At 35.6% G+C, this 144,179-nt stretch overlaps 5 protein-coding genes, 2 long non-coding RNA genes and 1 pseudogene across 11 annotated transcripts; 5 read left to right on the forward strand and 3 right to left on the reverse strand.

Annotated features, from left to right (window-relative positions):
• Nucleotides 1–9,402: 9,402 nt before the first annotated feature.
• On the forward strand, nt 9,403–11,025 carry LOC100781445 (18 kDa seed maturation protein). The gene is made up of 2 exons (XM_003533874.4): nt 9,403–9,569; nt 10,229–11,025. Exons 1-2 carry the CDS (start codon nt 9,462–9,464, stop codon nt 10,787–10,789), a joined length of 669 nt encoding a protein of 222 aa, XP_003533922.1. The 5' UTR covers nt 9,403–9,461; the 3' UTR covers nt 10,790–11,025.
• A 23,395-nt stretch (nt 11,026–34,420) lies between these two features.
• Nucleotides 34,421–42,161, reverse strand: LOC100795081 (zinc finger CCCH domain-containing protein 31-like; annotated as a pseudogene).
• An 8,832-nt stretch (nt 42,162–50,993) lies between these two features.
• Nucleotides 50,994–67,433, reverse strand: LOC100795613 (protein PHOTOPERIOD-INDEPENDENT EARLY FLOWERING 1). 4 transcript variants are annotated; one of them, XR_415941.4, is made up of 22 exons: nt 67,185–67,433; nt 66,980–67,075; nt 65,032–65,112; nt 64,835–64,942; nt 64,593–64,673; nt 64,411–64,499; nt 64,186–64,319; nt 64,045–64,109; nt 63,063–63,198; nt 62,769–62,861; nt 62,626–62,699; nt 62,408–62,542; nt 61,241–61,276; nt 59,964–60,032; nt 59,707–59,769; nt 56,544–59,610; nt 56,053–56,117; nt 55,902–55,969; nt 53,255–54,020; nt 52,492–53,015; nt 51,526–52,285; nt 50,994–51,227 (listed from the first exon to the last, which is right to left on the reverse strand). XR_415941.4 is itself a non-coding variant. In XM_006587149.4 (21 exons), the coding sequence occupies exons 2-21, from the start codon at nt 67,037–67,039 to the stop codon at nt 51,850–51,852; spliced, it is 6,150 nt and encodes a 2,049-aa protein (XP_006587212.1). In that variant the 5' UTR covers nt 67,040–67,075; nt 67,185–67,433; the 3' UTR covers nt 51,293–51,849. The 4 variants fall into 4 exon arrangements, 3 of the variants coding, with proteins under 3 accessions (XP_006587212.1, XP_006587213.1, XP_040861190.1); XM_006587149.4 differs by lacking the exon at nt 50,994–51,227 and having other exon boundaries at nt 51,293–52,285; XM_006587150.4 differs by lacking the exon at nt 50,994–51,227 and having other exon boundaries at nt 51,293–52,285; nt 62,790–62,861; nt 67,185–67,423.
• Nucleotides 67,434–69,383: 1,950 nt separating this feature from the next.
• LOC102667979 (uncharacterized) lies at nt 69,384–74,745 on the forward strand. 2 transcript variants are annotated; one of them, XR_005886367.1, is made up of 2 exons: nt 69,384–70,266; nt 74,363–74,745. It is a non-coding gene; the product is annotated as an uncharacterized lncRNA (long non-coding RNA). The 2 variants fall into 2 exon arrangements; XR_415943.4 differs by lacking the exon at nt 74,363–74,745 and adding an exon at nt 70,403–70,594.
• A 20,295-nt stretch (nt 74,746–95,040) lies between these two features.
• On the forward strand, nt 95,041–96,637 carry LOC100796667 (uncharacterized). The gene has a single exon (XM_003535079.5). It carries the CDS (start codon nt 95,430–95,432, stop codon nt 96,420–96,422), a length of 993 nt encoding a protein of 330 aa, XP_003535127.1. The 5' UTR covers nt 95,041–95,429; the 3' UTR covers nt 96,423–96,637.
• Nucleotides 96,638–98,547: 1,910 nt separating this feature from the next.
• LOC106794575 (uncharacterized) lies at nt 98,548–101,335 on the forward strand. The gene is made up of 2 exons (XR_001382672.3): nt 98,548–98,902; nt 100,843–101,335. It is a non-coding gene; the product is annotated as an uncharacterized lncRNA (long non-coding RNA).
• Nucleotides 100,840–107,917, reverse strand: LOC100781999 (protein EMSY-LIKE 1). Its single transcript, XM_003533875.5, has 10 exons — nt 107,582–107,917; nt 105,599–105,792; nt 105,390–105,499; nt 105,168–105,288; nt 104,744–104,968; nt 104,234–104,302; nt 102,035–102,280; nt 101,876–101,944; nt 101,706–101,769; nt 100,840–101,162 (listed from the first exon to the last, which is right to left on the reverse strand). The coding sequence occupies exons 2-10, from the start codon at nt 105,683–105,685 to the stop codon at nt 101,113–101,115; spliced, it is 1,041 nt and encodes a 346-aa protein (XP_003533923.1). The 5' UTR covers nt 105,686–105,792; nt 107,582–107,917; the 3' UTR covers nt 100,840–101,112.
• A 22,539-nt stretch (nt 107,918–130,456) lies between these two features.
• Nucleotides 130,457–130,789, forward strand: LOC102663201 (uncharacterized). Its single transcript, XM_006588084.1, has one exon. The coding sequence runs from the start codon at nt 130,457–130,459 to the stop codon at nt 130,787–130,789; it is 333 nt and encodes a 110-aa protein (XP_006588147.1).
• The last annotated feature ends 13,390 nt before the right edge of the window (nt 130,790–144,179 follow it).

A 144,179-nucleotide genomic window follows, 5' to 3' on the forward strand; every position in this document is an offset into this window, starting at 1 on the left:
TGTGATTTTGGTTGGTGTTTTGGCAGAGTTTTCTGCCTTTGCTCTGTTTTCTTGGCTGTGATAGTTTGTGCTGTTTGAATGTTGTATTACTTTGATGTTGGGGAAGCTTGGGAGGATTGATGGGGACCCGGTGTTGAGAGAAACGAGGATATGGGCTACATGGGAGTACGTGAGCTCAGTTGGAGGTGGGCTACAGGGGATGGTGGGTTTATGCGCGCATTGTGGATGTGGAAAAACTTGTTGTGCACCATCGCCCGACCGCCACCTAGTACCACATGTGATGGGTACCCCATAATCCTACAAGCTTGAGATGAGGAAGTGTTGAAGGGTAAAACTTCCTGCTTTTATTGTTGACCACAGAGTGGTACCTGGAGATATGTCGCGGGGGTCAGGAGACCTTGGGGACGTCAGGTGGGGTGCTATTGCCCAAAACCAAGCTTGACCAATCCCGACCCAACCCGGGCATAGTCGGTCAGTGAGAACCTGTGATGTACCTAAGCAGGCGAGCTCCTGGCAGTCAACAGATAAAAGGAAAACAAGACCACAAAGCAAGGAGGCTTGTGGTGGCTGGCCAGCTGTGAATTTTGTGTAATATGTGGATTGTGGCCTCTGGTAATCGATTACCAAGGGTGAGTAATCGATTACAAGGCTTAAAATTGAGGACAGGAGGCTAAGATGGTCTCTGGTAATCGATTACCAAGGGGTGTAATCGATTACCAGGCTTGAAAACGAAGTCAGGAAACTTAGGGAGCCTCTGGTAATCGATTACCAGCCTGTGTAATCGATTACACAGAGGAATGGGTCACTGGTAATCGATTACCAGGCATGTGTAATCGATTACACAGTGTATTATTGCATATTTCATGTTCTGAGGCTGTGTAATTCAAGTTTAGCCTCTGGTAATCGATTACCAAGGTTGTGTAATCGATTACCAGAGATGGAAAGCCTCAAGATACTTCTTTTAACGTCATGTAGTGGTTATGAGATGCATTGTGTGCAGCGTAGTTAGATTCTTGTGAAAGAGTCTACCCCTTTCTCTTCTTTCTTGTAGATCGTGATGACGGCGCAGCTAATCCGTGATCGAGTAGAGATGGAGTGCCTAGAGGGAGCTTGGGAGACCCTCGAAGGCAACACGAGGTGCCGATTTCGGGGCACCATTCGGTTCACGGCTACTTCTTTTGTGCATCCAGATGAACCTGCACGGACGCTTCAGCGCACTGTGGAGTGGATACTACCCACGCCTACACCATATCGTCTAGTGGAGCCCGTTCAAGTGATCGAGGTAACGTCATCCGAGGAAGACCCTGAGGAAGACCTGGAGGAGCTACCTCCTGAGCCTGCTGTGGATGCCCTTGACTTTCTAGAGGGTGATGAGGATCCACTTCTTGAGGTGGATTCTCCCGAGGAAGTCATGTCGGCATCTGAGGCAGACTCTACGGAGGATAGCGGCCCGAGGGAGATGGCGATCAGCGGAGGCTCTTCATCCTAGTGGACAGCTTTTTGGATTTGTTTTGTATATTTTGAGGGTGGGTGTATCTAGGACTAACTGTTAGGTTTACTCTTTTGTTTTTGTATGGGTAGACCTGATGTATAGGCATTTGATGATTGTATACATGTGGCTGAAGCCACCACTATGGACACCTTTGCTCTGGATGACACTATATATATTTTGTAAAACTCCCATATTTTGGACAGCTTTAAATGATGATTGCATTTATGATCGATCTTGTTATTTGAAAAGAAAGCATTAGCAACTTCATTTGTAAAAGAATTTACCGACTGTACTTTATCCTTTTACTTTCATGTGACGACCTAAAGTAATGGCTGGTACATTCTTCCTTTTGGAACAGCAAAATAATTTAGAGAATTATGAGCGGTAAGAAAGAAATGACTCCGAATAGAGTTGTGAACTGGCCATTCAGGACTTTATAGTGAGGATTTTCCTTCTAACCCTAGTTATGGTGAAAAGAGAAAGAAATGAAAAAGAAAAAGAAGAAAAAAAAATTTACCATGGTTTTTGTTATTTAAATTATTTCTATTAAACCAGTCATTAATTTAGGGACGCCACAACCTCTACATGTCTCCTTTGCAAATTTAACCTAGTTGGCAGTCGATCTCTAATTAGCCTCCATACAAAGAATGATGTTTTGGTTGGGATCCTTAGTTTCCATAGTTCCTCAAAAGCTCCATCTAGGTTCTCCTCCATTGTTTCTCCCTGCAGCAGATTATATGCACTTTTTGTTGAGTATTGGCCATTAGGATCAGGTTTCCACACCCAACTATCTGTTGTATGTGGTTGAACTACTGTCTGTGCTATCTCCCCGAGAAATCCGTCAGTCGTGTCAACTTCATTATCAAATAAAGGTCTCCTCCAAGTAAAATTCCATTCCCATCCTGCATCTGTGTAGCTACCCAACTGCTGAATGAGTTGTTGTTGTTGGCAGGACATTTGATGCAGCCTAGGGTATTTTACCATAAATGATACACCAGCACCAGTCCAGCAGTTCTCCCAGAATCTAATCTTATCTCCACACCCCACCCTCCAAGTTGTTCCATTTTGAAGGACATTATTCAGCTGTTGTTGGTGGATCACCACCATTAGGTCCTGCCACCATAGATATTCATTATTGCCTTTTGTTCCTTTAGTCAAGGATCTCCATCCACCATATTTGGAATCCAGTATTCTAGCCCATAGTTCCCCATGTTGCTGAAATAGGTCCCACCTCCACTTTCCAAGCAATGTTGTGTTAAATGTCTTGAGATCCTTTATGCCTAGGCCCCCCTTTTCTTTTGGAAGACACATTGTTTCCCATTTGATCCACACAATCTTCCTTTGCTCCATTCCTCCTCCCCATAAAAATCTGTGTTGAATGCTGATCAACTTGTCCACTATTCTGCTAGGTACCCTGAAAAATGAGAAAAAATAAATGGGGATAGATGTTAAGACTGACTGTATAAGGGTCACTCTCCCCCCAAAAGATGTGTCTTTGTTTCCATCTTGCTAACTTTCTCTCACACTTGCTAATGATAGGATCCCACAACTCGCTACACCTTGGGTTTGCCCCAATAGAAATGCCCAAATACGTGAACAACATGGACAACATGCTACAATTCAAATACTCAGCAGCCTCCTTCCTCCATTGATCCGATTTCCCAACTGTCCCAAAACAACTTTTCACAAAAATTGATTTTGAGGCCTGATGCAAGTTTAAAACTCCTCATAATGGTTTTGATTGCCTTCACATTTTGCATTATAGCCTCACCAAAAAATATAGTGTCATCAGCATATTGTAGGATGTTGACTGCCACACTACTTTTCCCCACTAGGAATCCACTAAATAGCTTCTTATCCACTGCTTCTCTCATCAGTCCGTTTAAAGCTTCCGCAACAATATTGAACAATAGGGGTGCTAGTGGATCTCCTTGCCTAAGACCTCTTTGTGGAATAAACTTACATAGGTCTACCCCATGAGAAGAAAGGGTTGGGGGAGGAGGGAGGAGTTGCAATGCAATAATTAAATGGTTCATACATGCATATCTAGAAAGCATATTGTTCCATTAGGAGATATAACTTCTTTTTGAACATTTCAAAATAGAGTATTTGTTGAAATACCACACTATGATAGTGCTCAAGTCCTAATAGCAGTTGATGCATGTAACATTTAACTTGCAGTAGGAGACACATAGTATTTGAAGACATCAAATACAACCAATTAAAAATAAACCAAAGGGTCCATATATTTTATTTCTTAGATTATTAAGGCAAACCTGCCCTAAGCTGAGGCTCTGTAAACTTGATCTTAGGGCTTGAAGCAAGTCCAGCTAAATCATGTACCATGTAATCAAACACCAGGTACAAACTCAAGGACATTCTAGATGTAACTAAACCTTCTTCAGTGCAACAATCTTACCCATCAATGTGTCTTTAGCTTTGTATACATTACTATAAGTTCCTTGACCAATCTAATACAAAGGGAAATTTAAAGAAAAAAAGAATAAGAAGCATAGAATAATACATTTCAAAAAATGCAGGCTCAATTCCTTTTAACCTTGCCCAGGATTTTATCAATCCAACAATGCATCATGAGTTTCGACAACACTATCACAACATCAATGATCAATCAAACATAATCTTTAATTCTACATTGATGAACTTCAAACCACATATCCATAATATGGCATTCTCAAATGCATTTCCATTTCAAGTTAGAGGTAACACAAGCACTTGATAAATAACTAAAGTTTAAAAAAAATCTCAATCATACAAACCTACCTTATCAATTTTCTCAAAGGTGTAAGACAAGACCTTCACGAAATCCACCCACTAAGCGTCCTGCCTCTAGCAACTTGAGCACTTCTTTTCTTACTTCTTCTTTCATTATAGGATTCAATCTTCTCTGAGGTTGTCTCATGGGCTTGTAATCAGCTTCCAAATTGATGTTGTGCATACAATATGATGGACTGATTCCTTTTAAATCAGAGATGTGCCAACCAATAGCAGCTTTTCGACGTTTTAGAATCTGCACTAGTTGATCCTCTTCTTCCTTTTGCAAAGAGCTGCTAATTATAACGGGTTTAGTCTCATTATCCTCCAAGAATACATACTTTAAATGCGCTGGAAGGGTCTTCAATTCTGCTTTGGGCTTTTATGTTGGTCTAGTTTTTTATAATTCTTCAAGAACCACATGACCAACAGAGTTGTCTTTTGGATCATCAAGCTCTTCATCACAAACTAGGCAGTCTGTCACATAATTAGGTTCTTTTTACAAAGGGAACTGTAGCACCATGGTTGAAGCTGATAATGCTATCTCCTGCTCCACCTCTTCTTCTTCAAAACAGGCATCACCTATATTTGGGTGTTTCATTGCTTCAAAAAGGTCAAAGGAGATTTTCTGATCCTCTACACTAAGTTCCAATCGACCTTTATCTTTGCCTACAACATAGCCAGTAGTTGCCATGCAGGGATATTCTGAAATAATGGAGACTTCATCCTTTTCTTCTTTGGTGATCAATTGATGATGGATTATGTTAACTTGAAAAATGCTTTCTTGATGTGTTTCAATCTCTGCATACTCTTCTTCTCTTCTAACCATAAGTTTAGTCATGTCACCCACCAACTTACCAATCTGAGTCTCAGCTCTTTTAAATGCATGTTGCATTGAATCTATTGTATCTTTGAATTGCATTAACAGGTCATCCAGATTAGACCATCCTTCTGCTTCGTTGTGATAATAAGGTTTCCATTCTGACTCCCATTGATAATCTTTAGAGCTAGCTTGATATGTCATGAAGTCTTCCAATACACTTTCAAGATCAGGAGCTCTTCCTTTCTCATGATAATTGTACATGGTCGACTCCTGTCTCCAATAGGATTTATTTATAGAATAGAAATAAAAATTGTCCTGGTAATGTTCTCCTCCAGCAAAATCACAATTTATTAATGGAATAGAGATAACAATCTTCATGATACAGCGGTAGGAGATTGTATTTCTTCATAATAACTAGGCTACCTGTAGGAGATTCTATACATACAAAACACTAACAAAAACAGCGGTTATCCAGTTCAAGAGGAAAACAAATATGTATTGAAAGTAAATATTCACAGTTTATCAAAGAATAAACAATAGACACCTAGGACTGAACTAACTTTCCAAATAGAAAGAAGTTCCCCGGCAACGGCGTTAAAAACTTGTTCAATCGCGGCAAGTGCACTGGATCGCGCAAGTAGTATAAAACGGTAAGAACCGAGTATCGAACTATCGGGGAGCTTGTGTTACTTGGTAAAGCTATATTCAGTAAATAGGTGTCTAGTATGAAAAGAGATGTGTTGACTATGAACAAGTATGTAAACTAACTATTAAAAGGAAAATCACGTGAGTAATGATGCGTAAAGACGAGTAGACAACACGTTGGTCTACCTAACAATGCTCATGTGTTCTATGGTGTCTCCTGAAATGCTAAACCTCGATTCCTCATGATAGTCTAGCCTAATCCCGATCAAGCATCATCCTCAGATTCCTCTTGTTGGACTAAACTCGATCAGAACCGCATTAAGACAAACATACAAACAACTAGGTTACCGTACCCCGATCCCTCGTGATAATTTGATAAACTAGCCCTGTCCTATCAAGTTCTAAGAATCAGACAAGTTTCCACTGTTGAATGATCCTAACAAAGCATGCATCTACGTTATCAAGGTAAAAGCACACTGAAATGACGTACTGATAGCACAGAGAACACATAAAACATCATTAAATAGATATACATTATACAGGTATTTACATCAAGTACCTACAAGGAAGAACCAACAAAGGATTTAGCTCTCCATATCTAGAAAGCTTCCTTTACAATAAAGAGAAGAGAAAAATGAAGAATTGAAGAAATACAAGCGGTGAGGATGTCTCCTCCACCTCTAGAACTTCACAATCACTCACAGACTCATCTCAAGCTTTCAGGACAACTTCCTCTTCAAGCTTCGTTCTCTGCAGGTCTTCGCACAACAAAATCTCTCAAAACTCTTTGGATTCAGACCTTTCTATCTCTAGAATCTCTCACATGCAGAAGCTCTTCGAGAAAATGGCCAAAATCCTCTCCAAAATCTTATTTCAGGCTTAAATAGGTGGCTTTGTTTGTGCTAGCACGCTTAGCGCCACTATGGACCGCTCAGCGTGCATTAGTGGATTTCGGCTTAGCGCATGCTTTTCTCGCTCAACGGATGGACTGAAGCAGTGCGCTTAGAGGGATGACCCTTCGCTCAGTGCGCATGCACAACTCATCCTTCTTCCAAATTCTTCCTCGCGCTCAACTGAGGAGTGTTGCGCTCAGCGGATGGCTCGTTAAGCCAAAAGATTGGCTTAGCGAGAGGATGAAGATCAGCACTTCACAAACTTGCCTAATTAACCTAAAATTGAGAGGAAATGATTATTAAACACACAAAATGTGAATACTAAGTATTTATTACCTATCTTTTACAAAAATTAATTACAACACTACAAAATAACCATAAATTGAAGGAGTTTGATACAATTTACACAAGTTTTATACACAAAAGTTAGTCGTATTCATCGACTAACATCGGGGCAGCAGGTGGAGATGGAGTCGGTGACCTCTTACCAGTGGGTGTCCTTGAGGTTGCCACAGTTGAGGGAGTACCACTTGTTGTGGTAGGCATTAATGAGGGTGAAGGTTTCATCGAAGGACCAACAGGGTGGAGGGAGGCGGCGAGTGGAGGAGGGTGGAGTGGGGAAAGGGACGAAGGCTAAACTGTAGAGGTAGAGGGAGTCAAAGAAGTGAGAGGGAGAGTGAAGAAACGTGAATAAGCGAGAGAGTAAAGGGTGAGACATTATAAAAACACACTCACTTCAGAGATGGTTTTTACAAAATCGTATGTGACAACCTTTTAAGACAATTTTCACAAAACAGTTTCTAAGACGGTTTTATTAAAGAAACCTCATATTTACAAAATTACCATCGCCTTTATTAAGATATATTTTTTGTGATTGTCGTAGAATGTGCGTCGTAAAAAAAGGAATTTTTGGTATTGAGTCGTCCAATACTTGATTATCTACTTCTCCCTTATCACCCCCTGCCTTCATCTTTCACCTCGATCTCTTTTCTTCCCAAGACAAAACTCACACCCTTGAAGAACAAGCTTCTCCTCGACTAGGCCACCACCCCTTTCCCGACCAGGCCTTCATCACTCTCATAAGCTTTAACTTGGTGGTCTATCTCCACTGGTCTATCTCCACCTTCTTGCTTCTTGCCACTCTACCACTCTCCACTTCTTCTACGGAAACCACCATCTCTCCTTCACTCAAATCTACCACTTCCTTATGCCTCTAGTAGTAGTCCTTTATGTTCAGCTGCACCACGTGGCACCCCTCCTCCTAACACCTGGGCACCATCATTGTTGTGAACCCTACAACCTTCACCACCGCACAATCATCACCACCGACTGAATACCTTTACCCTTTCTTAACCCCAACACCAACCTGCCACCAAAAGTAACAACAACACCACCACCAACACTCCCACTAGCATCCGTCTTCCCAAGTTTCAAGTGGATGACGTTTTAGTCAGCTGCACATAGGATCCACCCCCACCGCACGAATGTTGTTATTGGTTGTGTCACAACTCACATCATTTTTATCACCAAACTCAAGAGAGAAACTTCTACGAGAAATCAAAATTTTCTCTTAATTAAAGGGAAAATATGTTGATTTGTGAATTGTGATTGGATGATAGTGCAAATACATAAACATTAAACTCTATTAATTAATATATTGTTTATTTATAAATTATATTTATATGTCCCAATTGGTCCATGGTTCAAATTCTGATCGACCATTAGATATGAATGAAATCTTGTTAGGAAGATTGTGTGCACATAGTGTCTCCAATGAAGATTAATCGTCACTTTCGGTGGACATATCATGGCCAGAAAAAAAAAAGATTTATATTTATTATTTTAAATCTATTTTACTTGGCTAAGTTTGGTGTTCTTGGCTTTATTATCGAAGTATCTTTATCTTCTTTAAAAAAAAAGTCATACAAAATTTAGAGGAACCGTGATGGGCATGGCCTTCATCAATCAAATGAAGGGAATTGTTACGCGCACCATTTGTTTTGCTAGTACACCCAGCACAACATATGTAATTCCCATAATGTCATTCCATAATTGGATTATGGATTACCAACTGAGCTAATAAACCAATTATATTATAAAATAATTAATATCGATATATATAACACTAAAATTTCTAATGTATATTTAATGCACATGTAAATACACATAATAAATTTTGTGACAGTTAATTTTGATCTAATAATTAATTTGTTTATTAGATCAAAATTAACTATCACAAAATTGATTATGTAAATTTACATGTGCATTAAATATACATTAAAAGTTTTAGTCTTATATATATCGACACTAATTATTTTATAACATAATTGACCTATTAGTTCGGTTAGTTAGAGCGTTGTGCTAATAACTCGAAAGTCGCGGGTTTGATTCCTACTTGAACTATTAACTTTAAATTAATTTGTGAAACATAGTTTTGAAAAAAAAATTAAAAAAATCGTATGGACCATATATGGGTTGGGCTGATCTGTAATTGACTTACGAATTATGAATCCGTAAACCAATTAGAGAAGGGTAATATGGAAATTACATATGTTATACTGGTATACCAGTAAAATGAATGGTGCGTATAGCAATTCTCGCAAATCAATAGTAACTTCCTACAAGGCCGTTACTCCCTCGAGCGTGGCAGTTACGTGTCCCACGATAAGCTGCACTGCCTTTAGAACCATGCCACGTGTGCAATGTTGGACACGTGTAAGATTTCAAAAGGGACACTTTAATCTATATATAACGAAAGACCGTTTCCTTTCCTCTGACCATTGAAATTATTGAAACAGAAAATTTGAAGAGTTTGTTTATTGTGAAAAAAAGAAAAATGCAGGCAGCAAAGAAAGCCATAGAGACCTTTAAGGAAACCGCAGCCAACATTGGCGCCTCTGCCAAGTCTGGCTTGGAGAAAACCAAGGCCACTATCCAAGAGAAGGTTGTTTTTTTTTGCCTCATTTTTCTTTCTGGGAATAATAATAAGTAAATAATGAATGTTCTATGTTGGCATTACTTAAGATTCATTTTTCATGATATCCAAACCATCTTTTCTTTGTTCTATGTTGGTATTGCTTGATTCATTGTTATTATTGTTGTGGAATAATAGCACACTATGTAATTAATATTATCGTACACATGTATGTGTCGTTCACAAAATAAAACATTAATCATATAAAATATTGTTTTTTGAGTTTATTTTGTGAGTGTTGTTACATTCTAAATCAATCAAAAATGTGAAATTATGATGGTTGGGAACAAACTTATCATGTTATACTTATAATTAGATGATCATATAAATCTCTAAACTTTGTGAATGTAAGAACTATTGAATTTTTTTATCAAACGGAGCAATCATGGATGCAATTTTTTTTTCTAATAGACATGATTAAACATTATTTTATAGATGATTAGCCCAAAAAGACAATCATGCATATTCTTTTTTATTCATACCGTCATGCATATTCTTTTCGAACTATTAAGCATTTCTAATGATTGTTCTAGATCAAATTTGAATGCCTATATATATATATATATGCCCAATAAATTGGGCCATTTTGTTATTGGGCTTCTCCTAAGTTTATAATTGGGCCTGAACAGAATGAGAAGATGAATGCAGAAGATCAAACTCAAATGGATATGGCTACCAAGAGGAAAGAAGAGAAGATCAACCAGGCTGAGATGGAGAAGCAGCAGGCCCGTAAGTACTACGCCGCTGCAAAACAATACGCCATGGCTGAGCACATGGCAAAGGGCAACCACGACACCGCCGGGCCTAGAATCGAGACTGCCACACACATCACCAGTGGGCCCGGGACTGACAATGCTATGTACTCTAACACTGGGCCTGGGACTGAGACTGCCACGTACACCACTAGTGGGCTTGGGCATGACAATGCTATACCCACCAGCACTGGGCCTGGGACTGCCACATATACCACAAGGCCTGGGCATGACAATGCTATACCCATAAGAACTGGGCCTGGGCCTGGGCCTGAGACTGCCACCTACCCCACTGGTGACTATGGACAAATGGGGGCTAACCAGGGCCATGAGCATGGACCCAGGCAAGGAGGACTCACTGAAGATGTAACGGCCCAAAATACCCTTGTTGCAGGTGGCAGTGCTCCTTCAAGTGGGCCTGGGCCTACTTTCAATTGAATAATAATTACTGAAGTTTGAATGTTCATTTGGTTTTTTTTAATTTATGTTCTGTTGGATATTTAGTTTAGGGTCTTTGCATTACTATGTGACATATCTTGTGTACTTGTATTGTCTCTTATATTTCTTAATTTTCTTAATTATGGGACCAATGTTGTATTGTATAAGGGAACATTTCGTTCCGTGAAGTTGCTATATCTGTTTATTTCAATAATAAATAAAAGTTTAGTAGTGAACTAATGGTGCTTTGGATTTTTTGGGATTTTATTTTACTTTGGATTTTTTGGGATTTTATTTTATATATATATATATATATATATATATATATATATATATATATATATATATATATATATATATATATATGTTGGAAGCAAAGAATACATTTTGGAGTTAGAAAACAAAAAGATGGTGAGAAATGCAGTTCGAATTTTGATGCTTGACAAGTGTGAACAGTTTTGGAAGAAAAAAAAGTGCCACACAAAGCAAGCTTCTCTTTATACACATTAACTAATCCTTCTAAGGATTTGTTGATATTTTGGTCATGCTCTTTCAACAAGATTTAGGCCTCGCCAATTTTCATCTTATAACTTTATAATAGTCCATTGCTTAATATATTATATAATTTTAAAATGTACATTTTATTATTATGAATTCGATTTCGATTCAACCATAACTAAATTCGTAAATTATGAACTAATTCAAAATAATAAACTTTTATGGGTTGAATGATCAATCCAATTCTAGAAACATGGTTGATGTCATCATTCCAAATATCCTCCCATCATTTTTATTTTTTTTTATAAAAGAAAGATATTTTGATTTCTTTTCCAAATTATAAACTTAATCTGCTTTATTTGGCAAGCACTTTACTATTTTCATGAAACATGACAACATCATGTATGTAAAGGTTGAATATCACATGACTCACCCAACCTACCCCCTACAACGGAAAGGATTGGTATAAACTCAGGGTTTTTTTTACCGTATTGCACGTTCTCTCTCTAAAATTTGTTTGAAATACACTAGTTTGGGAATTAATTCCAAAACTACACCACTTTCATGCTTTTCATGGAAGTCGGGTTCTGGCACCCCGACTTCCCTTCTTCCTTTTATTTTATAAAAAAGTTTATATATTATTAAAATTAAATATTATATTATATAAAATTATTTTTAATTGATTTGAAAATTATTTATTTATTAAATTAATTTATGTAATATTATTTTATATTTTTTTGTAAAGAGAAATATATATATAAAGAAAAATATAAAAATTGGATAAAATTAGAGTATAATTTTTTATTTGTGTTATATGTAATTGTGTAGTTAAATTTATGTTTTGTTAATTTTTGTATGTTCTTGTAATTAAAAAATAATAAAATTAGTTAGTAGTATTAAAATACAGTAAAAAAAAACACCGCAAAAAAATATATGACAAATCTATCATAGACAAAACACTCAAATTACAGTAATTGAAATGATACTCGACGACAATAATGAAACATATTAAAAATTACAATTACAATGCAAACATAACAAAACTAATGAGGATCTGAAATATGTTGTGCAGAATACATGTCTTCTTCTATTTAGATTACTGGTTTGCTAAAAATAGAAAAAATTTCTATTGTGCAGAATTGTTTCCAATAGTTGGATCGTGCTAACACCTTTAGCACGTCTTGATCATTTTTCAATTCTGTTATGTCATATTCAATCAAATTTTCAGAATACTTAGAATGACCTGGTTGTCGAAAGAACAATTGTCTAACCAATTGTGATTCATGAATTCCATTAGGGGGAATCCCTGTATGTGCAACTTGCTTGATTAAATCCTTGAGTTTCTCCATGCCACATCCCGAAGGAATGCCAAATCTTATTGGATTAGTTCCAGTAAAGGAGTAACCCAAAAACTCACCTTGACGTGGTATGTTCCACTTCTCGTCGTAATACATAATTGTATCATGAGTAAGAGTGATGGTTGATTGAAGCAGATTGAGTATAGCATCTGGTGTTCTAATAATGGTACATAATAATTCTATAGGGCCAACACACGAGTATTACTCATTGCACATTAACATTGTGTAAACATCATCATCATTTTTCAATTGTAAAGATTGAAAAAAATATTGTTGACCTGCATCGAATGATTGTCGGTAGTAGATTTCATCCAGTAATTGATCGTTGGTTAGTTGAAGGGTGTTGTGCATTCTACGCTTGAGTGTATCAAAAGAACAGTTGTTAGGAACTCGCATTGGTGTTGGAATGAGACTTTGAAAATAAACACCAGTTTGGTTGTAACTAATCGATCCATTTGGAAAAAATGAAAGTTAATCTGGAGTTAGTAATGGTTTGACTGCTTGTTTCTCCCAAAAATGACATAGTAATAAGATTGAATTTGGTTTGTGAAATTATGTTGTGTGAGATTGTGTGTTTGTATTGTGTCTGTGTTTTGTTATTTATAGTTGTATGAGTATTCTGCCACGTTGATGTGTATTGGAATCCAATGTTTCTTTTTCCCTAGTAAGTGATGTAGCAGACGTCCATTATAATTTCAGAGTGAACAAAGAGATTATGAGTTGTCCATCTCATGTCAGTTTTGAACACGTCTCTAAAAATTAAATGTATCACCTGTAAAACTGACATGAAATGGACAGCTCACAATGCAGAGTGTTGTTAATTTGGACTGTGATTTTTCCCATGTAATTAATGTAACAGACGTTCATGATGATTTTCAGAGTGAATAAAGAGATTATGAGTTGTCCATTTCATAGCAGTTTTGCAGGTGAGACATTTAATTTTTAGAGACGTGTGCAAATTGGAGAGTATTGTCAATTTGGATTGTGATTTTTCCCTTGTAATTAAAGCATCAAACGTCCATAATCATTTTCAAAGTGAATAAAGAGATTATGAGTTGTCCATTTCATGTCAGCTTTGTCGATGAGACATTTAATTTTTAAAAACAGTGTAATGTAAATGACAAAGTATTGTGAATTTTGACAGTTATGTTACCATGTCAACTACTGCAGTAAAAGTGGGTAAACTGAAAATTGCTAATTTAAATTTAAAGGAAAAATTATTTTAATACGTAAAGTGATAACTGAAGACAGACATAAGATATTACATGAAAATCTCAAAGAAGAAATAACTTAGACATGAATGATCCGTAGATTACCAATCCCGTTTGAATATAGGTTCGTGGGATGGAGACAGGTTACTTCCTTCGGGCCCGGAAGAGGAGTCCGTATCACTATCATGGTTTTTGAGCCAACAAGTCTCGTATTCACCTGATAAGTCCTCAAGATTAGAGGTTGAGCCATGTTGGTTGCCTGGTGGGTTATTATTGTGATAGATTATGACAAATAACTCCACAAATGGTAGTGATGGGTTATTGTCAAAAATGTTGAACATTTGTCGAACATCAGCATCATCTCGCAGAATAAAAGATGTGTACATATAACGTTGTCCTGACTCAAATATAGGGCACCGAAAATGGAGATGTTGGATATGTTGTTCTGGGTCAATGTTTAGTTTTTGGTGAACAAGTTCAAGCAATTGTGTAAAGGTTATGACCTTGTCGACCATGAAAGTTTTTGTGTTGTTACTAACGAAGGTGGTGCCCTCATTAGTATTGCAAATTTGGCCGTCGTAGTAAACACAAACATATGCAGTTAGGTGACACATTGTGGTAGGGATTGAGATGAAAATTTGAAATTGTTACGAATGTCTTTAGTTGTAGTGGTATTTATAGAATTTGGTTATGATTGAGTGAGTCACTAGTTAACTGTGCATTTAGATGAACGGGTAAATGAACACTTAAGCATATTTACAAGGGTCCATAATGTGCAAATTGCTGAGTGAAAAAAAACTAAGTTGTCTACTTCATGTCAGTTTTACTGGTGCGACATTAATTTTTTTAGAGATGTGTGGAAATTGCCGAGTGTTGTCAATTTCAACTGTGATTTATCTCTGGTAATTGATGGAGTAGAAGTCCATTATAATTATCAGAGTGAAAAAAATTGAGTTGTCCATGTCATGTCTGTTTTACTAGTGCGACATTTATTTTTTTAGAGACGTGTGTAAATTGCCGAGTGTTGTCAATTTTAACTGTGATTTGTCTCTGGTAATTGATGGAGTATAAGTCCATTATAATTATCAGAGTGAAAAAAAATTGAGTAGTGCATGTCATGTCAGTTTTACTGGTGAGACATTTATATTTTTAGAGACCTATGGAAATTGCCGAGTGTTGTCAATTTCGACTGTGATTTATCCCTGATAATTGATGCAGCAGAAGTCCAATATAATTTCAGAGTAAAAAAAAATTGATTTGTGAAAATTGCAGTGTGTCACGAATTTTTTTTTTGAAGTTTTTGACGTTATTACCATGGAAAAAGTGTCCAAATCATAATTTTTTTGATTTTGTACTTGTATTTTGAGGTGTTATTCTATGGAACTGGTACACGAAATAATTTTTTTTTATTCTTTGACGTTCAAACTATAGAAAAAATGAGTCACAAACATCATTAATGTGTTCGACATAATTTTAAAAAAATGCAGAACATGGGTTCTTAAGCATAGTTGCAAAGGTCTAAATCATAGTTTTTTTTTTATTTTCTACTTGTATTTTGAGGTGTAAGTCCATGGAACTGGTGCACGAAATAATTTTTTTTTGGATTCTTTGACGTTTAAACTATAGAAAAAATGAGTCACAAACATCATTAATGTGTTCGACATAATTTTAAAGAAATGCAAAACATGGGTAATTAAGCATAGTTGCAAGAGTCCAAATCATAGTTTTTTTGATTTTGTACTTGTATTTTGAGGTGTTTGTTGATGGAACTGGTGCACGAAATAAATTTTTTTGGATTCTTTGACGTTCAATCTATAGAAAAAATGAGTCACAAACATCATTAATATGTTCAACATAATTTTAAAAAAATGAAGAACATTGGTTCTTAAGCATAGTTGCAAGGGTCCAAATAATAGTTTTTTTTTATTTTGTACTTGTATTTTGAGGTGTTAGTCGATGGAACTGGTGCACGAAATAATTTTTTTTGGATTCTTTGACGTTCAAACTATAGAAAAAATGAGTCACAAACATCATTAATGTGTTCGACATAATTTTAAAGAAATGCAGAACATGGGTACTTAAGCATAGTTGCAAGGGTCCAAATCATAGTTTTTTTTTATTTTGTACTTGTATTTTGAGGTGTAAGTCCATGGAACTGGTGCACGAAATAATTTTTTTTTGGATTCTTTGACATTCAAACTATAGAAAATATGAGTCACAAACATCATTAATGTGTTCGACATAATTTTAAAAAAATGCAAAACATGGGCTCTTAAGCATAGTTGCAAGGGTCCAAATCATAGTTTTTTTGATTTTGTACTTGTATTTTGAGGTGTTAGTCGATGGAAATGGTGCACAAAATAATTTTTTTTGGATTCTTTGACGTTCAAACTATAGAAAAAATAGACACAAATATCATTAATGTGTTCGACATAATTTTAAAGAAATGCAGAACATGGGTACTTAACCATAGTTGCAAGGGTCCAAATCATATTTGATGATGCCGTTACAGGGGTACTTAAACATATTTGATCCCATTATCATAAATTTTTATACTTCAATGACCAAGACGATGACTAATTCCACAAGGTGGTGGACGCCGATTACGTCGCGGATTTCTTCTTTCCAGTATGACTGTTTCTTCCACGTCATGATCATGTTGTTGTTCTATGTTAGTATTTTCAATTTTGGTTGTTGCAGCTGAAGAACTTTGACCTTGTTCTCCAAACGAATGCGGTGCATTGAACTGTTGTAAAGTAGCTAAATATGATGCCGCTGAATTTGGTGTATTGAAATCGATGCCAAATAAATCGGTCATCCATTCATGGGTGGTTGCGATGACTGACTCGCCAGTGTGGCCAAAAGTTTGATGAACAGCTGAAGGAGTATAATACATTGACTGAGGATGTGGAATTTCAAAATGTGTTTGTTCAACACCTGACCCTGCAACATTTTGTGTAATTGTTGTGCGTGGATCATGTAGTTGTTGTTCAACAGACAAGAACAAAGTAGTGTTTTTTCTATACCATTCCATGTACGTTGGTGTATGTGTCACTATTCCTTTAACCCATTGCCCAGCTAAAATATCGTTATGTTTGTTTTTCTAGATATTAATCCACTCCGCATGATATTCCATCCAATCAGTGTAATGATTGCCTCGCATGTCAATTTGGTGAAGTAGATCAAGATTCATAGGATCAACAGGGATATCTTGTTGTAGCCCAAACTGTAGCTTCACCCGATTTGTTTGATTCCATTCGACAATCGAGAAACAAATAATTGCAGTACATGCAGACCAAATCTCCATGTCTCTATATGCACGTCTGGGTAGGTGTTCTTCAAATCCTCTATATGGGACCCAAGAAAACTGAAATATATGCCAACAAGGCAACATGTTAGTATGTATGTTTATATTTAAGGTGCAGATCATGATAGTATTATACCTCATGGCTCTCCATATGATCTATACGAGACCTATATCCGACTAAGTCACCATGCGGTGTGGCCCTATATTCTAATCTACCACCACTCCATCTAAAATGTAAAACATACAAAATCAGTATTCATTGTAATGTTATAATACACGTCATTGAAATAAAAAAATTTACATTTCGCTATATGTAAATAACCTTTTAGCCAGTGGAAAAGTTGTTTCGGGTCGTGGGACTCTTGGTGCAATAAAAGGCATGCGGTACCAAGCCCATGATTGCAATAGTATGACACAACCACCCATAGATTTACCAACCTCCAATGATGCTCGACATAGTTCTCTATACAGGTTTGCTAAGCAAGCCGAACCCCAACTATATTTTTTTGTGTTGTTCAAATCATGTAATAGGTTCAAATACATTAAATGAACTCTATTTCCATATTTATCAGTAATTAAAGCACCGCCAATCATGTACATTATGTAAGCTCTACACCTGCATTGTAGTTGGTGCGTTGTTGGTTCTTTAGGCAATGGTGCGCACAACATGTTTAGCAACCATGTCAGCTTTAGTGCGGCTCCTTTACATGCATTTTCGGGAGGGACTTCCCCTACTAACTCGTGGCATAACTCATCCCAATGTAAGAAGCTAGGTCCAGCCACAACACGACCATCGACTCTAATGCCTAGATGAAGTGCAACATCTTCGAGTGTGATGGTGCACTCTCCCCATGGCAGGTGAAAGGTATGTGTTTTAGGCCTCCATCGTTCAACCAATGCAGTGATCAATGCAGGATCAATTTTATACTGTTTGATTAAGGCAATATGTTGGAACCCAATAGACGATAATAATGGTATAATTTGTGGTTCTGGTTAAGGTATTGTATGGTAATAGGAAGTGATTAACTCATTAATCGTAGTACGTGAACGATGAACATGTTGATGACGCAATAGAGGTTTATCATCCATGAGAATGATGTCAAATGGTAAACCGAATACAAATGATATAAAATTTGAAGTTGGGTGATGCAAATATGGTATTGACATGCACCTCTCATCTATTTATCATTTACACTATGTTCGGTTTTGAAAGCACAAATACACTTAAGATAACTGTAATGTCTCGAGATTCCAAAGCACATTTATAATTTGTCTCATTCTAAGGCGTCGAGATTCCAAAGCACGTTAACATCAACTGTGGTACTGTCACGCATCGAGATTCTAATGCACGTGAACCAATGACATTTTCGTGCACATTATTCACCCACATGCGTACGATAACCGCATTAGCTTTGTTCTCAACATTTCGCATGGCCTCAACATTACAGTTAATGTAATTGTAATGCCTCGAGATTTCAAACCACATTTATATTTTGTCTCGTTGTAAGGCCTCGAGATTCCAAAGCACATTAACACGAATGTGGTACTGTGATGCATCGAGATTCTAATTCATATGAACCATGGACCCGTAATTGATTGCATATATAAACCTACCATGTCACCTAATACTTTGCACTGTTGCGTCTAATCAAATTGTGAGAGAAAACAGAAAGGGCTAGCAATGAGGTCAGAGCCTATTTGTGTGTACGTTTATATCAATGGTGAAAACATTCAAAGTTCAAGTGCAAATGCAATTTTCATAGGTGACAACACAAAGTCGTTACTCTTGAATCCAACAATGACGCTGCCAAATATCATCACTGCAATACAGTCATCAATTACAGATAATGGTGTTACGTCTATAATTAATACCCTTTGGTATCGTTGTCCTGTATATCAATTAAATGATGAAGTTCAATATAGGGCAATTCAAATTATTGACGAAGAAGGTGTCTCATGAATGTTTCATACATTTCTCAATATGAGAAGTGTAATATGTATGGAACTTAAAGTTGATGTTCATAATTCATTATCACCTACTCAAGTTAATGACCTAAGTTGGGCCGACATGGAGCAGAAGCTGGAGAATACCATGAAATTAGAATGAATAATTTAACATATTTTGTTGTCGTATTGCATTGAAGTTTTTCTCCGTCTTTATTATCTAGTTGTAGTTGTTGCATGCTTTGAAGTTGTTATTTTCAATTTACTTCAGTAATAATAGTCTACACATGCATCATTTCAGAGATGCGGAACAATGTCAGACCTAAGCCTCATATGCACTGACACCCCATTAAAGTGTGGTGTTGCACATTGTTCACTCACATGCGTATGTTTATCCCATTAACATGTTCCTGAACAATCCATGTGACCTTGGCATGCGATACAGAACATTGCAGTCAACAATCATGATTAAACGAACAGTCTGTCATGTATATTAATGTGTGAGGTTGCATATTGTTCACTCACATGTGTACACTAATTTACTCACATGCACTTAATGTCCTACTTAACTCTCCTACCTAATCGTTGTAACTAACTTTGCTGCCTAACCCTCCCACCTAACCTTCTGATCTAACTATCTTGCCTAACCTTCCAATCTAACACTCTCACCTACCTCTCCCATCTAACCCTCGTAACTAACTCTCCCACCTAACCTTCCAGTCTAACTCTCTCATCTAACCTTCCAATATAACACTCTCACATAACCCTCCCACTAACCCTCGTAACTAACTCTCCCACCTAACCTTCCAATCTAACTCTTACATCTAACCTTCCAATCTAACACTCCCACCTAACCCTCCCATCTAGCCCTCGTAACTAACTCTCCCAACCTAACCTTCCAATCTAACTCTCCCACCTAACATTCCAATCAAACTCTGGTACTAAACTTTCTCAGCCTATATATAATATCACCATTTGACAACAACATATCACACACAACAATTTTCTCACAAAACAAAACTCGATTTGTAACTCTCACACCATTTCCACTCATATCCCATAAGCACCACCATGGCTCCACCTAAAGAAATTTCGACCCTTATTTACCACAGTGGTCACATTGTAGACGATCCAGTTCAAGGATCGACGTACCAATGTACGACCCCAATATTTTTTTGCGCCAGTCGTTCTATTATGTTTACACAATTCATTCAAAAAAATAACAATCGTCTTCCTACTCGAGCAACTGAACAAGTTGCTCAATTGTTATTTCGTGTCCCTATTTCAATTCATCTCGGTCAGACACGTTTCATTTCAGCTCAACTATTCGACAATGATGATCTTAGAGGCGCGATGGAAACAATTATCCAGAATCCACAATTGAATTATGCCAAATTCTATGCTGTTACTGAGCTTATTCCTCAACCACAACCATCGTCTCCACAACCCTCATGTCCACAACTACAACTACCGCCTCCACAACAGTTACCGTACAACAACATAGATCTCAATAATCCAGTATCTTCATACAACAACCTTGAATCACAAGACCCCTTTGACATTTATACTTCATACACACAAATATTATCCGAGAATGATTCCTTTTTTAATGGCCAAGAAACCTCCTTTGACCAACAAAACCATCCTTCATCCCCCTTTACGCCACCTTCACAGCTACCACAAACGCAAACATTAAACCGAGATGAACATCCCATTGCTAACGAAGATCTCATTATACGATTTCATCATGAAAACATGGATGATATTAGTGAGGATGAGGATCAACAGTTCTTTGATCACATCAATCAGCAAAGTGATGACCAAACCGATGACGAGGGTGTTGGCAGGCCAACGTCACCCCCGTCACCTCCGTTGCAATATCAGCAACCTAGGTGTCCAGTAGACTTGAACTTTGACCACCTACCACACTATATTGATCGACACCATTTTGTTCATCAGCAACACAATGTACAACCACCAGTCGGTGTACTCAAGGTTGGCATGACCTTTGATGACAAAGCACAATGTATTCGAGCAATCAAAGAATACAACATCAGAAATCATTTTGATTACAGAACAATTTACTCTGACCAAAGAAGGCTAAACTTTTTTTGCAAGTTACATAAAAATGGTTGTACATGGAGCTTGGGCGCATGCAATTCAAAGAGGCATAACAAATGGATTATCAAGAGTATCAGAGGTCATCACACTTGTCTCGTGCCGATGCTCAGACAAGATCATCGCCAACTCGACAAACACGTCATAGTACAGATCATCCAACCAATTGTCAAAACAAACCCAACCGTCTCCATCAAGACGTTGATTGCAGAGATCAAAACGTTCATGAATTATACCCCGTCCTACAAGAAGACAAGGTTAGCAAAGCAAAAAACATTGGGGATGATTCATGGAAACTGGGAAGAATCATATGCCAAACTGCCAAAACTTTTCGGAGCTTTGCAATCTTGTGTTCCCGGGACAGTGGTCGCTGCTCAAACAGAATCCTTGTATGAGGGGGGAGAAATAGTACCGGGCAAAAGATTGATTAAATGTGTCTTTTGGTCATTTGGTCCATGCATTAATGGTTTTGCATATTTCAAACCCATTGTACAAGTAGATGGTACATGGCTTTATGGAAAGTATATTGGCACACTGTTGATAGCTACCATACAAGATGGAGCTAACTATATCTTCCTGATTGCCTATGCCATTGTAGAAGGTGAGACAACTTCAGCTTGGGGTTTTTTCTAAAGAATTTGAGAAAACATGTTACTCCGCAAATTAACATTTCTCTTATTTCAGACTGACACCCCTCAATTATAAGTTCCTACAACAACCCAAGTAACTTATGGGTCCAGGACAGATCCCATTTCTTTTGCCTGCGCCACATTGCAAAAAAATTTCTTCGTGGTAACTCAAACTACAAACATTTAAAGAAACCACTTATGTTGGCTGGTGAGAATCTATTTTATTTATTCGTTATAATTTTCTTTCAATCAAATTTTATAACATAATACGTTGATTGAATATTTACAGGTTACGCATACACGGAGAAGATGCACTAGCGACATCTTGGGGATATTCGTGCGAATAAGCCAAGTGCAGCTGAATGGCTTGATCAATTACCCAAACAAAAATGGGTACAATGCTTTGATGAGGGGAAACGTTGGGGACATATGACTACCAATTTGTCAGAGTCTGTTAATTCCATATTCAAAAACACAAGACATTTGCTGGTGTCATCGTTGGCTGAGGAGACCTATTTCAAGACCGCACAACTCTTTGCTAATAGAGGTCGACAAACTTAGGCAATGATCAACTCCGGCTCACAGTATTATGAAGTCGTCTTTGATGCAATCAATAGTGGTCAACAAGAATCTAATACACACATTGTAAAGGAATTCGACAGACACAATCACACTTTTATTATAACAGAGACTCAATCCCCACTTGAAACACCCAGACCACCTGGAAGGTTTAGAGTAATGTTACAATCCCAAAAGTATGATTGTGGTGAATTTCAGGCTAAACATTTATCGTGTTCTCACGTCATGGCTACCTGTAAATCTGTCAATGTTGATCCCATGACCTATGTGCCAATGATATTCACTTTACAACACATTTTGCACATCTACGACAACTCCTTTGATTTATTGCCACACGAATCAATGTGGCAAGAATATGAAGGAGATCAGTGGGGTCCTGATCCAAGGAGAAAGAGGACTGCAAAGGGTCATCCCGTTTCAACTCGCATTCCTACTCAGATGGACGAAGACGAAAATGAACGAGCAAATAGAAAAAAATGTGAACTTTGCCGACAACATGGTCATAGTAGAAATAATTGTTCTAATGTATCCTCATCTTAGTTTTTCCTTAGACAAATGTCATTGTTTAAATATTTTATTGATGACGTAGTATAATGTTCTTATATAAATAAATTGTTAAAAGCTTTAGTTTTATCATTTTTAATTAAATCAAATAACACAAACAAACTAATTATATTTAGTAAAATAGTTAAATTAAAAATTTTAAAATTCAGATTATTATACAAAATAAATATATTATTACACAAAATTCAGATTTTAAAATATATATTCACCCAAAAAATATCTTAAATAATTTAAATAATATAACAAAAATACTAAATTTAATAATATCATTTTCTTAATAACAAAATTAAATTATAAAATAATATTAGATAAATTAATTTAATAAATAAATAATTTTAATAATATATAAACATTTTTATAAAAAAAAAGGAAGAAGGGAAGTCGGGGTGCCAGAACCCGACTTCCGTGAAAAGCATGAAAGTGGTGTAGTTTGGGAATTAATTCCCAAACTAGTGTATTTTAAGCAAATTTTGGAGAGAGAAGGTGCAGTATGGTAAAACAACCCTCTAATTTTATCCAATTTTTATATTTTTCTTTTTATGTATATTTTTAATAAAAAAATTAATTTAATCAATATTAAAAAAATAATTTAGTAATTAAATAAATTTAAAAGTAATTAAAAATATTTTAATATAATATAATATTTAATTTTTTTAAATAAAGGACACAAAGGGAAGTCAATTCCCAAACCCGACTCCCCTATAAGAAATAAATCAGGTGCATTTGGGGAATTTTTTCTCAAAGTGGTGTACTTTGGGAATTTGTTGGAGAGAGAAGATGCACATTGGTCAAAAAGCCAAATTAGAGTATAATTTTTTATTTATGTTATATGTAATTGTGTGGTTAAATTTATGTTTTGTTAATTTTTGTATGTTCTTATAATTAAAAAATAATCAAATTAGTTAGTAGTATTAAAATACAGTAAAAAAAACATCGCAAAAAAATATATGACACATTTGTCTTATAAAGTAGACAAAATACTCAAATTACAGTAACTGAACTAATACTCGACAATAATGAAACATATTAAAAATTATAATTACAATGCAAACATAACAAAACTAATGAAGATCTAAAATATGTTGTGCAAAATACATGTCTTCTTCTATTTGAATTACTGATTTGCTAAAAATAGCCAAAATTTCTATTGTGTAGAATCGTTTCCAATAGTTGGATTGTGTTAACACCTTTAGCACGTCTTCATCATTTTTCAATTTTGTTATCTTATATTCAATCAAATTTTTGAAATACTTAGAATGACCTGGTTATCGAAAGAACAATCGTCTAACCAATTGTGATCCATGAATTCCATTAGGGGGAACCCCTATAGGTGCAACTTGCTTGATTAAATCCTTGAGTTTCTCCATGCCACATCCCGAAGGAATGTCAAATCTTATTGGATTAGTTCCAGTAAAGGAGTAACCCAAAAACTCACCTTGATGTGGTATGTTCCACTTCCCGTTGTAATACATAATTGCATCATGAGTAAGAGTGATGGTTGATTACAGGTTGAGTATAGCATCCAGTGTTCTAATAATGGTACATAATAATTTTATAGGACCAACACACGAGTATTGCTCATTGCACATTAACATTGTGTAAACATCATCATCATTTTTCAATTGTAAAGATTGAAAAAAATATTGTTGACCTGCATCTATGAATGGTTGTCGATAGTAGATTTCATCCAGTAATTGATCGTTGGTTAATTGAAGGGTGTTGTGCATTCTACGCTTGAGTGTATCAAAAGAACAGTTGTTAGGAACTCGCATTGGTGTTGGAGTGAGACTTTGAAAATAAACACCAATTTGGTTGTGAGTGATTGATCCATTTGGAAAAATGAAAGTTAATATGGAGTTAGCAATGGTCTGACTGCTTGTTTCTCCCAAAAATGACATAGTAATAAGATTGAATTTGGTTTGTGAAATTATGTTCTGTGAGATTGTGTGTTTGTATTGTGTATGTGTTGTGTTATTTATAGTTGTATGAGTATTCTGCCACGTTGATGTGTATTGGAATCCAATGTTTCTTTTTCCCTAGTAAGTGATGTAGAAAACGTCCATTATAATTTCATAGTGAACAAAGAGATTATGAGTTGTTCATCTCATGTCAGTTTTGCACACGTCTCTAAAAATTAAATGTCTCACCTGCAAAACTGACATGAAATGAACAATTCATAATGCAGAGTGTTGTCAATTTGGATTGTAATTTTTCTCATGTAATTAAAGTAGCAGACGTTCATGATGATTTTCAAAGTGAACAAAGAGATTATAAGTTGTCCATTTCATGTTAGTTTTGCAGGTGAGACATTTAATTTTTAGAGACGTGTGAAAATTGGAGAGTATTGTCAATTTGGACTGTGATTTTTCCCTTGTAATTAAAGCAGCAAACATCCATAATTATTTTCAAAGTGAACAAAGAGATTATGAGTTGTCCATTTCATGTCAGTTTTATCGATGAGACATTTAATTTTTAGATACAGTGTAGTGTAAATGGCAAAGTATTGTGAATTTTGGCAGTTATGTTACCATGTCAACTACTGCAGTAAAAGTGGTAAACTGAAAATTGCAAAACTGAAAATTGCAAATTTAAATTTAAAGGAAAAATTATTTCAATACGTAAAGTGATAACTGAAGACGGACATAAGACATTACATGAAAATGTCAAAGAAGAAATAACTTAGACATGAATGATCTGTAGATTACCAATCCCGTTTGAATATAGGTTCGTGGGATGGAGACAGGTTACTTCCTTCGGGCCCGAAAGAGGAGTCAGTACTATCATGGTTTTTGACCCAACAAGTCTCGTATTCATCTGATAAGTCCTCAAGATTGGAGGTTGAGCCATATTGGTTGTGTGGTGGGTTATTATTGTGACAGATTATGGCAAATAACTCCACAAATGATAGTGATGGGTTGTTGTAAAAAATGTTGAACATTTGTCGAACACCAGCATCATCTCGCAGAATAAAAGATGTGTACATATAACGTTGTCCTGACTCAAATATAGGGCACCGAAAGTGGAGATGTTGGATATGTTGTTCTGGGTCAATGTTTAGTTTTTGGAGAACAAGTTCAAGCAATTGTGTAAAGGTTATGACCTTGTCGACCATGAAAGTTTTTGTGTTGTTACTAACGAAGGTGGTGCCCTCATTAGTATTGCAAATTTGGTCGTCGTAGTAAACACAAACATATGCAGTTAGGTTACACATTGTGGTAGGGATTGAGATTAAAATTTGAAATTGTTACGAATGTCTTTAGTTGTAGTGGTATTTATAGAATTTGGTTATAGTTGAGTGAGTCACTAGTTAAATGTGCATTTTGATGAACGGGTAAATGAACATTTAAGCATATTTACAAGGGTCCATAATGTGCAAATTGCCGAGTGAAAAAAAAAACTAAGTGAAAAAAAACTGAGTTGTCCACGTCATGTCAGTTTTACTGGTGCAACATTTATTTTTTTAGAGACGTGTGCAAATTGCCGAGTGTTGTCAATTTCAAGTGTGATTTATCCCTGATAATTGATGGAGCAGGAGTCCATTATAATTATCAGAGTGAAAAAAAAATTGATTTGTCCATGTCATGTCAGTTTTCTGGTGCGACATTTATTTTTTTTAAGACGTGTGCAAATTGCTGAATGTTGTCAATTTTGACTATGATTTATCTCTGGTAATTGATGGAGTAAAAGTCCATTATAATTATCAGAGTGAAAAAAAATTGAATAGTCCATGTCATGTCAGTTTTACTGGTGAGACATTTATTTGTTTAGAAACCTGTGCAAATTGCCAAGTGTTGTCAATTTCGACTATGATTTATCCCTGATAATTGATGCAATAGAAGTCCATTATAATTTCAGAGTAAAAAAATGATTTGTGAAAATTGCATAGTGTGTCACTAATATTTTTTTTTGGATTTTTTGACGTTATTACCATGGAAAGAGTCCAAATCATAGTTTTTTATTTATTTTGTGCTTGTATTTTGAGGTGATATCTCATGGAACTGGTGCACAAAATAGTTTTTTTTGGATTCTTTGACGTTCAAAACATAGAAAAAGTGTGTGACGAATATGATTAATGTGTTTGACATAATTTTAAAAAAATGCAGAACATGGGCACTTTGCAAGGGTCCAAATCATAGTTTTTTTTTATTTTGTACTTGTATTTTGAGGTGTTATTCCATGGAACTGGTGCACGAAATAATTTTTTTGGATTCTTTGACATTCAAACCATACAAAAAATGAGTCACAAATATCATTAATGTGTTCGACATAATTTTAAAAAAAATACAGAACATGGGCACTTAATCATAGTTGCAAGGGTCCAAATCATAGTTTTTTTTTTATTTTGTACTTGTATTTTGAGGTGTTATTCCATGGAACTGGTGCACGAAATAAATTTTTTTTTGGATTCTTTGACGTTCAAACCGTACAAAAAATGAGTCACAAATATCATTAATGTGTTCGACATAATTTTAAAAAAATGCAGAACATGGGCACTTAAGCATAGTTGCAAGGGTCCAAATCATAGTTTTTTTGATTTGGTACTTGTATTTTGAGGTGTCATTCCATGGAACTGGTGCACGAAATAATTTTTTTTGGATTCTTTGACGTTCAAACCATACAAAAAATGAGTCACACATATCATTGATGTGTTCGACATAATTTTAAAAATATGCTGAACATGGGCACTTAAGCATAGTTGTAAGGGTCCAAATCATAATTTTTTTTTATTTTGTACTTGTATTTTGAGGTGTTATTCCATGGAACTGGTGCACGAAATAATTTTTTTTGGATTCTTTGACGTTCAAACCATACAAAAGACGAGTCACAAATATTATTAATGTGTTCAACATAATTTTAAAAAAAATGCAGAATATGGGCACTTAAGCATAGTTGCAAGGGTCCAAATTATAGTTTTTTTTATTTAGTACTTGTATTTTGAGGTGTTATTCCATGGAACTAGTGCACGAAATAATTTTTTTTTTTATTCTTTGATGTTCAAACCATAGGAAAAACGAGTCACAAATATCATTAATGTGTTCGACATAATTTTAAAAAAATGCAGAACATGGGCACTTAATTATAATTTCAAGGGTCCAAATCATATTTGATGATGCCGTTACAGTGGTACTTAAACATATTTGATCCCATTATCACAACATTTTATACTTCAATGACCAGTCCCACAAGGTGGTGGACGCCGATTATGTCGCGGATTTCTTCTTTCCAGTATGACTAGTTCTCCCACGTCATGATGATGTTGTTGTTCTATGTTAGTATTTTCAATGTTGGTTGTTGCAGCTGAAGAACTTTGACCTTGTTCTCCAAATGAATGCGGTGCATCTAAGTGTTGTAAAGTAGCTAAATATGATGCCGCTGAATTTGGTGTATTAAAATCAACGCCAAATAAATTGGTCATCCATTCATGGGTGGTTGCAGTGACTGACTCGCTAGTGTGGCCAAAAGTTTGATGAGCAGGTGAAGGAGTAGAATACATTCACTGAGGATGTGGAAATTCAAAATGTGTTTGTTCAACACCTGACCCTGTAATATTTTGGGTAATTGTTGTGCGTGGATCCTGTAGTTGTTGTGCAACAAACAAGAACAAAGTAGTGTTTTTCCTATACCATTCCATGTACGCTGGTGTATGTGTCACTATTCCTTCAACCCATTGCCCAACTAAAACATCGTTGTGTTTGTTTTTCCAGATATTAATCCAATCCGCAAGGTATTCCATCCAATCAGTGTAATGATTGCCTCGCATGTCAATTTGGTGAAGTAGATCAAGATTCATGGGATCAACAGGGATATCTTGTTGTAGTCCAAACTGTAGCTTCACCCGATTTGTTTGATGTCATTCGACAATCGAGAAACAAATAATTGCAGTACATGTGATGGTGCACTCTCTCCATGGCATGTGAAAGGTATGTGTTTCAGGCCTCCATCGTTCAACCAATGCAGTGATCAATGCAGAATCAATTTTACACTGTTTGATTAGGGCAATATGTTGGAACCCGGTACACGATAATAATGGTATAATTTGTGGTTCTGATTCAGGTATTGTATGGTAATAGGAAGTGATTAACTCATTAATCGTAGTACGTGAACGATGAACGTGTTGATGACGCAATAGAGGTTTATCATCCATGAGAATGATGTCAAATGGTAAACCGAATACAAATGATATAAAATTTGAAGTTGGGTGATGCAAATGTGGTATTGGCATGCACCTCTCATCTATTTGTCATTTAAACTGTGTTCATTTTTGCAAGCACAAATACACTTAAGGTAACTGTAATGCCTCGAAATTCCAAAGCACATTTATAATTTGTCTCGTTGTAAGGCCTCGAGATTCCAAAGCACGTTAAGAACAATTGTGGTACTTTCACGCATCGAGATTCTAATGCACGTGAACCAATGACATTTTCATGCACACTATTCACCCGCATGCGTATGATAACCGCATTAGCTTCGTTCTCAACATTTTGCATGGCCTCAATATTACACTTAATATAATTGTAATGCCTCGAGATTTCAAACCACATTTATATTTTGTCTCGTTGCAAGGCCTTGAGATTCCAAAGCACGTTAACACGACTGTGGTACTGTGACGCATCGAGATTCTAATTCACGTGAACCATGTACCCGTGATTGATTGCATATATAAACCTACCATGTCACCCAATACTTTGCACAGTTGCATCTAATCAAATTGTGAGAGAAAACATAGAGGGCTAGCAATGAGGTCAGAGCCTATTTGTTCGTACGTTTATATCAATAGTGAAATCATTCAAAGTTCAATTGCAAATACAATTTTCAGAGGTGACAACACAAAGTCGTTACTCTTGAATCCAACAATGACGCTGCCAAATATAATCACTGCAATACAATGATCAATTACAGATAATGGTGTTACACCTATAATTAATGCCCTTTGGTATCGTTGTCCTGTATATCAATTAAATGGTGAAGTTCAATATAGGGCAATTCAAATTATTGACAAAGAAGGTGTCTCATGCATGTTTCATACATTTCTCAATATGACAAGTGTAATATGTATGGAACTTAAAGTTGATGTTCATAATTCATCATCACCTACTCAAGTTAATGACCTTATTTTGGGCCGACATGGAGCAGAAGCTGAAGAATACCATGAAATTAGAATGAATAATTTAACATATTTTGTTGTTGTATTGCTTTGAAGTTTTTTTCCGTCTTTATTATCTAGTTGTAGTTGTTGCATGCTTTGAAGTTGTTATTTTCAATTTACTTCAGTAATAATAGTCTACATATGCATCATTTCAGAGATACGGAGCAATGTCAGACCTAACCCTCACATGCACTGACACCCCATTAAAGTGTGGTGTTGCACACTGTTCACTCACATGCGTATGTTTATCCCATTAACATGTTTCTGAACAATCCATGTGACCTTGGCATGCGATACAGAACACTGCGGTCAACAATCATGATTAAACGAACAGTCTGTCATGTATATTAATGTGTGGCTTTGCATACTATTCACTCACATGTGTACACTAATTTACTCACATGCACTTAATGTCCTACCTAACTCTCCTACCTAACCGTCGTAACTAACTTTGTTGCCTAGCCCTCCCACCTAACCTTCCGATCTAACTCTCTTACCTAACCTTCCAATCTAACACTCCCATCTAACCCTCGTAACTAACTCTCCCAACCTAACCTTCCAATCTAACTCTCCCACCTAACATTCCAATCTAGCCCTCGTAACTAACTCTCCCATCGAACCTTCCAATCTAACTCTCCCACCTAACCTTCCAATCTAACTCTCGTAACTAACTCTCCCACCTAACATTTCAATCTAACTCTGGTACTAAACTTTCTCAGCCTATATATAATATCACCATTTGACAACAACATATCACACCCAACAACTTTCTCACAAAACAAAACTCAATTTGTAACTCTCACACCATTTCCACTCATATTCCATAAGCACCACCATGGCTCCACCTAAAGAAATTGCGACCATCATTTACCACAATGGTCATATTGTAGACGATCCAGTTCAAGGATCGATGTACACTTGTACGACCCCAATATTTTTTTACGTCAGTCGTTCTATTACGTTTACACAATTCATTCGAAAAATTAACAATCGTCTCCCTACTCGAGCAACTGAACAAGTTGCTCAATTGTTATTTCGTGTCCCTATTTCATTTCATCTCGGTCAGACACGTTTTATTTCAGCTCAACTATTCGACAATGATGATCTTAGAGGCGCAATGGAAACAATTCTCCAGAATTCACAATTGAATTATGTCAAATTCTATGCTATTACTGAGCTTATTCGTCAACCACAACCATCGTGTCCACAACTCTCATGTCCACAACTACAACTACCGCCTCCACAGCAGTTACTGTACAACAACATAGACCTCAATAATCCAGTATCTTCATACAACAACCTTGAATCACAAGACCCTTTTGACATTTATGCTTCATACACACAAATATTATCCGAGAACGATTCTTTTCTTCATGGCCAACAAACCTCCTTTGACCAACAAAACCATTTAAAGAAACCACTTATGTTGGCTGGTGAGAATCTATTTTATTTATTCGTTATAATTTTCTTTCAATCAAATTTTATAACATAATACATTGATTGAATATTTACAGGTTACGCATGCACGGAGAAGATGCACTGGCGACATCTTGGGGATATTCGTGCGAATAAGCCAAGTGCAGCTGAATGGCTTGATCAATTACCCAAACAAAAATGGGTACAATGCTTCGATGAGGGGAAACGTTGGGGACATATGACTACCAATTTGTCGGAGTCTGTTAATTCCATGTTCAAAAACACAAGACATTTGTCGGTGTCATCGTTGGCACAACTCGTTGCTAATAGAGGTCGACAAACTCAAGCAATGATCAACTCCGGCTCACAGTATTCTGAAGTCGTCTTCGATGCAATGAATAGCGGTCAACAAGAATTTAATACACACATTGTAAATGAATTCGATAAACACAATCACACTTTTATTATAACAGAGACTCAATCCCCACTTGAAACACCCAGACCACCTGGAAGGTTTAGAGTAATGTTACAATCCCAAAAGTGTGATTGTGGTGAATATCAGGCTAAACATTTATCATGTTCTCACGTCATGGCTACCTGTAAATCTGTCAATGTTGATCCCATGACCTATGTGCCGATGTTATTCACTTTGCAACACATTTTGCACATCTACGACAACTCTTTTGGTTTACTGCCATACGAATCAATGTGGCAAGAATATGAAGCAGATCAGTGGGGTCATGATCCAAGGAGAAAGAGGATTGCAAAGGGTCGTCTTGTTCAACTCGCATTCCCACTGAGATGGACGAAGACGAAAATGAACGAGCAAGTAGAAAAAAATGTGGACTTTGTCGGTAACATGGTCATAGCAAAAACAATTGTCCTAATATATTCTGATCTTAAATTTTTCTTTAGCCAAATGTCATTGTTTAAATATTTTATTGATAATGCAGTATAATTTCTTTTATAAATAAATTGTTAAAAGTTTTAGTTTTATCATTTTTAATTAAATCTAATGACATAAGCAAACTAATTATATTTAGTAAAATGATTAAATTTAATATATAAAATTTTTTCCAAAATAAATATATTATTATTCAAAATTCAGATTTTAAAACAAATATTCAATCAAAAATATCTCAAATAAATTAAATAATGTAAAAAAAATAGTTAAATTCTATAATATCAATTTTTTAATAAAAAAATTAATTTAATCAATATTAAAAAATAATTTAGTAATTAAATAATTTTAAAAGTAATTAAAAATATTTTTATATAATATAATATTTAATTTTAAAAAAAGGACACGAAGGGAAGTCGAGGTGCCCAAACTCAACTCCCCTATAAGAAATTAAACAAGTGCAGTTGGGGGATTTTTTCTCAAAGTGGTGTACATTGGGAATTTGCTGAAGAGAGAAGGTGCACATTGGTCAAAAAGCCTGTAAACTCACGACTATAAGTACGAGTAACTGTGCAATTATTGTTGAATGGGTGAAGTCAAGTCTAAAGCTCATTTAATTGTACATCATGTCTTATCTTGTGTACTTGTATTGTCTCATTTGTGTACATATTTATTTATTTTAAGAAATATCATTAAGTTGAGAACTAATATATAAAAACTTTATATATTGTGATACATGAAAGATAATACTCATTATTAGAGGTCTTATGGTCATGACTTATACTGTGTTTCATGTTATTACTAATGTTGGGTTAAATGTAAAGTGGGAGAATGTTGGATTTTCCTGATTTAGCATAAATAACTTGATCTATTTTTTGAATGAATTTTCGTTGCTATTTTTTGGGAAGAACTATTTTCAATTGGGATTCATTTTTTGTCCACGTTCAACCCACATTGAGTAATGTTGAGTAAGCAACGTTCTGCAACAACCCAAGATCTTATCCATACGCACGTTCTAATCCACGAAGGTTGAGCTATGTGATGGGTAGAGTTCTATAAATAGAGTCAAATTTGTCAGTTCTGTATCACCAAGCCTCTCTATAGAATAATCACAATCAATTTGAGTAAATGAGGGTCTAGAATAACGAAGTTAAAGTCAAGTTTAAATGTGGGTTGCAATGGGTGGACGTACATGTTTTAAATGTGTATTTTAATTGTTTGGAATATTTAGATCATAATATTATTTCATTAACACATAATGTCTAATGGAATACCTATACAATCATGTTTTTGTTTGAAAAATACTTAACATTTGAAATTGAAATTCAAATCTCCTTTAACACATGATAAAAAAATATTCTTGAATACCTTTATTATGATCTCTTTAAGTTAATAAGTCAACAAAAACCACCAAGGTTGATAAACAATTTCAGTACATCCCAAACAATAAATTAAAAAAAAAAGAGAGAGAAAGAAAATAGAGTTGATCAACGGAATGTTTTATTTAGACATATTGTTCTACCAAATTTTTAATCATTTAATTAAAGAAACAAAGTATATACAAATTGGAGACTAAGTTGGTTTTGTTTCACGAACTATTCCTTTAATCCTTGCTGGAAACATGACATAGAAATGTTATTAGTGAGTATTTCAAAAAAAAAAAACGTGTGATATAACTTACAGCATTTATTTTATTACCTTATAGTAAACCTGAGGATAATTTTTTTTCAATCCCACATCCATAGGAATAAGTAAATAATCCGTGAAACGAACATCGATCCTCTAAAAAAAACTATTCCAGATATAAGAAGATATTTTCAAAACTCTCAAAATTGTCAATTTTCCCCCACTTTAATCTGTAGTTACATGTATTTGATTATACTTATCCATCCGTTGACAACCCTGTTTTTCAAAATCATATCCTATCTTTGAAAAAATAAAAAAAAAATAATATATATGTAATATTAAAGACCATAAAAAGTTCATTCACTTCAAAATCTTTAGTACATATGGTCCCTCGTATCAAACTTCTGATCATTTCCTTCAATTAAATCATTTACTTGAAAAAAATTAATAATAGTCAACCCCGCTACATGTCTATCACTTTAAATGCCGACTTGCGCAATTCAGCAGCTCTATGTGCAAAGTAACATCTTTCTCCAGAGGTGCAAGATCCTTTTGCAAAATTCTCACACAGCTTGGTCTTGAAGTTGCTTCCAAGGGGCAAGGGGCAAGGGCACCAGGAACACCTGGGGTAGATTTTGGTGGGGCAGACATTGACACAGTCAATAGTAAATCTTTTACCATGTTACTTGCTTCCTTAATCTGTTCAAAAGTTCCCTCGAGTTCAATGTTTCTAAGATTTGGATCAGTTTCATGTTCTCCAATTGAAAGTTTAGCTCTTTTTTTTGTGGACAGATCTGCTTCGAGTTCACACCACCCTTCCATTGATAGCTCTAGCAGATGAAGCTTCTACAATGATCTTGGTGGTAGAAATGGCACCAAAATTACCAGCCAACGCGGGAGGAGGCTCTAATCGAACAACCATACGACCCCCTTGCCGGATTATCATCATCATCATCGATTGGTGGAGCAATAGGTTTGCCAAGTTCTCATTCATTCACCATGAGCAAAAATGGCACTTGCCACCAAATTTGCATCCTTTGGCAGGATCGAACTAGTTACATATGCGGGTCTTAACAGCAAATGGAGCAAAATCACTTGTTGCTAATTTTCAATAAACCTTATAAAATATCAAATGAGCACCAAAATACATTACATCAAATTATCAAGAGGTTTTAAGGAATACTTAGATCCATAAAGAGTTTGATCAACACGCAGCGAAATCTGACAGTGGTCATGAATAATTGGTTTAATGACCTTCCTCAACCAAATCACCTTCTTCCTTATGGGACCTTCGTTTTCTCTTCAGATGGGGAGAGGAGAAATTGTTTATTGATTTGATGTATTGGGGACCATAATCATGCCTTAGGTTTTAAACTTATTAGGGTTCTCATTATCCCCTAATGGACTAAACTAATTTCCGCTCATTAAACTCATATCAATTTTTTGGCAGTATAATGGACTCACTTAAATAGATCACTTTATATTGAACTCATTTAAATGTAAATAACTAATATAAATATTATAATATAATATGTAGCTCATATTAATTAATTAGGAATTATAAAATTCCTAACAATCTCCCACTTGGGTTTCATATTAACCTTAGACATTTATATTACAAAATTCTTTAGGCGTGCAACCGTATGTTATTTACTTTTAGACTCCTTTTATATAATCTGGTTCATCTCATATAGCAACAAGAAATCACTGCAGTTTTCATCACAATTTAGCTTAACTAAGCCGCAATGATCACCACTGTTACTCATACTCGATAACATAGATCAAATATGGATAAGCGGCATGAAAATTACATACAATGTGATCTTAATCATGTCTATTTTCAACTAGTCCAAACTTTATTCTTTATAGAGATCAATCCAAAATGCAATACAAATATTGCACACAAAACGAACTCAAAATAAAATGATAAACATCAACTTTATTTCTACAAAAAATCCAAATAACAAAATGTTTGTAAACCGTAATATATAAAACATGAGTAAGACTCCTACTAAACTAAGGTACTGTCAGGAATTATACCCATATGAGCAGTGTGCTTGTGAAAAAACTTTAGTATCATATCTTTAGTAAGTGAATCAACTAGCATGGAATGAGTTCCTATATATTCTATACAAATATGTATTTTCTAAATTCTTTATTCAATAACCAAATACTTTATGTCAACAAAAAAAAAAATACTTTTACTTAGTTGAATCCTTAACAAGACTGCTAAGATATTGTTTCAATAAACACCTGATGACTACTTATTGTTGGCGACAACAGACAAGCCAATTACAATAGTTTAGCAATCATAAATTCTAGTATAATGTCTCATAGCAAAATATTAATTTCACCAACATAGTCAAATGTGAATCCTTATGTGAAGTGATTGCTATTAAGACATTCTGAAATATTCAAAGTCATAATACCCAATGATCTCTAAACTTTTAGACTTTCGATATGAAAACATGTAGTTCATTGTTCTCTTCAATTAATGCATAATGCACTTTACTACTTTCTAGTGTTGCATACCAAGGTTACTCATATATCACCTTAGGACTCCCACAAAAATAATTTCAAACTCTAAATTTTATACATGCAGATTTGGGATTCGCATATGCGTAATTTAAACCATAGTAGTAACAACAACAACAATTAAAGAAGAGAACAATAAACATGTAATGCACAAATAATCTTTATGGCAAATTTCAAGACCCAAACAAGATACCTAACGCACCATTAATTCTCAATCTTTGGATTGAAAAAGATTAACTGCAAGTGGTATTCTAAACGCATTGATCAAACATTAGTGATAAGTCCCGTCAAACAAAGGTTGTCTTTGAACACTACATTGCTCACATGAAAATCTTATATGATGATTATTTCGGTCAAATAATGATTGTCTTTGAACATTTCATTATTCACATGGAAAATCACACTATTTATAATTACCACATGTTTACCATTGTAAGCATGTAATTATTCTGTCAAATTGTGTCTTCCTTTGGGCCGAGCACACTTCACATGAATAATTTCATGCAACATCCATGTAAATTCAATCAAATTAACTTACACAACAGAGGTTACTTTGGCAACATGTTGTTTCAATCAATTTAACCAAAAAATACAAGACAAATTAATATAACAAATAGGAGGTCTTAAAATTACACAAATTTTCTTAAAATTACACAATTTAACCAAAAGAATCCTTTGAAGATACTGGAGAAAATGTTTCTTTATAGTCAATGTCTTCCTTCTGAGTAAAGTCTTTAGCAACTAGACGAGTCTTATATCTCTCGATATTACCCTTTGAATCCTTCTTGGTTTTAAATATCCATTTACAACCAATAGGTTTCACACCTTCAGGCAACTCGACTAGATCCCAAACTTCATTCACATTCATAGACTTCATCTCATCCTTCATGGTTTCAATCCAATTTTGAGAGTTAGAACTGTGCATAGCTTAACAGAAGTTGATTGGATCATCCTCTGTTAAACCAATATGATCCTCATGTTCTTGGAGAAATATAATATAATCATTTGAGATTGCACTTCTCCTCTCTCTAATGGACCTTCTTAATGGCATTTCTTGAGGTTGTTGAGGTTGCTCTAAAGGTATTTGAGAGAGAACCTCATTGTTGTCTTGTTCTGGAACAATGTCAATAGTTTGAACATTGTCTTCTATTACTGAAGTTGTGTCTTGAACAGTAATATGTACGAGGACTTGATCACTGTAAATAACAGGTTCTTTCTCAAAGACAACATTCTTTATGTTCTCTTCCTTCCCAAACTCAACTTCCTCAAGAAATCTCGCATTTCCCGCTCAAAAAAGGATCTTAAGGTGGGATTGTAAAATTTATAGTCACGAGAGTGTTCAGCATAGCCAAAAAAATAGCAGCTAATTGTTCTTGAGTCCAACTTTCTTTCTTATAAGGTCGTGCCTCAACTGGACAACCCCAAATGTACAAATATTTAATGCTTGACCTTTTACCAGTCCAAAGTTTATAAAGGATTTTGTTAACTGTTTTACTTGGCACCCTATTAAGGATGTAAACTGCGGTCTTTAAGGCTTCTTCCCAAAGTGACTCTAGCAAAGAGGAATGACTAATCATACTTCTCACCATATCCTTAAGAGTTTGATTTCTTCGTTCTGCTACACCATTCATGCTGGGTTTGCCCGAAATAGTGTATTGCGGAACAATTCCACACTCTTTGAGGAAAAGTGCAAAAGGTCCTGGACATTGTTCTCCTGATCCATCATATTTGCCATAGTACTCACCATCATGGTTAGATTTGACAGCCTTAATTTTCTTTCCAAGTTGAAGTTCAACCTCAGCCTTGAAAGTCTTAAAAACGTCTAGGGATTGGGATTTCTCATGTATCAAATATAGGTAACCGTATCTAGAGTAGTCATCTATGAACGTAATGAAATATTGTTGTCCATTCCAAGAAGTTGTAGGAAAAGGACCACAAATGTCTATATGCACTAGTTCTAAGACGTCTTTAGCTCTTTCGGTGCCTAATTTCCTTATGTTTGTTCGTTTTCCCTTTATGCATTCAATATAGACCTCAAAGTATGATAAATCCAAAGGGTCAAGAATTTCATCCAACACAAGTCTCTGAATTCTTTGTTTAGAGATATGGCCCAAACGCTTATGCCATAAGGTGGCTGAACTCATTCAATTTTCGTTTTGTATCATGTGAACTTATTTGTAGTATTTCATTATAGGAACTAACAACATCAAGCATGTAAAGATTGTCAATTAAAGAACCAGAACCAACCATATTTAAATTTTTGTAGAGACTAACTTTATTATTTCCAAATGAACAAGAAAATCCAAATTTGTCCAAACTAAAATAGAAATCAAATTCCGTCTAAAAGACGGTACAAAAAAAGTCTCAAATAAATCCAAATAAAATTCAACTCTTAACTATAACCTAAAAGTTCCAATAGCTTCCACTGCAACCTTCTTGCCATCACCCACAAAGATGAATCTTTCATCTTCACTTGGTAGTCGGCTCCACAGGCAACCTTGCATAGTCATACTTATATGAGTAGTAGCACCAGAATCTACACACCAAGTATCTTTAGGTACAAAAGCCAAATTAACTTCTGAACAAACTAGAGTAAGAAATTTACCTTTCTTCACACGCAATGCGGCATACTTGGGACACTCTTTCTTCATGTGTCCCAACTTCTTACAGAAGTAACAGGCAAATTCCTCATCCTTATTTTGTTTCTTTTGCTGAGAAGCCCTTTCCGCAGCACCCTTAGTCTTCTTCCTTTTCTTATTCTGAGAGGTCGAAGTCAAGTGAGCATTTTCAGTCCTATCTCTCTACAGCCTCTCCTCCTCTTACACACAGTGAGATATAAGCTCATTGAGGGACCATTTGTCCTTTTGAGTGTTATAGTACACTTTGAATTGCCCAAAGTGTGCAAGAAGCGAGATCAAAACCAAGTGCACAAGTAGATCTTCACCAAGTTCTAACTTAAGTGACTTGAGTTTTGATGCGAGATTGGACATCTCTATAATGTACTCCCTAATGTTTCCTTTGCCTTTATACTTCATGGAGATGAGTTTAGCCAAAAGGTTACTCGTCTTCGCCTTTTCATTTTTGGCAAAGTATTGCTCAATTTCCTCAAGGAATTTCTTTGCACTTTGACCCTCAGAAATAGAGCGCTTCATGATCATAAGGCACATTCGGTTGGACCGATCCCACTTCTCAACTTTTACTTCATTAGAGGTTTTCGGAGTGGAAATGAGTCATTCCATCCTCAATGTCAAGTCCAAATTCATACAGCAAAGAACAATTTCTACGGCTTCCTTCCGGACCTTAAAATTTGTCCCATTCAGCATTGGGATAGAATACACTTGGACAGTAACATTTGCAGCACTGGTAATATTAACTAAACAGAGAACAAAAATAACATGTTCACAAATAATCAAGCAAGTCATATAAAGTATATATAACAAGATATGCAAATATTTCCTATAACAAATCCATCACAAGATACCTAGCACAACATTAATTTTAGTCTTTGGACAGAGAAATTAATTTGTAATTGGTACTCTCAACGCAATGATCAAATATTGACAATTAGTTCTATCAAATAATAGCCTTTCTTGGTACCGACTATTATTCACAAAAAAAAAACTTTATAATTGTCACATATTTATCATCGCAGGTATGCTATTATTTGGCCAAATTGTGTCTTCCTTTGGGTCAATCACAATTCGCATAAATAATTTTATACTAACATCCATGCAATTTAATTAAATTAATTTACGCAATAGAGGTTACTTTGACCAAATAATGGTTCAATCAATTTAAATAAAATTACAGGACACACATATAAATGGAAAGAATCTGTAATGGTTAAATTTGCACTCAATTGTGATAGTAGTAAATGTTTGAAAAAATTACATCATGGTAAACTAATTACGCACCCGAAACAAACATATCACAACACTATCACAAATTTATACTAACCACATGAATATCATAAATTATCAGTTTATCACCGTTTCATAAAAAAATAGTTGGCCAAAAACTAATAAATTATTCATATAAGACAAAAGACCATTGTCTTATTACTGATTCATATAAACAAAAAAATATATATTTATGAAATTGCGCCACGTACTAAATGTCAACACCAGATACGTAGAACATTTATCCCAAATAGAATAATATGTCAGCAAATGCGACACAAACAAAAAAAAATTGTACAACCCCGTAAATCAAATGCAGAGGTTTTTTATTAATTCTAAAGAGGAAAAAAACTTTATAGCCATAACACATAAATTTAGGGGTTTTACAATTTTATTGATCAAAATAGTTTCTCCCCAAAATAAAATTAGGGTTCATATAACTAAAATGATTCAGATATGATACATATCAAACAGAGCCTTTAAATCTCAATAATCTAACAGTAATGGTGGCCCTGATACCACTTGTTGGTAATTTTCAATAAACCTTATAAAATACCAAATGAGCATCAAAACACATTACGTCAGATTATCAAGAGGTTTTAAGGAATACCTGGATCCATAGAGAGCTTGATCAACACGCAGCGGATCTGACAGTAGTCACGAACAATTGGTTTAATGACCTTCCTCAATTAATTCCCTTTTTTCCTTATGGGACCTTCGTTCTCTCCTCAGATGGAGAGAGGAGAAACTATTTATTGATTTGGTGTATTGAAGACCATAACCATGCTTTAGGTTTTAAACCTATTAGGATTTTCATTATTCCCTAATTGGTCAAACTGATTTCCGCTCATTAAGTCCATATCAATTTTCTGACAGTCTAATGGGCTCACTTAAATAGATCATTTTATATTGAACCCATTTAAATATAAATAACTAATATAAATATTATAATATAATATGTAGTCCATATTAATTAATTAAAAAATTTATAATTCCTAACATTAAGGACTGGTGGTGGTGCAGCAACGGTTCTTCGTGGAGGAGTTGCAGGTTTTATATTCATGAATTTTTTTACTAAAATAAAATGGGTTATGTTGTAAAACTAATTACTCAAGTGGGTTTTTTTTATAAAACTATTTGCCTGAGTGGTTTTTGCTACTTATGATGCACGAGACATCATCCTAAGTGACATCTTGTGTCTTTTATTTGTTCTGTAATATTAGGTACTATCCGATGCTAATGACTAGATCTCATGCGTGCAACAACATTATAACCATCGGGAACGTAATGCAAGAAGTGGCAGCCTTCACCAAATGGGCAGGGCAGCCAGCATTGCTGAAAAAGACGGTACAGCACAATCTAAAATGCAAGCCTCTCTTTATATTTATTTCCTGTTTTCTAGGACACAAGTGAAAAAGTAACTCCTAGTATAGGAATGTAAACATGGAAAAAGAATCACGGATTGTTTAACAATACATGTGTTATGTTCAAATAAATTTTGAAAACCAACAAAACTCCAAAACCAAGTTTCTCGAAGAGAAACACTTAAGCAGGAACACTATGTCAAACACAAGAAAGAGATATAGGTGACGTGGCAGAGGTCCAACAAGGCCCCCTTGCAGAGAATCAACCGTTACCATAGTAAGTCTTTCTTATACCATGTCAATGCTTAAGTCTAGACCAGTCATTCGTTCCACCTTATATCCACATAAAAATAAATTCTTATTTTGATTTCACAAAAAAATAATTAATGATCATGTGTAAAGACTAGTTAACTCAACAGCTACAGAGCAATACTTAATAATGGCAACATTGTATCAGAGCAAACTAATGAATTCACAAGTAGCCATATGGAAGCAATAACTTATTATCATCTGTCTGTTTATTATACCATCAATGGGAAAATTTATCAGAACAGTGCTGATCACAATGTTAGTGTTAGCTTATGACCTTTTATCTCATTAGCTTTAATACAGTTAACAAAAGTGTACAACCAGTAGCGGAGCTTGGAAAAAACATTTGGAGGGGCCAAAATAATTAAGATTACATTGCATAATTAAATGTACTAATTTTGATAAATGTTATTTTCATGGTTGATTTTAAGCATTTAAAGATGATATTCCAATATTAATTATTTTTATACCAAAATATCTATTTTCGTACTTTATTAATAAACATTTTTAGGTTTTTTTATGAAATTTATACCTTTGATACTAAATTAAGAAAAAATAGAGAACTTATTTGAAAATTGTTTTGTGTAAAATTCTTCAAGATATACTACTTATATAAAACCAAATTTGTATCAAAATCTATAAAATATCAAAATTTCCTATGGATTTTTCAACAAGTTTTCGAAAATAATCATATTTTTTCAATTAATTAATAAAATAGCTTATTCTTTTTTACAATTATAAAATAGCTAATATATGAAAAGTATTATAAACGTTTAATATAAGTCATAAGTACTTATGTTATCAAAAGTAAAAATATATAAGTATAATAATATTAACATAAAAAATTATTTATAAAAATAACAATAACAAAAAAAGACAACATACATACGATTTAAGACATAAACGTGTTGTTCTCTATCTCTTTCCCATTCCCATTTTGAAGTGTTACTAGATTGAAAATGGATAGTATAGCTTATAAGCCCATTTCAATTGTTCCTAATGTAACTAAGCCCAAACACACACAAGGTTAGATGATGCCTTTTTTTAATTACGTAATAGAGAAAATTTCTATGAGCAAGACATTTTTGTTTATATCTTCTATATCTCTATATATGCTGGAAAAAGTTTGGGGGGACCATGAACCATGAGTATCTGTCATCCCCTCTGCTATTCCAAGACGAGGGCAATCGAAGCCAACCCCAAGATTGGTGACAAGGAATGGGGAGTTTCCTTCATTGGGAATAAGCAGGATCCAGCCTCATCATCATCATCAAATAGTGAGTCCACAGATGATACTCTTATTTCTCCTCTCCGCAAACATGCTCCCTCTACACAACCGCGTCCACCTCCATCACCCAATCATCTAGACAGATTCAAAAGGGCTGCTCCAAGGGAAATATTAATAGATGTTCAGAGGTTCCCTCTGGCATTCATCAATGGTAATCCAACCCCTGAAACTCCATACTCTTATTTTATAGTTTATGAACAATTGAAAAGGAAACAATTAATGTCCAAGCACTTACATGGACGAAGCAAGACTATGAGAATATTCTATTTGAGGCCTTTAAGGCTCTGCCAACAAATGCCATAGTTCATCTTCCTCCTCCATAATGGACTCGTCTATTGCAGCCCAATGTTATCAAGATGCCTCATTACTAGCTTGCACTTGGTACTCGGCAATGAGTTCATCCATCAACTAAGGTATTGATGAGGACACAACTAAGGGCAAGGACCATGAAGCACTTGAAGGGCCCATGACCAGAGGCAGACTTAAATAGTCCCAACACAGTGATGAGGACACAACTAAGGGCAAGGACCATGAAGCACTTGAAGGGCTCATGACCAGAGACAGACTTAAACAGGCCCAACACGTCATAGAGACAAGGCTGATCATTTGTATAGCTGCCATTGATGATGATTGAAGGCCCAAGTGGAGAAAGATGAAGGCCCAGAGGTAGAGGCACTACCAAGACTATTAATTGTTGTTGAAGGTCCAAACTAATTTGAAGGCTCAAGTTAAATATGTTTTTTTAGTTATAATTTTTATTTATTGTAATTTTGGCCCAAACTGTTTAGAAGGCTCATGTCTATTTTTATCTTGTTGTTTAGATACACTATAAGTATTGGTTTTTGTTTTCAATAAAAGGACTTTTGGCATTTTCATAAAATTTGGTGAGAGCTTCTCTCTGGGTTCCTTGTTGAACCAATCTCAGACTTATCAAGGTAATCCTTGTGGCGTCTACCCTGACTTATCTTCCTTCACTGGAAGTGGCGTCATCCAAATCTCTGTAGCCTGTATCAAGCGATCCGCTCCTAGTCAAGATCACATCAGGTATCCCCCACAGAAGCATGGTGCAGTCTTCAAAAGTTCAAGGATAAAAAGAGTTCACAAAGCAGCATCTCTAGGGATATGTTTGAAAAACACATAAGGGACCCTTCGCAAGAAGTGGAATCCCCAAAGATCGAGTTTCAAAAGAAGGTGCATCTGTGGACGCCAGTCACCAAACTCTTACCAATGCATCCAGTTGATCTCAATTTGTCTCAAGAAGACTGTTCATCTCTTGGTAAACTACATGAACAAATGTACTTGAGAGATCAAGCCATTGCCTACCCTCCTTGTCTACACATCTCAAGGGCCACTGATATAAAGATGGTTGCTGATAAAGTGAGTCCATGCCTACCAATTTGGGATGCTGCCAAAAAGAAGGGGTTCAAGCTATACTAAAATGAAATGATGCCCTCAAGAAAGCTGAAGGGGAAGATTGTCAATTTCCCTCGCAAATGGAGCTCATTATTCAGTGGGAAGAAGCTAATTCGCACTTCTGATGCTTATGATGCCAGGACCTTCTAGAATCAGATTATGTGGATGGACTCTCAAAAGGCCTCCACTTCTAGTTATGATGGAGGTGATAATGCTGAGCACCACAACTTCATTCAAGTGTTACGTCTTGCTAAGAAGTACCACTTTGATGATGTTTGTGTATGCTTCACAAAGGATGTTAACAGCTACTTGTTTATTCAACATCTTCTCAAACTTCCAACTATTCAATATGAAGGCACCTATAATCTGAAGACAACGATTAAAGACCAATGTTAACTCATGTGACTCAACTTTATGAAGCTCAGCAAAAGAGAAAGGCTAAAGAAGAAGTTATTGTTGTTGCTATGAAAGAAGATGTTGTCTCAGTCCAAGCTGAAGCATATGCTAAAGTTATGGATGACACCATTGTACATGGGGTCATCATTGATCTTACGAACTTTGATGTCATGGACGAAACCCTTGAGGCACCTAATGCAGCCTTAGCTGATAAAGTTGAACACACGTTTTAGAACCTACATCCAAGCGGTCAACAACTTCAAATAAGGCTACGTCTAGAGACAAGGACGAACTTGATGTTGTCATTGTCTACTTCACCAATTCAGGCCTCATTCCTCTTAACTATGCACAACCTACCACTATTACCAGGGATCAAGTGCAAGATATGATAGGGCAAGCCATGGAAACCTTTGCCAAATGACAACATCAAGAGAATGAGCAATTCAGGCTCTCCATGCAGAATGCAATCACCACTCAGTTCTCCAATCTTGGTGTCATTCTTCTCCAAAACATTCAACAAGTTCAGATGCCCATGCTTGGAGTTGTTGCTGCATCTGCACCAATACCTTAACCACCACCTGCACCTGCGTCTCTTGAGCCTCCACCACTAACCTTAGCCCCAACACCACCACCTCCTCCATCTTCACCACCACCTTCTCAACCTACACTACCACCGTTTGCTCAGGACTAACTATGATGTTCTTCAATATTTCTATCTTCAAACCCAACTTTTGCTTGTGACAAAAGGGGGAGAAATAGGAATTTTGATTGTAAAAGAGCTAACAGTTTTAAATAAGAGGTTTTGGAGTATTTTTCATATGCTTTCTCTTTATTTATTTGTTAACTGTTATTATTTTGCTACCACATATGTCATATATAATTCATCTGTCATATTCTCGCCATGATCGAACTCAGGGGGAGTTTAACTGCATTACATTCATTTCATTCTCTTAAAACTCTAATTATTTTTAAATCAAATTTATATTGTTTGTCATCATAAAAAATGGGGAGATTGTTAGGTCTGGACGACCATTTGTCTCATCCACCTTAAAGTTTGATAAATAATAATATGTATAAATTATTGATGTTCTAATGAGTTTTTGACAAGTGAACAGGATCAATATGTTATAGGACTTGAAAATATTTTGTATTGTCCACAATCCAAGAGAGAATGCTTTATTTTATCTAGCGTCCAACATGTAAAATCAGACAGCGTCCACCCTTGTGAAAACCAGTAACAAATTCAATTTGCCTCTCTTTATTTTGAATTGCTAATGTTCGAATTTAAGAAAAACACAATATAGAAAAGTATAAAAGGTTTTCATGGAATATTCTCTTAAAGGTCACTTTTGCTAAAGACAAGAAGCACATGACGCTATTTGTACTATGGTTCATTCCTTTCCAATCAAACATGACATGTCGTCATATCCTTCACTGTGAGACAATAGTCCTTTCAAGGAATCGACGTTGATCCCATAATGAATTCTTCACTGAAGTTATAAAATGTTGTCTCCATCCAGGAAGCAATTGACAAAAAATCTTACAAGAGAGCAAGAAAATATCTGAAGCAAAACTTTGTTAAAATCACTAGACGAATGATATACAATTTTCATTTGTTTACTATTTGCTAAGCAAAGTTATTCTATATTTGAGCTTAATTGTTTATTCACTCATTGAGTGTTACATAATACTTGTATTCATCCAAAATTTTGTTTATGAAAGCCAGGAGTGGCTTAGTATTAAACATTACTTGGGTTTCTTAAATTCAGGAGAAGTCTAAGAAAGTGCCAAAAGTGGAATTAGGAATACTTGTAAAACTAGGAGTGACAAATTAGAATACTTGTTTTGTAATCAAGTTTTTATTAGTGAAACTCTTTGCTAGTGAATAAAGTAGAACTGAGCATAGCTCAAGTTGAGTGAACCAGTATAAACCAAGTGTTTCTACTTCTCTCCATAACGGTTTATTGAGCATTCTTATAGCAGTTTCTATCACCTTTTTAACACCAAGTGTTTATTTGAAAAAAAAATTTAAGAACTCTCTCTTTTATCAAGTCATTGGACGACCATATTGATCTTAATCAAATATCTACTTTATCTTCAGTGGACGACTTGCTACATACACACGTGTGCACACGCGTGCACACACATATATATCACTATTGATATTCGCTTTAATATTACAAAAGTTTATATCTTTGATATACACACTATTCAACCCCCTCCTCTCTTTTAGTGTTTTTATTGTTATTTCAGTTGGTATCAGAGCCAAGGTCACAAGTTTGATTCCCAGCGGGGCAATTGCTGAGAGGGAGATTGTTTGTCGGGTTGTGGCATCAATTGTCCCATGGCGGAGGCCCAAGTGGGTCAAGTCACAATCGACTTATGACGATTGGGCTATTACGCTCTTGAGTAGAAAGTGTTGAACCTTGATTATAAGCTATAGTTTTTGTCCTAGTGGTAAGCATTTGATCATACACCAAGATGGCAACAACAACAACAACAACCTCGAATACTCCAGTAACCCTGAAGTCATTTCCATGGTGCTAGTAGGTTCCTTTGTTGCCTTATGTATGTGATGGTCAATAAGGATAACCACAAGTGCCCTAAATGCAAAAGCACCGCTTTGATTCATTTTGTTGATGACAACAATAAGCCTACCATAAAAAGGGATAAAGTACTAGGCTATCCTATTGTCATCTCTGCATTTTCTATTGCAAGTTTGGACATGTTAGATTTAAACCAGAATCTCATTTTTAGGATACTTCTTTTATAATATCTTTTTTAAACCATCAATGCTACATGTGCTCCACTTTTTAACTTTATCTTCTTTAATTCGGAAGGATTGCACAAAATATTTGAGTGTTAGTAGTACTTCATGTCAGGGAGTTTATGCTTAATAAATGGTTGCGTCACTAGGTTGGGTATCTTAAATGACTAGTCAATTTCCTCCATCAATATGGATCATAATAAATAATGTAAACCTGGTTATACAAAATAAAAGACTGAATGCAACATATTTTAATTACCTATCATTGAATTTCTCATTTGATTCATAAAGGAGTAAGACCATTTACCCCTACACCAATTCTCTTTAATGTTTAAAATATGCTACATTGGCATCTGTTATATATTACACTAACATCCTACATTACCTAAGAAACAAATTACATTATAAATTCTTAGAAGAGTTGTTATAAACATTAAAAAAAAGAAGCAAAAGGTCATGTGAAATCTTAAGAAATCGTAGAAATTGTAAGTGCAAAATAAATAATATATGTACCCACGATGTAATTTTTTTACACAATCATATATGATAAGTTTATTAATTTTTACAACAATTATCTTAAAGTCAGAGAAAGATTTCTCATTAATTCATGATATAAAAACATTTAAATTGACAATACATAAGAACTCAATATATTAAATTTCAAAAATCAGCATTTGTTAGGGATATTTTTAGGGGAAATGAAAAAGAGACATAGATAGAGGTGGTGTGAATAGAAAAAAAAATAGATGACAAATAATTCACATTTAACTCCAACAAGATGCCCAAACAAAGTGTGTTGATCTGACAGGTTGGTTCAAATATTTATTTGAATAACTCTTAGTAGTTTCATAATTATATGATACTACAAGAAATTACATATTTATTTAACATTATTGTATAATATTGTTGTGATATTGTATTTTAGGGTGTGCTTGATTGAGTGGAAGAGGAGAGAAATAGAAAAAATTGTATGAAGCTCATGTGGGTCTCACACCTTCTACACTTTATTTTAATTAAAAAAAATATTTCTATTTTTTCGTTTTCATCTTTAAATTAGGCTCACTCTTACACCATAACAAATTTAGGGATGAAATGAGTGACCTCTTAATGAATCAATCATATAACATTATTACATCTAATTACTAAAGATTAATAATTTTACTTGACGATAAAAAAAAGAAACATATATACATATATATATATATATTACATATTAAATATTTGAAGAAAAAAAATTGAATCTGTCATCTTCAAACTCGTTCTATAAAATATGTTAATAATTGTTCAAGGCGGAAGCTAGCACAGACCACTTCACAGGAGATTTATAGGGCCCCATTTTTTAATTACCGTTAGATTCATCCAGTCCCTATCTTTATACCATACATCCTCTGTACAAGATTGCCACTGCAACACCAGTAAGTGGCCATTGCAACCTCTTCGATGGTTGAAGTGTATTTTCACCTTCTACATCACTATCGCAGGCAATTTTACAAGGCTATCAAAATAATTGGAACAATGTAACATCTATAACCTGAACTTCATCAGATCCAACAACCAACTACCTACCACACCCTCAGATTCTCCTCTGAAAAGGAGAAAAGCCAAAACACGATTCAAACCAACGATATCTGCAAAACTAAAAATGGAATGAGAGAAATAATTTGCAGTTCCAGTTGCAGCAAATGTGTTCCACCTTGCCGTTAAAAAATGACAGCAAGATTTACTAGATTGGAATTCGTAGGTTTTGGGTTTGTCAATTTCGTTCTTCCCCTCGTTTCCTTTTTTTTATAAAAAAAAATTGGTTCAAGATACTCTCTTTTCACTCACTTGCTGGAGAAGAGAGATTGAAACGAAAGGAGAACTGAGTATACGACATTATGATTTCTCTGATCAAGCAACTGTGTCTAGAGTAGATCGGAAGCGTGTTTTTTCCGGCAAGGGAGTGGAAGCTGCACAGTCCCAGGAAATCGTCTCCCGACAAGGTGGTCGTCGGCAGCAGGATTACACAGGAGAAGAATAATCTGGTGTGATATATGTAAAATATATCTATTAACATGATAATAATCCAATAACCAGAATTTATGGTTTATAATGGACCACCTATCAAATGATCCACCGAAGTAATGGTTCTTCTTCATTTTAATCTTTTATTTCAACCCACGCCATAATGTTTAATTTCAAGCGCACACAAGGTGTCAAATGAATGAAGCAAACATTTAAAAGTTTGACTAGTCCCGTCTGAGTTATTCAAGTGTGATTGGATGTTTTCAAAATTCTTGTCAATGCCCTAAAAAACGTGCATGAACGTCATCTAAATATAATTCCTCGAATTAAAATATTCTAAATAAGTTTTTAAAATACAATTGTTTATACATGACGCTTACTTTCTTTCCCGTGAATACTTTTATTTCCTTAATAATTTCACCTATAAATAATTTTCAACTTTCAATATTCATGAAGCTTAAATAGCATAATACAATTTAAGAATTTTCGGTGCAAACTGCAAACACTTCGTAACAGATTGAACTATGTTTAGAATTTTATAATGTATAATATTTGGAAAATTCAGAATGACGTGGTAAAATCGTAAAATTCATTATGTTCGAATAGCAGCTCCGATATATTTCGAGAATTTAGAGCATCTTTTCCACAGGTTGTGCGTATCTCGAACAATTATTCCATACAATGTTTCGCGGACAAACAACTTTGAGACAACATTCAGAGAAAGAAATGGTTCTTTAGACAAGCAAACGTTGCATATGATAAAAAGAACCAAGATTGCACAAAATTTAAAAATAAAAATCATGATTGATGAGCCATAAAAATGTGTTGTAACTTGTGAAGCCAATTTGATCATTTTTTTTTTAGTTACAGCATTATAAATGAATTACTGGTTATAAATTGAAAAAAGAAATAATGCATCATAAGAGTTGTATTAAGCTAACTTTGTTGCTATGATATTAACAAATCAGTTCACCCCAGTGGACAATGGATTACATAAACTCGTGACTTGTCTGCTATTCAAAAAATGCTATTTGCATTAGAAAATGGTTCCGACAAATTCAGGTCGTGAGGACTTATCACATAAAAAGCGAAACATATGGTTTGAAACACAGATTGGGCAACTTGGCTTGCAGATTGGGGATGTTAGAATCACTTATCATCGTTCCTTGAACCGGAAAAAAATAAAGGGAAACATCATTCTAAAATATATAATATATTAGACTGAGCTTATAGATGGTGTAAAACTCATGTTAAATCATGTGAAGTGTTGTTCTAAATGAATGGGACTAATGAACTAGCCACTAAAGGACTAAATTGTTCTGTTGGCATAACAAAATGTTGCAAGTTAAAGAACTAAACCCTAGGCATGCCTCAGCTAAAAACATATGTACGTGAGCATGCAAAACATCCAAGGCAAATCCATGTGCACCATTAGAGGGAAGAGAAAATGAAGGGCTTCTTACCAATCAGCACTGATCTATGGAAGAATGGCGCTGTCAAAATTCGAGCTGAACCACCAAGCCAATACATAATTCCAAGTAAGAAATTAAATCATTGACAGCGTTCTACATCTCTATATTTTCATATCGAAACCTTCAGCAGGCTAGCCTTTGAAATGTTTTGTCTGTATATCCAAAAATGGCATGCCAAGGAGCGAACTGCAAGAATGCATTTCCAATTGTAAGCCAACAGCAATTCATGAACTGATCAAGACTAACTTGCCAAGAGTATGCCACTTGGTAAGCCAAAGGTCATTTCAAAACTGCATTTCAGGCTTGATTTCATCCTTATCTAATGTCAGTATATTCAGGGAATGCTGTACTATCATCAAGGTCTGAGATTAAACCAGCAACATAATCATGTGGGATCATTCCAACACTCTCCATTTCCAATGAACTTTCCCCATTCAAGTCAAAGGAGAAAATGCTATCCATACCATCAATTCCAACTTCATCAGTAGTTAATGAAGTGAGATCAATTCTCAGATCTTTAAGTGATGGCATTGACTGGAACATTGAGTCAGCCTGATAGGGATGCATTTCACTACGATCCATTGAAGCTTTTTTGGACTTTGACCTAGAAGGCTTAGAAGAGTCAGATACAGAAGACTTCCGCTTTCCGGAGGATTGTAACCTGGATCCAGGTCGAGACCTTGTATCGTTGGTTGGGAATGCAGATGATGCCCATCCAGAGCTGTCTTCTCCACAAACTCTTGCAGCCTCCCTGAGGGGTGTGGGAAAAAGGAGAAAACATCATAAGCAGCTTTCCAACAGTAACCAAGAAAAAAATGTTCGTATAGTGATTGTAACAGTTATATCAAACGCTTGCCCCCTTATTTAAGCAGACACAAAAAAACAAAATAAAAAACAAATTACCAGAAATTTCATTCACAAGTCAAACCATGAACTAAAACCTATATTCAGCCATACCTGAAACGATTCTCAGCAATGAACAAACCAACTTTAAGATCATCTTCTCCTGTTAGCTTATTTAAAGATGGTGTTGGTTCAGTCCCATGTATTGATAAATTTATAACAGATGGAAATGAAGATAGGACGTCGCTATCCTCTTTTGCAAACTCCAGTGTTATATCCAGCTGATCTGCACTCACTGGCATGTCTTCCCCTTGGTTAGACAGAATGACTTTGTCATTCACTTGCCTAGTTGTGATATCATCAAGTGCAGCTGCTACTAAATTCTTGCTCGGGGCCAAATTTGCAAATGCCATCCTTTCAGAGGATTTCTTCAAGGAATTTTGTGAAGGCTGGCCAATGGAAGTATAGAAACTCTGATCGAAATAGAGACCATTACAGGAGGGTGATGGATTTCGCCTGTGGTCAACGTGTGATGCCACTTTCCAGACAGATGAAAGCAATGCAAAAAAATGCTTCTGCAGCAGTAACTCCCTATTTACCTGCTCAGAAGCAACATCTAACAGCATCCGAATGTTATCCTGCCAAAAGAGATTAGATATGAGGGGAAACAAAGGTTTCTCTATTGCAATTATCAATTTTGGGATAACTAATGCCTAATAGGAATGGTCAAATATTTTCTAAATCATAAATAGCAAATAAAAGTTGAAATCCACTCCAAATGAAATGAAATTGTATAGATGAGGTCACCACGACATGCAAAGAAAAAATATTGAGGAGATAAATTAGACATGTTAAAACTTAACATTGCCCGTCTAACCTCTGTAACTTTAAGCAGAGCCTTTCCAGAGCCCGGACTGTTGATCTTCTCATGATTTGCATTGTCCATTGACAGCAAGACATACTTTTGGAATAGTTCTCTGAACCTCTCACAGCATTGGACAGGATGACGATATCTTCCCCTGTATGACCCACCACCACTCATGCCATAAAGTGTTTCACTAACCAAACTCCAGTTAGGACCATATTCATGAACAACAGCACATAATATTGCATCCTCCTGAGGCAGCCAAAAATCAGCTGGTGGAATACAATCTTTGGACCAATGATTTCCCTTTTTCAATTTTTCTGGTTTTATCATCCAGACCTGTTTTAAAGGGATAGGAGTGATGGATATTTTTCCTCCCATCTTACTCCTGCTTGCTGTTTTCTGTTCTAAATCAACCAGACTTTCACAAGTCTTTGATTCTGCATGTTCATCCTGCACAACTAATGAGTTGGATTCCAAATCGGAAGCATAAATGTCAGGAGAATCCCTCTTGGACTTTTTGGACTTCTTAAGTCTCTTTTCTTCTTCACCATCAGTTGTTAATTTAGATTTCTTACGTTTTTTCTGCATGGTTGAATTTGGAGACTGAAAATCTAGACCAGGGACATTCTCATCATCTATGTTCATAGGCTGTGCTTGTGACTCTTCTTTCACAGGTCTCAAGCCAGAGGTTAAAGAACCTTTCTTTAGAGATTTGAACTTTGCCTTCTTGGGTTTCTTTTTAGATTTGGGCTTCGAATCTCCTGGTGTTGGAGTCCTGCAGAAAAAAGAAGATATAGCATTCTCAGGTATTTACTTATTTCAATGTAAAACTTTCCATGTATTTCAAACTCTTTACTAGTTAAAGCGTAGAAGAGACAATTAAAACAAAGCAGATTTTCTAAGCAAGGATTAATACCAAAACCTCAACCACCACAGAAAGCGTAGTTTGTAGCATAGTAGTTAATAGCAGATAGCAGCGCGGAGCAGAGCGGCCACCACCAAAAACACCATAACAGATAGCAGGATGGCCACTATTTTAATATTATATTATAGTAGAATAATATTAAAATTTATAATAAATATAATGCTATTAAGATTGTCATATATTAATTAAATAATAGTATTTGAAAAATTATAACAGATTTTAAAATTTTAATGATAGATTTTATGATAAAAAGGTATTAAACATAAATTGATATATAAAAGAGATTTTTGGAAAGCTGCCTAAATTGTGGTCACCCCTAGCCCATCTTAGTTGGGGCCACTTTGGGGGCTGCATTAATTGCAGCCTCAAGAGTGGTGGTTTAGTCTCACATCAAATAAGATATATGGCTTGAATATAGCTTACAAAGCTTAGGCAGTCCTCACCTTACAAGCTGAGCCAGTTTGTGGGGTTGAGTTAGGCCCTAAACCCAAATTCTAAGAGGCCAGCCAAGTATAGAAGAAGAAGCACCCCTTAATTTCAATAAGGAGTGTGAAGGAGCCTTAAATAAGGCTTCTATTAAAACGTTGAGGGACATGGTAAGGTTTCCATTCTTCTGGACTCCGTTAAGAATTATGGTAAGGTTTCCATACTACTGAACTAGCAATTAAATATTTTTTATTAGAAACTAAACAATACATGATAAGTTCTATTATTAAGATTTTCTTTTATTAAATTAAACCTGAAATTTTAAAATATCTTAGTTAAAAATATTTTTATTTTTGTTTCTAAAATATCTTGATTAGGAAATATCTTTATTTAAATTTTGATTGGAAAATAAACTTTATTATAGTGCGTCTATAACTTGTTAGAAACCACAATCACATATAAGAGAAACGGTAGTGTCAAACAAATACTACTGATGAAATATGATGTACTAAGAATGCATAAAAGGAAATACAGAGGAATCACAATTCCTACTGCCAAGAGCTCAGCTCTCAGAGGCACAAATGCTCTCTGCCCATAACTAACTCATGACAAACCCCTCTTATAACCGAATTCCCCTCACAACCAACACACTACTCAATTTCTCTCTCTGCCAGCTCAGCAATTATCCTTTGTTCCCCTTTCTATTCCTTCTGGAATACACTCTCCATATTGGGCTAGAGTCCAATACCGAGGTCCTAACATAATTGAATTTTGATTTTTGATTTTGTAAATTTTGACTAAAAGAGATAAGAAAGTCAAGTTACTCTAGTATGAATTAGGGTCCAGTGATGGTCCAAATGGTGATGTTAAAACTGACTGTCCAAGTCCAAACACGATTTGTGTCCCATTTAAAGATAGGGGATTGTGAATGGGCCATCTCTCTTCTCTGACACACTAGCAGCAAGTACAGCCATGAGAATGGCACAGTGAATAGAAGCTGTAGATCTTTAGTGTGGCGCGATTTCCTCGCTCCGGCTTCCATTTTCCGTGATTTTGGCCAGAAAAAAGCGTCCCTCCAGCCACAACGGCCAGGTGCAACACAATGGCCCTTGGAGGAGCAGCAGGGTGCCGCAACGCAACAAAATGACGCAATCGCGTCACTATTGTGCACAATTAACTACTATGGTTTGTAGAAGAATACTACAGTTAAAAAGTGCAAAAAAACTGTTTTAGTATGGATATTAGATATTCTTTTTTGAAGGCAAATGATGGGAAGGAGACGATGAAAGTTCAGTGCTGGCATACTTTTTAGAATCACAGGTTTCTTCCTCAGCTTCTTTCTGCCTAGCTTCATATTCGAGTTCCTCCATTAACTACAAGAAAACAAAAAGTAAACATTAATAATCATTCCTAAATGAGATTAACAAAAGAAAAAAACAAAGTTCATCCAACACACCTGATGTTGAGCCAAGGCCTCTACATGCTGTCGATATGCCGTAGTTGCATAATCAGCATCCCAGCCTATATTCCAGACCAAGAAAGTGTTCAATCTTACAATTATGTCATGCATACAAACTAAACATCTTTGTAAATCACTATTTGTAACAAACCATCTGCTGAACGAGTCAATAAAATATACCAAACACTGCAAGCACCAAAAATCAATGAAAAAGGATAACCATATGCCAGCAAGAATAATTATTACACAATTACAAATGGTTTCAGGTGCAATGAACATACGAAGGAACACAAACTACAAGTTATTTTATAGCATGCTTATAATTTCTCAGACATACTAAACTATGCTAGAGACAAGTTATTTGGATAGAGTCATGGTTAATCACACTTTCATGAGGTCTAATATAATGACAACCACTTTAACATTTATAAACATGAATAGCGACAATTTCAAATGTTATGAAGCAAAGGGAGTAATGTGGTGCATACTTTCATATACAAGAGGTTCCTCATCTTCATCAATTTCGGCTTCCATCTCCTCCTTGTACTTTTCAATGCGATCCAACTCCCATTCTGTGTCCTCAATCCTGACTTCAGATTCCAAGGCTGTTTTATCTATAATTGGATCCCACAGTTCCAGGAAACGAATGGCATATTGATCAATAGGGCGTAGCTCATTCTCAAATGCTGAGATAGCTTGTCCAGCTGCAGCTGCAGCTGCGGCCATCTGTTTGACATCAGCCAACATGTCAGGATCATCTTCTTTGACAGGAACAGAGTGTGTCGGTCTATCTTCCTTATGATCAGTTCCGTTTAACATTAACACATTCTCTTTATTTAAATTCGAAACAGATTCACCTAATTCTGCAGTGTCATCATCCTCATTTACATATTCATCCTCTTCAAGTCTCCCAATGGCTTCTTCTGTAAACTCCTGATTGTCCACAGCCTCTTCCAGTTCAACTTTCTTCAATGCCATATAATCTGCTTCATCTTCTACACATTTTAATGCAGCCTCAACATCATCATTAGTTACAGAAACTTCCCCATTGTTCTGGTCTTTTTCCTTCACAATATTTTTTATTGAAAGTGTTCTATGACCTGAAAATAGTTCCATAGGATCGAGCTTCTTGAAGAACTCGGTATTATAACCCCCACTTTGTATAACTAGATTATCAAGTGCACGCTTCTGATTTGCTTTCTTCAAAATATTCTCCTCAATGGTGCTTTCACTAATCAATCTATAGATATGAACTTCACGTGTCTGACCAATTCTGTGGCACCGATCTTGAGCCTGTTGATCCATAGCAGGATTCCAGTCACTATCATAAAAAATAACTGTGTCAGCTCCAACTAGATTGATACCAACACCCCCACTACGGGTTGACAAGATGAAAAGAAAATATTTGGGATTTGTGTTAAAGCGCTGCATTAAGGTCTGTCTCTCCTCCGGCTGGGTTGATCCATCTAAGCGCATGTATGTATACCCATACAAATTAATGAATGCCTCTAATATGTCAAGCATCTTTGTCATCTGGGTGAATATCAGAGCTCGGTGACCTTCTGATTTTAATTTCCTCAACAAAATTGCTAGTTCCTGCAGTTTCCCACAGTCAAATTGTATAAGACGCCTATCGGGGAAATACACTTGCCGGCGGACAATTGCAGGCCTGATTGGTGCTAGTAGCGGTAACAGAACTTCAGAGCATTTCTGCTTGTAAGATGGGTGCAGAAACACATTTGTCTCACTTGTACTGCACCAGCAAACAGGAGAGGGTGCCCGAGCAGCTGGAATTGAAAACATGAAGCTCTCAACCACATCAGTCATCTTCTGAAATCGTTCAACCGGGGAGAGAACAATGTCAGCTAGCTTTGATGAGTACAAGTATGAAACAGGGTCTGCTTTAACCTGATGAATATCATATACAGGATGTCTTAAGGTAACAAGATCCCTTAGAGTTGTCGAGTAGATGGGTCTTCTTTTACATCTCAAGGAATTCCACCATGCAATAGCTGCTGCACGTTCCTTGGCCTCTTTTAGCCTCTCTTCCCAGATTGCCCGTTGGATTTCTTCAAAAATGTTTGTTCCTTGCAACTTTTTTTGACATTTCTGTGGCCGAATTACTTCTAGTTCGGTCATATCAGTACGTTCCATGATTAAAGTCGCAGGGGTCTCAATAGTTTGTACTTCATCACTTTCCCAAGCAGCCATGCTGTCAAGATGAGTGAATAAAAGACCCAAACCTCTTAGGTCCACTGTTGAAAAGGGACTAGGCAAAAGTATGGAGCAAACAGAAGAACTTAACTGAATATCAATACCACACATATCAAAAGAACTGACAATAGGACGACCCTCAAATAGGTCGGGATGATTGCAAACCTTACGAAGTTGCATGATAATACTAATCATCCCAAAAAAATTGGCACTTGCAAGAGTGGCTTGGGTCTCTGAACTAGCAATGAAATCTTCATACAAATTCCGTTGCCTCTTTGATAGTCTACAGTATATGACATGTTCGTGCTTCATTGGAAGTTGCTTCTCCACATCTCGCTTAAGTCGACGGAGTAAGAATGGACGAAGTACATTATGAAGGCGATCAACAACCTCCTTATTAATTTTTTCTTCTCCATCTACCATCCCTGATATAGGATTACTAAACCAATCCTTAAACTCTTGATGTGACTGGAAAACATGGGGCATTAAGAAATGCATGAGAGACCACAGTTCCATGAGATCATTCTGTAGTGGCGTACCAGTCAAGAGAATTCGTCGTTTTGAATTGAAATTCAAGAGTGTCTGCCACCTTTGTGACTTCCAGTTTTTAATGAGATGAGCTTCATCTAAGATCAAGTATTTCCACTTTTTGCGCTTGAAAACTTTGGAGTCCTGAATAACTAATCTATAAGTTGTTATGCATACATGAAAGGAGTTAGGTTTTAACCATCCTTGCCTTTTAAGTTTTCGCTCCTTTGCACTTCCAAAATAAGTCAAAATTTTAAAGGCAGGACACCATTTCAGAAATTCAGTCTCCCAGTTAAGCATTACACTAGTTGGTACCACAATTAAATGTGGGCCCCAAATCCCTTTATCACAAGCAAGATGTGCAAGCAAAGAAATAGTCATAATTGTTTTTCCAAGCCCCATTTCATCTGCCAAAATTCCATTGAGTCTTTTTTCATACATCGTGACAAGCCAATCCAATCCAATATGTTGATACTCACGAAGAGAGTACTTGAGTAGAAAAGGGAACTTTGTACGCACATTAGTTGTGGAGAAGGTGTTTCCGGTGGGTTGTGCTGATCTTGCAGCAGCAGCTGCATCAGCAATTATATCCTCACTTTCTCTTTTTTCCAAATTTTCACGAGGTGATTCCCTCTGTTCTTCCTGGAACTGTATGGTGGCAGCCAGGTGCTCACCAGACTTGATATCTTCATCCATAGGAATGGCAGGATCCTTCTGCCCAGCATCTTGATGGACTGGAGAATCCGAATGTTTCTCTGATAAAGCAGAAGCATAATCAGATTCATATTCCCCATCTTCATCGTCACTTGGGTCCTAACAAACATAAGGGGGAGGGTGCAGAAATAAAATCAATGTTTTAGTACCGATGAATCAAGCCATAAGTAACAACTGCAGGTGAAAACCGCTTACCCTTTTATATCTTGCAAGCAGTTCCTCGACAGGCATGTCACTCTCCTTTTGTAATAATGCAATCTGCAAATAACAATTTTGTCATGAAGAGTAACTTACCAATATATATATATATATATATATATATATATATATATATATATATATATATATATAAACCAAGCAGACTGGATCAACGTTTATGGGGAAAAATTCCAAAATTCTATATTATTATTCAGAAATAATTTGGGAGAAAGATAGGCAGATTAGCTCTTAACCTCATCCTTGGGATCAATTGTATCAACTCTTTCCATTTTTTCCTCCTCAGATAAGGTTGTTTCATCATCCTGATCATTTTAAAGAAGTTAAAAAAATGGAAGGCAACAACAGCCAAGAAGTGAAAACAAAATATATAAGCAAAACCTTCAAAAGAGTTAAACAATTGATTCAACCAACAATGTCAAAAACTTCTGTACTATAAAATCCAATCCAATAAGTTATATCCAACAAATTATTGACTTCAAAAATACTTTGATTATTATGGAAGGATACTAGAGTTCTGAAAAGCAAAACCTTATCATATACTACATTTGGATTTTGAAACCTATACAGCAAGGCTTGGTCTACCAGCAGATCACTTCATATCTAGTCATTCAACTACTAGCTAAACTGCACTTCTCTCCATGAGCAAAGGCTTGATACATAAATTGCACATGCTAACAGAAACTACAACACACAAAAAGGGGGGAAAAATCCCTCCATAGAGCTTCAGCCATGCTATAGTCAGCCCCTCAACTGAAAATGTTATATTTGATGTTTGACCATTTTGTCATAATGTTCAATCTGGAAATTACAACAAAGCTAAGCTGGGCATTTGCACTGATCAAACTTGAGAAAAAGAAAATGTGAATCAGAACAAATAGCAATTAGGATAACTGCAAAGACGAATCAGCTATTTGACTTGGGAATAGCACTTGATTACTGGCTCAGAGACCTTGCTGAGGTAGTGAGGTCCACAACAATTAGGAAGCATCTCCAAGATTATAAGTCAACCAATAAAAACTAATTGATAATTTGTATCCACCAAAGGAGCCTCATTTATGATTTCAATTGTAACAGCATTGGCTATAGTTTATCACCCATATAGCACTTCAAAGATTATGTATGTGCAACTATCTTAAAATGCACCCTATTTTAATTTATGTGCAAGTTTTTTTTTTTTCATTTATGTTGTTAGGGGAACAGAACATGTAGATGCCAGTAGCCTTACACCATTCACAACTTCATACAATATGTCAATGTCACCATGGGGAAAGCAAAGTATACATCTGAAAGAACAAAATATTGTGGTCGCTTTGCAAACTCTTAGAACATTTTAGACATGCAACATCTGCAACAGATATAATATAGGGGCCAAATACACACAACTGGCATGGAGATAACAGAAAACATAAACTACCAGCCACACCTACCTACCTCATTGATGATCAAAAGTAAAACCAATTGAAACAAACTAAAAAATGGGAATTATTTATATCCTCAAACATAATATTACCTTATCTTCTGTGACAAGCAAAAAGTCACCATCTTCCTGACAATATTCCAGAGCAGATGTCAGGAACACGGCAAAAGGAATTAAAAATTGAACATTTGTTGGATAAAAAAGGTGCAATCAAGGAAAAAGCAGAAAGAGTGATTATCCCAAAAAGCATAATTTGTTGGAAAATTTCAGAGCACTTGTCCTCTCTAAGGTCACCCCTTAATATTATCCCAAGAGTTTTATTTGTCATAAGTCCCCTCTGTCTTGATATCCAAAACTACCTCTCTCCCTCATGGATGTCGCATGTCCACCAAAACTACCTAATTCATTACTTAGAAATCACCAATTCTACAATCTTACACTAAGACTATAATTAAGCTGAATCTTCAAATTAGGATGAAGATGAACAGTAACTTGCTCATGGCCATATCCAACTGGGGGATCAAGCTAGTTCTCCAGTGATTTGTATTATTCCATGCTAGATTTTCGGCATATATTAATATATTATATCATTTATTTTTGTTGCATGCAAAACCACGGATCACTATCAGATCTCCACCATCATGGGCACATGGTTGAATCCTTCCCAACCATGTCAAGGTTATTCAGATTGCTAATGAATCATTACCTCAAAGTCCCAAACAGAGTCTGCTAGCATCTAAACTCTAGACTCAATCCCAGGACATGGACTTGATATTTCTAAATCAAGTTTTCAGAACTACAATTTGAGGGTTAGGTCAGTTTCCAAAGATGACGAATCATGAATTCATTTTCATTCTATGGCGATTTAGCATTAAAAATGAACATTTTTTCTGCCTTACAGCAGTGAAAAGTTTATCTACACTTATTATCTAATGGTGCCCAAAGGACTCGAGGAGTATCTTATATTTAGATGAACATCTTCATTTTGGAAAGTCGTTTTTTTTTTCAAAAATTGTGGTGTTGCAGGAGAGTGAAGGGAGAAGATGAAGAGAAAGGGGAGATGAAGTGAACATATAGTAAGTCATCAAACAAGTGCACTCTTACATTGTCTGATGGATAATTCTACATCACAATTGCTGCGTCACTTTATCACTTATGAAGATGTGTCACATATAAGCCAGATCTGTGGATCCCTTACTGTGTGGGCAATTAATTATAATGGATACATGTTTGTCTAAAAAAAATTAAGCACATTATCACCTCTTCATCGGTAAAATCATATGCAAAATCTTCATTGGCTGTCTCACTGGGAGTCTCTTTTAGATTTTCAGATTGACCATCCTCACATTGAGATAGATTGTTTGTTGGTGTAGCAACATCACCATTACTTTCATCCTGTTATTAAAAAGTAGGCATTACACTAAGTCCTTAAACACTCTGCTATTCAAAGTGGTAAAACTAAAACACATACAACTTACACAACGTCGACCAGAGACCATGCTGGAGTTGCTTGTGTCAACTTTGCTGACAGATAAAAGATCATCTCTGTTTTCTGCAATATATTAACCACGCTCTATGTCAGAAACAAGTATAACTTGAGCAAAACAAAAGGTGCCCATACCTGATCCTAGTCCTTTCTTACCATCACCAGCTCTAACTATTTTCCCACCATCTTCACTATGCTCTGGACTACTTCCTTTCATTACCGATTCTCCTAATTGTAAAATAAACAGTGGCATAAATGCTCCAATAGTTTATTAAGGCAATCACAATAGAAGTATTAAGGTCAAGCTTATGAGAAATAGAGAACTCAAAATTCCAGAAAACAAAAAAGAGGATGGTTGGTAACTTGGTATAATAAAACTGCCTCTCTCTCTTTTAATCTAAAGAATATTAAAAAATAAATAAATCTCACCTTTCTCCCCAGCATAACGTTTAAGTAACTCCTGAATCGGAAGATCCATTTCATCACGCAAAGCAGCCAATTCCTCTTGCCTTTCTTCTTTAGTTATAAGAGCCTCATCTTGCTCAATTGTTCGCTCATCATCCTCCTGGAAACAGTACCATCATTAACATAAGTCCATATATGTTTTTGAACCAATCTTCACCCATTAGAACGCCACAAGAAATAATCAGATCAAAAACAGAGTTGTTCAACATTCAAATGAAACTCATTATTGAGAATACTTCAGCAATCCACATGGATTATTCAACAATGTCACAAGTCACAACAAGAAAATGCAGAATGTATATCATATAATGTCTTTTAAAAGATAGAAAACATTCAGTATGCACATGAATAAGTCAACAATGTGGCAATTAGAAAGTGCAAAAAGCAAATGATATAGTGCTTTTTTAAAAGAAACAAAAGAACAAAACATAATAATATAGGAATATAACACTCTTTTATAGGTGTTTTAACAAAGAAAATGAAACAGTACCTGAGCTTGTGGAACCCCACATATCCACACTATCCCAAAGTTACATTTTTAGCAAAACAACTACCAAGCGGATTGTTTCTTCTATTACTTACCCAGAGAGACAAAACACACTTATTTCTCCTTATCATGCAGCAGAATTCTAGTAGTACTTTTATTCCGAAAATATGAACTTCGGTCAAACAAACAATGTGCAGATTACCAAAACCAGTTATTATTTCACATGTAGAGTGCAAGCGGCACCAATAGGGAACCAGAATGTCCTCCAATATATTCCATAATAATGAAAGCATGAATCTCATCTTAAATAAATAAATATTAAAAAGTAGAAACTCAACCTTCACCTAGGCTTTTGGAAGTAACAAGTTGCCTTCACAGACAACATGCCCAAACCTTAAGAATCTGTGAATTTTATGATTATGTAGCAATAATCAAAAGAATAATATTTAAAAAAATTACCAATTCATCATCAGATTGCACATCATACTCTTCATCATTGTCAGCTGCATCTGATTGATACTCCACTACAATTGGATTGAATTAAGTTAGAAAAAGAAGTGATTTCCATTTATAACCTCAAAGATACATCTCTCTACCTACCAACATCAGCTTCCTTAGGTTCATTAATAACATCATGTACATCTTTGCAATGAATACTCTTGCGGTGCTCTGCAGAATTATTCTCTGCTGATTTATAAGGATCCCCAAGATTTTCAGCCAACATTGTTGAGTACCTAACAATATATAAAAGATAAGGTCAACAAAGTCAAGTGGCTGCCAGTTTCCATGAAAGATAAGTGAAAAAAAAAATAAAAGGGAATCTACCTCTCAGTTTGCCCTAATAGAAACTCAAGCTGTTTGTCAAGTGCCTTTTTCTTCTTCTCATCGAGTTCCATTTGATGTTTGTAAAGAACCTACCACAATAATAGATGATGAAATGAAGGTCATTAAATGAAAATTACAAAAACTATGCTAGCAAACAAATCAATTTAGTAAAAACAAATTACCAGCTTTTCTATTTTTGTCCAGAATTTCTTGACATCCTTAGAAATATTAAGTGCAACCTTTCTTAACCGCTGCTCCTCTTCCTGTACAAGATACAGCTTTCATCGCGCAACATTACAGTGGGGAATAAAACAAGCATACAATCACTGAATTATGCTTTCAGTAACTTATAATAATACAATCAAAAACATTGGTAACTGTGGCAGGTTATCAGTGCTTTCATTTATAGAAGAGAGATCAGCACCTTCATCTTTTTTTCACCTCTTGTAGCCTGATCTAACATGCCTTTGCTGGCTCTTAAAGCTACTTTTTTTGCCTGAGCTAATTTCCATTTCCTCTCTGACTCAAAGTCCTGCAAAACAAAGAACACAAGCAAAATATACAAATTAAAATATTGTAGCATTGAACACTACAGATTTTGAAGGTGAAACTAGTGGATACCTTTGATAGCCAAACCATCTCTTCTAAGACATGGTCCCAATGAGTTTTGGGTCGCCGAGGCTCCCTTGGAGCTTCAAGAGCCTGACAGAGCAAAAGGTCAAACTTAGAAAGAAAATGGAAGAGAAAAATACTTTTTGCAAAATAAGCAATTAAAAAGATTCTCATTGGAAGATTTTATTTTTCCTCTTTCAGGTTGTTCTAGGAGGATTCTTATCCTCTTCTAGTCTTTCAAAGCTCTCTACTTTTCTCTAAATGAATTACAAATTAAACCCATAAAAATGTAAATGTTCCTTCCAATATTCAAACCTAGCATTTGGTGAGGCTTTCCATTAAGGACAGGAAAAAACAGGAAAAATCCTATTTTAAACTCAAAAAAATCCAGGAGAGTTAATAAACAAGTCAACAGTCAAATATTTAGTCCCCAAATTTAACCAAAATTTCAGATAATTTGAGAATTGATAACATGATTTTACAATCTTACTTTAAATAAAATTTCACTTGGCTAATGTCCAAAACAAATTTTGCAATACCAATTGAGGAAAAGATTACGCACTTGGCTAATGTTATTTGGTCATGCGTCATGCGATACAACTGATAGAGAATTCAATGATAAAAGTGAATCAAATTGAAGATAGTCCAATTAAGAGAAGTAAAGCAACCTAAGTTAATATTAGGACAAACCATTAAAGAAAGAACTTGCTCTAAATGATTTTACTGAAAACTTTGTTTGAGACAGATCTCACTTCTCAATGATGTTGACTAATCCATGTAGTTTGTATCCAACACTACCAATACAATACAACTGACACAAGAACTAGTTGCTCCTTTTGTTACAAATTAACATGGAAACTCATGTTCACTAGAATAAGAGACAAATGAGTCATTACAGGAAGGATCGAAGACAGCATATGCTCATAAGTCATAATTGAACAACATCCTGTAAGACTGCATATGCAATGACACTCCACCATACCTTCACATAGTAAGGAGCCTTCTAGCATCAGGATATATTAGTTTATTGATTTCAAAACTCTCAAAATATGCAGGTGACAACTTTTCATTTAAGAGGGTAGAATTTCAAATTTCGGTAATAAATCAGTTTTAATTTCTTAAGCCTAGCATGAGTGTGTAGGAGGCATATCAAGTAAGAGCATGGGAGCTAAAAGGAGCTAATCTTAATCATACAAACTTGGATGATTGAGATTAGTTTCACTTAAAACTAATCTTAACCATCCGTGTAATGTTAAACAGTCAAGGTTAATTCTCACGCTCTCACTTGATACAATAGGGACATTGTCTTCCCATACCAAAGCATGGGTTTGTTATCCATGAAGCCAAGGATTAATCTCCAGCAACCTATATTAACACATTAAAGGGTAGCTAACTTAATTTTCTTCACCACACCTCAACTTTTTTACTCATTTTATCGTGAATGTGTTTTGTATAAGCCAGTTCCAATTCACATTCATCACAAGCACCATTTCAGTTAGTTTTACTTGATTCAACTCCTAAGTTCACCAGAAAAACAACCATCAACATTGCAGCTAGTTTTCCCGAATCTGAGTTCCTTTCTTTTATTTTTTACACACCAAAAACAAAACTAATCGTTCAAAGGACCCAAAAAAAAAGTCAAGCCTCACAAGAAGAGGAACAAACCCTAATAGAGCAAGAAATCATAACAAGTAACTACAGTTCCATTCAACGCCAAAAATTAACAAGCCAAACCAATAAAATAAAATTATAAAAAAAAAGTTTTGAAATATGCAGGTGACAATTTTGCATTCAAGAGCCAGAAGACACTAAGTAGAACTTCAATTCTGTTAATAAATCATTTTTTTTTTAATTTCTCAGCCAGTAACTACAGTTTCATTCAACACCAAAATGAACACACAAAAAAAAGAGTGAAACGCTAAAAAACGACGACGAAGAAGGCGAAACGCGAGCTAACCTTCTGCCGTTTGGCTCTGCTCTCGTGATCAATCCTGGACCTGGGACCTTTGGACGCCATCGCGGTAGCCAAAACCTCACAAGGCGAAAAACATATCTGTTTCGCGGCGCGAAAAGAAAAAAAAACCGTTAAATCTCGCGGCGATAACCGGAGGCAATGCATGGCGAAACGAGAAAAGCGTTGCGAGGAAGGGAAGGAACCGTACCTTATCGCGCGAGAATTTGAGGAAAGGAAATCGTTGGAGTTCGCATCGGATGAGGGGAATAGGGGCCGAGAAGAAAAGAGTGTTGTCGGTGGAGAAGAAGAAAAAAGAGGGTGTAAAGAGTGTAGCTATGGAAAAACCTAACGCAGAGAAAGGAAGGAAAGAATAAGAAAGAAAGAGGAGAAGACGAGAGAAAAAATTAGAACAAGCCACGCGCGCACACGCGAAGCGAGGTAGACAGCGTAGCTTCTTTCTTCACAGCTGACTTCTCTAAAACGCAGCGTTTTATGTTAATGTTATTTCTATGCTTTATCGCCCAGAACAGAATCCCAAGGACATTTTTTTATTGGTTAAATTGCAATTTTGTTATACTTATAATTTTAGATGCGTAATTTTAATTTTTTATTTTTAAATAAAAAATACTTAATCTTTTATTTTCTAAAATAATTTTGATTGTTATATCAGTTGATCAACTAAAATATAAATTCAACATCCTTTATACATAAACAAAACAATAAATTACTAAGTTTTTTATTTAATTAGTTACATTAATATTATTTTTATGTATCATCACTGAAAAGTGATTAAGTTTTTAAATTATCAAAATTTATAAATTAAAATATAAATTTAATGTATAAATTTTTTACTTTTATCTTATATCATTTTATATGTTTTTATTTTAAATAGTTTACATATTTTATCAATTTATAATTAAATTTGATAAATTAATACCTAAATTATTTACATAATTTTATTTTTAAATTGATCATAATATACAGATTATTTTTATTCTAATTATCTAATTATTTATGTAAAATTATTCATATAAAATGCTTATTTTATTTAATTAATTATATTAATATTATTTTTTATATATCATTAGTTAAGAATTATTTTTTCAAATTATCAATATTTATAAATTAAAAAGATATTTAATATATAAATCTTTTTAGTTTTATGTAAATAATTAGAGTGAAAATAATCTATATATTAAAATTAATTTAAAAAATTATGTAAGCGATTTAAATATTAATTTATGAAATTTAGTTATAAATTGATAAAATAAAAAAATGTAAACTATCAAAATAAAAATATATAAAATGATATAAAATAAAATTAAAAATATTTATGTATTAAATATTTTTAACTTATAAATTTTGATAATTTAAAAAAATTAATAATTCTTAACTAATAAAAAAATTATATTAATATGTTTAACTAAACAAAGTAAATGTATAAGTGGTTTATTATCTTTTTATGAATAAAGGTCATATCAACCGTCTACATAAGCTTTCTATCAACCTTAATATATCACATCAAAATTAATTTTTAATTTTGAATAGACCAAATTTATTTATTTTGAAAAATGAAAAAAATGAAATATCTTGATTTAGAATAAAAAATACTAAAATTACGGATTTAAAATTATAGGACATCAAAATTGTTATTTAGTTTCTTTTTCTTTTCTTTTATAAAAGTAAGATATCCCATAACAAAAAGTCATGAAATTAATCTTTGTATCTTTCATCCAAGTCTTTTCCATACGTTAAGGGCACTCTCTTTATTCTTTTATTTTTTTCTTTTTTATATTTTTTCTTTTTTTATGGTTTTACTTTTCTTTTAAGAATTTGGATAATGTTATCAAAATCAAAATTGAAATTAAAGTGAAGAGAAAATGAGCAATATCAGATCATTTGCATGACAATTAAAATTATTTTTTTAATATTATACCATGTATTTTGATATAAAATTTGTAATTAAATTTAACTTAATTTTATGTTTTAATATTATATATTCAATGATTGAAAATTAACACAATAGACACTAAATTATTTTAATTTGATACAATTTTTTAATTAAAATTGGATTTATTAATGACAAGTTGCCATCGTGTTTTTTTAAGAAAAACAATTGGATATTTTGAGCATGATACATAAAATATATTAAATAAAATGAATAAATTAAATAAGTAACTTTGATTATTGTGATAATGAACTTGAATGAATAGCTTGAGTTTATCTATATCTATATATAAAAGAGAAGGAAATTGAAAATACTGAAATACCCATTCTGAGAGGTTGACAGTCGTCCAAAATTTTGATTTTTTGGTCAAAATACTCATAGCTGAAAGCTTGACACCTGTTCATTTTTTTTTTTTTGCATTTTTTTGTCTGTTGCCACATCCAGGTGTAGCATTGCATGTGTGATTTGCTATATTGTCCAACACGTGTTTTACTTTTTCTCCAAAACAGCAACACGTCTTCTTTTCCTTAAACCTACTAAAATAGCTTTTAATTCCTTCATTTCACACTTTCGTACAATTTCTCCGCCTATTTTGTTACCCTCTTGGGTTTCTTCCTCATTCACTAAGCGAGAGAAAAAAACAAATCACGCATGAAAGTTAAATTCAGTTGCGACGCAAGAATGAGCGCAATTGATCGTTGCACAGAAAAATAGACAGATCTGAGAAGACGAAAGGGAAATAAACGGTAGCTGAGATGTAAAACGGGGAGAGAACCTGAAGGAGGACGACGACGGGGGAAGAGAGTGTCCGGCCGAAACGACGGTGACTCACCGGCGATTTCGCCGGAAAACGAGGCGCGGAGAGAATGGCAAAAAGGAGAGAAAGAGAAAGAAAAAAATTAGTTGTTTCTCAGAAGCTGCTATTTATAGAAGGAGAAGAACGGTAGAAAGGCTGTCCTGGAGAGAGTGCAACCAATGGACCGTACCATCCTACCCCGCTTTTCTATTTTCTTTAATTTATTTTTATTTTTATTTCTATTTCTATTTCTGGCAGTTCGATACCGTGTAAGAGGTTTTACCGGTAGCAAGCGGTAGTAGGACGAGGGGGGTAGCAACACCGTCCACGTGGGCGAAACGACACCGTTTCTCCGAATGAGATCTCTCCCACACTTTCCCCTCTTCTTTCCTCTAATTGCCAAGTTTTTGTTTTTGTTTTGTTTTAACGTGTTTGTGAGTTTTCTAACATTTTTACCTTCCTTAATGGTGTTTTATTTTGTCTGCAGAACAAGATGCAGGGTAAGGAAATTGCTCGCAGATTTTCGAATTGGCAAGCTCATCACAGGTAATATACATAGGTTGCAGGTTTCTAATTAGCATTTTAGGATAACTTTTTTTCCCCATTTTTGATTAATCAAAATCATTCAGATTGATAATTCACATTTTCTAATCATGTTCATTAGGACATTTATTGGTTGCAGGTTATGTGTTTGATTAAATGTCAAGATGATATTTTTAGGTATATTTTCTTATTTCTTATTGGTATATTTGAGAGGTCTGGGTGTATATGCTTTCTTCTCTGCATCACGGGTCTCCTCTTTTTGTTTGTTTTATAAATACTTCTATGGGATATTGTGAACAGCAGGGACACATAAAACATCTTTCTTCCTCTGCATGCTTTCTTATTATGTATCCAACATAGTTCATCAATATCATGCATGCTCTGAGAGCCAACATGGGCAGAATCATAGCAATTATTTAATTTCTCTTGCTTCAATATAAATGTCTCATGTAATATTTTAAAAACAAATTGTATTAATAAAAAAAATTTAGTCATAGTTTGGTTGATTTGAAACCTTAGTCTAATTTTCTAACAAGATAATAAAAAATTATCAGCTTGAAACACACAACCAGTTTATAGTTTAATCAATAAAAAATAATAGGTGGGGAAGAAAGTAAGAATTTTATCGGACATGTTATTTTTCCTGCATTTCACATTCACAATAAAACTAACGATTATATAAGCTTAAAACGGCAAAAGACTTCCTTAAAATATGTCTATCAAACAGAGTTTGAAATAAATTAAAATACAATTTAAACTTACACCCATACAAAATGTTTGTTATGCTTAATATCTTTAATTTGGCCTGTAATATAACTATCTTGCGCTTAAATAAGTGCAAATTTACAATTTTTATAACTTAGAAGAAAAAAAACAAAGAATGCATTTTTTATTTCTATCTTGCAAAAAAAAAATAACCAAACAACCCGTGCATGTGCACGGGTTGTAAATATGGAGTAATTTATATTATAATTGACATGCTGTGATATATTTATAAAAAAAACTATTTGACTTATTTGAAATTTCAATTCTCAATTTAATTACACTTTCTTTTTACTTTTTAACCCTTTTAGTTTTAAACACTTACTTTGTTTATTATGTTTGAGCCTTATGAGATTCATCTTAATATAGTTTGTTAATTTTGTGATCGGAAACAATTATTTTGCATGAACATCAAGTTTCCTTAATCAAGTGATCTATGTGTATGCCCAGATTTTAAATTCGCATAAAGATCAACCTTTGAAGTCTCTAAATCAAGTGACCCATACGTATGCACGGATTTCAAATTCACATGAACATCAACCTTTGAAGTTTGGTTAATCGAGTGACCTGTGCGTACGCATGGGTTACTGACTAGTTTTTAATAAATTCACTTTTATCTAATAAAAAAATTTGTTATTTTTATATGATTTGCTAAAAGAAATTGGTCCAGACAATTAACTTACTTTTTTTCAATTAGTTGAAGCTTACTTATTATATCTTCATTTATAAATAAATTGTAACCACGTTACACATCATAAATGATGTAGATTAGTTTATTAAATTATGATTTTAGAATGATTTTATTTGGGATTGTATTTAAGGTCAATTTACTGGAATTGTAGTATAAAAATTCTAATCCAAATGTTGTTAAAACTTATATTTCGTTTAAAATTGGGATTCTTATTTTTTTTGAATGAAAAATTGTGAGGGAAAATTCCGTGTCTTGGGAATTAGAGTAGGGATGACAACGGTTACAAGACAAGTTTATCTATTTCTACCTTGGATCCCACAAAAGATGAAGAGGGTTCAAGTTTATTAAAGTCTGGGTGAAAAAATAAAATTCATCCCATCCACATCGGTGTTATTAATTCATATACTTTAGATTAAGTTTATTAAAGTCAGGGAAGCTCGCGGCGGAGAATCCATCTTACATTAAAAAAAATCATATACTTTAGATTAAGTTATTAATTATATTTTAATTCAATCATTATATATATATATATATATATATATATAATTTAATAAAGAATAAATAATATAAACATATTTAAGAATTAAATTATATTTTTAACCAAATGTATAGTTTTTAATTTTTTATAATTAGTAATATAATTATAATATTATTTATTTAACTATTACAATTATTATATATTTTAATAATTATAAATAATAAAATATGAAAATAATTACATAATTATATAACTAACAATTACATATAATATAAGTATATATTATTAATAATTATAAAAATATGTGTAATGGGGTGGGTACAAAGGCGGGGACAAAACAGGGTGAGGAGTGACATACCCAAATCCGAACCAAACCATGCTTTCCCAAGTCGGGCAAAATCCGATCCCGATCAAAGCGAGTTTTCACCATCAAAATCAAGGCAAGGTCGGATAGGTACCCATCAGTTCAGTTTTTATTGTCATGCCCAAGTTAGAGCGACATGGGTAAACTCCATACCCAAAGGGATGCTTTTCATAGGAATCAAGTCAAGGACCTCCTTGTGGAACATCCATGTACACACTCTCAAGCCTTTCGGGTTTAGCACGCTTCCACTAGGTCAAACCATTTTGTGTATTGTGATTCTTATTTAAATTGTGCAAAGAATTAAATTTTAATTTCATTTTGACACATTTAACTTATTAAGGGTGGTCATATATAAGATTATGTTGAGATTGAGTGGAAAAAATGTGGTGGTGGTGATTGTGGGGAAAGGATGATAAAGGTGGTGGCGATTGTTGGAGGTGATGGTGACAATGAAAATAGTAATCAATGGTGACAGGAAAAATGGGGATGGGGCAACAATGACAAGAATAATGGTGTCAATGACAAAGGTGGTGATAATGACAACAATGAAATGAAAGCAATGATAAAAATAATTAGCAATAGGAGTAGTATTAGTGAAGATGAAAATTAGGGATATAATGTTAGATAAGGTGGGATCTAGAAATGGGGTTGAATAGATTCTTTCAAAAATGTTATTAAATCATTCTTAATACAAATTAAAAAAATCCTTTTAAATAAATCAAAGTTTCTTCAAAAGATCATTATAAACCAGAAACTTTTATGTGAAATAACAACAATCGCACTAGAAGAGGGGTTGAATAGTGTGTTAATCAAAGATATAATGAACTTTATCAACTTTTAATGTAGGTATAGAAGCATATATAGAAGAAAGATAGATCATCCATTTAAAAGGAAAACATATTTTAATAAAGACTGGTTTGATGGTTCAAAGACTTAATAACAAAAAATCTTTTTAAAACAATTTTTCAAATCAACACTTGGTATTAAAGAAGTGACAAAGAGTGTTAATAGAATGCTCAATAAACCATAAAGGAGAGAAGTAAAAATACTTAGTTTAATATTGGTTCACTCCATCTAAGTTACGTTCAATTCTCCTTTACTCAACAGTAAAGGGTTCTGCTAATCAAAACTTGATTACAAAACAAGTAATTGACCTGCCACTCCTGACTTTACAAGTATTCTTAATACTACTTCTGACACTTTCTTATACTCCCCATAAATATAAGAAACTAAAGTATTTTTTTAATACAAAGCCACTCTTGGCTTTCACAAATAGTAGTTTGAATGAATATGAGTATTCGACAACACTCCAAGAGTGGATAAACAATAAAGCTCGATTACAAAATGACTTTACTTAGTAAAGAATTGGGTTTAAAGATAGTAATAATGATGAACATCATTGTCAGTATTGAGCAGGTGGTGGTGATGGAGGTGAAGATGGAGGAGGTGGTGTTGGGCCTAAGGTTAGTGGTGGAGGTTCAAAAGGTTGAGGTGCAGATGGAGGTTGACGAATAGGTAGGTGCAACAATAACTCCAAACATAGACATCTGAGCATGTTGAATGTTTTGGGAGATAACAACACAAAGGTTGGAGAACTGAGTGGTGATTGTATTCTGCATGGAGAGCTTGAATTGCTCATTTTCTTTACGTTGTCGTTCGGCGAAGGATTCCACTATGATAACTGCTAAATATGAGTTATTTTGATAGTAAAAATATATTGAAAATATCTTTAAAAATATATATTTAGCAGTTATCTTTGGCTTAAATATTAAGATTTGATATTTTTCTTATTTATGTCTTGCAGATATGAAAAGGAGAGATTAAAGGAGAAAAAGATCTAGAAAATATCCAAAATATCAAGAAATCTCAAGAAGATATGATTACATGCAAAACAAATCCAAAAGATATCAAAAATATCAAAAAAGAAGATTTTTAGTATCAAGCCCAAGTCCACTACAACAACTATAAAAAAGGAGTCAAGCTAAGCAGAAAAGAAGAACACACAACAACCCCCTCTCCTAGGGGTTTCATTTACTCCCTCTCTTTCTTTCACCCCTTTCTCATTGTAAAGCCCCCTCAATGGTCATGAGTGGCTAAGCCTCTAGCTAGGGTCTGGCAGGCCTAAAAGTCAAACGATGTATGATGTACTCACTATTTATCAATGCAAAGGTGTTTTCTATTCTATTATCTTTTCTGTTTTTATCTTGCATTATTCATCTTTATATTCTGTTAGGGGTTAGACACTCGGGAAAGGGTAACTTCTAAATAAGATTTAAAGAAGGTATGCATGCATTGGTTTTAGGGGTTAGACACTCGGAAGAGGGTAACTTCTAATAGAACACAAAGAAAGGATTTCATAAGAAAGTCATTGCTAGGAATAGAATGATTATTTTATGCATTCTTGCAAACATCTAGAATTCATACTTCATGCATTTTATTTGTTGAGTCTTTGCAAAGGAATTTGGAAGATAGATAAATAAAATAGGCTTGTCATCGTGAGGAATCAGGGGCAAGTAATTGAACAGATGTGGGTAGAACAGAGTCACCTAAATTGATAAAGAAAAATCATAAACTCATACATCCTAGGCAAACAAGGCAGGCCAGGTCCCAACCTTATCATATTCTGATTTTATCTCCTATTTTTATCTTTTACTTTTCTTATCTTATTTTTATCTTCTATTTTCTCTTATCTTTATCATATCTTAGTTTAAATATTTTATCTTCTATATTTATCTTTAAATCTTTTATCCTTTCTTTTAAATCTTTATCTTATCTACTATATTTTCTTATCTTTATTTTAAATTCTTTATCTATTGCTTTTAGATTAGGTTTGCATTAATCTAAGTACAAACAAAGTCCCTGTGGATTCGACACTCGAACTTCCGAGTACTTTACTACTTGTGACAAATTTGGTACACTTGCCAACGAGTTAACACACTACTTGCCCTATAATGTCTTGCACTTAATCTCTAGTAATAGTAGTAGGTTGTGCATAATTTAGAGGAGCAAGTCCTAAACTAATGGAGTAGATGATGATGACATCAGGTTTTCCCTTGTCTCTATAAGTAGCCTCATTTGAAGTTATTGACTTCTTGGACGCAAGCTCTATAGTGTTGTGTTCAACTTCATCAGCTATGGCTACATTGGATGCCTCAGGAGTTTCGTCCATGACACTAGTGTTGGTAAGATCAATGATGACCCCACGTATAATGGTGTCATCCACGACTTTAGCATATGCTTCAACTTGGACGGAGGTGGCATTTTCTTTCATAGCAGCAAAACCAATAGTTTATTCTTCTTCAACCTTCTTATTTTGTTGAGCTTTATGGAGTTGAGTCACATGAGCTATCATTTGTTCTTTAGTCATCTTCTTTAGATTATAAGTCCCTTCATATTGAATGGTAGGAAGTTGGAGTATGCGTTGAAAGAACGAGTTATTGTCAGCGTCCTTTGTAAAGCAGACATAAGCATCATCATAGTGATACTTCCTAACAGGACATAACACTTGCATGACGTCATGGTCCTCAACATTATACCTTCCATCATAACCATAAGTGGAGGCTTTTTTAGTGTCTGTCCACAGGATCTGGTTCTAGAAGGTCTTGGCATCATAAGCATTAGGAGCACGAACAAGCCTTTTCATGCTAAACAGGAAGCTCCAATTATGCGGGTGATTGACTATTTCCAACTTATTTTCCTTAAAGGCATCTCCTCATTGTAGTACAACTTGAAGACTTTCTTTTTAGTAGCATCCCAAACAGAGAGACATGAATACACCTTGTCAACTATTATCTTGACATTGATGACCCTTGAGATGTGTAGACCAAAAGGGTAGGCAGTGGCTTGATCTCTTTCATACATTTGTGCATGAAGATTTCCAAGAGATAAGTATTCTTCCTAGGTTAGATTAAGATCAGCTGGATGCACTGGTAAAAGCTTTGTGATATGCGTCCATAAATTCACCTTCTTTTGAAATTCACTCTTCGGAGGTTCAACTTCTTGCGAGGGGTCCCTTTTGTGCTTTTCAAATAGATCCCTAGAGATATATGTTTTGTGTGCTTTTCTTGTCTTTACATTTCTAAAGGTTACGCCAAGCTTATGTTGGGAAGACCTTTATTGAGGGACGAACTCATTGTTGAGTGCCAGGTGCAAGCCATTGTGGAGGCATCTTAATAATGTTTGGTTGCACTAGACTTGACAAGTCCATTGTGGAAGTGGAAGATAAACTATGACATCTGTTGGTAGAGCTTTAAAGGCCTCAGATGATGTGTGCTCATAGTCATACTTCGTCCATGTAGGAGCTTGGACACTAATGGTTTCCCTTTCAACAGGTTCAATAGAGATGAATTCAGAGTAGGGAGATTTAGATGCAAGATTACCATTAATGAATGCTACAGGAAATCTCTGAGCATCTGTAAGGGTTCCCTTGGAACAACTCTTTTGAATCTCTTTAAATGGATGGGGATGAAGGTGGACACGATTGTGTAGATGGAACATGTTTGCAGAGAGGAGATGATGTAATCCTCCCCCAAGGGCATTGGATAGAAGACTCTAAGAAGATTGGACCAGAAATACAGGAGAAGGCCTTAGGGTTCTCATGAGCCTTAGGGTAGATTTTGGGCCCATGGGTTAAGTATGAGTCCACTTATCTTTGTACATATTAGATTAGAGTTTCATTATTTTTGGGCCTTGTATTTAGGGCTACATAGTGTAGAGAGGGTACACTAGTAATGTAGGATTTTTTAGTCCTTGTATTTTAGGGCACCTAGACTAATTTTTGTATTAGGGGTAGTTTTGTAATTTCACATGCATTAAGTGCACTATTTGATTTGTGTGTTTGGAAAGAAATTTAATTGAATTGTGAGAAGCTCAATCCAATTAGATTTTGGACCAGCCTAAGGGGGAGGTGAGCATTTACTTGTTATACCCTATTGCCACATCATATAGTCACACTTTGTGCATGTCCTTTATGCTTTACATGCCTCATGACACCTAAGAACACTTAGTGGACAATTTTGGACTTGATCTTGGATTAGTGGGCTGAACCATAGCTGAAATTCACTAATCATAATTAGTGAAATTTTGGCTCTAAATTTGGCTCCATAAATTCAAATTCAAATTCAAGTGAAATTTGAATAAAAATTCAAATCTCCCTTCAATTTTGTGTGACACTTAGGCTATAAATAGAGGCTTTGTGTGTGCATTTTTTTTTAACTTTGATCATTTGAGAAATTACACTTCAAAGTTCAGACCTCATTTGAGGCATAAATTTTGTGCCCCTTCTTTCCCTCTCCCTCCATTCATTTTCTCTTACCTTCAAGCTCTTATCCATGGCTTCCTATGGTGGTGAGTTTGTTATTGACTCATTTTCTCATTAAAGTGGTGTCTCCAATCATCTTTCCTCCTTCTCCATTCCGCTTCCATTGATCTTCAAGAAACAAAGGACTCTGTTGATGAAGAAGATCCAAGGCTTACAAGCTCCACATGGAGCTACATTACTTTGTGTCAAAAGAAGGAGGATATGTCACTTTTGGAGACAATAACAAAGGAAAGATAATGGAAGAAGGAAATATTGGAAATCAGTACAAAACTCAGATAAAGAAAGTTCTATATGTGGATGGACTAAAGCATAACCTCTTGGGTATTAGTCAACTATGTGACAAAGGCTTCAAAATTGAATTCAACAAGAATTATTGTCTTATTAGTGAAGCTATGTCTGGTCAGGATGTCCATATTGGCAAGAGAGTAGGTAATATCTATATGTTAAATATTGAACATGCATCATTTTAGGAGCTGAGTTGTTTGGTAAGATAGATGACTCTTGGTTGTGGCATTGTAGGACTGCACACATAAACATGCATCATCTTAATCATCTAGTTAAGAAAGACTTAGTAATTGGTCTTCCAAAACTCAAGTTTGAGAAAAATAAATTGTGTGAAGCTTGTAAAAAAGGGAAGCAAGTTAAAAACTCTTTTCAAAGTAAAACTGTTTCTACTTCAAAACCCCTTGAACTACTTCATATTGATCTATCTGGTCCTTCTAGAACTATGAGTTTGGGTGGTAATTACTAAGGCTTAGTTATATTAGATGATTACTCAAGGTTCACATGGACTTTGTTTTTGAAAATGAAAAATGAAGCTTTTGACGCTTTTTGCAAACTTGCCAAGGTGATTTAAAATGAAAAAAGTCTCAACATTGTTTCATTTAGAAGTGATCATGAAGGTGAATTTCAAAATGAGTCTTTTGAAAACTTTTGTGAAGAAAATGGAATTCACCACAATTTTTCTACCCCAAGAACACCCTAACGGAATAGTGTTGTGGAGAGGAAAAATAGATCCCTTGAAGAAGGTGCAAGAACCCTTCTAAATGAAACAAGGTTACCTAAGTACTTTTGGGCTGATGTTGTATGTACTATTTGCTACACCTTGAACAGAGTACTTATTAGACCTATTTTGAAGAAAACTCCTTATGAACTATATAAAGGAAGAAAACCAAATATTTCTCACCTAAGAGTTTTTGGTTGCAAATGTTTTGTTTTAAAAAACGGTAAAGAATCTTTTGGCAAATTTGATGCAAAGGCCGATGAGGCTATTTTTCTTGGTTATTCATTGCATAGTAAAGCATATAGAGTATTCAATAAAAGAACACTAAATGTTGAAGAATATGTACATGTATTTTGTGATGAAACTAACTCTATTGTTCAAGATAATTCTTTAGAAGAAGATGCAGGTTTTTAGGAAAAAGATTATGCTCTTGAAGATGGCATCAAGGCTGAAGAGCTTGAACAAAGCAAAGATATCTCTACGACAACGCCTAAAGAATTTCCTAGAGAATGGAGAACTCAGAAAAACCTCTCTTTGGATAAAATTATTGGAGAAATCTCAAAGGGTGTCTCTACTCGTTCTAGACTCAAGATTTTGTGTAACAACATGGCTTTTGTTTCTTAGGTTGAACCAAGAAACATTGATGAAGCTTTGTGCGATGAACAATGGTTGATGGCAATGCATGAAGAGCTAAATCAGTTTAAGAGAAATGAAGTGTGAGACTTTGTTCCTAAACCAACCTCTCACAAATCAATCAAAACTAAGTTGGTGTTTCAAAATAAACTTGACGAATCTAACATCATAGTGAGGAATAAAACAAGATTGGTTGCAAAAGGTTACAACCAAGAAGAAGGAATCAACTATGATGAAACCTACACTCCAATTGCAAGGTTAGAAGCCATAAGATTGTTGCTAGAATTTGCAAGTATCATGGATTTCAAACTTTTCAGATGGATGTGAAGACCGTCTTCCTCAATGGTCTCATTGGAGAAGAAGTGTATGTAGATCAACCACCAGGATTTGTGGACTATGAACATCTTAACCATGTCTACAGACTGAAAAAAGGCTTTGTATGGTTTGAAGCAAGCACCATGGTCATGGTATGATAGATTGAGTAATTTTCTAATTGAGCAATCTTTCACTAAAGGCCAAGTTGACAAAACATTGCTTATTAAGAAAGTAAATAGTGAGTTGTTAATTGTTGAAATATGTTGATGATATTATATTTGGTGTTACTAATGAAATTTTGTGTAAGGAATTTTCAAGTTGTATGCATAAAGAATTTGAGATGTCTATAATGGAAAAATTAAACTTCTTTCTTAGACTCCAAGTCAACAGATGAAACATGGAACCTTCCTTAGCCAAACCAAATAATGTACAAAACTAATCAAGAAATTCGGTATGGAAAAATGCAAAGAAGCATCTACTTCAACGACAACTTCAACCTACCTTGACTTAGATGAGAAAGGTAAATTAGTGGATGAGTCAAGATATAGAGGTATGATCGGATCACTTCTTTATGTAACTGCAAGTAGACCATATATCATGCTAATATTTAGCTTATGTGCGAGATATCAGACCAATCCTAAGGAATCTCACTTAATAGCCGTTAAAAGGATCATTAATTACCTTAAGGGCACAACCAATGTAGGTTTGTGGTATCCCAAAGGTACTTCCTTAAATAGGCTTTTCAAATTCTGATTTTACAGGTTGCAAATTAGATAGAAAAAGCACAAGTGGGACATGCCACCTATTAAGAAGCTCCCTAGTGTTTTGGAATTGCAAGAAACAGGCTTATGCAACACTTTCCACTATAGAAGCTGAGTATATAGCAGCTAGAAGTTGTTGTGCTCAAAGTCTTTGGATGAAGCAATAACTTAAAGACTTTGGAGTAAACCTTGATCACATTCCTCTAAGATGTGACAACACAAGTCTGATCAATCTAACTAAAAATCTTGTCATGCATTCCAGGACTAAACACATAGAAATAAGGCATCATTTTCTTAGAGATCATGTGTTAAAAGGTGATTGCTGCGTTGAGTTCATAGATAGTGAGCATCAACTAGCAAACATTTTCACTAAACCACTTACTTGAGATAGGTTATTCTTCATTAGAAATGAACTAGGCATTTTAGATGGATCTAGCATAGAATAAATTTTTGTTTAATACACATTATTTGTTGCATATTGCTTTCTGTGTCACTTGATTACTCTTGATGTGTCTTAGTTTGTTGAGTTGTGTGTTAACTCATTTGTTTTTCATAAAATCATGTGTTTACTCTTCGTTTTCATCGAATATTGTATGTTAGTTGCATGATCAATTTTTCAAAACTTTATGTTTTAATCAATTACGCCATAATTTAATCAACTACCATTGCTTGGTATGTGCTTTGAGTTTTGAAAATCTTCTATTTTAATCGATTGCCCCACATTTTAATCGATTACCGCTTTATGTGTTTGTGGTGTTTTTGTTTAAAGTCGTCTATTTTAATCAATTACCTATATGTTTAATCGATTACATGCTTATATGTATGAGTTCAGGATGGATTTCGTTTACTTAACATTTTAATCGATTACCATGGCCTTAGGGGGAGTTTTTTTTGGCATATTTAATCGATTACTTATAACATCTTTTGGTTTTAAGTGAAAACAAGGGCCAGTTTAACCGATTACTATGTCATTTTAATCAATTACTTGTGTGTTTGTTGCGTGTAATCTGTTACATTTCTTCATCTTCATCTCATCAAAACCTCCATTACTCCAACTTTTACTCCCGCCACCTACCTCAGCCAACCAGAACGTCATTATCCCTCTATAAAAGGCAACCCTAACCCCATCTTCAATCACATCAACACCTCCTTAAATTACCATTTTTGAAACCCTAACTTTCTTCTACCTATGAACCCTCTATTTCTCTTCTAAAGATGGCTAACAACCCCTCCAGAGCTCAAAAGAAGGCCAAGTCCTCCAAGAGGAAGCAAGAAAAGTGCTTTTAGCCTGCTCTCAACAGGCTTGACACGTGGTTCATAGATGAGAATAAGAAGAACGATTTCAAGATTATATACGCAGTGAATAATGCGAGAATCCCTAAGTTTTTGGACTTGGAGTGGTTTTCTCAACAAGGGTTTAACTTCCCTAATCTACTCGAAGCACAGGGTCTGTCCAAGTTTATACAGATGAAAGGAACTTTCTACCCGAAGCTGGTGAAGGTCTTCTATACTTGTGCCCAAGCTGATTTGGAAGGTAATATGTTTTGTACTATTAATGGTGTAGAAATGGTTATCGATGCTGTAGTTTAGAAGGTAGTAACCGGACTGGACATGGGTGGAGCCCGCAAGTTTGAAGAATCTGCTGATGGTTACAACAAGATGCAAACTTACAGAGGTATGCTCCTTGGCTCAACAAGGAATCTGAGGAATCGCTTAGATGTAGGTGGTTTAATTGCTAAAGATAGAATGCTTGTGTATCTCATAACATACATTCTCACACCAATGTCTAGCAACCATGCACAGGTGACTGACAACGATTTACAAATCGTGTATGGTCTAAAATCAGGTATTCAAGTGAATTGGGTGCTTCTGATTGAAAATATCATGTTGAAGAGCCTTCGGTTAGTGGATTATGTGTTTTTGTATGTTGTGCTAGCCTCTAGATTCATTGATTATTTTCATATCGATGTCTTTAATGAGATAGTTGATTTCACCAGAGCATCTAATGAGAAAACCAAAAGGCATCTCAAGAAGCTTGGGATGAGATTTGTTGAACATGAATGGATTATGGCTGGAGAGCCACCAACAGAAACAAACATGGACCAGATGGAAGAAGAAGCGGAAGATGAAGCTCAACAAGAGTTTGCACACCAATGAAGTCTTTTTGAGTCTCTTATGATTCAAAAGATGGATGGCATGCTTCACCTCCATCAAGAACACTCAGCCGATGTTCACAACACCTTAGAGAACATTACCACTAGGCTAGAGAACACAAAAATTAGGCTAACCCTTAGTAACCTTCTCAACCCGGATAAGGATGAAGAGCAGTTATGTTCTTGTGCTTGGTTCTATTGTCTGTTGATTTGTTTTGTTTTGTGTGTCTTACTATGATAGGTAAGTTTTCATGATTCTATGATTAATGATTGTAATGTTTTTTAATGAAATGCTTTCCCTTCATTTGTATGATCTGTGTATAAGTTCAAACCTTTTGGTTTTGTTAATGCCAAAAGGGGGAGATGAATTGATGTATTGCATATTTGCTTGTACTACATAAGCATTTGGGAGATGAACTAGCAGACTGCACTACATTAGCATCAGTTATATCTTTAGTAAGATATATGATGATTGATGGAAGCTTGCTTGAGAAGTTCCTATGGAGGCTGGATCTTTGAGCTTCAATGAGGTTTTTCAATGGTGATTTTCAGCCATGAAGTTGCAACAAAAGATAATGAAGATGAGATGAGAGGATACGTCATCCACTAGAGAATAAGCCATGGAAGGAGAAGCTTCACCACCAAGAGAGTGCCTTGGATAAGAAACTTAAAGAGGAAGTGTAACACCCTGAAATATTATTAGTAATTATAATTGATGTTTAATTTTATTTATTGTGTTGTTTTATCCATGTTTTATTTCAAGGAGGTGAATTTAGTTATTATAAGGGTGTGGGTAGTTAAAACTCTAGCTTCTCAAAGAAGCCTCACGAGGAAGCTTATCAAGGAAGCCTCTCGAGAAAAGCTTCTCAAGGAAGCTACCTGAAGCTACCTTGGTAAAAGCGCCCTTCTGCAATCGTTAATTGTTAGATCTTCTCGAAATTTGGTCTGGAGGTTCATAGGACAGATTTCTACGACCTGATCGTTACGATCTACAATATGTCTTTTGGTGTGTGAGAAAAGCTTCTTTTCCTGAGAGTAGAAACACTTGAGTGTTTCAAGTCTTATTTTTCGTGTAGCCTTGGAAAACAACCATTCCTTTCTCCTTCTTTCTTCCAAAACCCTTCCTCAATGCCCCAAGCTTCTTGTCCACCACCCACAACCACCGATAGCCACTGCAAGCTGCCATAGTTCTCCGTTGAAACCCCACACCGAGAGGAACCCTTTAATCGAAGTGGAATCTTCCAAGCTTGTCTCAAGGTTTCGGTAGAGAACGAAGCCCAATTTGACCTTTGCAGTTTTCTTTGAGGTAACCGTGATTTTAAGCTTGTTCCTTGGTAGTTTAAGCTTATCTTTGCATCTTTTCTGACTTTGGAACCATCATTGTATGTTTTACGCTTCCTTCGAAAAACCTTAGAGAAAGAGACTTTGTAAAAGTTATCTTTTTATCAAATGAGTGTTATTTTCGTGATCTTCATTGAACCCCGATCACATTGGCGTGATCGGAATTTCAAAATGATGTTCCTTTCGTAAAATCTGAAACAACCCTCAACCCTTTCATGTAGTGACATGAGTATTTGACTCAGAGTATTGTTGTTAACTTTATTTCTGAAATTCATAGTAATTTCCTTCATTTTGGTGTAATAGAGACTTGCGTTGGACTGACAAGCGTGAACGAGAAAGAGACCTCTAAGTGACGCAAAGAGGAACCGACGGGAAACTCACGATAGGTGAGAGGAGTTTATTATAAAATTTACTGTTTTGACACCAAAGTTAGGGTCAGGGAACCTAGCTATGAGAATATATGCCTGTCTTTGTTGCATGCTGATTTTCCTTTATAGAAAACAACGTTTTTAACTAATCGGATGTGATATAATTTTTATTGATGTGCATGCTGGTTTTGAAGAAAAACTATGTTTTTGACGAATGGGATGCGATATATTTATTGTTGATGAATGAACTTATTGTCTTTATTTGACTTGTGTTGTTTGAAGACCTGAGGAGTGTGAATCTCAGGCATGAAAGAAATATGTATATAAGGAATGTGACTTACTGTTGATGTTGCTATTGATGACTTTAATTGATATGTGGTGATGTTGATATTTATGATGATATTGATTTGAGATGACGTTGCTAATGAAGATCATGTCAACATGAATTGATGTTATTATTGACGATTATGTGAATATGAAATGAGGTTGTTGTTATTGTTGTTGATAATGTCATTAAGATGAGATGATGTTTATGTTGAGAATGATATTGAAATGGAATGTTGATGATGTTGGAAATGCATTGAGATGTGCATGTTGTGTATGTTCATGGGGGGGGGGGGTGCAGTGACCTTGTTGGATGTCCCTTGTATGAACATGGTCTTTCTATAATGAACTCACCCTTGCAATTTTGTATCGTGTGGTTAATGTAGAAGCAAAGCTTCATGGTGAATCAAAAGTGATTCAAAGATTTTTTTATGATAACAATGATGATAACAAAAGATGATGACAAAGGTGATGACAAAAAGCTCAAAGGTCAATCAAAGGATAAGTTCAAGATATTCAAGAATCAAGAGAAGACTTAATCAAGATAAGTATGAAAATGATTTTTCAAAAACTGAGTAGCACATGGATTTTTCACAAAACATGTTTACCAAAGAGTTTTTACTCTCTGGTAATCGATTACCAGATTGTTGTAATCGATTACCAGTAGCAAAATTGTTTTGAAAAAGTTTTCAAATTGAATTTACAACGTTCCAATTAATTTCAAAAAGCTGTAATCGATTACAAAATTTTGGTAATCGATTACCAGTGCCTTTGAACGTTGAAATTCAAATTCAAAAGTAAAGAGTCACATCCTTTCACATAAAAGCTTTGTGTAATCGATTACACTAATTTGGTAATCGATTACCAGTGATTGTTTCTGAATAAAATCAAAAGATGTAACTCTTCAAATAGTTTTTGACTTTTTCAAATTGGTTTTTAAGTTTTTCTAAAAGTCATAACTCTTCTAATGATTGTCTTGACCAGACATGAAGAGTCTATAAAAGCAAGGCTTTGTTTTGTATTTCAATAATCTTGAACACTTATTCATACAATCCTTTACAAGCCTTGAATCTCTTTGAACTTCTTCTTCTTCTTGGTACCAAAAGCTTTCCAAAGTTTTCTGGTTTTCTAAACCTTGAAAACTTGTGTTATTCATCTTTTTATTCTCTTCTCCCTCTGCCAAAAAGAATTTGCCAAGGACTAACCGCTTGAATTCTTTTTGTGTCTCTCTTCTCCCTTTTCCAAAAGAACAAAGGACTAACCGCCTGAATTCTTTTGTGTCTCCCTTCTTCCTTGTCAAAGAATTCAAAATGACATAGTCTGAGAATTCTTTTGATTCTTCCCATTCCCTTATACAAAAGTGTTCAAAGGACTAATCGCCTGAGAATTCTTTTGTATCCCCATTCACAAAGTATCAAAGGTTTAACCGCCTGAGATCTTTGTCTTAACACATTGGAGGATACATCCTTTGTGGTACAAGTAGAGGGTACATTTACTTGGGTTTGACTGAGAACAAGAGAGACTACATCTCTTGTGGATCAGTTCTAGTGGAGGATACATCCACTAGGTTCAAAGAGAACAAGGGAGGGTACATCCCTTGTGGATCTTTGCTTGTAAAAGGATTTTTACAAGGTTGAAAAGAAATCTCAAGGACTGCAGGTCTCTTGGGGACTGGATGTAGGCACGGGTTGTTGCCGACCCAGTATAATAACTCTTGTGTGTTTGTCTCCTTCCTCCCTACTTTTTTACTTTCTGCTGTGCATTTAATTTCCACTTTTACTTTCTATTAAGTTTCTATTCTACTCCTCATTCTCTTAACAATTTAGTAAAAGCCTTAGAAGAGTAGTTTTTTAATTAGTAAAGGTTTAGGAATAATTAATTCAACCCCCCTTCTTAATTATTCTGAGGCCACTTGATCTAACAGTTGATACCTATGATGATTGCGAACCTTGTTCGTGGGAGCAGAATGATAGCAGTAGGGTGCAAGAAGTGAGGTTCTGTTGAGGAGTCGTCGAGTCGACATAATGACGTTGGGATTATTTTGGGAAAGAGTTGTGTTTTGTTAATCAACTCCTCCATAGTTGGTTCATGATTCCTTTCGTTGAACAAAAGATGTAAAGGTTAGATTTTTAATTATATGTATAAACAAGTTTAATTTCCATTATGTGTATGACGTGTACTGAGTTACTATTGCTATATATATATATATATATATATATATATATATATATATATATATATATATGTATGTATGTATGTATGTATATTCACCTAAGTAAATGTGTATAGTTTGGTGAATGAATGTCAAGACAAAAATTATCTTTATTTTCATAGGCAACAAAAATTAAGGGAGTTTTTATTTAAAAAAATTGAATTTATCGCGGTTTAGGATGGTGATATCGTAGCGACGAGGCGGGTTGTTACAGGAAGCTTCAATGAAGGAAGAGAATGAGAGAGAGAAAGTGGCATGGAAAATTAAAGGAAGAAAGGGAGAGAAGTTAAACTTTGAAGTGTGTCTCACAAGTTTCTCATTTATCAAAGTTACCACAAGTATTACACATGCTTCTATTTATAGCCTAGGTAAGCTTCCTGAAGCTTCCTTGAGAAGCTAGTGTTACATCCCTCCAATAGCTAAGCTCATCACATGCCAAAATGGAAGAAAGCTTCCTTAAGAAGCTTCCTTGAGAAGCAAGTGTTACACCCCTCCAATAGTTAAGCTCACCCCATGGGAACACATACCCTCTAATAGCTAAGTTCACCCCCCAAAATACATTAAAATACAAAAAAAGTCCCTACTACAAAGACTATGAAAAATGCCTTGAAATACAAGGCTAAAACCCTATACTACTAGGTAACCTTAACTTGTAGGATATGATGCCCTTAATTTGTAGGGTACCCTACAAACCTAAAATGGCCAAAATACAAGTCCCAAAAGAAGGAAAACCTATTCTAATATTTACAAAGAAAAATAGACCCAACCTTGGTCCATGGGCTCAAAAATCTATCCTGAGATTCATGAGAACCCTAAGGCCTTCTTCAACAACTCTAGCCCAATCCTCATGAAGCCTCTTGCTCATGGCTCTGGTGACTAGTACCTTTCTAGGGAGGATTGCATCAATGATGATGATGATGATGACCATGATGATATGAATTGATATTCTCTTAAGTGTTAAGATTTTTTAGGATTGACTAAGAATAGCAAGACTCTAATCTCAAGACTCAGACCCTCCAAATGCACTCAATGTCATTTTTAAGTTTGACATCATCAAAGCCAAAAAGGGGGAGATTGTTAGAGATAGGGAGAGCAACATGAAAAACACGAAGACTAAAGCTTGAAACTTAGAGAAAAGCTTGAAGATGTTTTGTCTTTTACATGCCTAACTCCCTTGAGTGACATTTGTATTGGTTGTTATATTGAATGTTGCATATCTTTTGTGCATCATGCATCATCATCAATAAGTGAAAAGAAAAGTTTCTAAGTTAGAAAAGTTTCTTTAGAATGCAAAACTCTCTGTTTTAATTGATTACAACCCTATTGTAATCGATTACACAAGTTGTCTGAAGCTTGCAGAGTTATGTCTCGTATTGGTTTAATCGATTACAGCCTTCTCATAATCGATTACACAGTTGTTTTTGAGACAAGGACTGATTTATTCAGGAGTCTCTGCTTTAATTGATTACCATGTGATATAATTGATTACTTCTCTTTTTATAAGTGTTTCAGAAGTGAACAAGAACACTTTAATCAATTACTTTGAGTATCTAATCAATTACATTATTCTTGAGTTGTTTCCAAGTGTTTGGAACAACACTTTAATCGATTAAAAAGATAATCTAATCAATTACTTCATTGAATTAATTGATTACTTTGTAGATTTAATCGATTATAGACTATTATAATTGTTTTCTCCATAAATAACCAGCTTGTGTTCTCTTTAACATAATATCATAACAATCTCAAAAATAACACAATTAGCTTCTGAATGAGTTAAGATCATGTGTTGTTATTAGTAAAAGAAAGAAGAGAAGAAAAGTGCTTGGAAGAAGCAACTCACACCTTTAAGGAAAGTATAAAAAGGTTGTGTATATATTCTCTTGATCTAATCTTTATTTCTCATTCAAGTATTAATAGGTTTTCAAAAAGGTTCAAGATATATCTTTATGAAAGAAAGAACTTTAATGAAGGATCTTGTACAAAGGATGGATTGGTTAAGTATTGTTGAGTTTGGAAAAAAAGAGTACACCACTTATTACAGAGATGAACCTAACTATAATAAACTTTCAAATGCATGGAGTTCCAAATCCTCAGGACAACCTTCCCAGATAGCTCTTCTAACTTATATGCTCCGTTTTTCGAATTGTGCCGGATTTTGAAGGGCCCTTCCTAGTTGGTGGTGAATTTCGATCTAACAAGAACTTCTAGGCTTCTCTGTATTCCTTCCATACTAGGTCCCCTTCCTCAAACTGTTGATGGGAGCTTAGAGTTAAAGCATCGGGTCATGCGTTGCTTGAATGCCTAGGTCATGATGACCGTATCTTCTCGTACTTGTTTGATCAAGTCTAAGTCTATTTGTAGTGCTTCTTTATTTTAAACCTCAGCGAAGTAATGTCTTTAGAGAAAGACCTCTCCCACCTCGATTGGCAACATAACACTTATCCCGTATATCAACTAAAAAGGGGTCTCATGTGTTGTAGATTGGGGGGGGGGGGGGTGCACCAATTCACCCATAAGATCTCCACAAGATCTTCGACCCATCTTCCATTGGCTCCATCTAGAAGCTTCTTCAGATCGCCCAAAATTACCTTGTTAGCTGCCTCGGCTCGCCTATTGGTTTGAGGGTGCTTTACCGATGTCACCCTATGCTTGATATTGAGGCCACTTGGGAATTCATTGAGTTTTCGATTTGTGAATTGTAGGCCATTGTCTATGACCAGTGTATTCAAAATTCCAAAGTGTGTGATGATATTTTTCTAGAAGAATTTTTGGACCGCTTAGGGCGTGATGCTTGTTAGTGGCTCGACCTCCAACAATTTGGGGAAATAATCAACTGCCACTAGTAGGAATTTCCTTTGCCCCAAAGCTATAGGAAAAGGTCCGAGAATGTCCATTCCCCAAATAACGAACTACTAAAGGGAGACCATTGGATGCAGCTCTTTGGTCGGCTGATGTATCAGATTTCCATGTCTTTGGCACTAGAGGCACTTCTTCACAAAGTTCGAGTAATCTGTCATTAGAGTTGGCCAATAGTAGTCAACCCTCAAAACTCTGGTGGCTATAGGCCTTTCTACAAAGTGCAAATTGCAAATGCCTTCCTGCAATTCTCGGATTATGTAGTTAGCTTGGTCTTAGTCAAGACATTTGAGCAAAGGTGAGGAGAACCTTCTCCTATACAATTTGCTGGCCACTAGAGTGTACCTGGAGGCTTGTGTTCTTATCTTTCTGGCTCTATCCTTGTCAACTGGGAGTATCTCATGCCTTAAGTACTTGAGTATCTCCTTTTGAATCCAAAAAAGAGCTTCTGCTACCTACAAGCATTCTTCTCCTAAGATACTAGGTTTAGGAACCAAATGGAGAATGAAAGTTTTAAGCTGCCTAGGTTTAAGGGAGGTTGCTAGCCGAGCCAACTCATCGGCCTTGTCGTTGACCTCTCAGCTTATGTAAGTCACCTGCACTTCCTTAATCTCTCCCTTGAGCTTTTCAAACACATGGTAGTACTTTAGGAGTTGGGGTCTCAGATCAAAAACACCTTGTTTATCTTCTTGATGATGACTTTGGAATTGCTTTAATATTGGACTCTTTGAGTGCCAACCTTTTTGCCGAGTCTTAGTCCTACGAGGAGGGCCTCATACTCAGCTTGATTGTCAGTGGTTTTGAAGCTGAAGCCTAATGATTGTGCCATGGCCATATCATTGGGTCCTTCTAGGATAACCCCAACTCCACTCTCATGCTGGTTGGAGGATTTGTCCACATGCATCGTCCATCATTCCTGTTCTAATTACAGTGCGGGGAGAGGGGGGGGGGGATGAAGCTCATTGATAAAGTCATCCAGCACCTGTGCCCAAATAGTTCCTCTCAGCTCATAGGCCATATCATACTCTGAAAGTTCGATTGACCACGTCATCATTCGTTCGACCAACTCAGGCTTACGCAACATTTTAGTTATAGGGCAATCAGTCCGAACAGTGATCCTATGGCTCTAAAAGTACTGGCGGAGATGGCGAGCAACATTAAGAAGTGCGAAGGCCACCTTTTCCATCACCTTGTCTCGAGATCTTGTAGTACCCGACTTGCAAAATACACCAACCTCAACTCACTTCCTTTTTCCTATACCAGCACTATGCTTCTGGCCTCAACCAAGATTGAAAGATAGATAATCAGCTTCTTGCTAGTATCCGATTTTGATAAGATAGGAGGTGTCACCAATGTTACTTTCAGTTTCCGAAAGACTTCTTTGTAGTCTTCATCCCAGACAAAGTTTTTGGCTTTCTTGAGGAGGTTCATAATGGGTCTAGCCATCTCACCTATTCTTGGTAAAAAAACTTGACAATGAGGCTATTCAGTCGGCTAGTCTCTGAGCCTCCTTCTCAATCCAGGGGCTCCTCATATCTAAAGTGGCTTGACATTTGTCTGGGTTAGCATATATTCCCTAGTGGGTGAGCATGAAACCCAAAAACTTCCCCCCTTTTACCCCAAAGACACACTTTTCAGGGTTCAGTCTCATGTTATACTTTCTGAGTTGGCTAAAAACTTCCTCCACATCCGCCAAGTGGGTTGTCAAGTCGTTAGACTTGACCATGATGTCGTCCATGTAAACTTCTAGGTTCCATCCAAGCTAACCGTGGAATACTTTGTCCATCAAACGCTGATTCGTTGCCCTGGGGTTTTTCAGTTTGAATGGAAGGACTTTGTAACAAAAGTTTACAGATTTAGTGATGAATGTCATCTTCTCCCCATCCTTAGGATCCATCCTTATCTAATTGTAGTTGAAATATGCATCCAGAAAACTCAACATCATGTGTTCAGCTGCTCCATCGACCAGCCAGTCGATGTTCAGGAATGGGTATGCATCCTTCGAGCATGCTCGATTCAGATCTGTGTAGTCCATACACATCCTCCACTTCCTGTTCGGTTTCTTGACCATGACCAAGCTAGAGAGCCAAGTCACTCTCCCTGATGAACTGGGCGGCTGCCAACTTGGCCACTTTTTGTTGTACTGCTCGACACCTCTCTTTCCCCATTTTTCTTTTCTGTTGGGCAGAAGGCTTGGCATCTTTACATATGGCTAACTTATGACAATGAAAGCTTGGATTAATGCTAGGCATGCCTATCGCGGACCATGCAAACAAGTCGGTGTGCTCTCAGATGACTCGCTGTATCTAGCTGCTGTTGTCATTGGGTAGATGGTTCCCCAACTGAGTGACCTTCCCTTCCTTAGGTTCGAGTTGAAAAGTTGACGTCTCCCCTATCGATGTCACTCGATTGTCATCATTGGTTCTGGGGTTGAGCTCTAGTCCCTCTACCTCCTTGGCTTCCATCCCAGCCTCCACACAATGGACAACTTATGGGGCTCCCTTACTTGTGTGAGGGTGTAACCTAAGGTTGGCCTTGTAGCATTCTCTAGTTGTCCTTTGGTCGGCATGCACAATTATAATGGTCTTGCTGTTCGACGGGAACTTCATCGTGAGGTGAAGGGTTGAAACAACTATGCTGAGGACATTGAGCGAAGGAAGGCCGAGGAAAATGTTGTACAATGTGTGAGCATGCACTGTGATGTATCATATCTTTAGTCTTTTTTGTAATGACCCTTCATGCCCTAACTTGGTGTAAAGCCAAATACAACCCTTTGTCCTTACCTGTTCCCCAACAAAATTGAACATGGGGTCATCATGTGGGAGGATTTCAGACTTGGGTATATCCATCTATTTGAAGGTGTTCCAAAGCAAGATATCGGCCAAGCTTCCTTGATCTATAAGGGTTTTCTTGACTTTGCAGTTGGCTATCTCAACACTGGGTCAATTGCCTTGAAGTCACGTGTTGTGAAAGTTATAGGGGCATGTTAGGTACTCGGTGTCGGGAGATCATGTTGATGATCTTTTTCATGCAGAGGCGGTGGCCCCACCCTAAGTGAAACCTTCAGTGATGGTGTTTATAACCAGCCTCGGTTGGTCGAGGGGTCTCTCTTCCCTCTTCCTCGAGCGGCTTTAGCTCCTCTGCCTTGTTGACCAACCTATATGTTCTCGCTCCCTCCCTCAGCTAGACTCGAGCCTGTACGGCTGTGGCTTGTGGACGAACTCCTTTAGGTAGGCAAGCTTGATGAGTTCTTTTATCTTGTCCTTCAAGGCATTGCATTCCTTTGTCGAGTGGGGTGTTAGCTCTTTTAGGCATGATCAAAATGTTGACAGCAAAGGCTTGATCCCTGATATGATATCTACTAGCGGTAAGAGGAGTGTATTGGGTATAATGCAGCTTTCACGATAGCCAATTCCTCCTCTCGTTGTCGCGAGCTTTGTTAAAGTTGGGTTTATCATTATCTTTCTTGGCTAACACGACATCGGCTGACACCTAGTTCCGGTACTTGGCTAACTCTTCCATCTGCATATACTTAGTTGCTCTTGTCCACAATTCGTCGAGATCAGATGTTGGTTTCTTGTATAGGCGGTTGGCAAAAGGTCTTGGTCGTAACACCGTTATCAAATGGTGTATAGCCACTGCTGGGTCAAGGTTTTGGATGTTCAATGCAACCTTTCTGAAACATTCCTTAAAGGTCCACAACGGTTCCCTCTTCTCTTGTCGGATGTTGTTGAGGGACAAACGTTAGGCGATGAAGCCGGCTAGTGACAAACTATGTGCCAAAACAGGCAGCCAGAGTACCGAACGTATCCACGAAGTTGGTAGGTAGCCCTATGAACCAATGGAAGGTCTACCCCTTTAGAGACGTTGGGAATACCTAATAGAGGATTGCATCATCCGTGGTGTGCAGGCTCACCTGGGTAATGTACACATCCACATGGTCGTCTAGGTCTGTGGTACCATCATACTTCTCCATAGTCAAGTTCTTCCAGTTGGAAGAAAAAATCTCCTCCATGATGCTAGGGACGAAGGGGTTCTTAAACCGCAACACTTATCTTCCCAAAGTGTTGAGGAATGGGGAAATAGCATCTAAACGCACACTCATATTAGTGGCTCTAGGTAAGCAGACCAAGGTTGATTTGGCCTCTCCTCCTTCCAGCAGGTTAACTCTAGGTTTTCGTGACCTGTGTGTCTCTCGGGGGTGGGCGTTCTCGTACTGAAGGGCAACGATTTCTTTGCATTTCAAAGACCTGAGCTTGTAGTCTCCTAACTATCGAAGACAGGTTAGTCTGATCTTCCATATGAATGTCTTCGTGATGGTAAATAGTTTCTGTCACAGATGGATCGAACACCTACCCTTCCGCCAAAGGGTCCTCTACTGTGTTGAATAGTCTTCTGCTGTGTCGAAGGATCTTCTCTAGTGGTTCCTTATCGAAGTCTTTGGTGTGAGTGAGTCCGAAAGAGCGGGGGGCTACTTGCAAAAGGCACTCCAACTCTCAAGTGAGGGTTTTGCTCAGAGTTGTAGATGATATAGTAAATGTTTAAGAATTAGTCAGTCCTCATACCTGGGGGATTCACCTTTATTTATATTGACCTTATTGGGTCTGGGGTCTATCAGCCTACACGTCCTGATTACTAGTTTAGTAATGCACCTCCTAATCATGCTTAAGCACTTCTAATCAAGTAATTACCCTTAAGTGGGTTTATTGGCGATAATCAAAGCTGAATGGTTCTCGTCATCCGCATATGTTGAGGGTTGAGACGTATTGTGGATACATGGCCTAGGGGGTATTCGTTTTGGGTGTGCTAAGTGTGCCCTCGGCCTGATCGAGCACTTTATCCGATATATTTCCTAAAACAAAATTCAATTAAATGGAATGTAAAAAGAGTACACATAATAAAAGTGCTTATAAATAATGTTATAATAGATTGACCTCTTGGTTCTTTCATCTTAATCACGATGGTGAATGGTGGTGCATGGATTTGGCATGATAGAACACATGGAAAAGAGTTCTGCGAATATCGAGGGATAAAAGCAACCAGATTTTGACGACATCAAGGTCTTCGAATCTTCTAGGGTAGAGAAACATGCTTCTGTTAAGGATGTAGAAACATGACTAAAATGATATAATTGATAATAACAAATTTAATGTCAAGAAAGGGAGCTAACTTGGCAATCAAGGTGCCCATTCACAAGACCCTTACATCAATCCAAAGGCCTAATCCTTCTCTTACAACCATAACCATGTTAGGGCTCTTACTTCCTACACTTTCAAGTTGCTTCCTCCTTCTGACTGATTCCCTGGAAACCATAAAGGTGGTGCAAGAAACAACTTGGGAGGTGCAGGAAGTAATAGCCCCTACACTCGACAGTCTCTTCTTCTCTTCTCTGCAGCTTCTCTCCCCTCAACAGTGAGTAATTTTGGCAGAATCTCCGCCAAGTATCCCAAAATTTCCTCCAATCTCTTCAGAGTTCTGCAGACATTCATCCACTTTCCCTCTATAAAACCATTCACAATCCCAATCCAACTTGCAAAACCAAAACCTAGGGTTCCCAAATCCTAATTGCACTAAAACCCAGAATGAAAGCCTCTTTGAAGTTCCGCGAGGAACAGCAAAAACCCCTCTTGAGAGCAAAAGTCCCACTCGGCATCCTCGGCATGCCCTTCCAATCCGGCATAGTCGCTGGCGAATCCAAAGAACTCACTCTCAACCTTTCTACCTTCTTCGAATCGGGTCCTTCTCTCAAAGTTGCGTATCGACCCAACGACTCAAAGAACCCTTTTTCCTTCATAGTGAAAACGGGAACCGGACCCTTCGGTTCCCCTCTCAAGAGCTCCATGCTCATGAGCTGCGAGTTTAACCTTCCCGGTACAACCGGTACCCCGTTGTTTATGCTTCACTTCAAACCCCGCTTCGGCGACTTTACTTTCAAGAAGACGCAGTCTTCGATTTTTGATGGGAAAGGGTTTGGGTCTTTTAACACGCAAAACGACGCCGTTGAGAATGGGAATAATGCTGAAACGCCGTTGATGGAATCGGCCAAGGTTTCGATTCTTGACTCCGGCGCCTCGATGTTCTCCGGCATGGAGGTGGCTGCGCGGACGACTCTGCCGGTGCGGGGACGTGCTGCCGTGAAGTTCCGGTGGGGAGTTAGGATTCCGGCGGAGTTCAAGGGGAACAACGCGTTTCAGAAGATTCCGTTTCTCGTAATGGATAAGATCGGCGTGGAGCACATGATGGAGTGCGGAGATTCGAAGAAGGGGAAGGGGGACGCCGGAGAGAAACCGAGGGTTCCGGCGAGTGCTGACGTGGCGGAGGCGTGCTTTGCGGTGAAGCGGCAGATGGAGGTTCTGCAGGCGGAGAACGGGTTGCTTAGGAACGCCGTGGAAGATCTCCGGCGAGAAATTGTCGGCGGCCGAAGCGGAGGCTCGATTTTGGGGAAAAACCCTAAAAAGAACGAGAGGAAAACGACGTCGGATTACGGTAATTTTCCCGGGAAATCGACGGAGGCTGAAGCGAGTGAGGAATTGAAGAAAGCATTAATGGGAGCAGCTGGTGGTAGTAGTGCTTGAATTTGAATCTGTAGAATTGTGTTTTTCTCTGTTGCAATTTTAGTTTCAGTTTTGATGCTGCGAAATTTTCTTGTGTAGTGTTATATATATTATGATAATGATGATATATAGGTTCATTAGGTTGGTTCGTCAAGGCTGCTTGTTCTTGTATTCAATTCAATTTTGAAGCTTTGAACGGAGGATCATGAAAATAAGAAAATTTGAGGTTTTTAGTAGTTGGTACGAAATCAGAATCAAATTGGTGTCAATTGTTATTGCCATGCTTGAAATGCAAATATGTTATCAGTAGGTGATGAAAATTTGGTTTGGTGTTTCAAATTTTGATTGGAAAAAGAGCTCATTCATTTTGACTATTTATTTATATATTTGTTATTAGAATTCATTTATGTTAGTCAGTCCAACATTGCAAGATGATTACAAAGCTAGGGTAGAAGCATCTTTTAACCAAATGTGAGATTGATGGGTGGCAATGGTGCTTGATTATAACTGAATCATGGAAATGACACTTAAATACGTGCATTGACAAAATTGATGTGTTTCAGACACTGCTAACTGGGTTTTCAGTATGTTGTTTTCGACTTTTTAGATATTGATGCTTATTTTCAGATATTCGATGAAGTCTGTAAGATGTAAGAGATTGAGTTTACTAGAGATTATTTGTAACTGAGGGCATCGATTATTTGTTCCGATACGTATATATGAGGGACAGAAACTCAGTTTCAGATTTATTGGTGAGGTTATTTTTCTTTTGTAAGATCTGCTTATGTCATATCTTGTAATTTCTTTGGTTGATGGCCTCGTGGTACAACCTGTACCTGTGTTTGGCTTTTTTGAATAAATTTCATTTTTTCCTTGTTCAAAAAACTAGAGATTTTTGGTTTGGGAGGGAATTGAACTATTGAAATTCAATTCTGGGAATTGACAAAATTATCGAATTTCATTGCGAACTGTGTTTTTGGTTGTTTTCAACTTTTCCAGCTTCTGATGCTAATGGTCAGATATGCGTTGAAGAGATTGATTGAGATTCTTCATGTTTGTTACAGATTTTTTGTTTGGGAATTGGGAGGGAAATGGATTTTCAAAATTCAGCTGATGATGCTCACATACTCGTTGAAGAGATTGAATTTCTTCATGTTTCTTATAGTTTTTTTGGTTTGGGAGGGAATTCAATCAATTATTGAAATCCAATTTGGTGTTACTGTCAGATTTCTTATTTGAAAATTAAATTTTCGCACTGTTCACGCCAGCTAATTGCTTCAGATGAGCCAGATTTGACGGAAGAAATGGCCCAATCATTGATAATACAAAATTGGAAAGAGGAAATGAATTTGGCTGTGATTTGAATAAACTTGAATCTTTATCATAATTTTTTTATACGATAAAATATAGGTAGTGACTAGTGAGCATAATCTACTAATATTTTTGGTTGTATATTCTCGTGAAGACTAAAATGCTATGCTTGTTTAGGTAAAAATAAGAAAATTAATGATAGGAATTGTCAGATTTATTAGAAAATTGTCATTACACTTTTTGATACATGATAGAATTTAGCAAGGAGAAAAAATTGTATGGACATTACAAAAATATATTCTCTTGATCGCAGGAGGTTTCTTTCTTTTTTTCTTTTTTTTTCTTTTTTTGTGAAATTCATTAAAAAAATATTCTATCATTTTTATCATTGATTTGTCTTTGACTTTTTCTCTGCATAGAAGAAAAAAAAATATTTTTATACGTATATTTATTTCTCTTAATCCACATTTTCCCTCACAAAATAAAGTAAAAAAGAAAATTTCTCATTTTTATTTCTACTCATTAAAAACTTATTTTATTTTATTGCATATATTATAAATAGTTAAATAGATGAAGTTAGGTTTAACATCAATAGCATGATGAGCTAAAAAAAACAGTATCCATATTTATTTTAATAGATTAATCTATTAGACTAAAACTTTTTAAATAACTTGAAATATAACATTTTTAACTAAAGAAAACTTATTTAACAAATAAAAATGATTTTGCTTGAATCTTTCAGGGTTGGACTATAGGTTCGAAACAAACAATCTAATCCATTCTTGTTCCCTAATTAACACATGAATTATTTAATAAGGGAAGGATAGGTAACTGGTTTAGTATCGATTATTATTGCCATCAATTAATTCTATAGCTGTGTTCAATTAAATAATAATGTCAGTTTCTCCCGCATTCGAATCCAAATACATAACGTCGCGAATGATGACTCTGTGGGGCCCACGCGAATGATACTGTTTCGGCATTTTCCATTTATACCCATCTTCAACCTCACAACAAACAAAACGTTCCTACATATTTATCAGTATCAACCAAAACCTGAAATCTCTTCAGCGAAGGATCCCCGAAGTTTTGAACAAAGCAAAACGCGCATCGGATAGACGTCGTTTCGAGACGAATTCCATTGAACGCAGTTCAACGCAGATCTCTTGAAATTGCTCAATTTTTTTCAGGTACCTTCTCAAAGCCTCTTGATAACGATAACGTAAGTTGAAGTTGAAAGATTGAAACTTTTTATGATTTGTTCTATTTCTTGTAGGTGGTTTATGATTGTGCATATCATGCACATGGTTCATGACGACAGTAGATTTATTTTGTTTTTGTTTTTCTTCCTTTAATTATATTACTAGCTCGGTAATTCGTTGGGGAAACATGATTGATTGAATTTGGAATGGTTAATACATAAAAATGACTAATTATGAGTGTATAATAATGCACAAAATTTAGGTGAGATGTGTTTTTACTTATAATTTTCTTGTATAGTGATTAAAACTTAAAAGTAGGAACAACTACAGGTCCAAATGAATAGTTTAACTTACATAATTTCACCTAGCATTGGTCCAAGTGATAAGAAGTTTTGGTTTTACTTAAATAAGGTACAGGATTTAAGTAATGAGAATGAAAAAAGAAAAAAAAAAGCACCAGAAGAGCTTTGCTCTGTTGAATGAGTTCATCCAGATCAACTTGGATTATACTGAGGATCAAAATAAATAAAACCAACTTTGAAAAAAAAAAGCACCAGAAGAGCTTTGCTCTTGTGTTTCGGTGAACATAGTTATCTTTTTATATTGTTGTTATTTTCGGGGAAGGTAGGAAGTGGAGAAATATTAAACTAAATAACAAAACCAGAATTACAATCCTTCCAAATAGCTAAATAGGAAGGAAGATTGAAAAGGCAAATAGGATTTAGCATTTCTATAGAATGTAGAATCTTACTAAATAGGAAGGAAGATTGAAAAGGCAAATAGGATTTAGCATTTTTATAGAATGTAGAATCTTAGTTGCAGTATTAGCTATGGGTATAGGGATTAGACTTTAATGTCACTCATCCTTATGGAAACTGATGGCATCCAATGTGTCTGACTCTTGGTGGTTTACAGAGTCTTCCTTTGATTAGTAGCTTTGCTAATTTGAGTCACAATCATGTTAGTTTAAGTATATACTGTAAATTGTTTGCTTTTATGAGAATTGTTTACATCCATAGGGACAGCGGAATTTAATTGCATAAAAGTTAGCCACATTTTAATTCCTTTAAAATTTATTCCCCAAAGATTTTGTAAGCTTTTTCGATGATTTACAAAATATCAATCACACTAACAAACCAGTAACTTGAGACTTTTTAATGTGAAAACGCGTTGCAGTTCTAAGTTATCAAAACCATGAGTATCCATTTGTGAAAATAACTTGGTAAAATTGCCTTTGAATTGTTGAACATAATTGATAATTTTGATGGAAAAATTAATTTTGAACCAAATTAATTTCAGTACAAATTCTACATTGAAACATACAACAACTGATTTTGATGGAAAAATTAATTTTGAACCATTGAATATAATGGTACAATGCTTCTGGTGGGAGAAGGTACATAATCTGACTCATCAAATACTGGACATTATAGTTTGGGTTTAGGAATACCCTTGTACCTTAAATGATTATGCCACTAGTACAATGTCTATAAGCACTAATTATTGTCAATCCAATTTTAAGCTTATTTATATTTTGAGATGGAGGGTTCTTGCACACGGCACACCTGATGATTGGACTCGTGCATTCTTTACTTCCATTAAGATGCTTACATTTTTTTTTTTTTGATAATGTAAAACTTTGAAGTTTTGAACTTCACAGTCCTGGGACCTCCTTGTAGTGTATACCTGGACACTCTCAAGTCTTGCGGACCTAGTAGACTTCCACTAGGCCAAACCCCCTTTGGGTAGATGCTTACACTCTTTCAATGCTGTGCTGCAGGAATGGTTTGGGACGTTGACAGTATTTGTTAAAAAGTCATGTTAAAAAGACAAATTAAAAAAAAGAAAAAGCATCAACCCATTTGTTTTCATTTTTCGTTGAGTTTCCATTGGTAAAAATAAATTAATTTATGGTATTTTACATGCAGACTAAAAAATTGATGTGCCCGACAAGTGATATATTGAAGCTCTATATTCAAAATCGTCACTGAGCACAAAACTCGCACATGTGGCAACAGTCAGGAAGGGAAAGAAATAAATGACAAAATGCATCAGTAAGAAGACCATCTCGGCCATTTGCTGCTGTTGGATCCTACAAGTGCATATAGGTGGACTATGAATTCAACCAAAATTGGACTCCCATGAGACTTCAGCTCCAAAGACAGATTTCCTCCAACATGCAGTTGGTTCCTGTGCTCTCATCCCCTTTCCATTAATTGACCATGCTGCAAGAACGGCTGTTCTCCATCTGTAAATAAGGAACAATAAATAGTTATACCATTACAGAACTTGTATTTGATTGTGCTTAATATCAAACGTATAGTGTGGTGATGCACCAATTGTGCAAAACAATTCTAATACTAAAAGATAATGTACATCAATTATTGATTATCAAATATGCACTCAGCACTTGCTTTGCAACCGATTATGAGAAATAATTGCTTTTTATTCCAAAAATTCTCGTAATGAACTAAAATAAGCCATTTATTTCTCAAAATAAGCTTAAGCTTAATCCAAACATTAGCTAAAATAAGAGTCCCCTATTCACTCTCGTTATTACATCTCCCCTTGGTATAAAAGTTCCTCACAGTTCTGATCCAAAATGAACAAAAGCATAAATGGTTTCCCCCAGTTAGAGAATTGCTTAAATTTGTTGTGGACGTTAGTATAATAAAATGTTAATCTTATTCAATTACAAAAAGGCTTATTTTATCTGACCTAAGCGAAAAAAAAATAGGACTTTTAATATACAACAGTATGCAGCATGATTATGTAGACGGCTAACTATTACCACTTTCACCATCAGATGCATCTGCAATCCTTGCAATGGCGTCAACAAGTGCTTGCTCATGCTCCTATACACCAATTCAAGCAATAATTAGAGTATGAACAATAACCATGGAGCATGAAGGTTGAAGATAGGAAAAGTATGAAGCATGGTTGATTGGTTGGAGAACTCACTTTCAGCATTTGCTTTGCCTTCTCAAGCTCCATTGAATCTGGAGGACTTGAAGCAAAAATCCTTTCTACCTGTTACAACATCAACATTATAAGAAAATTAAAAAAATATTCTTGTTTTTCTTTTGGTCTCTCCAAGGTTGCTTAGGCATATCATACTACCTCCTTAACTAGTGAATCAGTGTTCAGCAACTCAATGTCATCCAAAACTCGCCTTCCAATACCATTTTGAGGTGGAAGAAATTCTTGTCTGGCCTGAAACCTGGGATGACCTCTCCCTCTTCCTGCACCTAACGAATCGCCACCATGGCCAAAGAATTTCCTACCTCCACGACCTTGCCCACCATGTCCACCTCTATGGAGTACACCAGGATCTTCGCCTTCCCATCTTATATCCTCAGGTGAGATCTGTAATTACCGGCATATTATCCATAAAATATGAAAGTATTATCCATAAAATATGAAAGATCATCATCATGACAAATTCTACCTACTTGGTTGTTGCATAATTTCCTTTGGGATAGAGATAGTCAGAGCATTTGCATTTATTTTACCTTATTTAAACTAGCAACTTGTAGCATAACAAGAAACAAGATTTATTTTGCCCAAAAGCTTACATATTCAGAGTGCATGAGGGTGTATATTGTAATCCTCTGAGATCATGAACCAGTCAACAACCTAATTCAAAATATACAATCCGTACTGCTTGCATCAGTTTTAGGACATGTGACAACTGGGTGAGGAAAGGGGGAGCAGCTACACACAAGTCCCCAAAATTCGAATTACAAGTAACACTACACGCCTGTCACTGATAATGCAGAAAGCCATAAAACAAATAGGCTCCCATGTCAAACGAAGATATTAAAAGATATCTGGAAATGGCTTCAACTTGATTATGATCAATAGAAATTATGAGAAAGTAATAAATATGAAGACACGCATTGCTAGTCTGAAAATGACATAAATAATGGTGCAGCAGTTCCTAAACTAAAATTAGTCAATAATCTTGTTAAGAAAGATTCGAAACAGCACAACCACAGGAATTATTATAATAAATAAAAAATCCTAAATCTTAAGCTATGTTAGATCATGAAATATTTTCTTAATGTTAGAAAGCTTTTCAACTAATAAAAAAAATCCTCAATACCCCCCAAATTTTCTCAAATAAAGAATTACAATATTCTAACCTGATGTTAGCATGTTTCTTTTGTTGTTTTGTTCAAATCCGAAAGAAACCTGGTATCTTGTTAGAAAGAATAGAGGATTTCTCCCCTCAATACAGTGCCTACTTAGTGAACTTCGAGGGTCTGCACCTTCCAATGCCCAAAGGCCCCCAATTCTCTCTCAAATGACAAGATAAAACCTTTCTCAACCCCTCTTTCTATTCATACACAGCAACTGATCTGCTAGCATAAACCCACCACCCTTAATGGGCCTAATCAATTTCTGGCCCATTCCCCTTCTTTCTAACATAACCCCTTGTATTTCTTTGACTGACTAACCTAACTGCTAATCTGACCAATCAAAATCACTAATGGATGAAGTTGTATACTTCACCTACCACAATCTTGGTTCAAGCTGTGTTCCTTTATTTCTCGAAACAATGTTGTAAGCAAGTGAAGAATGAGTTTACACTTTGCATATAAGATAATGTGGCACAAACAAGGAAGGAAAATGATCCATGTGACTCTAAATTGGTACTAAATAAACACAAGATCAGAGAAGATAGGTGATGGCTTCTACAATGCACCCTTCAAAGCCACAGCATGGATTCAGAAGCTCTTATAATCATTGATTATATATACCTTTTTACACTTATGTAGATATCACCCTCATCTAACAGCTGAGATAGAACAGAGAAGGTGCATGTTAAACAACACCAAAAAGATATGCTATTGGAGTATGATGTTTTGGCCAGGGTACCAAGACAAGATAAAAGGAGCCAAATGCCAATAGTAGGAAAATGGATGAATGAAATAGTTTCAGTGTTAGACCATAATAACATAATTTGATAGAAGGATTCAAACTGCTTTTTATGAGGGACTGCAGCTGCAAATTCTGTTCATCTTTCTGCTACCCTTTTATATATTCTCAGTGTCCAATTGGTACTAAGACACATATAAAACTTGGCTTCTAAATTCATTTTAAAGGAAGGTGGTGCTAGTGACCCAAAAATCATCTGCTATCTATTGTTGCCATCTTTAAAAGTGTTACATTTTTTAGTCATTTCATATTATTTGATATTAATCTTTCCATTAACATATTTTTTACTAGTGCTTCAACTCAATATAGCTGTTCAAAGATTGAAACCTAATTAATTACTGCTCTGATATATGCAGCACAGCATAGGAAAACATATACCTCTTTGAGATCAACCCATTCCCAAGTCTCATTTACTTTATTAATATCATAAACCAAAGCATGCCGGCCCTGCAACACAATCCAAAAAATTGGATAATTTTTTTTTGTTTGAGAAGTTATTTAAGAAAAAATCAATATAGTGCTGCCAAGCTCTTCCAAGTTTAGGCCCTAATCACATTTATGCCTTTTTATTTCCATCTGGATGACATATTGAATACTTATTACATATACTTGAAGAGGTTACAGGCATTAAAGAGAAACACATTTATCCTAAATGAAATAACTAAGATTTTTTTGCATACTTTTCATTTTCTGTAATCTGTGCATGATGGGAAACCAAACCCCTAAAGGAAAAGGCATCTTAATGTGAAAAAAAAGTAGACTTGTCTACACAAGTCACCCTAAACATCAAAAGACAATCGGTACAGGGAGCATTGAAAGGTTTTACCCTGGTAAAATATAAATGTGATAATCAAAGATTCTAAGAGCTATTTTAAGATGTAAACATACATCAGCAGGGTTGTAATCAGTTACAACAGCCTCATAGAAGTGGTTATCTTCAGGCCACCTAGTCCAAACTTTCTTCCCAATCAATGGATCAAAGGCAGCTGCTTCAGCAGGCACATTAGACGCAAGAGCACTAGAACTGCGATTTGCAAAATGCCTGCCGCCAGTAGGTCCAGCAGAAGTATACTGTACAGACTTCACTGAAGATAAAGCAGGCAATGATTGACCCTGGTACCAAAATTGGTGGAAATTAAAAATCAAATGGACATCAATATATCTTTCATTTTGTACAACTCAAGTAAAAAATTTAAGTGCAATGCAATTATGGATTTTGACCTCTGGATCCTAAAGCACCACCTACAATTGAAGCACTGAATATGAACACAAAAATGTGCTGTTAAAGTCATCACATAGTATATAAGAGTACCGAATGGGATGTCTTCTGCTTTTTTCGGGAAGCTGAAACAGTTGGACTAGGTAAAATGTCATGACCAGGCTGAGATGTGCTGCGCCTTGCAGGTTGGTAACAGCCAGTTTGTCTCCACTCCCTGACGGCATTTTTCATTACATAACTTTGTAAGAGTAGAAGCAGAAAAACTGCCAAAATCATTTTTTCTACACTATTGCAACTATTCAAATAGTTCAATACCTAATGCGGTGAATTATTTCATCAGAGTTAACCCTGGTAAGAAGCTCTCTGTGTTCATCATCAGAAACCCTCAACTCTTTTCTAAGCTCAGTTATCAAACCTTCCTTCTCCTGATGAATATATAAAATAAAATAAGGAGGTAAATCTTCAACACTGGAAAATATAAAGATAACAAAAAAATACATAGAGGGAACTAAAGATATATATACCCAAGTAAGAGCATCGGACTGAGCTTTGAAAGCACGCAAGACAGCAGAGTAAGCTTCCTGTTCAAGTAGATGAATTTGAGCCTCCATGTCACAATGCAATTTTGAGTGCGGAATAGAAGCTACAGAAGATTTTTCATTGCCAGTAACACTGCTACCTCTCAGAACTCTATTTTGATCTGAGGGAGAATCAATACCTGAAATCATTTTATGCAAAAGGAACTTAATATAAGAAGCAACAGTGACATGTTTCCAAGTTCAAGTTTTGTTAAAGATATTGATTTGCGCATTGGAAGAGAAGATTTTATAAGTGAATGCTGATTACACAAATTATTTCTTGGTTCTAGAAACAGAGGACTCTTCACTTATTAAATGTTCTTTTACAATTTTGTCAATGGTCATGCACAATCAATTATCTTTCCCACCTTCCTCCGTTCAATCTATTTCATTTTCACTTTCAAGTTTATTTAACAATTTGAGAAACTCTAAAATGATTGATACTGGATTTCCAAGTTTTGACAAAGCATATTGTCTAAAAGTATGATTCAATTTACAAGCATATGAAAATTACTGCCAGAAAATTTGAGCAGGCTTCAATGCATTCAAAGTTCACACACCAACTACTTTACAATGAAATTTTTTTGATGGGGCGGAGTTCAAAAGATAAAAATATGATCCAAGCACAAAGTTCTGGAAAATATCTTTAGAAGTATCATGCATTAGGTTTGCAATTTGCAGTTTGAAACTTCTAGTACCCTGCAGTATCTCAATTAAAACATAAAGGAATGATACCCAATGGCAAGTTAGCCGAACATAACCTTCATTTTATATTTAGGAGTAGTTGTTTCAAGTTATCAAGAAAGATTCCCGGGAATGTGAACTTGGGAATATCACATTCCCATGGTTGCTAAAAATTTTGTAAAAATATTTCCAAGAATAGTTGATTCCCAAGAATATGAAGTACATGTTTCTGTTACTTCTAGTTCCCATGCTAAGAGGAGGGATCTTGCATTCCCGTGGAAATGGAAGTTATTCTCTACAATAACTACCTATCCCCACTTCTTTCTTCACATTACTTATTTCACTTTTATTTTTTCATTTTTTAATCAAACAAATTTTATTTTATTCTCTAAAATTCCAAAAGACAACCAAACATGTTCATGAGAATAATATTCCCAGGCATAACATTTCTAGGAATATAATATAATTCCCAGGAATACAATTTTATAACTTGAAACAAATGCCTCCTTATCAACTTCCTTGATCAATTAGCACACACACTACATGCCACCAACAAAAAAACGATCCCACTAAGAATTTCCCTTCCATAACCTATGCTAGCAAATTCCAATTTCATGAATTCATGTAAATACCAAGCAAATAATTCCTATTGATTGCACACTTAGTTCAAGTTTTGTCCCTTTACCACCAACTAGCACATTCTCAGTATCCCCACACCACCAAGAACTGACCTCACTAACAATTTGTCCACAGTAATACACGCTACCATGTTCTATCTTCGTACATTTACCAATTATTAATTACATACTCAATACCACCCTATTTAGATAACTATCATCACAAATCTATACACATAATTGACATTAACAATTATACACAAACCAGCAGAAAAATCCACGCACCCTCTAATAGAATTTTGTTTCATCTTCTGAAAGTGCCAATGCAAGCAAAAGAAGGGGCTAAACTAAAACCCTAGCTGCACATTGCGTACATCAATGTCACAGTACCCAATTTCAGTAAAGTCCCAAAAAAACAAATTATCTTCAACATAAAACAACGACCAATTGAGAAACTATTGACCCCCTCTCGTCCACAACAATTTCAGAATCGCTAAATAAAATAACAAAAAAAAAACAATCTTTTATTTTCGCACAACATATCCGACAGGTTCTAAGTGATGAGAAAAAAGAAAACCCTAGAACGTTATTTCTATGTAGTACGAGGAGAAAGGGCAACGGGACTCACCGGTTTTATGGGGGAATTTGACACAGTGCGTAAATATAGCGCAATGGGTCAGAGATGTGAGAGAGTGGAGAAGAAGTGCTGCGAAGCGCGTTTCGGTTAGAGAAAAGAAAGTCGAAGGTTTTGGAGAAGAAAATGGGTTTTAGTTTTTAGTTTGAGAGAGAGAAAGGGACAGAGTCAGAGGGTGTTGTGTTGTTTGTACCTCGTACGAGTATTAAATAGAAGAGTCGAGTCGAGTCGACACAAAATGTGAACAGAGAAATAGATTTGGTTTTGCCGTTTTGGTTTGGTTCAAGGGAACCGATGCAACGATGGGGAGAAGAAGTTGGGTGGGTATTGTACCTTTTCATAATTTATTTATAGAGAAAAGGATGGAAAATTGTAAATATGGTAAGTGATATAATTTGTCAAGCCAATAAAATTGATAAGGATAAATTCGTATCTTTACATGAACACGTTTCAAATGTTATTGTCAATGTGAAATCTTATTTGTGTATGATTTTTAAATGTTCAATGAGCAGTGAGACATGTCTTACTTCTAAGATTCCTTCTAGCATGGGAAAGCAAAGTAGGTGTTTCACTCTGCGAAAATTGAGTGGACCTTCAGATAAGCTCTGGTTATGAGAGGTGAAACAATAGCATGTGGTCTCATACATAGCTGATTTTATAAAATAATAGAAAAAATTGAAAATAATGTGTATAAAATAATAGAAAAAATTGAAAATAATGTGTACTCCATGATAGAAAAAAATTGAAAATAATGTGCATTGGGCAATTATGTCTTTACGCATATTCCTTTTGTCATTTTGTGATCCCCTTCCATGTTTTGCGATCTGATTTTAATTCATGTGTAATTGATATTTTATAAAAAGTGTGTGGGAGAAAGGGTGTCCTTAATTTTTGTTACTTGAAATTTGTATTTTTTACAATTCCTATCATTACAAAATTTGTTGTACTCCATTATTTTGTTAATTTTTTAAAACTTCTGGTAATTATTTATATTATCATTTTAAAATTAACTATTTCTTATATTTGTATCCACTTAATTGTTTTTCATTAAGGTTTGGAGAGAAAATAATTAAGAGTATGTAGGAAATAAATAATTAATGCATTTTTAATTATAAAAGGATGTTATAAAAGAGGACAAACAAATTTTTAAAAGTGGTTTGACAATTAGGAATAGAGGGAATATATGTGTAGTCCATGAACGCTCAATAATTGATTGAACAAAATGTTTTGTTTTAATGAGGCCAGTAAATAGTTGGGACTTACCATTAGCTGCTATTCTCCATTTGAAAATTCTTCGCCCGTCCTTATTCTCGTTCCCTCTTCCCCATGCCCTCTATCTCTTTTGCCCCTATTCTCCTTTTCTTCCCCTTCTATGACCTTAAACCCTAAGCATGTTTTGTTTTAATGAGGTCAATAAATAGTTGGGACTTACCATTAGCTGCTACCAATATTTGTATTGACCCGTACCTAGTTGCAAAAAGATCATTTTGCCTCCATTTGAAAATTCTTCACCCGTCCTTATTCTCATCCCCTCTTCCCCATGCCCTCTATCTCTTTTGCCCATATTCTCCTTTTCTTCCTTTTCTACGACCCTAAACCCTAAATCACGATATCGAAGTTTAAAAAAAAAGGAAAATCAAATACACAACAAATAGAGAGATAAGAAAGGATAATTTTGAAAAACACAATTGGATACACAATGTTATGTTGCCTACCTCCAGTAGGTCAACAACCTAGTTGGATGCCATGAGTAAACATGGGGAGTAGCCACATTGGCGTACCTCTATGACCATGTCTCTTATGCAAGTTAGTATTATATGCCAAATGATTACATTGATGGGGACTTGCTTACAACTAAATGGAAGCCATTGAGATGGCAACACCATATGGTTTCATAAGATGATGTTGTGCCACCTGAGTGTCATTGGGCTTGCACTTGGGTGTTAGGATGTATGTAGAGGTTATATTAGAGGTCACAAGTCATGATACAATAAGGTTTGCAATTGTTGTAGGAGGGTTTAGTCATTATAGAGAGACCTAGGAAGAAGGCTACTAAGAAGGGTGTTAGGGGCAATTGATCATAGTAATGTAACAATAAGAACCTCTTCATTTGATTCGTAAAACAAATTTCAACATCTAAGAAACACTAATACAAACTTTTCTTAAAAAAAAGTAGTGTACAATTATGATAGAGTGAATACATGACTACAAAGATTGATCACACATTAGAGCAATGATCTCATTAGGAGATCTTGGCTTCCTTGGTTTATGCATCTGGGCAAGGATTTCATTTGGAGATCGATCAAATGTTGCATTCAACTCAATTGGACCTTTGCTACTAAATTCCCAAAAAATGAAAAACAAATTTCCTTCATCATTGTCTTGCTTTAGCTCCATACACTTGTATTCAACACAACCATTGCCTACATAAACAGGTTGACGATAAAAAAGATCAAGTAAAATTTTTCTATCTTCGATGATGTCCATAATTTTTTTCCTTAAAGCATTGAATGACAAGCCCTTACTTATTCTAACAACTTTAGGATCACTAGGACATTATTTCATATGATGAAATTATTTCAACATCACAATACACAAGAAACAAATACACTCTCCATATTCCCTAGCAATATGGTGAATATCTGCCAAAGGTGTTGAGTTTCATATAAACCCTTACTACTATTTATAATATATGATCAATTGTTCTCTCATAAGCCATATGAACAGTTGAGATCTCACTGACAAAATAAATGGTTTAGAGGAATCTATATTTAATATGATAAGTATGTGTATTAGAAAAAAAAAGTGTCCAATCAATACTTGTAAGAAAAATCAGTGTTCAATAAATTATTGATTGAATAAAACACATTTTTTTCCAATTTTAAACTTGCTTTTAAAATTGTTGAAGAACATTATTAGTTTAGTATTTTTCTATTGTTTTTAGCTTATTTGACCTCTCTTTGACTCTTATTTTCTCACCTTAACTCATTTTTCCTCATAGGCAAATAATTGGACTTAATTGATAATTGTTGCTTATTTTTGGATTTTATGCTTACTTGACCTATTTGTTTTGTGTAGGGCCTATAGGACACTACAGAATTCCAAATGGAGCATATGAGTAGTCCCTAAAAAGCTAAGGAAAAGGGCTACAACTTTGACAAAAATAATCTTGGGCCAATTTAGTCATTTCGAGGGTCATTTTAGGCTTGGAAGTCATGGATTTTGTAAAAGTTTGTCAAGTCATGGAAGCCCCAGATTTCCCTTATACTTGGTGGAGTGGGCCACTCAGAAATGACCTTTATTCTCTTAGGGTCCGTGGGAACCCCTTGATCACTATTTAAAATATTAAGAAAAGTAATGCAATAAAACATACATTTTTCTGTATTTTCATGTTGATTATTCCTACAAAAAAGTATGATAAACCTAAGGTGTCCCATATGAGCACCTAGGTTTGTATTGAAACCAAAAATAAGAACAAACCTACCTAATGAGTCCCTATGTACACGAATCATGAAGATGTTGGGTGCATGAGTGATTTTACAAAAGAGGGTTGCACCACTCAACACATTCATCATATCACCTATTTTAGGGATTTAGTGCCTAATAATACCTATTTTGGGCACCAACAAAGCACAAGGATTTAAGCTCTTACTAACCAAACCCTCATCTAACAACTCATTTACTCGAGGAATAACCTCAAGCCCAAGAGATGTGACAGTGCTAACAAGTGTCTTTTTACAAAGGAGAAGATGTGGAGGTCGTCTAAGAAGGGAAGTTTATTTAATGTTTGTCTTTATTGCAAAATGACTTTCCTTCTTAGCTAACCTCTTGGAGAAGACACTTACCTCCTTACACTCCTCCTTAATCATTAAAGGTTGTCCTTTTTTTGGGGGGTAGATTTCCTCACTAGATTCTTTCCCTTTTGCTTCTTCACTTTCACTAGAGGAAGGTGAAGTAGAAGCTTCATCTTGGCTACTATAAATGTCTTGACCCCTCATAATCATGGTTTTCTTGGTGGGGCATTGAGAATTAATATGTCCTCTTCTAAGACATTTAAAGCACTTTATAGAGCTAGTCTTCTCTTGCATACTAGCCTTAGGGGGTTGTTTTTCTATTGTCTTCCCCTTATCATCTTTGGGCTTAGAAGGTGCTGCCCCTAAGATTCCTTGACCTTGGTATTTCTTTGGATAAGAGTGAGAGCCATAAGATTTTTGAAGTAGACTTTTTTTTAAGTTGTTGCTCTACCCTTATTTCCCAATCTAAGTAAGCTTCTACATTGTCCTTCCCTTGGAAGTATGGGAGGTTAATGTTAGCCTCTTGAGGCTTTCTTTCCTTTTCTCTCCTATGGGAGTGAGGTCTAAGATGTGACCTATGCCTTCCTTCATAATAGTTACGAAGTTCTTCACTTAGGCTCTTGCAAGAGTCATGACTACTATAGGAGGCATGTTTATCTTTTCTTAACTCTTTTAGTATTTTCCTTCTTTCTTCTTCCCTTATTTGTTCCCACTCATCTTGATTTATTTCTACCCTCTCTTTTCATTTTTCTTTTCATTCTAGTTTTTCTTTCCATAACTTGAGGAAACTCAACTTATCTAAGATTCTAGATAGAGGGTCCTTATGACTAGTATCCTCACCATTAACACTAGATGAATGATGACTCATGTTGGTTCGTAAGTTGTAGTTCTTTCTTGCTGGGGTTTGCAAAAGATAAAAGCTAGGGTTCAAAAGAACTCAAGATAAGCATGATAAGCAAGAAGAAAGTTGAAATTCTGATACTGGGGACAGATGTCGTACAGGATGTCACGACATCCCGCTTCAGAACATGCAGATTGTCTTTGACTGTATGAACGGATTAAACAAGTAAATAACACAAGAGAATTGTTAACCCAGTTCGGTGCAACCTCACCTACATCTGGGGGCTACCAAGCCAGGGAGGAAATCCACTAAAATAGTGTTAGTTCAAGGTCTAACAGCCACTGTTTACAACCTTCTCACCTAACCACTACCCGTGCGACCTCTACCTAAGAGCCACTCTTAGATATGAGAACCCCGCTCACTCCCTCTCAATCACACTCCCGTGTTTACAAACAAATCAAAGACACACCAGAGATTGCTCTCTGAACAATAGAGATCAACTCTACACACAAGAGATCAACTCTACACACTAGAGATCAACTTTACACACTAGAGATCAACTCTACACACTCAGGTCCAACACTTGATGTTAGGGTACCATCAAGGTGGCTCACAAAACACTCAAGTCCCAAAACTCACAAAATAACTCTTCAATCCCGGACTTGGTACAGAACTCGTGCAGCCTCCATGTTTTTATAGCAGTGTGTGATTCTGGGCTGCAACTTCTTGTGCTGGATGAGATCTATCATTATCCTGAAAAAATCTGCAGTTAAAGAACTAAAAGATAACGTTTGATCTTTTAGTTTGAATCTTTAATCTTTAATCTTTAATCCCTGAACGAACTCTTCTAGTTTGTAATTCGAACTTTAATGATCTTTTAATTCGTTCCTAAAGATAGATCATCTAATCTCTTGCTAACTGCACAATAATCTGTTAAAGATATAACAGATTTATATGTCCAGTATTTTCGGGCCAGATGTCCTGGACATCGTATCCGACATCGTGGATCCTGCAGCTTCAATGCTTTTAGCAATTCCAGTATTTTCGAGCAAGATGTCCTGGACATTGTATCCGACATCGTGAATCCTGCAGCTTCAATGCTTTTAGCAATTCCAGTATTTTCGAGCAGGATGTCCTGGACATTGTATCCGACATCGTGAATCCTGCAGCTTCAATTCTTCATTTGACATTTCATCTTGCCTTGTGCATTGTGCAACCCGATCTTATCGTTGACATAACGTTGGACATCATGTGCAGCAACTCCAGCTTTCCTTCATTGTCTAAGTGCTTATGTTTTAACAAAATCTTAGCCAATCTTTTAAAACTCAGTAGAGCTAAGCACTAACAATCTCCCCCTTTGGCAAATTTTGTCTAAAACATACTTAGACACTTCCTGAGCAGGTACGAGCAGTTATGCAAGTGGGATCAGCAACTTCCATTATCAGAGTAATCAAGCACAGCGGAATCTGTAGTTTAGACAAGTTGCAAGTCTTTTCCAGGATGTCAAGACATCTCACGTGACATCAGCTTTCTGCTTCTGCTCCCCCTGTCTCCATGCTTACTGCAGCATCTTCTATCAGCTACTAGTCTTCTCCAGGATGTCAAGACATCTCATGTGACATCAGCTATCTGCTCCCCCTGTCTCCATGCTCTTACTGCAGCATCTTCTAGTAGCTTCCATCAGTCATCATCAGCAGCAGCAGTAGTCTCCCCCTCAAAATCGTATACATACAACTCCCCCTCAAAAGCATGAATCATGTATACATCGTATCAAACTACTATTGCATACATAGTATCCTACTACTCAAAATCATGCATAATAGCAAGCATAATACTATTACTCCCCCTTTTTAGACAGAATTTGACAAAAGTAGAATGCATGAACTTAAGGTGCAAATATTACAGACCGATAGTAATCAATTGTTCAAAGGGACATGCCCCTATAGCTAGTAAAAAGCAAAAACATAAAGGTCTGATGATCATGGGGTGGCTTCAGAATCATCATCTGATTCAGTATCCTCTGCTGCATCTTCCTCTTCCTCAGCAGCTTCTTCTTCTTCCTCGGCTGCTTCTACTTCTTCCTCAGCTGCTTCATCTTCTTCTTCAGCTGCTTCTCCATCATCAATGCCACTTTCTGAGAGCCTTTTGATCAGCCGTTCCAGCTCCATTTTCTTCTCTGTGTTGGCTTTGATGGTTGCTTCCAGCACCTTGCATGTGTCCTTGAGTTCAGCAATCAAAGCATCCTTGGACACAGCACCTGAAGCAGCAGCTTTCCCTGATGTCGAGACAATGTCTGGGACATGTGTCCCCTCAAACAATTTGTAATGCAGGGATAGAGGAGATTCTCTCTTCATCACAGAGTCAGTGTAGTTTAAAATATTGGGATGTTGACTCAACATAATGCCACACAATACAGTTGGGAAGGCAATGGGTAATTTGACAGCAAATGATTCTGAATGCTTAACAGTTTGATCAAAAATGTAGTTTCCAAAATTAAATTTGGACTTGGTTCCAATAGCATACAGAAATTTACCCAAACCTGTGGCAACAGTGGAAGTATGATTGGTGGGTACCCAGTTTGCAGCTCCAATCCTGTGCAGGATTGCATATTTCACACTCAGCTTCCCTGCAGACAGCTTCCCTTTCTTTGGCCAATGCTGGACTTGTTTGGCAGTGATTTCCTTGGCCATTTGATGCTCAGAGACAGCAATATCCACCACTCCATCTGTTGGTCTGTCCAGGTATTTGTTGATCACAGCAGGGGAGAATCTAACACATTTTCCTCTAACAAACACTCTTTGATACTCATCACTCTTTCTGTTTGTTATGTCAGAGGGAATGTTGACAATGAATTCCCTGACTAGACTCTCATAGCAGTCTCCCAACTTGGTGACAGTCTTCAGCAGTCCAGCAGCCTTGATGAGGTCCATGATCTCCTTGCAATCCAAGGCAGCTCTTCCCAGTTCTCTTTCCAAGGCCAGTCTGCGTTGATACACGAATTTCCACCTTTCAGCATTGCCAATGGAGTGGAATGAGATGTTGTCCAATGGTGCATCAGGGACATTTTCAGGCACCTTTTTCCCTGATTTCTTGGCCCTCTTTGATGTCGAGACATCTAGTTCAACATCATCATCAGAATCAGATGAGGAAATTTCTTTCCTCTTCTTGGAAGGGATTGCAACTTTGCTCCTTCTGGATGTGGTAGGAGTGATTGGAGTGCTTTTCTTCTGGGCCATAGTCTTGATTCGTCCAGACCTCTTAAGGGGGTTTTTCCTTTTCTGCTTTGTAGTCTTTCCGCAATGCCAGGTGCCAACTTGTTGGCAATGGGTTCCTCATAAGATTCTACATCTTCGAGGTCAATGAGGTTACCTGGAGCAGGTTCTGGTGCCTTTGGTGCAGGGGTCTCTTCTGTGGCTTGATCATCTTCTTCTGTTGATTCCTCTTCACTGGGTGAAGGGAGGGCTTCAGCATTTGGGGTGGAAGATGTTGGAACATCTTTCTCAGCATCAGGCACAGACACACTTGGGGTGGAAGATGTTGGAACATCTTTCTCAGCATCAGGCACAGAAGCATCTTTCAGAATGCTACTCACAATACTGCGGATTTTCTTGTCCATCTCCGTGTCTACTTCCCTAGGACTTGTTGCAAGGCTAGGGTTTTCAGCAATCTTCACTCCCTGTTGTCTTCTGGGAGCCAGTTTCTTAGGAGCAGAGGCTTGACCAGGAATTATTTGTATGGGTTGGATGTTGAATTCAGGTTGTTCCTGGTGCGGAGATGATGGTACAGAGGGTGAACCAGAAGTTGAAGTTTCTTTTGGTGAGGTAGCCATGGAGAAGCAGAGCTTTTGGAATGGTTTCGTGAATTTCTGAGAGCTATTGGGAAATGCTGAAAACGAGATTACCACGACAATATAAGTTTGAATGAGGAATATAGAGGGGCGTGTGAAGCAACGGTCGAATTCGTTTTGGCTTAGTAGTGAACGTGCTATTAATGTTAAGTGAGACGTTTGAGCACGTTCAGATAGCAGTAGCTGCTATAATTCTTCTAGCAGACAAATGCCCAGCTTGCCCCTCAGTTTTTCAAACTGTTTTGCATCCAATGCCTTTGTGAAAATATCTGCTATTTGTTCCTCAGTGTCAACATGCTCCAGTGTGATAACTTTATCATCAACAAGCTCTCTAATATAGTGATGTCTAATGTCAATGTGCTTGGTTCTGCTGTGTTGCACAGGATTTTTAGAAATATTAATAGCACTCAGGTTGTCACAGTATAATGTCATGACATCTTGTTCGACATTGTACTCCTTGAGCATCTGCTTCATCCAAACTAGTTGTGAACAGCTGCTTCCTGCTGCAATATACTCGGCTTCTGCAGTAGATAGGGACACACAGTTCTGCTTCTTGCTGAACCATGAAATAAGATTGTTGCCCAGATAGAAGCATCCACCAGAAGTGCTTTTTCTGTCATCTGCACTTCCAGCCCAATCAGCATCACAATACCCAACCAGCATTGAATCTGAACAATGACAGTACATAATCCCATAGTCACTGGTGCCATTTACATATTTCAGAATTCTCTTTACTTGATTCAAGTGACTTATCTCAGGATTGGCTTGATATCTTGCACAAACACCTACTGCATAGGTGATGTCGGGTCTGCTAGCTGTTAAATATAGTAAGCTCCCAATCATGCTTCTGTACAGACTTTGATCAACACTGGTGCCAGCTTCATCTTTTGACAGCTTCAAGTGAGTAGGTGCAGGTGTTCTTTTATGGCTGGCATTCTCCATCCCAAACTTCTTGACAATGTTCTTTGCATACTTGCTTCGTGAGAGGAATATGGAGTCTTCCATTTGCTTCACTTGGAGTCCCAGAAAATAAGTCAGCTCTCCAACAAGACGCATCTCAAATTCAGATTGCATCTGTTGAACAAAATGTCGAAGCATCTCATTCGACATCCCTCCAAACACAATGTCATCAACATATATCTGTGCTATCATCAAGTTTTCAGCATCTTGTTTGACAAAGAGAGTCTTGTCAATTCCTCCCTTCCTATACCCTTGCTGAGTAAGGAACTCTGTTAGCCTTTCATACCAAGCTCTTGGAGCTTACTTCAATCCATAGAGAGCCTTCTTGAGCCTGTATACATGATCTGGATGAGTTGGATCTACAAATCCCTTTGGCTGCTCCACATAGGCTTCTTCATTCAGGTATCCATTCAGAAACGCGCTCTTCACATCCATTTGGTACAGCTTGAATTTGAGGATGCAAGCTACACCAAGTAACAATCTGATGGACTCAAGTCTAGCAGCTGGAGCGAAAGTTTCATCAAAGTCTACACCTTCAATCTGAGTGTAGCCTTGAGCAACAAGTCTGGCCTTGTTTCTGGTTATAACACCTTCTTCATTGGTTTTGTTCTTGAAGATCCACTTGGTGCCAATCACATTAGTTCCCTCGGGTCTCGGAACTAGCTCCCAGACTTCATTTCTTTTGAATTGCTCCAATTCTTCTTGCATAGCATTGATCCAGAACTCATCAGTCAGTGCCTCTTTCACATTCTTGGGCTCAATTTTGGAGACAAAACATGAGTTGGAGACAATCTCAATCTCCCTTGATCTTGTAGTGACTCCTCTGTTTGGATCTCCTATAATCAGCTCCTTGGGGTGCATCTTCTGGATTCTAATGGAGGGTCTCTTGTCAGGTTGGTTGATGTTTGATTCATCTGTAGCAGAATCAGAGTTTTCTGCATTTTCTGCACTTTTTGCTGTATCTGCTACATTGTCTCCCGATGTTCTGACATCTTCTTCGACATCCTTCTTTCTTGCTGGAGTTAGATCATCAACAACCACATTGATGGATTCCATTACAGTTCTGGTTCTGGAATTGAATACTCTATATGCTCTGCTGTTTGTAGAGTATCCCAGGAATATTCCTGCATCACTCTTGGGATCCATCTTTCTCCTTTGCTCTCTATCTGCCAAAATGTAACATGGGCTTCCAAAGATGTGAAAGTGCTTGACAGTTGGCTTTCTCCCTTTCCAGATTTCATACAGTGTTGTTGGAGTCCCTCTTCTAAGTGTGACTCTGTTGTGGATGTAGCATGCTGTGTTCATGGCTTCAGCCCAGAGATTATAGGGAAGTTCTTTGGCATGAAGCATGACCCTAGCAGCCTCTTGCAAAGTCCTGTTTTTCCTCTCAACTATGCCATTCTGTTGTGGTGTAATGGCTGCAGAGAACTCATGAGTGATGCCTTCAGATGTGCAGAATTCAGTAAACCTGCTGTTTTCAAACTCTCTGCCATGGTCACTCCTGATTCTCTTGATGACACAGTCTTTTTCTCTTTGAAGTCTTAGACTCAACTCCTTGAATACTTCAAAGGTGTCTGATTTTTCTCTGATAAAGTTGACCCAGGTAAATCTGGAGAAATCATCCACAACAACATAGGCATACCTCTTTCCTCCAAGGCTTTCAACTTGCATAGGCCCCATCAAGTCCATGTGAAGTAGTTCCAGCACCCTGGAAGTGGTCTGATGTTGAAGCTTCTGGTGGGACATCTTGACTTGCTTTCCAATCTGACATTCACCACAAATTCTGCCTTCTTCTATTTTCAGATTGGGAATGCCTCTAATAGCACCTTTGTCAATGATTTTCTTCATGCCTCTTAAGTGCAGATGTCCAAATCTTTGATGCCATATTCTGACTTCATCTTCTTTGGAGGATAGACATGTGGAGGAGTAACTGGTTTCTTGAGGTGTCCATAGGTAGCAGTTGTCCTTTGATCTGCTGCCCTTCATTAGAACTTCACTCTTCTCATTTGTCACCAAGCATTCTGACTTTGTGAAGTTTACATTGAATCCTTCATCACACAGCTGACTGATGCTGATCAAGTTTGCAGTCAGTCCCTTCACCAGCAGTACTTTGTCCAGACTAGGAAGTCCATCATGGACTAGCTTTCCCATTCCAGTGATCTTTCCTTTAGAACCATCTCCAAATGTCACATAGCTAGTGGAGCAAGGTTCAATGTTCACCAGGAATTCTTTGACTCCTGTCATGTGTCTGGAACAGCCGCTATCTAGGTACCAATCTTCCTTAGCTGATGCTCTAAGTGAGGTATGAACAACAAGACAAACAGTCTTGTGTTTTGGAACCCACACCATCTTCCTTCCACTGCTGCTACTTTGAGTTCCATGATGTGGATGGCCATGTAAATGATAGCAAAAGGGCTTTATGTGACCATACTTGCCACAGTAGTGACACCTCCACTTCTTTCTTTTGCTCCTTTTCTGCTGCGTTCCATGATGTCGAGACCGATGTTGTGACATCGTGGCTCCAGTGCTGTTTTTGGCAGGAACAAATTCTGTCATGGTTGTTCTGCCAGCAGACTTAGGATTAAATCCAAGTCCTCTCTGGTTTCCAACATTCTTTCCAAGCTGTAGCACCTCATCAAGCGTATCTGAGCCTTTATTCAGCATCTTTATTGATTTTGTCATGTTTTCCAGTTTAGAGTTCAGAAAACCAACTTCTCCTTTAAGCTCAGAGATCTCCTCTTCATGTGCCTCCTTTTCAGACTCCAGATTTGCAATGACCTTCTTCAGTTGTGCTTCTTGCTGAAGAATCTTCTCACTTTTGATGCATAGTTCTCTATAGGATGTGGCAAGCTCATCAAAATTGATTTCACTGTCTGTATCACTTGAATCTTCAGCAGATTCAAATCTCCCAGTGAGTGCATTCACATCTCTGTCAGAATCACTTTCTTGTTCACTCTCTGTATCATCAGATCGACATACAGAAAGACCTTTCCTCTGCTTCTTGAGATGAGTGGGACATTCAGCTTTGATATGTCCAAAGCCTTCACACCCACGACATTGAATTCCTTTGCTGTGACTGGGCTTTTCATCTGACTTTTTCTGGTATTCACTACCTTTCCTGATGTCGAAAGGGATGTTCCGGACATGTGGTTTCTGCCTCCTGTCCATTCTGTTCATCACTTTGTTGAACTGTTTTCCAAGGAGCACAACTGCATTAGTCAGACCTTCATCAGTATCCAGGTCATACTCATCTTCTTCTCCTTCATCATTGGACACGAACGCCAGATTCTTGCTCTTCTTTTCAGCCCTATCCGAGAGTCCTAGCTCAAAGGTTTGAAGGGAACCAATGAGTTCTTCTACTCTCATGTTGCAGATGTCTTGGGCCTCCTCTATTGCAGTGACTTTCATGTCAAACCTCTTAGGCAAGGATCTGAGGATCTTTCTCACCAGCTTTTCATCTGTCATCCTCTCTCCCAAGGCAGTGCAAGCATTGGCAATTTCAAGAATGTTCATGTGGAAGTCATGAATACACTCTTCCTCCTTCATCTTCAGATTTTCGAATTTTGTGGCCAATAGTTGCAATCTGGACATCTTCACTTTGGAGGTTCCTTCATGAGTGGTTTTCAGGATCTCCCATGCATCCTTGGCCACTGTGCAAGTGTTGATCAGTCTGAAGATATTCTTGTCAACTCCATTGAATAGAGCATTCAAAGCTTTGGAGTTTCCAAGTGCCAATTCGTCTTCTTCTTTTGTCCAGTCTTCTTCTGGCTTCAATTCATTAGTGGGCTTTCCTTCTGTGTCCAGCATCTTGGGATGTTCCCAGCCTTTGATGACAGCTTTCCAGGTTCTGCTATCCAGTGATTTGAGGAAGGCCACCATCCTTGCTTTCCAGTATTCATAGTTGGTTCCATCCAGAATTGGTGGTCTGTTCACTGGTCCTCCTTCTTTCTCCATGTTCATCAGAATTTATCTCCCTAGATCTCACTCAGTGATTTCGAGTGCCTGCTCTGATACCAATTGAAATTCTGATACTGGGGACAGATGTCGTACAGGATGTCACGACATCCCGCTTCAGAACATGCAGATTGTCTTTGACTGTATGAACGGATTAAACAAGTAAATAACACAAGAGAATTGTTAACCCAGTTCGGTGCAACCTCACCTACATCTGGGGGCTACCAAGCCAGGGAGGAAATCCACTAAAATAGTGTTAGTTCAAGGTCTAACAGCCACTGTTTACAACCTTCTCACCTAACCACTACCCGTGCGACCTCTACCTAAGAGCCACTCTTAGATATGAGAACCCCGCTCACTCCCTCTCAATCACACTCCCGTGTTTACAAACAAATCAAAGACACACCAGAGATTGCTCTCTGAACAATAGAGATCAACTCTACACACAAGAGATCAACTCTACACACTAGAGATCAACTCTACACACTAGAGATCAACTCTACACACTCAGGTCCAACACTTGATGTTAGGGTACCATCAAGGTGGCTCACAAAACACTCAAGTCCCAAAACTCACAAAATAACTCTTCAATCCCGGACTTGGTACAGAACTCGTGCAGCCTCCATGTTTTTATAGCAGTGTGTGATTCTGGGCTGCAACTTCTTGTGCTGGATGAGATCTATCATTATCCTGAAAAAATCTGCAGTTAAAGAACTAAAAGATAACGTTTGATCTTTTAGTTTGAATCTTTAATCTTTAATCTTTAATCCCTGAACGAACTCTTCTAGTTTGTAATTCGAACTTTAATGATCTTTTAATTCGTTCCTAAAGATAGATCATCTAATCTCTTGCTAACTGCACAATAATCTGTTAAAGATATAACAGATTTATATGTCCAGTATTTTCGGGCCAGATGTCCTGGACATCGTATCCGACATCGTGGATCCTGCAGCTTCAATGCTTTTAGCAATTCCAGTATTTTCGAGCAAGATGTCCTGGACATTGTATCCGACATCGTGAATCCTGCAGCTTCAATGCTTTTAGCAATTCCAGTATTTTCGAGCAGGATGTCCTGGACATTGTATCCGACATCGTGAATCCTGCAGCTTCAATTCTTCATTTGACATTTCATCTTGCCTTGTGCATTGTGCAGCCCGATCTTATCGTTGACATAACGTTGGACATCATGTGCAGCAACTCCAGCTTTCCTTCATTGTCTAAGTGCTTATGTTTTAACAAAATCTTAGCCAATCTTTTAAAACTCAGTAGAGCTAAGCACTAACAAAAGTATTATGCAATAACAAGATAAACTAGGCGTGACTAGTAAAGACAACAAGCTATGAAGATAAGCAAGAAATTAAAGTGCAAGAAATGTAAACTAGGCGGATCCTAAGAGTGTTCGGATGACCACATTTAAGGTTCCCAACAAACACTCACTATCCTAAGGGAAGATTGCCTAAAATGTGCCAATTACAAAATTACAAAAAAAAGTCCTCAATTTTGGTGGTTGTTCTCTCTTTGTTGTTTTACTCAATTTGGAGTGCTTCTTAATCCAATAGCTCTTAAGGTGGTTGACCCCTTGTTTCTTGACTTAAATTCTTCAATGGATGACAACAATCCTCCTTTCCAATTCCCTATATGGCAACTCACAAACAAGGAAACAAAGAGACAAGTAATAACCAAAGACCAAAAAATAAAAAGAAAGCTAAACCAATAGAGTTTTAAGAAGACAAATATTCAAGGATTATTCAACAATTAAAGCAATGAAGAGCACATAAAAGCAAGCTAGGACTCAAAGAGAAACCTAGAATGACTCTAGAGTAGAGTAAAAAAAAAACTCAAGAAACCTCTAGTTTTGGCACTTGTTTTCACACTACTTTTCAATTGAAATTTCAGAACTAAGATTGGTCTAAAATAGGTACTAATTATAGAACAAATTTTGAGCCAAAACAACAAGCATACTTTCCTTTCACATTTTTTTTCCTTGACACTGATTTTCTTGCCAACTTGTATGATTTTTCGTTTTTTTTTTCAGATGTCTAGAAAATTCAGTAAAAATTTCAGCTCAAAATTAGCAATGACCAATTCCTAGTAATTTTTACAAGTTCGTATGTTCAAGCTGCCAACACCAGTGATTTCAGACTTCGGATTTTTTAAGCATGGTATATTGATTGCCTTAGGCTTACTTTCAACTTTTCTATGTATGTTAAACTCACTAGGCTTGTTTACCAAAGTTTTAAGAGTTCAACATTTACTTAGGATCAAAATTTCAGCGAGTAATTCAATCACCAAAACTCAAATTCACAATAGACATAATCATAAGGAAACCTAAAAGTTCAAGAAAAGGTTCACAATCAAAGACTCTCTAAGAATTATGCACGAACATGTTAAGGACTAATTAACATGCAAGATTTGACTCAAAATCAAATAATAGGCTAAAAAAAATTCATACACTCATGAACAAATGAGTTAGACAAAGAAACAAGAAAAATAAAATTCAGCACAACATAAGGAATCTTATGTGACAAGTTTCATGACTAGACGTGACTTCTATGACAAAACTACAATAGGTGAACTTGTCACTCTAGATTTTTGAGGTTTTCTTCTACTTTAATGTTTTTGTAAGAATTTTATGATTTAGGTTTCAGCCATAAAAAATAGCAAGACAAAACTCAAAGGAACCTAAACTCAACACAATTCATGGTTCAAGAACAAGAACAAGAAATTTGGACCATAGAAAATCAAATCTAGCTTCTATAGCAATCTTAATTGGTGGAAATTCTAAAGAATCATGTTAAAAACATTCAACACAAGACATGTGAGGAAATACATGGAGAAAAAAAATGAAGAAACAACAATGGAGGAGAAGGTAAAACTGAAAATTAATGGAGGTTTAAGGAGCACCTACTTGAAGCTCTTGTGCTCTGATTACCACTTGATGGAAGCTTGCTTGAGAAGCTTCTATGGAGGCTGGAACTTTCAGCTCCACTAAGGTCATTAAATGGTGATTTTCAACCATGGAGTTGCAGCGGAAGATAAAAGAGAAGAAGGGAGAGGAGGTGTCATCCACTAGGGAATAAGCCTTGGAAGAAGAAGCTTCACCACCAAGAGAATGTCTTGGATAAGAAACTTAGAGAGGAAGCTTCAATGGAGGAAGAGAATGAGAGAGAAAAAGAAAGTGGCATGGAAAATTGAAGGAAGAAAGGGAGAGAAGTTAAACTTTGATGAATGAGAGGCTTGTGAGACACACTTCAAAGTTCAACTTCTCTCCCTTTCTTCCTTCAATTTTCCATGCCACTTTCTTTTTCTCTCTCATTCTCTTCCTCCTTTGAAGCTTCCTCTCTAAGCTTCTTATCCAAGACACTCTCTTGGTGGTGAAGCTTCTTCTTCTAAGGCTTATTCCCTAGTGGATGGTACCTCCTCTCCCTTCTTCTCCTTTATCTTCCGCTACAACTCCATGGTTGAAAATCACCATTGAAGGACCTTAGTGAAGCTCAAAGATCCAACCTTCATAGAAGTTTCTCAAGCAAGATTCCATCATTTACTATATTGTAATTCTCCCTTTATGATTATAATCACGAGATAGCTATGTTTGACAAGCCAATTGATGCCCTAATGCAAATTGGTTGATAAAATTGAGTGCTCTTGGTGTTTTCGTGTTTTTGAACCTATGATTTGGATTCCTTTGATTTTGATACGATTATGTGAAATTATTTGAAGGGTTTTACTCCCCATGTTGTGAGAAGCATTTCTGTATAATTCGTTTGTGTTTTGGACAAGATTTACTAAATTAGCATGAGAATTAGATTGTTGGAAACGTTCTTTGTCATATTTTGGTCTCGTAAGCTTATTACGTATTGATGATTATAACACATATATATCTATATGAATTGTTAAAATAAATTAGGAATTAATAGTTCAAATAATAAAATTAAATTGAAGGAAATTAATATATTAAGATTCAACGATAAATACTTTCAATGCATTTTTAGTTTAATTATTTATTAACTCTTTTTAATTAAAAATAATATAGTTCAATTTAATATATACATGTTTTGTGCCATGTAAATATTAATACTGTGTGAAATTTATTTGATTCATGAGGTGTGATAACATGTTGCGTTGGGATTATAACATTGTGATTAAGATTGTGTGTATGTGATAAATTGAGTATGTGTTGAATTGTAAGATACATGTGTATTGAGATTTTATACGCATTGAGTTATGAGTTATGAATTGTATAATCACACAACTATAAGACCATTTACGGGCGACGAGTATTGTGATGGGATCCACTGTGGGAACCCGACGAGTTGAATCACTTTGAGGTGCGACGAGTTAAAATTATTTTGAGAACAATTGAGGAGTCATGTGTTTTGTATAGTTCATAGATAGAGCCTACGTGTTAAAATGTTTTCTGGGTTGGACCTGAATAAGGAGGGAGAGGCCCTGACATACTCTTCGGAGTCTAGACCTTGGGGTTAAATACACCCGATTTGAGTGCTCCTTTAAGTCTATGCCGATCCCACATGATTGGAGCATTCTCGCAAAATAGCATGACCCTGACTGGTCTCCCTATGATTTTACCTAGTGAGAGTGATCTGACTTACTAGTGTGTGGTCTATCTTGTCATGTACTCCTAGGCACCCAACTAGGTTTTTCACTGACATGGTACCACGTTGCATATAGGATTGAATCTTAGTGTATATGTTGCACAACACATGTGTAATGATCATTGTGACTTATTATGTGATGGTGTGTAATGAATTGTGTAAGTGTGAGATGCAATATTGTATTTAAGATGTACTTTCTTGAAAATGTGATTAATTGTGAAGGCGTGGAATATGATTTATGATTAAATTCTAGGACAAGTGATGTTACATGTTGAGTGTTGAAATGATACGAACTTTGCCAAAGTTAAGCCTTGTTATACCTATATTGTTGTTATAATTATATTATTGTTATGTTTATATCATACATGTATGATTATGTTTATCTCTATTCATTGAGGAATGTGATAATTTACTCCTCGTGTGTTGTTTGTGTTTGGATGTTGTGATGATCTCGAACCTTGTGTTCGTGGGTGCAAATGGCTTGGTGGATTGCTTTAAGGAACATTGTGCTGGAGAACGTCAGGACACAATGCTCTGATAGGATGTGACATTAGGGCATGGATTTTTGTTTTAATTGGATGATGTTCCCAACATGTTGTTTTACTTTTTTTGTAAACTTGAACGACCTTGTTTTGAGCCAAAAATGTTTTTGAGAAGTTTTATTTGATAATAGTGAAGCGAATGTGGACCTTTTACCCATGTGGATTTACTTACGATTTTATTGAATAAAATTGATTTAATTAGATTCTGCATTTTATATATTTTTCCCATTTATATGCATGTTGGGATAGAGGTGTCACAAGCTACATAATAGAAAACCCCTTAAGATGGGTAGAAGCTTTTCTCAAACACTTGATCACATATTGGTTGAGAAAAAAAAAAGAGAGAGAATATCACCAGAATGTTCATAGCTCTTTCAGCCCTTATTCCGGGCTTGAAAAAGGTCAGTTCATATGTTTTTTTCTTGGCTTTCTAATACCATGATTTTTTCTTTGAGACAAGTATAATTTGTTTAACGTAATATTGTTTGAGGCAATGTCAGATACAAAATATGAGTACCACTTTACTTTTTAATGATGTGATTTTTTCTTTCTCAGAAGTGTCCTTGTTAGTCGTCTTATACGACTAAATTTTGTATAGAAAACATTTTCCAAAAATTTTATAGTTCCCTAATTTATGGTTATTTTGTAGTAATTTGTAAATAAATCTTGTTTTATTGTTAAAGTTGTCTCTAGAATACTTTTCATTGGAATTAATGATGAAATCTGTTCAATTTCGGGTTAAATGAGGCTAAATCTTGAAGTGCTAAAAGTGGTAGTTGTGCTCAGCTCACTATTTGAGCTCAGCGCGCATCCCACACTAAGTGCAGCTTCAGCGCGCTTAGCGCGACAAAGAATATGGTACAACACCAATATCAAGGCCACATGCTAAGCGCGAGATTAGTGTGCTAAGCGCAGCGGTTGTCTTCAGCCAGGCTCAGTGCATGACTGGCGCTAAGCTTAAATCCACTTACTCGTGCTAAGCGCGAGGGTGGCGCTAAGCGCAGCGTCGGGGGGTTCAGAGCCTATTTAAAGTTGTTTTGTGCAGAATTAGGGTAACAATCCAGAGAATCACCAACACACATAGAAGCCAGAGCACACCACAATGCCTATTTTTGAGAAAAGAGCTTTGGAGGCAGCAAGAGGAGCAACTTTTGCAGAGAGACCTAGGTTTTGTAATTAGAGAGAGATTAGTGAGTTGCAGAGTGATTGTGAGATGCTGAGAAGAGGAGGATGGATCCCCCTTCTTGTTTAAGGAACAATTATTCTCTACTCTTAATCTCATTTGTGTTAGGGTTTTTCTATATGGTTGGCTAAACACTCTTGTTGGGAATTTCTAAGGAACAACTGATGTAATTACTTTAATATCTAATTGATTATGTTTTCTGTGTTCAATGCTTCTTTCGATGCTTAATTTCTACATGCTCTTGGTCTGATCACCCATTTGTATGTTTAGTTAGGTGACTTTAGCATTGGGAAATGTACTGTTGCCTTAGAACTTGATAGAAGCATGATTGAAACTTAGTCTTAAATGAGGGATTTGCAGATTAAGTTTTAGTTTTCTTAATATGCTGTGATGATAATGCTATTTAATCTAAGCCTAGTCTTAAATGAGGGATCTGCGGACGAAGCTTAGGTTAAATTAGTCTAAACTTATGTAAGCTGTTTAAGCTGAGCCTAGTCTTAAATGAGGGATCTGCGGACAAAGCTTAGTTTAAATTAGTCTAAACCTACAAAGGCTACTTAAGTTAAGCCTAGTCCAACAAGAGGGATTTGAGGATGAAGCTTGAGTTAAGCTAGCCTAATGAGGGATCGAGGTTTAGTACTTTAGGCTATAGCATAGAACACAAAAACATGATTGATTAGAGAAATATCCTCATATGCATCAACTTTTTTATTAGAAAGACCCAACACTTCTACCTACTGCTGTTAATCTTACTTACTTGCATTTTTACTGTTTTTTTTAGCTGAGACTTAGTTTAATTCTGTTCTAAACCATCAATTATCAATGTTTCTTTCAACAATGCCTTATTTATGAATTTAACCCTGTCTAATACTTGTTCCCTGAGTTCGATACTTGGATTCATCCATTTTAATTTTAAATACTTGACGATCTGGTGCATTTTCCGGTGTTTCATTTCCCTTGAATATAATTGTTGAGAATTAGAGAAAAAGGAACCATATGGGAAAATTGAACAAAGTATTTATGGCGCCGTTGCTGGGGAGCTTAATTCATTAGAAGAGTTCAGTTCAGTTTTACAGCATTGCTTTATATTTTTCTCTTTGATTCATTGATTCTTTTTGTTCATATTTTAGTTACTGTACATTCATTGTTCTTTTGAACTGGATAATTGTTGTTCTTTTTTTCTTGTATACAAAGAAGATCTACTGCAGATGATTTGATTCCTATCGATTTGGAGATTAACGCTACTTGCAGGAGGCACACTGTAGAGAGAATTAGAAAATTTTTGCAGGACTTAGAAGCTGCAGCAACTCCAAAAGAAGAACCTCGATCTTCCGAGGCATCTTCTAGTCTTCCTACTGCAGGGCATTCTCATATAGAACCTGTTGAAGACCCAATCATGGCTGAAGAGCCAAGAAGAGTAACCCTGGAGGATTATTCAAGTTCTACTGTGCCACAATTTTTCACCAGTATCGCACAACTAGAAGTTCAGGCTCAAACAATTACTTATCCTCCCTCTTTGATACAGCTGATTCAAAACAATCTTTTTCATGGTCTACCCAATGAAGACCCTTATGCTCACTTGGCCACCTACATAGAGATATGCAATAGTATCAGGTTGGCGGGTGTGCCTGCAAATGCAATCAGGTTGAGTTTATTCTCATTTTCTTTAGCTGGAGAAGCTAAGAGATGGCTTCATTCTTTTAAAGGAAACAGTCTGAAGTTATGGGATGAAGTAGTGGAAAAGTTCTTGAAGAAGTACTTCCCTGAATCGAAGACTGTAGAAGGCAAAGCTGCCATCTCTTCCTTCCACCAGTTTCTAGATGAATCGTTGAGTGAGGCACTTGAAAGATTCAGAGGTTTATTGCGGAAGGCTCCCACTCACGGTTTTTCAGAACCAATACAACTCAACATATTCATAGATGGGTTGAGACCACAATCTAAGCAGCTCTTGGATGCTTCAGCTGGGGGTAAGATCAAAATGAAGACCCCCGAGGAAGCAATGGACTTAATTGAAAGCATGGCTGCTAGTGACATTGCCATTCTGAGAGACCGAGCCCACATTCCTACTAAGAATAGCTTATTGGAGCTAACCTCACAGGATGCTCTGTTGGCACAAAACAAGTTGCTATCCAAGCAACTAGAGGCATTAACAGAAACACTCAGTAAGTTTCCAACTCAGCTTCATTATGCACAAACTTCACATTCTTCTATTTTGCAGGTTGCAGGATGTACAATTTATGGTGGAGCTCATGAATCTGGATGTTCTATCCCTAATGAAGAGCAAATTGCACATGACGTTAATTATATGGGGAATCAGCCTAGAGGCAATTTCAATACAAGTGGATTCCCAGGATTTCAGAACAACCAGCAGTATCAACAGTAGAGACAGTGGCAAAATCACCCTGGTAACCAATTCAACAGAGACTAGGGTGGTTCATCTTCAAGGCCACAACAGCAGATGCCAAGTCTCTATGACCGAATCACAAAGCTGGAAGAGACTCTAGCTTAATTCATGCAAGTGTCAATGTCTAACCAAAAGAGCACGGAGTCTGCAATTAAGAATTTGGAAGTTCAGGTGGGCCAGCTTGCAAAGCAGTTAGTTGAAAGACCATCTAGCAACTTTATAACAAACACGGAGAAAAATCCTAAGGAAGAGTGTAAAGTTGTGATGACTAGAAGCAGAATGGCGATTCAAGCTGAGGAAGGAAGAGCTGATCAGAAGGTGGAGGGATTTAAACAACAGTTGGCTGATTAGCCAACACTTGAACCAGTTGATGATTTAGTTGAACTTGAAAAATTGTTGAGGAAGCAGAAGGTGATGAAGAAGAAGAGACACCAATAAGAAACTGTCAAGAGAGAATAAAGAAGAAGGAAGAAAAAGAAAAAGAAATAAAAGAAGAAGAAGAAAAAAAGTTGAAAAAAGAAAAACAAAAAGAGAAGGTTGTTGAGATTGAGAAGAAGGGCAAGAGTGAGGCCAATAGAGAAAAGAAGAAAGAGGCTACTCCTATTGAATGCAAGGAGGTACCTTATCCATTGGTACCCCCCCGAAAAGATAAAGAGCGTCATTTGGCCAGATTTCTTGATATCTTCAAGAAACTGGAAATTACTTTGCCTTTTGGAGAAGCACTTCAGCAAATGTCCCTCTATGCCAAATTTTTGAAGGATATGCTAACCAAGAAGAACTGGTACATCCATAGTGACAAAATTGTTGTGGAAGGTAACTGTAGTGTTGTCATTCAACGCATCCTTCCACCCAAGCACAAAGATCCTGGAGTTGTCACGATACCGTGTTCTATTAGTGAGGTTGTTGTAGGAAAAGCTCTCATAGATTTGGGAGCTAGTATCAATTTAATGTCTCTCTCCATGTGCCGACAACTTGGAGAGCTAGAAATATTGCCCACACGCATGACCCTCCAGTTAGTTGACCGCTCCATCACAAGGCCATATGGAGTCATTGAAGATGTTTAGGTGAAGGTTAAGCACCTTATATTTCCAGCTGATTTCGTTGTCATAGATATAGAAGAGGATACTAACATTCCTCTCATTCTTGGCCGCCCATTCATGTCTATTGCGAGCTGTGTGGTAGACATGGGAAAGAAAATGCTGTAGATGGGCATAAAAGATCAGAAGATCAGCTTTGATTTGTTCCATGAGGACAAAGATCCACCTAGCCAAAATGTTTGTTTGAAAGTACATGTGATGGAGGAAAGGAGACTTGAGAAAAAAGGTCCTTGAAGTAGGAACTTTGTTGGATCCTGGATAACAGGAAGATGCATCAAGCTAATGACATTAAAAGAGCGCTTACTGGGAGGCAACCCAACTTTTCTTTCCCTTTTCTTCTTTTTATTGCATTTCATTTGAATTTGTTTTCTTGTACATGTTAGGATACCTTGCTTGTGATTTTGATTAATTATCAGCTTGTTTAGTAATGAACAAGGGGTTTTGAGCTTGTGTGAAGAGATAGACAAAAAAAGACTTAGAAAATTAAGTGAGCCCATTACAATAATTATTGTGGACCAATATTATAAGACAATTATATTAGCTATTTATCATTAGTGGGTTTTATTTTATGTGGTCAAATTAAGTGAGCCCATTAGATAATTAAATAACATGATATGGACTTAAGTAAGAAGATGTCAATGTTGGCCTATTAGAGGATAATGGAAACCTTATTAGGTTAACACATTATAAGAAGGTTATAGTCTCCAATATACCAAGTTGTCACACACAGTTTCTTTTCTCACCATCTGAAGAGTTAAGGTCTCATTGAGGAGTATAGAGGTTCCGATTAAGGAAGAACCATAATTTCATTGTTCGTGATCGTGATGGATAATTACAAAGATCTTATAACAAATGTCGAAGAACATTTAGATCAAGAACCAACTAAGGATTCAGGTATTTCATCTAATTCTTAATAATCAAACATGTTGTAGAACCTAAGACTTTTGGTGAATTATCCTAGATTATAGACCTGGGAAATTTTAGCTTCCACGTAAAGAATAAAGATTAAAGATAATTCAACAAAGCACGCATTTTTGTGCAAGGTAATACAAGAAAGCTTCACAATCAAATTGCAATTAAAAGTTGTTTTTAGAAATGGATGAAATTCCAGGGAATGAAGGAAGCTTAAATCTTATATGAGCAAGATTGGTCCAAGATCCGGCAAGCACATGGACCAGTCAAATATCAATCATATATGTGGCTACTAGTTTTAAAATTTATTGTAGCATTGTAGGTTTTTGTCTAATCAAACTAAGCACCTCTTATCTTTCACACTAGGACTTAGTAGCAGGAATCTTCTACTTCAAATTTTGGTTTGGGATATATATATATATATATATATATATATATATATATATATATATATATATATATATATATATATATATATATTCAAAAAGAAAATCATTTTTTTTAGGAAGGGAATTCAGCAACTCTGGCAGTATTTCCTTTTGATCCCAGTTATAATATATATATATATATATATATATATATATATATATATATATATATATATATATATTCTGGGGCTAATGGGGCTTTAGGACAAAATAAAATCTTCCATATTGCTGAATTTCTTAGTTTATACAAATCCAATATTCTAATCTCAGGAAAACAAGAAGAACCTTGAGTACAAAGAAACAGGGAAGAAAACAAAACTTGCCAAGTTTAAATATTAATGGATTAACAGTATTTTCAAACGCCTCTGACAAGCTAGCTAAGTATAGTTGGGTTAAAAATTGAAACAAGGCCCTATAGTTTATTGAGCAAGATCTTCTTGGTAATAATATAGCTAATTAAGGTGTAAGGTTTTCACATGGTTGTACTGAAAACATGATGGCATTTTAAAAATGGTGAAAGATGACAAAACAAAAATGATTAGTCATACAGAATACTCAAGAAATTAAAGGTATTGCTATGTGAAAGAAATTCTACTTTGCTAAGTATCTGGTTCAGGTTGAAAAGATAAAAAAAATAATTATATTGGAAAATGCTAGCAACTCTGTTACTCTTTTTTTTAACGTGTTCTCCGGTCTAAAATTTATTAGAAATTATAAATTTTAGTATGTCTCACTTTTCATTTAATACTTTCTTAATTTAGAAATGAATCCTACTAAAATTTGTGATTTTTAATAAAATTTAACTAACAGTAATATTAGAAAGAGTGTGGACAGTATTCCTCAATTAAATTAATTAAAGAGGTTAAACCACAGTTTTGAATGACAAATCTGCGAACATGGATTTAGAAGGTAATTGGCTCAGATTCACATATCATATCACATGAATATGCATAATTTAATGACTGTTTGAAGATTGTACATGAACAACATTAGTCGATTAAGCTCCACATGGTAGTTTGCATTTGTTTTTGCTTCCCCTCCAACCCCACCTGTCAAATTCTTCTTACAAGCTACCATTCACTTAATAATAGTATGATGGAAATTATGATAACCACATCATTAATTGATAACTAACACCATTCAAAGCTGAACCCATGAGCCTCCCGAGTCGTCTATATCAACATGCTTGTTGTCTAAGCAGCTATTATGTTTATGTCTTTTCCCCCTACAATATGATATATAATATAATGCAAGTAATGGTGAACCACGTGCATAAAGCATGCTCATTGCTTTTCATATATAACCTTGATCCAACTCTTGAGAACTATTAGTACTCTTACATCTTACACTGCTTCTTGCTGAAACCATTCTCTATTTCTCATGAAGAAGATCGTCAGCTTCAGACTTTTGGCTGCTGTGTTGGCCTTGGTTCTTGTTCATTTTCTTTTGGTCTCCACTTTCTGTCTCCACCATGAACAAGGACTTTCAAGAGAGACAACTCTGTCAAGGAAGTTGCTATCCTCATCTTTTGAATCTGTTTCCACAAGTGTAAGTAAACTAAGTGGAAACAAGAAACAGACCAAGAAAGCTGTGGAGCCAAGCTTGAGGAAAGCACCAGCAAGTGTTCCAAATCCCACACAGAACAAGTAGGATTTGAAATTTCTTCTGGAGATCTTGTCAAGGAAGAATTCTTTGTTGGTTTATGTGATTTGATGTTGTTCCTTTTATTTGGCCTTTTTCTTATGTTATATACTATTTTTCTAGATTTTTGGCTCTTTTAATGGCATTCTTCCTTCTTGTAAGGTTTAGTTGTAGCGATGTTGAAAGCTTTAGGGGATCAGGATGCAGGAAATGTACATAAGCACTATAATTAAATAAATGTAGTGAGAAGCATTTTGCTTTGCAAAGGGCATTTTTTACTTCAATTTTGTTGATTTATGTTGATTTTTTATTCCACCCCCCTCCCCCCCCCCCTCTTTTTCTTTAATTATCTCTTCATTCTTTCACTCACAAAAAAATGTAACCAAATTGTATTTAGTATTTTTTTTTCTTTTGAAAGAGATCACAGATTTCCTCTATAAGAGCCAATCTGGAATTGAGTATAATTATTACAGTGGTAACAAAGTTGCCCATCTAAGTAGTCAACATAATTGTATATCCAGATTTAAACTTAAAACACTGGTTAAGCGTGAACAATCTCATGGCAGTTGATCAAAGCACTCAGTAATAAATTGTTTTTAGAATTTACTATTTTCACCGGCCTCCACTGAAAAAGAAAAATGCTAGCTTCCTATTTAGTGTTACTGGGGTAATATTTCACATGAACTATTGTTCTTTTAGGGACATAATTTATTTCAGTTCTTGGCTTAGACGCTTCACTAGTGAGGATTCACGGTACTGAGAAACCCCAAAGTCAAAATTAGCAGTGAGAACAGATGGAAAAGTAAGGAATGCACGTTTGATTGTTGGCTAGTGTGTTGTTTGAACATCTAGCCATGTACCTTTTAGGTACGAAAGTTGGCTTTACAACCAAAAAGATTGAAACATTTTGTAGTTTATATGAAGCATTATTTGGACGGTTTCATAAATTAGCTGGGATGGTAGGATCCAAAAGCTTGGATGGTCTTCTTTCTTCCTCCAGTATTCATCATTTGAAAAGTATGCTTGGTGAAATGAGGGAGGCAAAACTTGTCTATTTTTGCCTTTTTTTTCTGTTTTCTTTTTTGTAATGTGGCTATTAAGCTTAATTAAGTAAAATGTTATTGTTGGTTAATTTGAAAGATCGAGATGATACTGGATAAATCTGAAGTCGTGTATAAACACTTTCAGATTGAATCAAATTTCGGGGTTCAACCAAAATTGTTCAATCGGATAAAATCAGAAGATTATAATTCAAGAGTTTTGTTTTGGTCTTGTATGTTTTTCACATGTCATGCTTTCTGAACCAGGATGATTATTTATAATCAAAGAACAGGTGGTTTTTGGCGGTTGATGGAAGTTATTTCTTTTTAAAAATTGCCGTTGATGGAAGTTTTAGTAACTTCCAACCGTTGATGGAAGTTTTAGTAACTTCCATGTAACTTCCAAAATTTGCCTAAACCGAACATCTCGTTATTACATTAAAACAAGCGTGTACTCTTATTTTAACATAATAAAGAGATCAATTACACTAAAATGTCCAACAAACCTCCCCCATTTTAGTGTAATTACCGATCAAATCACCAAAGTCATAACATACAACAAACTACTGCATAGATGAAATATCGTGACGATTGAATTTCATCTTAGCAAATTACACGTTTCAAATATTCGAATATCAGGGTGTCACTAAGGATTGAACCCTTTCTATTCATAATGAATACATGAAGATAATTTGCACAATAGTTTATAACATTACTCTTGCTCGACACTAGTTTACTAGCCTGTGTCCCTATCCTTCATAAGCATATCAAAGCCAAGTCCCAGCTTCTTGAAGCGGCTAAACTTCATGCTTATATAGGTAGTCCTTTTCTTTCTTGCACCTGCAAATGCAATTTTTCAAAAGAACCATTGAGAAGTTATACTTCAACCTCCTTAACTTGCAGAACCGAACACATACCTTTTGGGATACTTTCGATGATGTGTTCCAATCTCTACATGTTAAGCTTTCCACATTGAATTCAGCACCTAATGTCATATTAGATGGGAATTGGGTATCTTAACATAAGAGATTTCAGATGGACTTTAATCCTAATCCCACAGCCGACCTTTTCACGAGATCTCTACTTAACCCTTTGGTTAAATGATCGGCCAAATTATGCCGAGTTCTCACAGCCCTACATCCCAAAATTTTGAGATAACTCAAATTTGGTGTCTTTTTGTGCCAAAGTTCATATGGGGTAACCTTATTCCTTTTGTTAGGAATTCGGTTCAACAAGTAACAGGCTGTCAACATAGTCTCACCCCAAAATCCTTCACTTAAACCCGAATAGGATAACATGGAATTCACCATTTCTTTCAAGGTTCTATTCTTCCTTTCGGCTACACCATTCTGTTGTGGTGTATAGGGAGCTGTAGTTTGATGTATTATTCCAGTAGATTGAAAATAAACTGGATCATAATACTCACCTCCCCTATCCGTACGAAGAGTTTTGATTAGCCCATTTTGATGAAGTTCTACCTCTTTCTTATAAATTTTAAATTTTATCAAGAGCTTCATCTTTTGTATTTAATAAATATACATAACAATACCTTGATGCATCATCAATAAAAGTAACAAGATATTTTTTATGACCTAATGATGGAGTAGCATGCAAATCACACAAATCACTATGAATAAGGTCTGAGACTTTAGTCTCACTTTTAACATCCTTAAAAGATTTCCTAGTGATCTTGGTCAACATGCAAGTTTTGCATTTTTCAATGTTCATATCAAAAGGAGGAATCATACTTGTTTTTGACATATCTTTTAATCTTTTGTAATGAACATGTCCTAATCTAGCATGCCAAATTTCTGATTTTGTCATATTAATTATAGAACTACATGAGGCCATACAAACAGATTCATGAACAAAAGGAACATCAATGTTTAATTTAAACATTCCATTACAACGATAACCAAATCCAACAAACGAACCATGTCTTGACAAGATGTACTTGTCACTTTCAAGTACTTGCTTGAAACCACAATTATTTAAAACCATACCAGACAATAAGTTCTTACAAATATCAGGTACAAATAAGACATTATCCAAATATAAACTTTTTCCGGAAGTAAAAACTAAATTCACACAACCTAATCCCAGGATTGGTTCAGTTGCAACATTGCCCATCTTCACAATAGAGCCATCATTGATTGGTCTAAATTCCTTGAACCAACGACAATCTTTGCACACATGGCTTGTTGCTCCCGAATCAAACCACCAAGCAACATCATCATCCTTGTTGCTTTTCAGGATCATTAGACCCACTTGGACCAGCCTTGTTCTTTCCTTTGAACACCCGACAATCCCTCTTTAAATGACCAGGTTTCCCACACTTCCAACATGACAATTTTGTCTGTTTGTTTGGACCTTTGTTCTTATTTCCTTGAAATTTGCGTTTGTTACCTGTAGCATTATAATTTTGCTTAACTGTTCCACTTTCCTCTACCATATTAACGGAAGAGGAACCTGCTACGTTTTTATCATTGACTTTGTCAATTTCCTGAGCCCTCAGCGACTCCTCAATCATGAAATGACTACCGAGTTGAACCAGAGTCAACTCTTCCTTCTTATGTTTCAAGGTATGCTTGAAGTCTTTCCAAGAAAAAGACAGTTTATCAATTATAGATGAAACTGCAATGGATTCATCCATTTTCAAATCATGTTGAGTAAACTGACCCAAAATCCGCAGCAGTTCATTATATTGTTCCATAACAGGCCTCGAATAAATCATTTTGTAATTAAAGAAATTACTAACTAAGAATTTGTTACTTGAAGCATCTTCTGCCATATACTTGGATTCAAGAGAGTCCCATAATTCCTTAGCAGACTCAACATTTTGATAAATATCAAAGAGAGAGTCAGACATACCGTTCAGAATGTGTCCACGACAAATGTAATCGTTGTTCTCCCATTTCGAACGCTTCCTTGTTTGATCTAGAGTTTCGTCTTCCATAAACACCGGCATCGGTGTACTCAGCACATACACCACCTTCAATGTTGTCAAGAAAAAGTGCATCTTCTTCTGCCATCTTCTGAAATCCTGCCCTTCAAACTTGTCCAACTTCGCAAACTTGCTTGTCATCTTCGAACTATCGTTCGTCATCTCGAAAGATTTGATTCAATCTTTTGTTGGTTAATTTGAAAATTCGAGATGATACTGGATAAATTTAAAGTCGTGTATAAACACTTTCAGATTGAATCAAATTTTGGGGTTCAACCAAAATTGTTCAATCGGATAAAATCAGAAGATTATAATTCAAGAGTTTTGTTTTGGTCTAGTATGTTTTTCACATGTCATGCTTTCTGAACCAGGATGATTATTTATAATCAAAGAACAGGTGGTTTTTGGCGGTTGATGGAAATTATTTCTTTTTAAAAACTGCCGTTGATGGAAGTTTTAGTAACTTTCATGTAACTTCCAACCGTTGATGGAAGTTTTAGTAACTTCCATGTAACTTCCAAAATTTGCCTAAACCGAACATCTCGTTATTACATTAAAACAAGCGTGCACTCTTATTTTAACATAATAAAGAGATCAATTACACTAAAATGTCCAATAGTTATGTCATTAAAAAGTGGGAGAGGAATCTTCAGTGTTTGATGGGATGAACACGGTAGTCTGAAATGAATGGAATGAACATAACTAATTTGAAGGACACCGAATCAACCATCGGGGATAGGAGGTGCGGGATTCTTTTAAGTAAGCTTGGTTCAAATATTCTTTTATTGATATTCTTTTATTGACAATAAAAAGAATATTTGAATGAAGCAAGCTTTTAAATCATTCAAAGCTTAGAGAAAAAAAATTATTCAAAGCTTTTAAATCATACTAAGTTAATGTTTTGAATTTTTGCTTTTTCTAGTTTTGTTTTTCTTTTGTTTTAAAATTCCCTACCCAGGAGGGATATTGAAAACTATATATAAACTATCAGAAGTTTTGATCGGATAAACCTTAGTTTCATTTGCATTTATTATATTGACTTAATTTTTTTCATTTAATTATTATTATTTTACCAATTTTATCACTCAAATTTTGTTTGACAAATTTTAACACTTAAATTATCAGTTTCTATCCATTTTACCACCTTAGTTTTCTTTTCACAAATTTTATTACCCAAATTTTTAATTTTTACACATTTTAACATCATGTTGGTAATAAAACCACTTCACTTCACAAAAAATTGTAACGTTTTAGTGACATCTTACCTTTAGTAAAATGCACAAAATTAAAAATTTGAATGATAAAAATTCACAAATAAAATTTAAATAATAAAATTTGTAAAATAATAAAAAGTTGGTGATAAAATATGCAAATTAAATCTATTATATTTTTAGATTGATTGTGGTTTGGGCTAATTAGGTTACATACTAAAACTTACTATTCTACTTACACCCATTGTGGACTGCGGCCCAATAGATAGACACAGAAGCATGTTGCTATTGCCCCTAACACCATTGCTAATGGTCTAAATTTTTATTTTTATATTCCAAAAGTGCCCTTCGTATGGAAGCACATTTCCATTGTTGATTTTGTATGTAGAAACATGTTTGTGTGTTTATATTTTGTACGCACCTCTAATACTACAACGGAAATACATTTCTGTTGTGAATTTTGTGTGTAATACAATGGAAATGTATTTTGGTTGTTGTATAAAAAGTTTGTACAAAATGTAAAATGAAAACACATTTTCACGCACACAATTAATAACAAAAATGTATTTTCGTGTACAAAATCAATAATGAAAACGTGTTTTCGTATATAAAATATATAATGGAAATGTGTTTTCGTATGCATTCTTGTATTAAAACAAAATCATGATTTCGTGTGTCCCCAACATAATGAATCATGAATTTGTTGCATCTGAAAATAAAGGAGGGAAAGATGAATGGGTGGTGGAATTTGAACTAAGGGGTAAAAAAAATCTTTTCAATGAATTTTTTAAATTTGTAGGGGTTGATAACAGTAGTTGTAGGGGCTAACAGTAACTCCGGACACAAATTCACTTTTTCTATTTTCTTTAAAGTTTAACTTATATGTTACAACATCGGTAATAAAATAATTAATGTGTACTTTTTTTAGTCATTATAATAGGTGTAAAATTATTGATCTTAACAGAATAATCTAACAATAGGATGTTCATTCTAATCATATATTTTTTAAGGGGATCGAATTTAATTCCACTCAAACCAACGGCATTTTGATAATAATTAATGTGTATAATTTTATTATAATTATTAATTTAAAATATATTAATTTGTTATTATATTTTGATATTATCATATTATTATCTTAAAGTATAAACATATTTATAACTTATGAGAAGCTCATCACAAATATGTTGTCCCCTTAAATCTTATTTATGTTGGTCAAGAAATAATTTTAATGATAATTTTTTAATACAAGAATATAGTCCAGTATAAAAGAAATTATTGTAACTAAATTATATTATTATTGTTATTGTTGTTATTATTATTAATGGCCTATTCTTACGGGTTAGTTAATTTTTTCAATTAAACTGAATTAATCGTAATTAAAGTAGAGTATAAATTTTCACTGGGCTTTTACTTTTAGAAACCCTTTTACTTATACTTTCTAATGAATAAAAAAAAAACTCTTTACTTATAAACTCTCTTGTGCATTTTTTAATACTTTTTTTCTAAACATTAATTTTCAAATATAATAACTATATTTCCAAAATATCTTTTTTCAGAATATATTATATATATTTCTGAAATTAAATTTTGAAACCATCTTTTAAAAGTATTAAAATTTTAATTTTTCAAAAACTCAATTTTTAAAATTTTGGTCGTATTTAACTAGATACGTAAAGGAGGTACTAGTTGGTTACCTTTTTATTTGGAATGACGATGAGTAGGATTTTACAAAAACCAAATTATACCTAAATCATACATGCTCAAGTAATAAATAACCTTAATCTTTATTCTTGTCCTGTTGGATACTTATATTTGGACAAGATTATCCCTCCTTTTAAGAGAGGAAGCTTAGTTTACAGAGTGTGGCCATTCTCGTCCTCGCCCTCGACTGGAGGCGAATCAGCGAAGCTTCAAACACTGACGGGGACTAGCTCTGCTACGAATTTGTGTTTGAATTAGGGAGGCTCAATGTTGTCCCCAGAGGATTTAGGGTTTATAGTTGGAAAATTGGTATTTTTTGTGTTTGTTTGTGCTTTTTTCTTATCAATGATTGTGAAATGTCTTGTTGCAATTGTATTGTACCATTAATTTATCAGTTCAATTTTTAACTGATTTGTGGAATCTTGTGTTTCTGGAGTCTTGCTATATATGAATATGTTTGTCATCTAGGTTATATATGTTCTGTTAAGGAAAGACATTCTGTTAAAAATGTTGTGGGCACAAGGGAAATGGGAAAGGAGTGGCTAGCTTAAAGACAAGACTTAGATGGTAAAATTAGTGCAGTATACTGGCTGAATTTTTCTTCTTGATTATGCACTCAGAGTGACTTGTATGCTGGCATATGTAAATCATGTGATGTTGTATTTCAACTTCAGTTAGTATAAGTTGCTAATACTTGGAGAAATTTCAACTTCAGTTAGTATTTAATATGTGGGTGCTGGTTCAAGATATATTCCAGCGATATATTATATTGATATTGCAGAAGAAAAAGCTTATGCTTCAGACCGACTGTGAGGTTTTGTTTTGCAAATGGAAGAAGGATCAAGCCTCTCAAAGCTCTTATTTAGCTTTTATTCTACATGATTGCAATATTACAGCAAGGGAAATTCAACCCCCTTCACTTTTTTTGGTTAGAAGTAAGTGCAAATAGCACTCAACTACACAGTTGGCTTCGATTCTACATGTGAATGGTGAGGTTGTACATTTGACTGTGAATGTGTTAATGTTAGGCACTTTTTTTTTTTTTTAATTAAAAACACTTTTATAGTTGTTACACCCAGACGGCTTAATAATCACTTTTAATTAATTTTTTTTATAATTATAATCAAACACAAAATAATTTTTGCTTATAAGAAGATCACGTCCGTATGATTTTTTAATTTTTTTTAAAAAAATATGTTTTATGAATTAATTTAAAATTAATGATCTAAATTAAAATTGAACTTGTAACTTTCAAGTTATTAGTATAGTGCTTTAACCAACTAAGCTAATAAGTCAATAATATTATAAAATAATTAATGTCAATATATATAACACTAAAATTTTAATGTATATTTAATACACATGTAAATATACATAATAAATTTTGTGATAATTAATTTTAATTTAATAATTAATTTGTTTACATATATGAATTGTAAATGAAACCTATGATTTTTATTTAAAATTTATATATAAAAAAATATATTCTTAGATCAAAATTAATTATAATAAAGTCAAAAAATACATTAGTATATTTATGTTAATAATGTATTTTTTTTACATATATAAATTTTTATTAAAACTACCATTTATATTTACAATTTATATATGTAAACAAATTAATTATTAGATTAACATTAATTATCACAAAATTTATTATGTAAATTTACATGTGCATTAAATGTACATTAGAAGTTTTAGTCTTATACATATCGATATTAATTATTTTATAACATAATTAGTTTATTAGCTCAGTTGATTATAATAGTGTTGTGCTGACCATTCATTTTAAATTAATTCGTAAAACATATTTTTTTAAAAAAAAATTAAAAAATATGGATTGTCAATCCATAATTAGCTTACGGATTGTGAAAAAATTAAAAAATATGGATTGTCAATCCATAATTAGCTTACGGATTGTGAATTCATAAATCAATTACAGAAGGGCAATACGGGAATTGCATTTGTTGTGCTGGGTGTACCAGCAAAATGAATGGTGCGCTTAGCATTTCCCAAAAATAAATCACTTGATTTATTTAAAAACACTGTTTTTCGGCCTAAACAAATTCAGCCTAAATCAACACATGACACCTACTGTTAATTGTTGTTCATTAATCTGGATTTCGGCCCATTAAATGAGGTCAGAGAATGTTTGAAAGTAGGACTTGTAAAGTAGTGTGTATCCAGTTATACCATTTTCATTTTTTTTAGGAAACGCAAAATTTTGATGTGTAATTTATAGGTGTTATAGTTTTCACTCTGATTTTCAATTTAAATACACCTTGATTTATCAGTGCAATTTTCGGTGTCTCTCCTAATGGAACCTCTTGCTTTCAACATTTATATGATACCTAACCTTAAAATTCATGTGGTACAATATTGTTAGTGTGAAAATGTGGTACTATATTATGGTATGTGCTTCAAGTTTAGATTTTTATTTTTTATTCAATTGTACTCCTAGTCCTTTTTATAATGACTAGAACATTGGTTTTCAATAATTTTTCTTCAACATTTAAAAAATAATTTTTCTTCAAATTTAATTCTCTATTTTTTATTTATTAAAATTTTCTCTTCTGTCATCTTTTCTATACTTAAAATTATAATTAAAATCTCACCACATCGTTATTTATGAATGCAACTTCCCGTAAAATTCAAATAAACATATGGTGATATTTGCGGAACTATTTCATGAAACTACATTTTAGTTTAATTATTTTTTATATTTCAAAAAATTAAATTAAGAATTAGTTTACAAATTGTCATTTTTTCTGTACTTAAAAATTGTCAAATCTCATCATATCCTTACTTATCAATGCAACTTCCCGTGAAATTCAAATAAATATATGGTGAGATTTCATGGAACTACTTCATTTTAGCTTAATTATTTTTTTCATATTTGCTAGTTGTCCTAATATATTAAGGGAAAGTACAATTAATCTTATAAGATAAAAAATGAAGTTAAGTGTAGAACATAGGACTTCTACGGTGCACAAGTTGTGTGGGTCTTACACCATGCACAAGTAACAAGGTCCGTTAGATGTGGATCCGCTAAATTTGTGTGACTGAGACGAAGGTAAGTACACGTGTTCTAACACACCTGATTTGGGTTTTTATAAATTAAGAAAGAAAAACCCACGTGCTCTTGAGCTCTTCTCACTACTGCAATATTGCTCTCCTTGGACTTGGACCCTCACCAAATGGGTATTATTATTGAGCTTTACTTTTTACTAGTTTAGTTATATTTTAAGAATACTATTTCAGAATTATTTAAATATCTTTAATTATTAAATAATCTTTAGTTTATATTACTTATATTCTTATTTATAAGACTCAATTATCTAATTTATCATGATTAAAAAAATAATTAATTTAATTTATAACATTAAATATGTCCTATATATATTTTTTATTAAAATAAATTTTTCATTCCTATAAAATTACTAAGGTTTAGATTTAGTTCTTGTAAATTTATTATTT

Source organism: Glycine max, chromosome 9, assembly GCF_000004515.6.
Source record: "Glycine max cultivar Williams 82 chromosome 9, Glycine_max_v4.0, whole genome shotgun sequence".
NCBI lineage: Eukaryota > Viridiplantae > Streptophyta > Magnoliopsida > Fabales > Fabaceae > Glycine > Glycine max.

Bases quoted from the DNA above. Each gene is read 5' to 3' on its own strand.
- LOC100795613 (XM_006587149.4), bottom strand. From the start codon at position 67,039: ATGGCGTCCAAAGGTCCCAGGTCCAGGATTGATCACGAGAGCAGAGCC. The intron at 63,199-64,044 runs GTAATTTTTTTA...TACTGTTTCCAG, and splicing joins TGCAATCTGATGATGAATTG to GAGGATGATGAGCGAACAAT. The intron at 59,770-59,963 runs GTTAAGAGCTAA...TGTTATTTGCAG, and splicing joins CAATTGATCCCAAGGATGAG to ATTGCATTATTACAAAAGGA.
- LOC100796667 (XM_003535079.5), top strand. From the start codon at position 95,430: ATGAAAGCCTCTTTGAAGTTCCGCGAGGAACAGCAAAAACCCCTCTTG.
- LOC100781999 (XM_003533875.5), bottom strand. From the start codon at position 105,685: ATGGAGGCTCAAATTCATCTACTTGAACAGGAAGCTTACTCTGCTGTC. The intron at 101,770-101,875 runs GTGAGTTCTCCA...ATTGGTGTATAG, and splicing joins AGGCAAAGCAAATGCTGAAA to GAGCATGAGCAAGCACTTGT. The intron at 101,163-101,705 runs GTAATAGTTAGC...CCTTATTTACAG, and splicing joins TGCATCTGATGGTGAAAGTG to ATGGAGAACAGCCGTTCTTG.
- LOC102663201 (XM_006588084.1), top strand. From the start codon at position 130,457: ATGTCCCTCTATGCCAAATTTTTGAAGGATATGCTAACCAAGAAGAAC.
- LOC100781445 (XM_003533874.4), top strand. From the start codon at position 9,462: ATGCAGGCAGCAAAGAAAGCCATAGAGACCTTTAAGGAAACCGCAGCC. The intron at 9,570-10,228 runs GTTGTTTTTTTT...GGGCCTGAACAG, and splicing joins AGGCCACTATCCAAGAGAAG to AATGAGAAGATGAATGCAGA.